Genomic DNA, 144,179 nt, shown 5'->3' with positions numbered 1-144,179 from the left:
TTTTAATATTAAATTTTTATTTTTATATTCCCCCATACAATTGCAAACGCCCCATTCTGACCCCAATCCTTCCCCTCCGCCCCCCCACCCCCAAAAAAAGTGTCTCTGGTTCATAGTTTTTTGTTGATTTTGATTTTCACTTTCTTATATTCATTTTCCTGGTCCGTTATTTAAGTTTTCTAGATTCCTGCTATGAGTGAGACCATCCGGTATTTTTCTTTTTCTTTTTGGCTTATTTCGCTGAGCATGATCCCTTCCAGCGCCATCCATGTTGCTGCAAATTGCATGTGTTTATCTTTTTTGAATGCTGAGTAATATTCCATGGTATATATGTACCACATCTTCTTGATCCAGTCATCTATTTTTGGGCATTTGGGTGGTTTCCAAAGCTTAGCTATTGTAAACTATTTCTTCTTTATCTAGCTTTGGGTGATTGTAGAGTTGTAGGAATTTGTCCATCTCCTCTAGATTGTTAAACTTGTTTCCATATAGCTGTTCATAGTAGTTACTGATTATTCTTTTGATTTCTGCTGTGTCCGTTGTGATTTCTCCTCTTTCATTGATGATCCTGTGTATTTGTGCTTTCTCCCTTTTTTCCTTTGTGAGCCTGGCTAGGCGTTTGTCTATTTTATTGATTTTTTCAAAGAACCAGCTCTTGGTTTCATTGATCTTTTGGATTGTTTTTTTAGTTTCAATTTCATTTATTTCTGCTTTGGTTTTTATTATTTCTTCTACTGGTTCTGGGGTTTTTTTGTTGTTCTTTTTCTAGATCTTTGAGCTTCGAGATGAGGTTGTTTCTTTGAGTTCTTTCTTGTTTTTTGATGTGAGCTTCTATTGCTATATATTTTCCTCTTATTACTGCTTTTGCTGCATCCCATACATTTAGGATATTGGTGTCCTCCTTGTCATTCAATTCAAAGAATTTTTTAATTTCTTCTTTGATCTCCTCGTTAGTCCGGTGGTCTTCCAGTAATGTGGCTTTTAATCTCCATGAGGTAGGATAGTTCCTTGCCTTCTTTTTATGATTTATTTCTAGTTTGATGCCTTCGTGGTCAGAAAAGATGGTTGGTATGATTTCAATCTTGGTGTATCTGTTGATGTTTGTCTTGTGCCCCAGTATGTGATCGATCCTGGAGAATGATCCGTGTGCGCTTGAGAAAAAATGTGTACTCCGTTTTTTTTTGGGTTTAGTGTTCTATAGATGTCTGTTAAGCCCAAATGCTCTAGGTCCTTATTTAGAGCTTTAGTTTCTTTACTTATTTTTTGTCTTGTTGATCTATCCATTGTTGATAGTGGTGTGTTGAAGTCTCCCACTACATATGTGTTTTCTCTGATGTCTGTTTTCAGAGAGGACAACAGTTGTCTGATATATTTTGGTGCTCTTTCGTTTGGTGAGTATATGTTAATGAGTGTTATTTCTTCTTGAAGTATTGTCCCCTTAATCATAATGTAGTGACCATTGGGGTCTCTTTTTATTTTTTTGAGTTTGAAGTCTGTTTTATCTGATATAAGTATAGCTGTTCCTGCTTTCTTTTTTGGCCCATTTGCTTGTAGGATTGTTTTCCATCCTTTGACTTTGAGCCTATTTTTATCTTTGTAGCTAAATGTGTTTCCTGGAGACAGCAAAAGGTTGGGTTTTGTTTCTTAATCCAGGCTGCAACTCTGTGTCTTTTTATTGAAGAGTTTAGTCCATTTACATTTAGAGTTAATATTGATATGTTAGCATCTGTATTTGCCATTATGTTTGTCTTCCTTTGATTTTATTTATTTATTCTTTTAATAACTTTTTTTTTTTTGGTCTTCTTTCGTTGTTATTCGTCCCTCTGAGGTTCTGGCTTTAGGATTCCTTGTAGTATTTTTTGGAGTGGGGGTTTAGTCGCAATGAAATTCCGGAGTTTCTCTTTGTCTGGGAAGGTCCATATCTTTCTTCATGGAGGAAAGAGAGCTTTGCGGGATAGAGGTATTCTTGTTGGCATCTGTTTTCTTGGAGTCTGTTGACTATGTCCCTCCACTCTCTCCTTGCCCGTAAGTTTTCTTCAGAGAAGTCTGATGTCAGCCTGATTGGTTTTCCTTTGAATGTTATCTGTTTCTTCCCTCTTGTCAGCTTCATTATTTTTTCCTTGTCCTGGATTCTTGGGAGCTTTACTATTATGTGTCTTGCTGTGTTTTTCCTTTCGTCGTGGAAGTTTGGTGTTCTTCTTGCTTCTTGTATATCAATTTTCAGCTCCTTCTTCTCATTTGGGAAGTTCTCTTCAATTATATCCATGAATATTTTCTCTGTTCCTACATCTCTCTCCTCTCCTTCTGGAATTCCTATAACTCTTATATTTCCTTTCCTCATGGAGTCAGATAGTTCCCGAAGTCTTTCTTCATTCTTTTTCCTTCGTACTTCTCTTTCCTTTTCTGTTTTGGTTCTTTTTATTTCTGTGTCTTCAAGATTACTTATTCGTTCTTCCATTCATCTATTCTGCTTTCATTGCTTTTCCCAGAGTTCTTTAGTTCCTCCATTAATTCTTTGATCTCCTGCATTTCTCTTACTTCCCTCTTTAGGGACTCAATTTCCTTCTTCTGATCTATCACTTTTTTAATCATGGCAATTTAAATTCTCTTTCTGGAGGCTCAGAAGTTCTCCAAGTTGCTGTCGTTGCAATCTGGGGAGTGGTTTTCTTTTTGTGGTGTGCTTCTTTCCTGAGGAGTTTTTAGGTTGCGTGTGGTTTTTCTACTCCCTACTGTCTGTTTTCTAATTTGTCGTATGCGTTGGGACACTGTGTTGCTCGGACTGACTGACATCTTGGGTGAACTTCTCTGCTCCCCTCTGGCTCTTCCAGGAGCCATCTCTGTCTTCTGGGGGAGCTTTCTGCTGGTTTTAGGCAGTTTTTACTGAAGAAATGTCCCTGTTCTCAAATGGCGAAGCGGGATGCAGTCCCTGCGCCTCCGGTTTCAGGCACACTCTTCTGCGCACCCGGTCTGCCCCGGACGTGGGTGCCTGCTCCCTCTGTGGGCTCAGACTGCTGGTCGGAAGGGGCCTGGCGTGGAATAACTTCCCGGCTGGCCACTGGGTCCTCCAGAAACCTTCTGCCCTTTTCAAGCAGTCTTAAGAAATGTCCTGTTTTATAGGGTGTTAGTGACTTTTTTTTTTCCTGGTCGCTAGGTGGCGCCAGAGATCTCTCCTATTGTCCTTGGGGGGCTGTTTTTCGCCTCCCCCCACCCCGTGGGACAGAGAACAGAGCGGGAATGGTAGGGTACACCTCAACAGCTTTGGGGTGCTGTGTCTGCCTTGTGCCCCACCGTCGTGGAGAAACCACGCCCCGAATTTTCGTGCCCCGGGTCTCAGTTCAAAGCCCTCAGTTCCAGGATGCGGGCTGTAGCCCAGTTCAGTGGCGCGGGAATGGCGCCTTTTGCACCCCGCTCCCGTGCCTGGGCGTCTGGTTCCTGCTTACTCAGGGAGGGACCTTCACCTCAGTGAGGACCTCCTCGCGTCTCCCTGCAAGCCTAGGTCGCAGGCGCGGGGACCTGGGCAGCCGCGATCCAGGTCTGCACTTGCTTTTCAAGCTCCCGAGCGCGCCGCGTTTCCGCGCCAGCTTACCGGCAGCCCGGGCTGTGTGCGCGTCTCCCGGGGTCTTTGTTCTTCTCTAATGGCGCCCGGAGCCGTTCGCTCACCGCCGCGGCGGATCCTGCAGGGTTCGCCTCAGCTCCCGTTCACGGGGTGTGGTGGCTGCAATAGTTCCTTTCCACTCACGGTCCCGCTTGCTACGTCGTTTGTTCTTGTGGGCCGTTTTGGTTTGTTGTTTCCTCCTCTCTGCCGGTCGGAGAGTGCCGCCTCTGTGGGCGGGGGAGGGGAGCAGGGTTCTGTGCTTCCCTCCCTTCTAGTCCTCTTTTATGGCCAGTTTCTTCTTCGGGCAGTTCGCTGAAGTCACCCGTTTATCTTCCGTGTCCCAGTTCTCACTGGGACCTGCCGCTTTTCTCCCTATTCCTTGTTTTTAATGGAGATCTTACTCGCAGCGTCTCCTCGCCGGCATGTTGCTCCGCCCCCTCTACATTACTCCATATTCTTTCTTCAAAGAGGAAGGAGAGCTTTGCGGGATAGAGTATTCTTGGTTGGCATCTGTTTTCTTGGAGTCTGTTGACTATGTCCCTCCACTCTCTCCTTGCCCGTAGTGTTTCTTTGGAGAAGTCTGATGTCAGCCTGATTGGCTTTCCTTTGAATGTTATCTGTTTCTTCCCTCTTGCCAGCTTCATTATTTTTTCCTTGTCCTGGATTCTTGGGAGCTTTACTATTATGTGTCTTGCTGTATTTTTCCTTTCGTCGTGGAAGTTTGGTGTTCTTCTTGCTTCTTGTATATCAATTTTCAGCTCCTCCTTCACATTTGGGAAGTTCTCTTCAATTATCTCTTTGAATATTTTCTCTGTTCCTACTTCTCTCTCCTCTCCTTCTGGTATTCCTATAACTCTTATATTTCCTTTCCTCATGGAGTCAGATAGTTCCCGAAGTCTTTCTTCATTCTTTTTCCTTCGTACTTCTCTTTCCTTTTCTGTTTTGGTTCTTTTTATTTCTGTGTCTTCAAGAGTACTTATTCGTTCTTCCATTTCATCAATTCTGCTTTCATTGCTTTTCCCAGAATTCTTTAGTTCTTCCATTAATTCTTTGATCTCCTGCATTTCTTTTACTTCCCTCTTTAGGGACTCAATTTCATTCTTCTGATCGTTGATTATTTTTCCCTTATCATTGTTTTCCTTTATGACTTCTGTCAGTTTTTTAATCACGGCAATTTTAAATTCTCTTTCTGGAAGGCTCAGAAGTTCTTCCAAGTTACTGTCGTTGCCATCTGGGGGCTGGTTTTCTTTTTGTGGTGTGCTTTTTCTCTGGAGAGTTGCTAGGTTGCGTGTGGTTCTTCTCCTCCCTACTGTCTGTTTTCTAATTTGCCGTATGCGTTGGGACACTGTGTTGTTGGGACTGGCCGGCATCTTGGGTGGGCTTCTCTGCTCCCCTCTGGTTCCTCCAGGAGTCATCTGTCAGTTTCAAGCAGTCCTTACTGGAGAAAGGTCCCTGTTCTAAAATGCCGATGTGGGGACACACTCCCCTGTGCTCCTGGTCTGCCCCAGCGGTGGGTTCCTGCTCCCCCTCTGGGCTTGGACTGCAGGCCAGAGGGGGTCTGGCGTGGGCGAACTTCCCCCGCTCACCTCTGGCTCCTGAGGAAGCCTTCTGCAGGTAGTCTTTACTGAAGAAATGTCCCTATTCTATAATGGTGATGTGGGACACACTCCCTGCACGTCCGGTCTCAGGCACACTCTTCTGCGCGCTTGGTCTGCCCCGGCTGTGGGTGCTCGCTCTCCCTGTGGGCTCAGACTACTTGTTCGGAAGGGGCCCGGCGTGGGCTAACTCCCCAGCTGGCCACTAGCTCCTTCAGGAGCCTGTGCTGGCGTCAAGTCGCTAGGTGGCGCCAGAGATCTCTCCTGGAGCCCTTGGGGAGCTGATTTTCCACCCAGTGGGACAGGGAGCAGAGCAGGGATGGTAGGGTACACCTCAACGGCTTTGGTGTGCTGTGTCTGCCTTGTGCCCCACCGTCGTGGGGAACCCACGCCCCTAATTTCGTGCCCCGCGTCTCAGTTCCAAAGCCCTCAGTTCCAGGACGCGGGCTGTAGCCCAGATCAGTGGCGCGGGAATGGCGCCTTTTGAATCCCGCTCCCCTGCCTGGGCGCCTGGTTCCTGCTCACTCAGGGAGGGCCTCCGCGCGTCTCCCCGCAAGCCTAGGTCGCAGGCGCGGGGACCTGGGCAGCTGCGATCCGATCCGGACCCGCGTTTGCTTTTCAACTGCACTGCTTTTCAGCGCGATCCGCGCCGCTTTCCCGTGCAATCCCGATCCGCGTCTGTTTTTCCAGCGCGCCGCTTTCCGCGCAGGCTTACCGGGCGGCCGGGGCTGTGTGCTGGTGCTGGTCTCCTCCTGGGGGGCGGGGTCTCTCTTTAATGGCGCCCAGAGCTCACCTTCGCGGCGGATCCTGCAGGGTTCGCCACAGCTCCCGTTCACGGGGTGTGGTGGCTGCAATAGTTCCTTTCCACTCACAGTCCCGCTTGCTGCGTCGTTTGTTCTTGTTGGCCGTTTTAGTTTGTTGTTTCCCTCCTCTCTGCGGGTCGGAGAGTGCCGCCTCTGTGGGCTGGGGAGGGGAGCAGGGTTCTGCGCTTCCCTCCCTTCTAGTCCTCTTTTATGGCAACTTTCTTCTTCGGGCAGTTTGCTGGAGTCGTCCGTTTATCTTCCCTGTCTCAGTTCTCACTGGGACCTGCCGCTTTTCCTCCCTATTAACTTTTTTTAATGGGAGATCTTACTCGCAGCATCTCCTTGCCGCCATGTTGCTCCTGTCTTAAAATAAACATTTAATTTAATTTATTTTTTTATTTTTAAAGATTTATTTTTATTTATTTATGCATACAAGAACTGGGGTATAGGCCAGAGTTGCAGAGGGTAAAAGGATTCACCAGAGACAGAGGGGGGAGCAGAAAAGGCAGATCTACTGAAATACACTGCTGAGGGGAGCTGAGGGAGAGACAGGAGAGGTCTGCTTGCCATATGTGGGTTAGCTCCCTGGCCTGGGATCGAAATCATGCTGCAGTGGCTGGTGACAGCTTGATAGTGTTGAGACTTTAATCCCTGCACCACAGGGAGGCTCCCAGAACATATAATTTTAGAATAGTTTGTTTTACAGAAAAACTATGAAGACAGTACAGAGTTCCCATTACTTCATTTCCAGTTTAGCCTACTATATTTGCATTCTACATAAGGATGGTACATTATTATTAACTGAAGTCCATACTTATTCAGATTTCTACAGTTTTTATTTACTGTCTTTTTAGTATTCTAGCACCCCATGCAAGATGCCATATTACATTAGACCTCACAACTTTTTAGGGTCCTCTTGACTATGAGAGTTCCACAAACTTCCCTTATTTTTTATTTTTTTTTAATATTTTATTTCATATAATTCTTACATCATTTTTCATTTTTGCACAATGTATGCATTTTCATTTTGGTTATATTCCCTATATAGTCGCACCCCTCCTTATTAAAAAAACTAGTAACAACAAATGTTGGCGGGGATGTGGAGAAAAAGGAACTCTCCTGCATTGCTGGTGGGAGTGCCAACTGGTCCAACCACTATGGGGAGCTGTGTGGAGATTTCTTGAACTACTAAACATAGAGCTTCCATATGATCCAGCAATTCCACTCCTAGGTATTTACCCAAAGGACACAGAAACTGTAATTCCAAAGGGCACCTGCACCCCTATGTTTATAGCAGCACAGTTTACAATAGCTAAGCTTTGGAAACAACCCAAATGCCCAAAAATAGATGACTGGATCAAGAAGATGTGGTACATATACACCATGGAATATTACTCAGCATTCAAAAAAGATAAACACATGCAATTTGCAGCAACATGGATGGAGCTAGAAGGGATCATGCTCAGCGAAATAAGTCAGAAAGAAAAAGAAAATACTGGATGGTCTCACTCATAGTAGGAATTTAGAAAATATAAATAAGGGACCAGGAAAAAACCTAATTAATACAAAATAAAAATCAAAATCAACAAGCAATTATGGACCAGAGACACACTGCCGGGGTGGGGTGAGAGGCGGGGAGAGGAAGGATTAGAGTCAAAAATTTCCCTTGTTTTTGATGATCTTGATAGGTTTGAGGAATACTGTCTAAGTATTACATATAATGCCTCTCAATTGGGATTTTTCTGATTTTTTTTTATGATTAGATTGGGATTGTGGGTTTTGGGGATGAAGTCTACAGAGATAAGGTACTGTTCTCATAATCTATCAAGGTACATACAATCAACATCTTGATCTCTGAGTAACAGTAGTATTGATAAGGTTTCTCCATAATGAAGTTACTCTTCTCTGCCTGCTTCCTTCTACCTTTTTCTTACTGTGGCTCATTGCAAGGAAGTTACTATGTACAGCCCACCCTTGTGGGGTGAGTTATGTTCCACCTTTCCACCCTTTCTAAGAGTGGAATTTCGACATAAATTGTTTGGAATTCTTCTGTACGGTAGATTCATTTATTCTCCCCTCAGTAATTTATTCAATATTTTATCAGTACTGACTCAAGGACATTTATTTTATACTTTGGGCTATAGTCTTATATTACTAAATTAATTTGGCTATGTGTTTCTTTTTGTAACACTTATTTCAGAGGTGCTGTCACAAGGACCCAGAATATTCCAGATGTCTTTCTTTTAATCTATTGCTTTTAGTCTAGATTTTAAAACAGATAAAATTGATGTACTGAGAAAATACTCTCCTACTTGTACACAAGTCACTGACTTTTATTAAAATAAATGCAGTGGGCATTCCTGTTAGCAATGAAAACATTTTACAGAAGGCACAGTGCCTGTGGAGCTTACCATCCATTCATTTACTGTTAACGCCATTTCCTCTGAATTAGGCCTGTTGAGATGAATTCATGTTGTAGTTAACCTAAGCTTCTATGGAACCTGAGGCATTAAAATGCTTCTTATTATACTGATTATCATTTGACTCATATTCCTGTCAAGCAGCATATATAAGGAAATGTATTTTCTTTAATTTTTAAATGACTTTGTAGCAAAGAATTTTATTTAGAGTTGCTGGCACTTCTTCAGCAGGCTTATGAAAAGAAAACACTCCTCAAAAGGTTTAGATATTAAAATTTGAGGATTGTTTTTTAAAATATATTTGTTTGCAATTTGTAATTTTTAAAATCTGTGATCCTCATGACTTATACTGTACTTCTTCATTCATGTAACTAAGTGCTCAAAACAAAGAATAATGGCATTAGCCTTGAAAAGGTCACTAACCTTTGAAAGGTTAAACAGAAACAGTGTAGAAGAATATTTGTGATGGAATTGTTTGTCTTATTCCTACCTTTGATGAGGATTTTGGGGGGGACGTGGAATACTTTAGTACATAATTGACAAAAGAGTTGTATCATTATATAAACAATTCCTATAAATGGAAAAAATGGATAACCCAATAGAGAAATGGAAAAAAAATATAAACATGTCTTTCACAAAAGAAAAAACACCAATGACCAATTAAATATATGACAAAGATTTGAATGCTGCTTAAATTTATCATTAGGTATGAGATTTTCTATTGCTGCTAGAAGTCCTTCATCCAGTTTACACAAATTCCTTACATTCCTTGCTTAAGATTTTTTAAAATTGAGAATTAGTATTAAGTTTATCAGGGACTTTAAAAGTAACTCATTTTTTTTCTCCTTTATCTCTTCAGGTAATAATTTGCATTAGTAGAATTTTTAAAATTGACCATTCTTGTATTGCTTAGAAAGATGCTGCTTGGTTCCCCTCTCCTCTTACAACCTCAATTTCACAGTATGATTTCTAGGACTTGTTATTGGTTGGGTTTTGTCTGATCCTTTGTCTAGTTTCTCTATATTCCACATATAAATGAAACCAGTATGTCATTTATCTTTCTCTTGATTTATTTCACTTAGCATTATCCCCTCCAGTTCTATGTGCTGCAAATGGCAAGAATTCATTTTTTTCAGAAGCTGAATAGTATTCCATTGTGCATATATACAAGATCTTTCTAATTCACTCACTTGAACACCTAGGTCCTTGGATACTTAGGTTGTTCCATAACTCAGACATCGTAAATATGGCTGCAATGAATGTGGGAGTGCATATATCCCTTTGGATTAGTGTTCTTGAGATACTTCTGATAGATAACTAGGAGTGGAATTGCTGGATGATATGGTAGATCCCATTTTAGTATTTTTATATTTTTCTGTTTTAATATTTTAATATTTATATTTTATCTTTTTCCATTGAGGCTTGACCAGTCTACATTATCCACATCCTCATTAAAAGATGTTATTACTAGGCTTTTTGGTATGGTGTCATTCTCAGTGGTATCTCATTTTCATTTTGATTTGCATTTCTCTGATGATAAGTCATGATGAGCATTTTTCATGTGTCTGTAAGACATTTGCATGTCTTCTTTAGAGAAATGTCTATTTAGCACTTCTGTCCATTTTTTGGTTGGGTTATTTGTTTTCTCTTTGTTGAGTTGTATGAGTTTTCTATCATCTTGGCAGGTATATAAAATGTGCAAATATTTTCTCCCATTCAATTGGGTATCTTTTTTTTCAATGGATAGTTTCTTTCACTGTGCAGAAACTTCTTAGTTTGATGTAGTCCCATGTGTTTATATTCACTTTTGTTTCTTTTGGCTTTGGAGCTAAATCTACAAAGACATTGCTGAAGTCAATATCATGAAATGCTTTGCCTAAGTTTTCTTCAAAATATTTTATAATTTTGGGTCTTACATCAAAGTCCTTAAATGATTTTAAATTAATTTTTGTATAAGGTATATGATGGTGATCTAGTTTCCTTCTTTAGCATGTAGCTGTCCAGTTCTCCCAACATCATTTGTTGAAGAGACTCTTCTTTTGCTAGTCTATACTCTTGGCTTCTTTGTTTAGATGTACAGGTTTGTTTCTGGACTCTAATTTCATTTTTCTGTATGTCCTTTTTAGAGCCAGTACATATTGTTTTGATTACTATAGTTTTATAGTATAGTTTGAGTAGTGTGATATAACACCCTTCCTCTTTTTTTTGTCAGGAATGTTTTGGCAAGTGGGGGTTTTTGTAGTTCAGTATGAATTTCAGTAATGTTTGCCTATTTCTTGGAAGAATGTCATTGGAGCCTTAATAGGAAAGGCACTAAATCTGTATATTTCTTTGGGTCAGATGGCCTTTTAACAATGTTAATTCTTGGGCCTCCCTGGTGGCGCAAGGGGTTAAGCACCATACTATGAAGCAATCCACAGCCTCTGCAGCATGAGTTCAATCCCCTGCCAGCCAGGAAGCAACCCACATGATGCAGCAGATTTCTCCTGTCTCTCCTGCTGCTCCCATCAGCAGTGTACTTTTGTTAATCTGCCTGTTCTGTTCCTCACTCTGTCTCTGGTGAATCTTCTCACCCCCCACATCTCTGGTCTGCACCCCAGCTCTTGTATGCATAAATAAATAAATCTTAAAAAAAAAGGTTAATTCTTTCAGTCCATGCACAATGAACATTTTTCCATTTTCTGGTGTCTTCTTGTATTTCTTTGTTATAGTTTTTATTGTATAGTTCCTTTACCTCCTTTGTTTAATTTACTCATTGGTATTTAATTCTTTTTGCTGTGATTGTGCATGGGATTACTTTCTTGGTTTCTTTTTTCATTTCATTTTTGCACTTAGATTTCTGTAAACTGATTATCTATTCCATGTGGAAAATGTTTTGACTAGGCAAGTCTTGGTGATAGAAAAAAAATCCCAGGCAAGTCCTGCTTCCCTCTATTCCTACAAAAGAGAGGGTTGGGTTGTCCATTTATCTATCTATCTATCTATCTATCTATCTATCTATCTATCTATCTATCTATCTATCTTCTATTCTCTTGTTTCAATTTAATAAAAATTTTATCTATAATGGTATTTACAGATTTGCAGAATTTCAAAGATTGTAGGATACATACCAGGAGAATGTTAATAGTCTTTGCCTTTAAAAAACCAACTTGCATGGAACTGAAATGATCCTGTACATGAAAGATGAGTGCTGTTTTAGTTATTACTATAGGCCTCTCCACAAGGCATGAAATTATGAGGTGATAAGGAGACTATATAATGGACAGGGGAGAATTCCTCTTGGGTGAACCAAGTTAATAGCAAAAATAGGTAAATGATTTTGCACTAAAATTATGCAATAAAATTTGAGCCTATACCTTAAATGTATTGAAGACTGGCTCCTAAGTAATATTTATAAACAGCTATATCAGTTCCATGTTGCCACTAGAGTCCTCTTATGCCTATCCCTGCAGGAACACTTCAATTATGAGTGAGAAAAATGAAAGTACTTGCATTTAAAATTAAGTTTTGCCAGCTTCTGTCTCTCTTGCTTCTTTATTCTTATTCACATGTATTTTTTGCAAACATTAAATCCAGAATTGATTAGAACAAGAATTCTGTGGCCCACACAACACATGCTAAATCAACACTCTTGTCTGGGAGCTGGACATTTATCTTCCCAAGCCAGGCTCACACCTAATTGTCTCCACATTGTGAGCTGTGTAAAGGCCATCATGACAACAGGACAGAGAGTTTAGCCAATTCAATTTATTTCACACCTCATAACACTCTAGAGTTTTTCTTCACTGCCCAGGCTTGTAAAATTTATTATGAACCTTTAATCCCTCCCCCTGTTTTCCTTAGAGTTTTAAAGTGAATGTAAAACAACAACAAATAGTCTATAAAAACATATCCACCACAGCAGCACATGTTGCCTTGCACATGCTGTGACTATGCACTTGTCAGTGTCTTTAAAAATCAGTTACAAGTGTGTCAGGTATTTCTAACATGGTTTTTTGCCATACTTATGTGAAATAGATGCTACTAGTCACCACTTCTTTGACTTATAGTCCTTGTTCTGCTTGCTTTTTAAATATTTTTATTATAAGTTACAATAAAAATATCAAACACTAATACTTTTACCAGAAAGATTCACATGGAAAATATACTTTCCACGTGGTAATACATTCACATGGAAAAAAATCATAACATTACAAAAAAGAAAAAAGGTAAAAATGTTCCTGTTGTTTTCTCCACTTTTGCTTTCACATTTTTTCAGGTATTTTTAAAAATATGACCTATTTGGGGCCTCCCTGGTGGTGCAAGGAGTTAGGACGCAGCACTGTGAAGCAATCCACAGCTGCTGAAGCATGAGTTTGATCCCCAGCCAGGGAGGTGACCACATGGCTCAGTAGACCTCTTCTGACTTTCCCGCTGCTCCCCTCAGCAGTGTATTTCGGTCAATCTGCCTGTTCTGCTCCCCACTCTGTCTCTGGTGGATCCTCTCACTCCCCACACCTCTGGCCTGTACCCAAGTTTTTGTATGCATAAATAAATAAATCTTTAAAAAGAAAAAGAAAAGCAATACAGTTAGCCCCCTTGATCACCTGCACAGAGACTTTTTTTTTTTAAATGAGCTATTTGAATATTGACAAATAATGCTACCTATTTCTTCAAATTATTGGGATATATTTACAAAATTAAAGTAACTAGTCATCAGCAACATGATTGTAACAGCAGAGCAGTAGTCAAAAACAAGCCAAACCAACAAACAAAACCTGGAAAATTCCTGTAATGTTTGTTTACAGTGTATTATTTCCAAAGGCAGAAAATGATCACTTACTTCTCTTCAATCACACAGAACCAGATACTTTATTATACAAACAGGGAAAAAAGGCATAAACCAGAATAATTCTGGATAAACTGGGACATGCACTTTTCTTGTATGGTACATGCACTCTGTTCAATTTTAAAATTGTTTAAGTACACTATATGGTATACTTACTTGTTTCATAAATGAAGTCTTGTTTCACATTTTAAATCTTAGTTACTAAAGTAAACAATCCAGTCAAGAAATGGGCAGAAAAGCTTAAAAGACACTTCTCCAAAGAGGAAACATATGAAAAAATGTTCAACATCCCTATAATCAGGAAATGGTATCTCTATGAGATACCACCTTACACCAGTAAGAATGCCACATATAAAAAAAAAAAATAGCAACAACAAATGTTGGTGAGGATGTGGTGAAAAAGGAACTCTCGTATATTACTGGTGGGAGTGCAAACTGGCTCAACCACTATGGAAAGCTGCCTGGAGGTTCCTCAGCCTATTAAAAATGGAGCTACCATATGACCCAGCAATTCCACTCCTAGGGATCTACCCAAAAGACACAAAAACATCAATTCAAAAGGATACCTGTACCCCTATGTTTATTGCAGCACTATTTACGATAGGCAAGATATGGAAACAACCCAAATGCCCAAAAATAGATGATTGGATCAAGAAGATGTGGTATAGATACACAATGGAATACTATTCAACAATCAAAAAAGATAAACTCATGCCATTTGCAGCAACATGGATGGAGCTAGAAGGAATTATGCTCAGTGAAATAAGTCAGAAGGAAAAAGAAAAATATCAGATGGTTTCACTTATAGGAGGAATATAGGGAAACCAAATAAGGCATCAGGGGAAAAATAATAACAATACAAAACACAACACAACAAAACAAAAACAAACGGACAATTATAAACCAGAGACATCCTGCAGGGGAGGAGGAAGGAAGGAGGAGCACAGGGGACTGTGGTGATGGTGCATGGAAATTCTATGGGGACTACACCTGGGGCGGGGGTAGGGGTGGGGGGAAGCAAACATTGTTTAAAAATGAACAATGATGTAAAATATATATAAATAAAAAAATTAAAAAAAATCTTAGTTACTTATTAACAAGTACCGTGCCTTTTACTTTTTTAGGGGGGAATTCCAGGAGCCTCCAATGGCATGATTAGTAAGAATTGATGTATTAATAATACTTGTTTAGTAAAATGATAATCAGGATTAAATAAATGTTTCTTTCTTATTTATTTGAATAAGAAAGACCTTAATGACTTCTAAGATTTTTCTATATCTATTCCAGCCTACCACCCTTACTTTTTGTGGATATTGTGGGTTGTTGAGTTTTGTAGCTTTTTTTCAAAGCTCCTAGAATTGCAGTGAGCTACACATAGGAGGGTTATCTGATTCCAGGAGATCTGGACTAGCTCCTAAATCTGTGGCTCAGAATGTCCAGCAGTTTGTACACTGAGTAAATAGGTGGTCTTCGCTTATTTTCAAGGTGGCTGGTTCTAGTCCTGTATTTCTAAGGTATGTATCTTGGTATATAATTATAGTTTCTCATGCTTGTTTGCTTGGCATTTAGGAGATATGCAATTCCATACAAATTAACAACAGCAACAAAACATATTTAGAAGAAACCAGGACAAAAGGGAGCAGTGATGACTGATGGAGGGGAAAAAAAAAACCCATAAAAACATCTCTTATCATAACACTCTTTTCCACTGAAATTTCTTTACCTGCCTTATTAGGTTTGGAAATGATTCTACACTCACTTTCCCATACCCTTCAAAGATGTTTAAGAGTTCCAACCTGCTAGGAAGACTGTTGGGGAGACAAATGCTTGAGCAAATAAATTACTATACAGTATTATAAGAACAACAACAAATAAGATTTAGGATCATACTGGGAGAGAGTGACAAGCTCCCTTGAGGTGGAAGTGGAGAATGGGGTGTGATGTCAAGGGAGGTTGATCCTGATTTTTTTTTTTAAAGATTTATTTGTTTATGCACACAAGAACTGGGGCACAGGCCAGAGGTGCGGGGTGTGGGGTGGTGAGGGAGGGTCAGAGGATTCACCAGAGACAGAGTGGGGAGCAGAACAGGCAGATTGACTGAAATACACTGCTGTGGGGAGCAGCGGGCAAGACAGCAGAGGCTACTGTGCCATGTGGGCTAGCTCCCTGGCTGGGGATTGAACTCTTGCTGCAGTGGCTGCTGATACCTTGGTAGCACTGAGACTTAACCCCTTGTGCCACCAGGGAGGCCTGGTAGTGAAGTTCTGTCATAGAAGAAATGAAAACTATAGGTAATATCTTCAAATATCATATGTATGTATAAAAACTGATTCTAATGGCATTTGAATGATTTTGCTATATTAACTATAATATAATTTAATAAGACATATGTATTCATATAATTAAAAAACACAGATAATTACATAAAACAAACATTTTTATGACCTACAATTAGATTCTCTTTCTCTTAGTCATTTGTTTTTTCAAACTGTTGTTTAGCTCTGCACAGAGGCACCATATCAGGTGACAAGGTAAAGTCTTTGAATTGCCCCAAATATAGTAAACTTGTGTCTAGAGATGATAATGTCCCCAGTGAACCATAAAACACATGTGCTCAAGTAATTAAGGGTACTGATGGGGTTAAAACATGCTTGACATCCCCAAACACACTTGTAAGTATTTTTCCAGAGAACTACTAGTTTAAGAAGGCTGTGCCAGTTCTCAGCACAGCAGTGATTTGCACCACTGAGCTCAGAATGCCTAATGACTAGCTCTCCTCAGCACAGAGACTGGAAGCTTTGTTTGTTTCTCCATGCTGAGAATATATTGTTCAATTTGTGGCTTGGCACTATGGAAAGCTGTGTGGAGAGTGAATCTACCATATGATCCAGCAAATCGACTCCTAGGAATCTACCCAAAGGACACAAAAACACTAATTTGAAAAGAAACCTGTACTCCTATCTTTATTGCAGCACTATTTACAATAGCAAAAATATGGAAATAACCAAAATGTACTCAAACAGATGAGTGGCTCAAGAAGAAGTAGTATATACACACAATGGAACGCTATTCAGTTATCAAAATAGATATACTCATGGCATTTGTGGCAACAAATGGATACTGCTAAGGCAAGATATGCAGGGTGGCCTTTTGGTGCAGAACACAGAAGAATCAATCTTTTTTCAAAGACTATCAGGTGTGAAGAAACAATGCTGCTGATAAAGTTTAAAGGCATTGGCTAAAGAATTCTCTCCTACCCAAGGGAGGGTTGGATTTTTTTGTTCTAGTAAGACTTTCAACTGATTAGATAAGGCTCACTCTTATAATCTGTTTTACTCAAGTTACTGATTGAAAATTTGTCCAAAATCACCCTTAGAGAAAAATCCAGAATAATGTTTGATCAACTATTTGAGCGCCTCATGACTCAGTCAAATTGACACTTAAAATTAATTGCTGCAGGGCCTCCCCGGTGGCGCAGCGGTTGAGCGCTGGGTTGCGAAGCTGCCTGCAGCCTCTGCAGCGCCGGTTCGATCCCCGGCTGCTCCGCGACCTCTGGAGGAGGGTCCCACATGGCGTGCAGACCTCTCCTGCCGCCTGCTGCTTACCTCAGTAGTGTACTTTGGACCTTCTGCCTGCTCTGCTCCCCGCTCTGGCTCTGGTGAATTCTCTCACCCTCCTGCGCTTCTGACTGTACCCAGTGCTTGTATAAATAAATAAATAAATCTTAAAAAAAAAAAAAAAAAAAATTAATTGCTGCAAACCGCCCCTTAACTGAGTTTCTTAGTTTCATTTTGTCCCTTTCAAATTTGTCCTCCAAACTCAACTATCTAAAAGGCAAATCACACATGACTCTCCTACTTAAAAACTATTAGTGATTCCATATTATCTCTAGAATAAATTCTGCTCTCCTAAACTTGTCTGGCGGAGGCTAAGGAAAAATGTCAGGCTTTTCTGCCCTCCCGCCATCAGGATAGATGATGGATCCTTGCGGTCCTGAATGCATGCCTAATGGCGGGCACCTGGAATAGGGTGTGGGAATAGGAAGATGGGAATCACCTAGGCTAAGACTGTGCTTTTTAAGGGTGGCGTCAAGGGGACGCCAGCAGAAGCCAAAAGAGAAGTTGAGAAAGAAGCAGCAGAAGCCGAGAGAGAGAGATCACCGGAGAGCCCAGATAGAGTGAAGACTTGCTGGGGGCTGGGAGGCCTGCCAGCCTCCTGGCACCCCAGCACCCCTGCCTGCCGTGTACCGGGTATATCCCAATAAAAAGACCTACAATAAGCCAGAAAGGAAAAGAAAAATATCGGATGGTCTCACTCATAGCAGGAATCTAGAAAACTTAAATAAGGGACCAGGAAAAAGAATAACTATAAGAAAGTAAAAATCAAAATCAACAAACAACTATGAACCAGAGACACTCTATGGGGGGTGGGGGGCGGGGAGGGGAAGGATTGGGGTCAAAATAAGGGGGTCGCAATTGTATGGAGAATATAAAAATAAAAACAACAACAACAACAAATAAAATTAACTCGTCACATAAAAATAAAATTAAAAAAAAATGAAAAAAATACCTGCAAAAAGCCACTATGGACTCTGATTCCTCCTTTACCCAGTCTGCTGGATCAGAAAACCTGCTCAGTGGTCCTTCCTGCCTTTACAACTGGGATGTAAAGATCTTGCATTTGCCCATATCTCTGCAAATCAATTTCCTGCCACCCCTCACATGACATATTGAGTCCTGGTGTGATATGTTCATTTATAATTCCTTGAATATACTAAGCTAAGATATCTACTCTCCCTCTTACTGGAATTTACCCTGGTCCTTGCACTTGGTTAATTTCTACTACCCACTGACACATAATTCAAGGGTAAATTCCAGGAAGTTTCTTGGCTTTCCCTGATTTCCCAAGGCTCTCTCTTCTGTGCATATGCTGTACAAGTTTTCACTATTGCTATACTATATTATAATAGAAATAACTTTTGGGCTAAGCATTGAAATGACAATTTAATCTCCTCTGTAAGGGAAGAGTAACCTCAATGTCTGAATACTGTCTGACAAAGTGTTAATCTATAAGTATTGACGGACTAACCGACTAATTTTAAGTTCACAAAAACTCCGTAGTGGAGTGGGATGGAGGAATAAAGAAAGAAAACTGGTGGTGCAAGGGGTTGAGTCTCAGCACTACGAAGCTATCCACAGCCTCTGTGGCACAAGTTTGATCCCCGGCCAGGAAGTTAACCCATATGGTGCAGCAGACCTCTCCTGACTTGCCCGCTGCTCCCCTCAACAGTGTTTTTCAGTAGGTCTGTCTGTTCTGCTCCCCACTGTCTCTGATGAATCCTCTTCCCCCTCCATCCCCTTATACCTCTGGCCTGCACCCCAGTCCTTGTATGCATAAATAAATAAATCTTAGAAAAAAAAAGAAAATTGATATCTGTTTGTAGGGTAAGGAAAAAATGTCAGGCTTTTCTGCCCTCCCGCCATCATGATAGATGACGGATCCTTGCAGTCCTGAATGCATGCCTGATGGCGGGCACCTGGAGTAGGGTGTGGGCATAGGTAGATGGGATTCACCTGGGCTAAGACTGGGCTTTTTAAGGGCGGCGTCACGGGGACGCCAGCAGAAGCCGAAAGAGAAGCCGAGAAAAAAGCCAAGAATGAACAGAAGCTGAGAGAAGAAGAGAAGCAAAGAGAACGCCAAGGAGAGCCCAGATAGAGTGAAGACTTGCTGGGGGGCTGGGAGGCCTGCCTCAGCACCCCTGCCTGCCATATGCCTGGTAAATCTAAATAAAAGACCTGCAAAAACCACTGAGGACTCCAACTCCTCCTTTACCAGGTCTGCATGGGATCACAGAAAACTTGCTCAGTGTCCCTTCCTATCCCAACACTGTTCTAGTGAAAACAAAAAAATTCAAACAAAAGCCAAAATTTTAGCTTGTTGTGAAGTTTAAAAAAAATTTTTTTTAAGGGAAGCGACTTTAAACAACTTCTGGGCAAATCAATGGCTTCTTACCTCTTAACTCAGAGTTTGACTGTGACTTTTTTCATCATCATCACAAGGCCATTTGTTTCTCATCTATGGAGGTTTTGGGTTTTAATAAAGGGATAAGCCTGAGACTCCTGAAAAGGGTCAAGTGATGTCTGTCATACTAACAGATAAGATCAGCTGACATTTCAAAAAATTATTAATCGTTATTGTTATTTTTGAAAGGTTTAAAATGCTAGGAAACACGATAATTAGTTTTCTTGTGGCTTGCACTTAGTATACAGGCATTTTTGCTGCAAGGCAGTATTTAGTTCATACACTACATTCTGGGCACCAGAAACCATGGCAACCAGGATTTCTGATCATTTGTAAGCAATTTAATTTGACTTAAAAATTTGGAGGCATTATTTTGCCAGTTATTTCTGGAAATGATTTAAAAAACACTTCAACAGGCATAAACTTTTATTTCAGTGCTTTTCTTCTGAATTATTATCTTTCCTTTATTTCAGAGCCTAGAGTTGGAAATGATCATAGTCATAAGACTTATCAGTATGTGCATGTACCATTACTTCATCTTTGAAATCAGGCTCAATGAATTCAGTGTAGGGCAGAGACTGGTATTATGTTTAAAAGAAAGTCATAATACCCCTCTCTCATTTTCCTCTAAGTTAACACCATAAGGGCATCAAACAATTTTAAACTCTAAAATGAAAAATGAGATAAAAAGACATTTATTGAAGCTTTTGCATGTGTGTGAAGAAGTAAGACTATCATTATTTTCTAAATCTATTAACTATAGGAGGAAACATCAAATGTCTAATAAATACCCTTTTAATCCTATTGCATTGTAGCTTTTCCAAGTATGAGGTGAATCGTTTGTGGATCATGGATACTGGCATCACAAAATGACAGGCCAGGTTCAGTTCTAAAATCTCAAATCTAATATCCTTCATGGGCATATCATTATTGGATTTTAGAAGCTTACATTCAGAATGACTCAAAAAACTACCGACAGTTGTCAAAACATGGGATATATATGGAAAATTTTCTTTTCTCCAACTTGCGGAGGACAATTTTGTTCTTTCTCATAGTTGGTGGGGGTGTGCTAAAACTTCTTGTTGTTAAAATATTTATAAGACAATATTTTCAAAGTTGTACTCATGATGGTAAACACATTTATACAAAATTAAATGAGGCCAAGTGGGAGTGCAGTTAAAATATCTTCTTGGAAATTTTGGCAAGTTATAGTAGAGATTAAGATGCTGTCATTTTAAAATTGGAACCAGTAATTCATTATCTTTCAACCCTTTTGTTGTTGTAATTGGGGAGCTACACAAATCATGCAGATATTAAAATGCCAGTATTTGTATTGCCAATGTCTACACAACTTCTCTTTATTTGGTCAGATTATATGCTTGGCTAAATATTATCATTTGCATTTTGACATATACACTGGGAGTTGTTAGTGGCAGACATTTTTACAAATAAGTTAGAAGGAATTTAAAAATGTTTAATTTCTGCATATAAGCATCTGTTGGCACAAATAATCCCATTTCCTCACAGTACTTTGATGCCATGATAGAGTTTTATAATATGCAGTAAGGAAAAATTAAGGAATTAGGCAGCAGTGCTAGAAGTCTCGGTTAGTGATCTTTTTGATGATCCTCTTTGGGGTTGAGGTCCTCTAAGAAATTCTAGTAAGAATTGAGGTTTTCTTCCTTTGGCTTCCAGATTATCCTAATATTGTAACAGAAGGTCACAGACTAAATATAAAGTTGGCACAAGTTGCTTGAAAGATTCACTTTGATTTTTGAATCAAGATTGTGTGATTGGCTTTTAATCATGCAATTTTCCCCTACCCTCCTTAAGAAACTTTAGCTTCAGTCTGACGGAACATCCCCCATATGCCTGGTGGGGGACTGGCTTCCTTCAGTGTGTCTAGGATGCTCCATGTTTGCCTTGTCATTCCTGATAAGTCAGACTAAACTCAGCTGCTTTATCAAAGGAGGGGTCTATTATATTCTCTTCTGAGCAGAGTTGGCTATTGAGACACAAACTTGACCAATGCTGCTGCATTGCAAGTGCCTGGGTCCTGTTGATGAAAGACTTCCCTTCAGCTGGACTTAGGATAACGAACCCAGTTTCCTGAGGACCCATGGATGACAAATTGCACCTATTCTTACTTAACATTCAACCATCAGCATGCCCTTCCTGAAGCACTGAGAATTTATCTTTTCTCTTTGACTAGGCACTTTCTTTCCCTTTGCATCTGAGAAGTTGGAAGCCTTGCTTATTCTTTTATTCTGTTCTATAAGTCTGTGTTTATGTATGAATATATCCTTCCCAAGGTCTAAAAGAACCTGCTTTTCATTTCCTCTAGACATAGAAAATTAATTTTAAATCAGACTGATTCTGTCTGCCTGAAATGACCATTGTGATCTCATCTATTCATTACATAATTTCTCAATTCTCTTCATAATAAGTTGATTCTCTTTTCATTTTTATATATACATGAAGTTAGGCAAATGATATATACAGAAGTTAGAAAAATGATTACAAATTACATGAGAAAATATAGCTTGTTTTCTTTTATGGAACTTAGTTCCTTCTAAGACAGTATTCTCACTAGGCAGTGGAAAATAGTCTTCTGATATCCATGGAGTCTATTCAACTATGTTTTAAATGTTTCTCTTATGCAAAAAAACTCAGGCAATTTACACAGTAATATTTCCTCACTTAAACAGCCCACAGTTACCCCTTTCAAGCTTTTCTTTCGTCACTCATGGTCCTGCTCCTATTTCACAATTTCCATCACCTGTCAGTGGAAGTCTGAGAGTTTGTTATATGAATATGTTGTAGTAACATAAAGGCTGATCTAGTCCCTAATTTCATTTCCCACCCTGATGCTAATGCAGTGTAGCTATTGATGTCCATGGTTGAAGCTCTAGACATAGATGGCATCAATGTTGGTTCTTTTGTGTCACATCTGATGAGATTCAAGTCCAGCTGGTGTCCTGTAAAGACTTGCGATAGATCCAGTACAGGCACCACTGATTCCTTTCCCATCCTTTGAAACTTTTGATAATGTGGTTCTCTTTATTCTTCTGGCCAAACATTTTTGGGGTTATCAAGCTGAATCATCTTTCCAGATACTTCAGGTGACTACTTGAATTTCACAAGAAACCTTGAAATTCTCAGCCACGCCGGTGGCTGCCTAGGAAACTAGAGGTGATGTTTGTCCAACCCTGCCTAACCTTGTTTCTTCTTTTTCCCTCTGCTGACCCAGATCCATGACATGCTACTAGGCACCCTACTAGGACAGATTCTTACTAGAGAAGTGGATGGAAATCCTCTCTATTCAAAATCACCCTCTTATTTCCGGGGAGATTCTCTTAGGCACCCCTCTTCCTTTGGGATTACAGTAGGAAGTGGGGAAGTGGGTTTCATGAATATGTTTTTGCTTCTCTATCACCAGTGTGGTTTCTAACTTGTTTTATATTTTGACCTTCGGAAGGGAAGGATGGAAGCACAGAACAAATCTCCCTACCTGTCCCTGTCTGCATTTATCTTACACTTAGTTATGTGTGCATCGAATAGTTTGTAATCTGAGTCTCTATCTCCTTTTCTCTCTTCTTGCTTTCTCTCTGTGTGTGTTGGGTGTCTGTTTTGAAAATGGAGAGCTACTGCATAGAAAAAGGAAGTGGAAATCATTACTCTGTGTCTCGTGGTAGCTGGTTGATGGAAATGATCCATTAGGGGGAGAAAATTTGATGTATGAGAGGGGAGAGAATTGTTGGACCAATTTCTTAAATGGAAGAGGGAATGGGAGTTCTGTCTGCCACCTGGGCCTTGCTTTGTGTCTGTCAGAAGTTTCTTGTCTTATATTCTCTTGCCCAACTACTGTTTTGGGCATGCTGAGTAATGTACCATGAGTTAAATATCATGCTGAGAATGAACTCATGAGCAGTCCAAATTTTGGAATTCCTAGATTTTTTTACAAGTTTGTATTCTAAGTTTAAAGTAGTAATGTTGGGCCTCCCTGGTGGTGCAAGAGGTTAAGACACAACCTATGAAGCTGTCCACAGCCTCTGCAACATGAGTTCAATCTCCTGGCCTACCAGGGAGCAACCCACATTGTGCAGCAGACCTCTCCTGACTCGCCTGCTGTTCCCCTCAGCAGTGTACTTCTGTCAATCTGCCTGTTCTGTTCCCCACTCTGTCTTTGGTGAATCCTCTCACCCCCCCCCCATGACTCTGGCCTGTACCCAGCTATTGTATGCATAAATAAAATAAATAATAATAAAAAATAAAGTAGTAATATTCAACATGTTTAAAGCAATAAAAGCTTCCAGGTAATTATGTTTAGTTGTATATGTTTATTTGTTTTCTTAAACAAAAATGTAAACTTCTATAATGGCAGTTATTTATGTTAGTATTGGGAAAACAGCTAGAGATTGGGTGCAAGATAAAAAAATCAGGAACAGAGGGTCAACATCAGAACAAGGGTTCAGAGTGACTTATTGAAAATTATATTTAATTTCTAAGTCCAATGAGTCATTATAAAATCATGGCCATTGGAAAATTTTATCTGAACTGTAAAATATTCAGCAGTCTTCACTATCTGGGATGAACATAAGCAATGTACAACTGTGCTTTGCTTTCCAAGAGTAAAAATCTTGCTTGTTTTGCAAGTACAAAAACTTTAGTGTAAATAAATGTGTAAGTAACTGCTTTAAAATATTGGTAGCCAACACTTTTTGAAAGTTCTTCTTATGCTAGCTGCTTCACAACATTAGTATCTGTTTTCACTAAAAGAATTCTAGGAGAATATTCCATTTTACAACAAAAGGTGGAAAGTGACAATGTTGTTGTATTCAGCATTTGTTTTGCAGCAGATGTTAGAGAGGCAGTGCATACTCCTAGCAGTGTGAATGGCATCACCAAATTCCTTCCTGAAAACTACTTTCTACAGGTTATATATGTATCATATTGTTCCTACTTTTACGCATGCTAGTGTTATTTTTGCTTTTTTTAAAAAGATTTATTTATTTATGCATACAAGATCTGGGGTACAGGCCAGAGATGCAGGAGGGTGAGAGGATTCACCAGAGACAGAGTGGGGAACAGAACAGGAAGACTGACTGAAATACTCTGCTAAGGGGAGCAGTGGGCGAGACAGGAGAGGTCTGCTAGGCCATGTGCGGTGTTCTCTGTCTGGCCAGGGATGGAACTTGTGCTGCAGGGGCTGCGGATTGCTTCATAGTGTGGTGCCCAACCCCTTGCGCCACCAGGGAGGCCCCTATTTTTGCTTTTATGTATTATTAGGTAGGTTATGTTTTGGCTCTGGGAACACTCAAAATTTTTTAAAAAAATATATAAATGGTCATTGAATTTTCATGTCATTTTACTATCAGATCGTGGGGAACCTGCATTGCTTTACAAAAATGAATTCATTCTTATATTAGATTGAAAGGGCTGAGAAATCTCAGCCTCCAGTTGTTGAATTTACAGACCTTAGTGGGTAGTCGAAACATACAAGAATCAGAGTAGGTTTCTTTTTATGATGGGATGGGACAGATCAACAGAATTAACATCAGAAGATTAGGTAGACCCATTGGGGAGGGTGCAACAAAGAAAACTTCAGTGTTAGGAGACCTAGCAAGAGATAAAGACATCTAGGCAGCATAAGAGAATGTAGGCAGGAAGGAGAATGTACTGCCTGGTGGGGCTGGAGGTTGAGGGTCAAAGGGGAGGATGGACCTGAGGCAGAATCCGGTACTAAAAAGGTCTGGTAGGGCCAGATATTGAGGGTGGTGGGGCTTGGGGGTGGGGTGAAGTAGGAAGGCAAGTTTGCAGGTTTCACCGGATATCTGGAGAAGGATGAGAAATAAAGAGGTCAGAACATAGGCAAGAATTTCAGTAATAGTCATGGGGCATGAGAAGCAACTTCAAAATTTAGGAGTCAGAGCTCAGAATTTTCTGAGAGGGGGACCATATCTTAGCGTGATGGGAACAAATATGTTCATGTGGCTAAAACAAGTAGTGTGAGCTAGGTATCCCAGCACTCAGATCCTAGAATATTTTACACATGAAGAGAGAGAAGGACTGAAAGATTGTAGAACAAAATGTTCACAAAATCTTTGTTAGAAGTAGAAGGGAAATATGGGTGATTTCACTTTTTCTTTGCTTATATATGCTTTGTAAGTTGTCTGCAATGAACGTGTGTTATTTTGAAAAATAATAAGATAAAAATTTCCTTAAAAAATCTACCCAAATAAGCTGCAGTATATTTGAAGATAATTTGAGAATTTGGTATTTTGTTCAATGACTGAGTAGCTGCTGCTGCCTAGATGGGTTACAGATGTGATAACAAATTGTATAAATTTCTTTATTCTATCTGCTTGCCTTTTATCTTCTGGTGGTAATTTCTCTATTGACTTGTAGAACAGTCACTTTCTTTTGAAACAGTCATTTAGGCTGTGTCTATCTAGGACAAAATGAAATAAGAGTTGGAAATTACTGAGCTGAGGTGATTAATTGGAAAGTTTCAAACTGAATAAATTAAGATGGAACCCCCATCCATGTACCCAGCTGGATATTTTTTATTGGCCAATTGAGCCCATAATGGGATAGTGGAATAAAAATGTTGGGTTTTGTTTTTTTAGTTAATTTTGCAAATGAGAAAAGCCTTAGGGAAAATTCCTTTTGTTCCTAATGCCAAAATATTTTGCCATTAACCTGACACAAAATGTATTTGGTAATAATTTTTTAAAAACACTGGACCAATAAACATCATAAAATTTAAAAATGTTTCATGTCCCAAATATTTTCATTATCTCCAGTAATGTAAATGGAATGAAAAATATCAAAATGAAAAGATAAATAAATCCTATTTGCAGCTAAGTCTTTTATTTATACCTCAGGAATTGGGTTATAAGAAAAGAAATATTTGGTTATGTGAGTGAATTTGTCCAAATTTATTACATACACATATATGTCTATTGTAATTCTCTGGTCTAGTTGGAAATTCAATTTGAATAGCAGTTGTGGTTTTGATTTTAACTTATTCTTGTTTGTGTGCAACCTCTGAATTTTAGCAAGCCACAGTTGCTTTAGAACAATAATAGGGCGGTTTGACCATAGACTTAGATGTTAGATAACTTACATGCTGTGTCTTTATTTATTTATTTTTTGACTTTTTTTAAATTTAAATTTTATTTTTATATTCCCCATACAATTACAGCCCCCTTATTTTGACCTCAAGCCCTTCTTTCCCTGCCCCCTACCCCCCATAGAGTGTCTCTGGTTCATAGTTGTTTGTTGATTTTGATTTTTACTTTCTTATAGTTATTCATTTTCCTGGTCCCTTATTTAAGTTTTCTAGATTCCTGCTATGAGTGAGACCATCCGGTATTTTTCTTTTTCTTTCTGGCTTATTTCGCTGAGCATGATCCTTTCCAGCGCCATCCATGTTGCTGCAAATGGCATGTGTTTATCTTTTTTGAATGCTGAGTAATATTCCATGGTGTATATGTACCACATCTTCTTGATCCAGTCATCTATTTTTGGGCATTTGGGTTGTTTCCAAAGCTTAGCTATTGTAAACAGTGCTGCTATAAACATAGGGGTGCTGGTGCTCTTTGGAATTGATGTTTCTATGTCCTTTGGTTAAATACCTAGGAGTGGAATTGCTGGATCATACGGAAGCTCTATGTTTAGTAGGTCCAGAAATCTCCACACAGCTCTCCATAGTGGTTGGACCAGTTTGCACTCCCACCAACAGTGCAGGAGAGTTCCTTTTTCTCCACATCCTCGCCAACATTTGTTGTTGCTAGTTTTTTTAATATGTGCCATTCTCACTGGTGTGAGATGGTATCTCATTGTAGTTTTGATTTGCATTTCCCTGATTACAAGTGATGTTGAACATTTTTTTCATATGCCTGTTGGCCATTTGCATTTCCTCTTCAGAGAAGTTTCTTTTTAGTTCTGCCCATTTTTTGACTGGATTATTTTCTTTGTTTTTGTTAAGTCTCATCCATGCTGTGTCTTTAATTAATGCAAGACAAGATATGTTTAGCAAGGGATAATGGATGGGCTATTGTTAGGCTCAATAGCTTCATATCATTCTCACCCATGTGTTGGATAGATAAAGATCAGAAAGGAGCCCATAGGAATATAGTGTTGCTAAATGGACCCTAATGTGCTATTTCCCCTCCCCTCACCACCCTTGGTACCAATTGAGGTTGCATTTCGGAATTTGTCAAGACTCTGCTAATTACAATTCTCTTCTAGTCTTTCTAGAGTGAAATAATGGACCTCATTTAATATCTTCATTAACAGGCTGTGAGCCTGGCAATTACACCCAAAACCAAATAGTCGCAGTGACCAGTGACTCCTAGGTGGATTCTGGACAGTCATGTTTTTGACTCCACTATTTGCTCTCTCGTTAAGGCTTTGTATAAAGTAATGAAGGGAGAATAGAATTTGGTTGTTAGAGGACAGGTCTGGGACTATAAAGGCCAAAGCAGTAGCTTCATTTACTGTTTTCCCATCCTTTATGCTCTACTTAACAGATATTACTCCTGATGATACCAGCCCATGGGCGTGGATGTGCCACTCACCCCCCACCCCATTGATCCTATCATTTGTCCTCACTCACAGTCTAATTTCTTTTTTCCACTTGGTAGCTGTGAGACTTCTGCATGGGTGTTTTTGGGGACATTGAACCCAGGCATCTCCTGCTCAATGCAGTAGTTGACTACTGTATGTGGGCACCTGGCACTTTGCATTTTGCTCCTAATTATGATCAGAAAGGAAGTTAGAATTCAGTGGAGTCAACAGTATAGAGGTGTACCTTGTCTAATTCAATAGAAATGGTCCTGGAAGTTACACCTGAATAGAATATTTATTAATCACTGGGGAGGTCATTATTTCAGGAAAAACTGTAATGAAAAGCTTAGTGAAGTTTCTGTTTTTGCAAAATAAACTGTGCCTCCTGATTTATCTGATTTACATTTGAATTTTATGTTTCAAATTTTCTTTAAAGTAATATATAAAACTAAAATAGTCTTATCAGTTTTATGGTGGGTTGGGGCTTAAATGTAGATCTCTCTGGATTTTTCCATTTTTGAAGTTTGTTTCTTCTCTTCAGATGGAAAAGTGACTACTCTCTTGATAGCTTTTAACTATGAATCACCTGCAAGGACAAGTCATGTTCTGTGGGAGGATCTGCATTCTTTAGACTTTTTCTTTTATCATGTGTTTTCTCTGTTCTTTTGAATAGAGGCACAGGAAGCAGGAAAGCAAGATTTTGGTCCCAGTTTCACCTTAAATGGCTGCAAGATTTGAACAAATCTGTCGGTCTCTCTGGGTCTCCTTTTTTTCTAAATCATTAAAATGAGAAGAGTAGGCTTAATGAGCGCAAAGTTCTCAATTGGCAATGCAATTTAAAAAACAAAAACTAAATTTTAGAGTCCACCTTTGAAAACACCACCAAATCATGAATTTCTCTTTCTGCATTCAAATGCTAACTACCAAGGATACATATATTGTGCTTTTATGAAGGCAAGAAAACAGCACAGAACTTTTGGGAAACTTACATTTAATAAAGTTAAATGATTCAGGCCCAGTAGTGGCAAACTGCATTCTTGAGTAATGGTGGAATCTATTTTCTCAGGTGATAGCTTAAATTCAGTTCTACTGGGGCTTAATTAAGGAATGCTGTCTGTAGTCATGAGCAATTCTGTGGAATAAAATCACTGAAGAAATAGAAATGTTCCAGAAAGCAATGCTCAACTTTGGCATCAGATGCATAATCTGATTTAGTTAGTTTGGCTTCTTAAATTTGAAGAAGATTTAAAGGCTCTGTTGCATGGACCAGGGGTGAATCCCGATGGCCTTGGCCTATTACAAAGAGCCAGGGAAGTTTATTTTGTGTCTGGGCTGTTGGGTGAGTTCCCAAAAACAATTTTCTGCTGGAAATGGTATATATCCTTCTGGCAACAAGCTGCTTGAGCATCGAGCTGTCACATTTCAATGTAGAAGCCTTTTTGTTTGGCAAAGAGAAAATTTTAGTTTTTATTCAATCAGGAATCTATCTATTTAGATATTAACACAAATGCATTTGGAAGATACTGGGCTCTTCATAGGCAAACTAAAGTCAGGGCAAATCATAACGTTTTTTTTTTTTCTTTCTATTTTTTCATCTCCTCCTCCTTGCACATGTCATGTTTTGACACAGTAGAAAGAACACCAAGGTAACCTTGAAAAGTGGTTCCCAGAGCACAGCATGTGTGGAGTGCAAGGAAGTACACAGAGGCATCCGTTTTTCTAACGGAGTTCCAGGGTGGTTTAGAATGGAGGTCCAGAGTGGTTTAGAAGCTGAATCTGTGTATTTCTGTGGCTGAGGTTTTGTTGCAACTATAGGCTTTGAACTGAATAAACTTTATCAGTCCTCTCAGGGTTAAGCATCTAAGATACTAAAATGAAACAGGAATAATTATAAAAGATGTGCTCTAATTCAAATTTCTCACAGGCCCATGAGACCAGACTGTCCATGTTTGTTTATTTTATCTTTATTTGTTATAGTATAAGTGATCCAGTTGTTCTTACATTCTACTAGAATGGTATTAAAGCAAAATTTTCCTAATAGTCTCTGATTGTCTTATGCAAGGAAAAACAGACATGAGAAAATTATAGTTTTTAAAGTGGCTTAGATACATGTTTTCTAACAAAGAGCTTTATATAAAATGTAACCCAAATAGAATCATAGTGTCTTCCATATTTTCCAGGAATTCCTGTTGACTTATCTTTATTTATGTACCAATAGAGACCAAACTGCAGCTTTTCCCATACATTTCCTTATATTTGCTCTGTTCACCTAACCTTTCAATAACCCTTTTGAATTCAACAGAGCATGTAATTATTGCACCATATAGAAACAGTTGGGGGAAACAAATGGCATAGTGCAAAAGGTGTAATTTATGGAGGTAAGTCATCCAGAAAAACGTGGAAAGAATGTTCAATTTATTTTAAATATCTTAATATCATGGCCTTTTTTGCTTTCAGTTGTTCACAGTAAGTTCTTTGTGTGAGACATGAAAAATTATTAAACACATGCCTGTATAAAAATCCAGCAGACATTCCTATAAAAATTAAAATGTTTCAATTTAAATGACAATAGGAAAGCAGCAGAGTTCAAGACACTTATTTCCTTGGTTCATATATGTGACTATAACTAGAATCAAGACATTTTCATTTGTCAGCAGCTTAGATGATTTATATTCTTCAGTCTTAGAAAGATGAAAAGGTGAGATTCTAGTCTCGTAGAGCACTGGCATACAATGTGTGTGTGTGTTTGTACGTGCATGTGCATGCATGCATGTGCTTGTGTGTGTGTACATATGTGTTGGTAGGATGAAAGCACTACTGACATTTTGAATATTAGTTTTACCTGATAATCTGATGCAGAGAATAAAGAAGTGTACTGGTGTAAAAATACTGTGCTCACACATAGAGTCTTATCACATGTTTGCATATGTACATACATATGTATGCGTACCTTGTAAAAATATGAATAGTATACTAACATTTAATATTGGAGTTATGGTTTTCAAAATAAGCAGAAGTATTCAACACAATTGTTTCAAATTGTTGACTTCACTATTTAGGTTATTTAATTTCTATTAAATCCTAATGTTTAACCATGGATTTCTCCTATCTTTTAGCTTCACAGCTCTTAAATACTAAGAGAATCATCTAGGGAACTTTAAAAAAACTCCAGTGCCCACATTCCATTCTTGGAGATTCTGATTTAATTGGTCTGGGAGTGGGGCAAGGCATTGGTAATTTTTTAATGTTCCCTTGATGAATCTCATGTGCAGTCAGGGTGGGTGGCCCCTATGCTAGCCATGTGCTAATAGGCAATCACTGGCAACATCTAACAAGCACAAGGTGACTCTGAGTTTGTTGAGATCTTCCCTACTTCATAACGACTATTTGTGAAACGCAGGGCTACAGAAGTCTGCATAAGGGCACCATCTATAGTTTCAACAAAAAGAACCAGGAAAGGGGAAACAATGGAAATGACTCAGGTGGGGCTAAAAGCTAGGGGACTTATCTAAGATTAGAAGCCTAGGGGGAGTTGGGACTTGAACTCAGATCAAGTGATGTAGCTGAGAGAGCTCTGGGTTTAACTGTGGCACTGCATGTGGGCTCTTGCCTCAGCTGGCTGGTTGAGTGATGATAGACATGCCATTTATTTGTCAACCTGGTAAAGACTTTGAACTTAGTTTCTGAGCCAGTTGTGTTTGGGAAAGAAAAACATATCAGTCTTGGTCTTACGGGACGGTCTTATATACTAAACCTCTTTTGGCTAAAGTTTTTATACCACTAAAATGGAGATAGTTACTGTTGTGCTGAAGGATAGGCTTCACTAAGATTCAGTTAGGCATCCCTCAGGTTGTTTAGTTAGGCTTCCTCATGATGTCCAGCACAGGCCTTTCCAAGACATGTCACTTTGGCATTGGATTATTTTAAGCTCAGGTCGATCCAGACCTTGTAGACTTCAATAAAAAATCTCACCCCCTTAACTACATTGAAGAATATAAATTTCCAAGATTTAGGGTCCTCTGCAGAAATAACCTTTCCGTGGGAGAAACCCATCTATTGATATGTGGTAGGGCAAATGTACCTATAGAACATCTGTTTTTTATCTATTACCCTCTCTTCATCATGTAAGTCCCCTTCCTCTTTCCTTGATGTTCTACCCTGTTAATTAGCTCAAGGATAAAAAGCCCTAGTTCTGTTCTATTTACTATAAAATTTATAGTCATGTGAAATTTCCATATGTATGTAATTAAATTTGTTCTTTTTCTCCTACTAATCTGTCTGATGTTAATTTATTTGCTCTGCTAGCTTGAGAGGACCCTAAAGTGGGATAGAGAAATATTTTCTCTGCCCCTACAATGCCTGCTTCATAAGCTGAGTGGTTGAGAGGATGAAATGATGTAAAGATGTAAAACCACTTGTGACAGTATGTCACACATAAGTTGCCTCGATACTTTATTACTTGTTATTTGACTCCATATTTAATTCATTTTATACTATATTATGCTGCTTTGTCAGATTATATATATATATATAAGCCTCAATTTTAAGTTTTTGTTCTGATGACCTGAAATCTTTACCCCTAGAACCTGGACACTAAATCACATGCTTCCATTTTCGTTGATAACAGATCCTTTGATGACTTCTGTTGTCTTTTTTTCTAAGTTGAGTATTGATAGAAAGTACACTTCTCATTGCATATTTTTTCTTATGTAATAGAAATGAAATAGAGGCTAAATGTGAATAGAATTATTATGGGTCCTTATAAGTGTGTTGTAAATGCAACTCTTGCTATAATAATATTAATTATGTAATCTATATAATAATATTAACTATTAACTATAATATTAACTACTTTGAATGTCTTACATAGAATATTTAAGAAACATTTTATTATGGAAAATTCCAAACACATACATGAGTACCTGTGCATATACTGTATACGAACCCCTTTACTAATGATTCACTTTCAACTCATATTACCCACAACCAATTCTGTTTTGTCTATATCCCTCCAATTTCACTATCTTAACAGCAAAGACATTTGTTTTCAAAATAGTTCAGTATACATTGTAAAACGATAAAGATGTTTAAAAAGAGTCTCACAATACTAGCATCACACATAAATATAACCTTTATCAAAGCTTTATGTGTTAAGTAGTATTATCACCATCTTGCAGATTAAAAAAAAACCAAGGTACAGGGAAGTTAAAATCTGTACAACATTGCACAGCTAGTAACTATCAAAGGTGAAATTTGAAACCACATGATCTGGCTATGTAGTCTGTGCTCTTTTGTTAAAAAAAAATATATTTTTATTTATTTATCCATACAAGAACTGTGGTGTAGGCTAGAGGTGCGGGGATGAGAGGATTCACCAGAGACAAGGTGGGGAGCAGAACAGGCAGATCTACTGAAATATACTGCTGAGGGGAGCAGTGTGCATGACAGGAGAGGTCTGCTGCACTCTATGTGAATTAGCTCCCTGGCCAGGATCCAACTCATGCTGCAGTGGCTGGTGATAGTTTGATAACTCTGAGACTTTAACCCCTGCACCACCAGGGAGGCCCCTAGTCTGTGTTCTTTTTTTTTTTTTTAATTTATTTATTTGTTTCAGCCACTTTACTTTTTTTTAAAGATTTATTTATTTATTTATTTATACAAGCACTGGGTACAGTCAGAAGCACAAGAGGGTGAGAGAATTCACCAGAGCCAGAGTGGGGAGCAGAACAGGCAGACTGATGGAGTACACTGCTGAGGGAGCAACGGGCGGCAGGAGAGGTCTGCGCGCCATGTGGGACCCTCGCATGGTGGCCAGGGATCGAACTGGTGCTGCAGAGGCTGTGGGCAGCTTCGCAACCCAGTGCTCAAGAGCTGTTCCACCAGGGAGGCCCTTAGTCTGTGTTCTTAATTAGTTTGACATTCCAGGTACTTGAATGAAAAAGAAAAAAAAAGCAATATACAATAATTTCTTCTCCATGCACGTGAGATTTCAGCTTTTGGTGTTTTCTGTGTCTCAATTAGATGGGTATGCTATTGAGTACCAAGACCTAATTGTCTTTTATCTATGGACTTATGTTCAGAGAGACCTGAGTTTGAATGTTGGCACTATTTATTAGCCATGTGCTATTGTGATCATTATTTTCTCTCCATAAATCATAGTTTCTTTGTCTCTTACATGGTGACACAGCAATGCCTACACAGTAGTCATGGGTTGATGTATGCATACCATTTTGTACCATACCTGGAACACATTAGTATTCATGCATTATAATATATATAGGCACCTGAATTGGGCACTTAAGTATATCTGAGAGTATATTTCAAAATGCTGGGGTATTTAAGTATTCAAATTCTAATACTTTGAAGTGTGTGTGTGTATGCATGTGTGTATATTTATTTTGGTTTGAAAACCTTCTAAAGAACCCAGTACACTTGATTAGTCTACATTTCTTCACTTGATTGGCTAGGCAGCCTTCCCTTGGATGGTCAAGAAATGCTTGATGAAGACTTAGTGTAACTGATTTAGAAATGCCTCCTAATTTACAGCTGGGATGCTGACAACTTGTTAAATCAAAATAAATGTTATAATAATATAAGCTTATATGAGCAAAGGAGCATCATTTTCAAGGAATGATGTTTCTCTCATCGAGCTGCTATAAAGTTATTTGTCAACATCTTTGGTAAAAACAAGTAAAAATTCTTACAGAGCTTATATGCATGTCTTTTGTTATCTGACTTCTGCCCTTGCCTTAACCTGGAATTCAAACTGTGAACAACAGGATGGAATGTGAAGTATGTTAAGACCAGGAAAATGTGTGCATGCGTGCGTGTGTGCGTGTGTGTGTGTGTGTGTGTGTGTTTTGTGTTTGTAGGAGTCCCTGTGTGCGAATGCTGTCTAAAATTAAATGTTAATTTTTAATTACTTACAATTTGGAATTCATGTGCATTCCTATACATCACTAATTTGAATAATCAAGGATTGATCATACCCTGAATATTTTATGGTATATTTCCTTTGTTCTTTAACAAAGGAACATCTGATATTCATAAACTGTACCCCATTCCAGATTGCCTTTATTTTCCTCCTTGTTCACATTAGACCTACCTAGGGTTTATGTTGAACAACTCAAGCCTGTCAAAGAAAAATCATGCTTTTCCAATATTATATTTAATTGTGTGCCCTTTACTTCAAACCCATGTGATTTATATTCTTTGCACATTTTGTCAACAGTGGCATTCCTTTTAGTTTTCCCACTAGGTAAGAATACTACCTTATAACCTTGTTCTCTCCCCCCTCTCTCCTTTGTTAGGGAAAAATGAAAGGGTTATTTTGATTTACAAGTAGCAGCTGAGCTCACCTTCAATATATCCTTGCACAATGACGAAAACAAATGTTATTTTTCTAAATAAATATTTTTGAGAATTTTCTTCATGTCTTTTAACTTCCTACCCTTAGGTTTGTAGCCTCTCCCTGAGCATGGAATGGGAATTGTGCAGGATGCTGATTCTAAAAATTCTATGTTGAAACCAAGTTTCTTGCCTCCAGCAGTGTGTATATTGGGGAAATTAGGCTGCTTGCTTTCCCTATAGTTGTGTCAAGGTAATAATTCATGCTGTCTGATCAAGCACACAGGGCTCAGATGACATGCCAACCTTTTAGACTTTTGCATTAACAATTTCTGAATGAAATAGAAACTCCAAAGTATATTCAGTTTAGGGAATTCGATCTTGGGTAGAAAATTAGAAAATTGGAAATATTTTGACCCTGGGATGAGTTTGGCTTTACAGTTAACTGATACATCTGTCTATCTGTCTATAGCTATCTTTTTGAAAACCATGTGTTCTAATAGAGTTAAATGCATCAATTCTAACGTTGAGTTCACTGACAAATGTATATATTCAGGTAACCACCACCCTAACCAAGTTATAGAAAATTTCTGTCAACCCCAAGCTTTCCTAAATCCCTTTTCAAGGTAATGAAACACCCCTTAGAGTCTGTCATTCTTAGAAGAAATTATATCATCAAAACCCAGGTGTAATTGTGTGGCTAAGATTGGCTTTGCTTTTAACAAAAGCAACATTCACTGTAATTACTTTATTATAAGTAGAAACATGCAGGCACTAAAAGAGTTCCAACTCCTGACTGGCATCTCAGAGAGGAGGAGGGAGAGATGGGTGAAGGTGAGTGGATGTTGGGCAGCAGTTTACACAATTGTGATCAACGCAGGATGCTGGCATAGGCTTTACAGGGACCTGGCTTTCTGTGGCTTTAGCAAAAGGAATGAATTCCAGTGGACATCTGCAAGATGACCTAGAAGGAAAAATGTTAAATGTGGTGGAGGTCAGAGAATGTGTTGAATTATTATTCAACAAATGCTGATTTGGTAATTGTCATTCAACAAATGCAAGTTTGGTGCAGAGACTATAGGCAGCCACGCAAGAGCAAAAAGATATTAGAGCTATGTGTTTAGTCATAAAAAGTATAGAAAGGGTAGACAGAATATACTGTGATGATATTGGCCCTTTATGAAATCAAAGAATTCTGCATAGGTAAGGCAAAGGTAGGACTTCATAGTGGTTGATGTAGTGGGTGAGAGGTGATGACAAAGGCGATGAGGCTGGTGATCCCAATTAAACTGGGTTTATTTGTGATGTGATAGGTCTGAGTTCTTTCCTAACCACATCTCTGTGGGCATTTGATATTGTTCAGACAGCTCAATTATGGGATTTTGATGCCTTTAGTGGCTCAATCAATCATCTGTAGTAAGGTTCAGGTTGTTTTCATGCTGCAATGTGTTGGTGAAGGTGGCAGTTAGTGCTTTCACTGTAAGAATGGTGGAGATGCAGCAGGGGAAACACCAAAATCATTTCTGACTTAAATTGCCTGCACACAATTAGATTTGAAAAGAATAGTTTGGAAGATAGACTAAGATAGAAGCCTCAGTTTTGCCCATTTACTAGGACTTAATCTTTTTTTATTATTCTATTTATGCAACATCCTTTAAATTGTACATGCAACTTGGTCCAGAAGATATGTAAAAAGTAAGGACTTCTCTGGAGTGTGGATTCAAAGTAGTAAAAGCATAATTGCAGAAGGAGGTGGGAAGGAGGTGCAGTGGGCGTGGTGGTCAAACTTCATATCCAATTTCAGATTAATTTTCCAAAGCAAGAGGATTCTGGTGATGCCAGGACATTGGGCTATGTCCTGCAGTAAAGGCACATAGATGTTTTCTACCATACTGCCAAGGAAAATTGCCAGTGATTTAGTTGATCCTATGGGCTCTCTACGTGGTGCCTGGATCTCCCTTTGAGAGAGATTGTATTTCTCAGTATTCAATACATGTATTTTATATCTGGTGTTCCTCTGACCTCCTCAGAAATAGAGTGAGATGTACCTTTTACAGGGTATTAAAATATCCTTTATACGTGCCACATGTCTGCTTATTACTATTTTAATGAAATGAGCAATCTTAAGTATGAATGTACATCCCCCCCATTGGAATTTTAATAAACTTGCACTGAGTGATAAAAGGGAAATTAAGAAAAACCCAGTTTTCTATACTGTAGTTACTATAACTGGGTATATAATAAAAATTAATGTAAAATTTGTACAATGTACGTTTTTGCTTTGGCATTTACTTGAATTACCAACCATTGTGTTTTTTGTCAAGTTGAAGCCAACCAGCGTGTTTGATGGTTATGTTCCTCCTATGAACAGGCCTTTTATTTTGCTTTTAGTACATGCTAATTCTCCTGACTGGAGCCCTCAAATCATTTCCTTGGATACAAAGAAAAAAATCCTGAATTTATCATGATCAGAATATTATCCAACTTGGGAAAATTTGTTATTTTTTTCCCAACCAAAAATTATTTCAATTAAGAGGAAAAAAAACCCACATGCAATGTTCCTCTAATTCTCCAAATCACTTTTAAATAGTCCTCTCTTGCACAGTGGACTCTGGTGGAAGACTGTGTGTCTGTTGCTGATGGGCATGGTGTGGTAATAATACCTGAAGGGTCATTTTAAATCTCTAAAATACAATGTAAACCAACTTCACCTTAAGAAAACATAAAATATTAAACACATTTTCATTCTTGTTTCCAAAAATAAATCAATAAATAGAAATAAGTGGTCCCTTCTCTTTTTCTCAGCCTTCAATTGACTAATTTTCTTCTTTCTCATTTTTCTCTGTTTTCACTCTTTATAAGTGGCTGGATAAGTATGACTTTAACTTTCCATCTTGCAGCTATTAAAGACATTAACCTGTGGTCCTAATAAAAGAGTTATGAACCATGCCCTGTTAAAATGACTTCACCCCCCTTTTCCTACTTCACCCCGATAAATTCCCTTTGTGGGTGATAAAACACTGGATTGAAGCAGACACATTTGGTCTCTGTTATAGCTATTTATGGTGGTTTCTCTGCCCCAAGCATTATACTTAGGGCAACCAGATGCTCCTCTTTCAGGTCCATCTCGTAACACATTCTCTCAGTATTCTAAGAACTCCTCTGGGGCCAGCAAATTATCATTTCTCTGCTAGTGCAGTTATACAATAATACAGCTCCATCCAGGAGAAGCAGTGCATATAGGGAGGATAAAAAGCGCAATGGGAAAACCTCCTTTAATTTTTTGAAAAGTGTTTAACCAAATACTCTTTACTTTCTCTTTGTCCATATGCTTAAGTTCTATAGTGAGATAGGTTAGAGGCAGGCTGGCACTTTCTGGGGGTCTTGAATGATTTTTCACTCTTTGCTGCCTTTTTTTTTTTTGAAAGGATAAGATGTTTAGGTTTCCCCAACATGTTTAGAATAGGCCTCCAAGATAGGTCATTTTGGTATGTGTATTATTTCAAGGTGAGTTCAGTGGAGGCTCTGTGGGTTTCAAGAAAAACTATTAACAGTTTCTTAGCTACCTAGAAGAATGAAGATTGGGCATCCCACAGATTTAGAGATATCTCCAGAAACAAACTTTCAATAGGAAAGGGCAAGCATCCAGTTACAGTGCATCTGGCTTTTGTCATGGGTTATACTCCTCTTTCCTTGAAGCCCCAGAATCCTATCCCATTCCTTAGCTGAGGATAAAACTGTTATTTTGTCTCATTTATTTCAGACTTTATAGTCATGTATATTCTCTATAAGTATGTGATTGAATTTGTTCTTTTTTTCCCCTACTAATTTGCCTGATATTAGCTTGACTGCTAGACTTGACCAAGAAGAGGTCAGAGGGATGGGAGGAATTTCCTCTCTGCCCCTGCAAATGGCAACTGGATGAGCCATCTAAAAAGCCTGGTAAATAGCCAGTCATGTCTTAGAGTTTTTGCTGAGATCCATTATTCTCAGGTTTTTTTTTTGACAAATATAATATTCTTTCACCTTTTTCTGCTTGTCCCCATAATGGTTATAACATCAACTAGAGAAACTTAAGATCAACTCTCCATACCACACTAATCTGTTTGAAAACACATTTATGAAGTTCAGGGTGTTTCATTAACATCTTTGGAAGTATTGGATGATCTGCTAGAGAATACAGTTTGTCATTTGTGTCATCTTCCAAAAGTTTCAGCATTCTCCCTTTCCTCCATGCCATCATTTTTTTGAGACCAACGTTAAGAAGGATAGCATAAATGATATTGTTAAAACAATAGTTTGTCTTACTTGTTTAAGTATAGACAAGTGCTTATATGTGAGCTCCCTGGAATGTGGAGAAAGTTGTCTGTTTTCTTCTACTGGTGAGTTGCCTGCAAGTCCAGAAAGGGAAGGATGGGTGTGGTGGACCAGACTCCTCTTCAGCCCCACTGAACACCATTTCTTAAGTTCTTCAATAAAATCACACAGATGTCAGCTCTAGAAAACAATGTCCCCAGAAAGGACTTTCAAATTTCATGGGTACAAGGTACTTTCCCTTTGTTTCAAGACAATAATTTCCTTGTAGGACTTCTAGGAAAATGAGCACTGGGAATTACAGGCAACTTCCTTCTCAAAAGCTGTGGGAAGTTTATTTTCCAGAAGCAGACTTAGAGCTAGAAAGATCTAACTCTTTCTGTTTCTTCAGTGGAAAAAGTGTGAAAATTGGATGATGCTTTATCATGATGTCATTTGAAGTCCCAAAGCATGATTCCTGCCATAAGTGGACCTTCAAATATTTGTAGAAATATATACACATAAGTATACATACCCACACACGTGCATACATGAGTCAGATTAAGAAAAGCAGCATTTTACATATTAATTTCCAATGGCGGTAGTTGTAAGAAGAAGACAAAATGATTAATGTTGATGAACACACATACCTTCAGAATGTTTATATGCAATCTCTGGAGATTTAACATTTATTTCTCTCATGCCAAGACTGGATGAAATTCCCTTGTTATATATCTTGATCTTTGACAGTTTCCATTGTTTACTTTGGAACTGGTTCTCAGGATCTAAATTTCCTACATGTAAACATGCCATATTTAGAAATTGTTTTGGAAGTCCTGATGTAATCTTTTGGAATTCAGTTTTCTGAAGTGAAGTTTGCTTTTGGCAAAAAATCCCAAAATCCTCCTTGGAAAATAAGGTTACTATGTACAGTTGAGGCATAATTCAAACAAGGTTGTTATACCATTCAAATTAAATTTGAAGAAATAGCGAACAGTCTGAATCTCTAATATGACAGAAAAATAACTACCAAGTTTGGTGAGATCTTATTCTCAGAATATTAGATTTAATTTGATTCAATTTTATTTAATTTAACTCGCTAAACATTAATTTTGTACCAGATATTACATTAAGTGCTAGAAATACAAAGATGATTTAGATAAAATTCAGACAGACTGGTGTGGAAGATAAATGATTCAGTAAATCTAATCTCCATGAGAACAGAACTTTGGTTTGCTCACCCTGGCATTCCTTATGTCTAGAATAGGTTTGGGACATTGTAGGTATCTTATTCTGCTGAGGCTGTTATAACAGTATAGCTGAGGTTATTTAAACAAACATCATTTTTTTCTCATGTTTCTGGAAACTGGGAAGTCTAAGATCAAGATGGCATCATATTTAGTGTCTGGTAGGGCTTGCTTCTTGGTTTGCAGACACCTGCCTTCTTGTTGGTCTTTTCTTGATACAAGCTTTGGCGGAAGGATGGAGCGGGGTGGGGGTGAGGTGGAGAGATAGAGAGAGAAAGGGAAAGAGGAGCTAGCTCTTTCCTCTTTGTCTTCTCAGTAAGGGCATTAATATCATCATGGGGACTCCACCCCCATGACATCATTTGAAACTACCTCCTAAAGACACCCTCTCCAAATATCATCATGTTGAGGATTAACACTTTAACTTATGAATTTGGGGGGGGGGGCGGTCACAGACATGTAATCCATAGTATTAAGTGCTGAATTAATTACTTAGGAATATAAAAGAATGGATAGATTATTATGTTGGAGGAACATTGAACATTCTGGATTTTCATGTACTTGCATGACAAATATTCCTTACTAGGAAAACTGAGCATGCTTCTAAACCTATTCCCTCCATCATCCCTACTAGGTCAGAGAAGGTGACATTCTTTTCAAATTTTAAATTATACCCTGGTACATTTAGATAGATTCAGATGTAAGTATCACATCTTCGAATAGTGTCTCAGGACCATCTTCCTGCATTGGACAAAACATAAGTTAATACTCTCTCAAGGGTCTCCCCTGGTGGCGCAGCGGTTGAGCGCTGGGCTGCAAAACTGCCAGCAGCCTCTGCAGCGCCGGTTCAATCCCCGGCTACCGGGGAGGGTCCCACATGACGGGGCGCAGATCTCTCCTGCCGCCTATTGCTCGGGCCTCCCCGGTGGCACAGCGGTTGAGTGCTGGCTTGCGAAGCTGCCCGCAGCCTATGCGGCGCCGGTTCTATCCCCGGCTGCTCCCCGGCCACCGGAGGAGGGTCCCACATGGCACGCGGACCTCTCCTGCCGCCCGCTGCTCCCCTCAGCAGTGTACTTCGTCTTTCTACCTGTTCTGCTCTCTGCTCTGGCTCTGGTGAATTCTCTCACCCTCCCGCGCTTCTGACTGAACCCAGTGCATGTATAAACAAAACAAACAAATAAATAAAACATGCCTCTATTTAAAAAAAAAGATTTATAAAAAAAAAAAAACAAAGAAAAAAACCCATAAGTTAATACTCTCTTTAGGAGGGCTAAGTCTCTGGGAATTCTACTACAAGTACTGAATTCCTGGTTCTCTGTCCTGTGTCTTATGATCAGGGACAGCTAGGTCTAGAAATTGTAGATCAACAGCATCCTGACACAGGCCACAGATAATTGTCTTTCTTATAAGTGCATCACCCAGAACAGGTGGGTTTCTCTGCTAGCAGAGTGAACACAAATAGAATTATAATAGTAACTGGTCTCCTAGCTGAAGTGACTAGAAGGTGGTCAGTTAATAAAATGAGCTAAAAGTAGAGTCACAAAAAAGGGATGCATGACAATATACATATTTTATTGAAATATACTGTACAACATAGATTTACATATTTATTTAAAAAATATTTTGGCATAGTCCAGGATTTCTTTAAGTGCTAACTGTTCTGCTGATTGGATACTTGTTTTCCTGTCTCACATAAATTATGTTCTTAATGCATTCTCCATAATTTCTAGTATCAGTGTCTTTAAATTTGATAAATACTTAAATATGGTTGGAAGGCATTCTGAGACAGAATTTTCTGTACTGCTATTATTTTCTGCAGTTCTATGATTATAAACCTCCTAATTCCTCTCCCTATGTCTACACTGAATCTTTCAAGACAATACAATCTTTTATATTAGTATTTCATTGTTTTATTAAATATTTTACCTTAATAGATTTTGGAATTGCAATAACAAGTACAACTGTCATAAACACAAACACAACTGACTCCCTGGGTTGGAGCAGAAAAGTAGTTGCTGCAGAGTAGTCATTTAACTATGTGTGGGAAATAGGCTTATAGATTTAGTACAAACTTTGCCTTGAGTGGCCTGCCAACTGTTACAAGTAGTAATCTACACTGTAAGACAACAAGAAACAACACATAAAACTTTTCTTGGGCAAGGATGTGTAGTTCATACTTTCAATATGGTATGTTATTTTAAGAAAAGGGAAAATATAGCACTTACTTAAGCTGGCTTGACAATTCAAAGGGGATTTATTTGTGCAAATAAACAGACTAGTGCAAAGAATACTTGATTTGGAGTCTGAAAACCTGGGTCCAAGTTTCAGCTCTGTCTCTTCCTCTTCCAGCCAAGTTGGGCTTTACTTGAACCATCTCAATGTGCCTATCTGTGTCTCTGAAAGTTGTACCTTGAATAAAGATTTAGATTTGAACTTATGCAAGTCCAAAATGATTATATTATAAAAGGTAATTCTGGAGAAAAGCATCAGTTTTATAGGCAATTTATTGTGTTGGTCTGGGCTCTCAGTTGTAAAGAATAATCATGGATGCTCAGTGATTAAGCAGAAAAAGTTTATCAGAAGGATATGGGAGTAAATTACAGAATCCTTGGGAGGGTTTCAGTGCCAAGATTAAGGCAAAGCTGCCAGAATCAAAATTCCAAACTGCTCTAGAACTAACCTTCAACTGCACCAACATTTAGATACAAACATTTGTACCACTTCTGCAGAAGCAAGTAAGTTTTATCACAGTGCTCATGGCACTGTTGTTAAGGGCTCAGTCTTGTAACTACTGCTCCCTACTGTCTCTGCATGTGTGTGCATGTATGTGTTTGTATAAGAGAGTGCAGAGAGAATGCTGAGAGAGAGAGAGAGCGCTAGCGAGCTAGCTGTTCTTTCTTGCTTGAATTACTAGACTCAGTCCAGTCCTGTGTGGGACAGTGTGCATGGGTCTCCTTTTAAAGCTTGGTTACAAGCTTGAGTCTAGTTATGAATAAAAGCTAAGAAAGCAAATACTTAGCATTTTAAACTGTGATAGCAAGCTCTTTTTTTTTTTTTAAAGAGATTTATTTTTATTTATTTATGTGTTGTGACAGGAACTTTGTTGCTGCTTTGTGATGGGAACACAATGAGGGATACAGCAATTGTGGAGCAGGTTTGCAAGGCAGGATTCTGGAACTTGAGCAGAAGTTCTTGTGCCACTTATTGAAATCATACAGGCTAGTAGAAGCTGATCTTGCGACAATGGTATGAGGAATAAGGTCCATAGGGTAGGATAGGAATTGGGGATAAGGTTTTACGAGGGACAGGGAAGAAGACATTGTGACACACATCAAGAGACATTTGTGTCAGCAAAGTATGATGTTATGACAGGGAGAGTTATCCTGAGACCACCACGGAGATAATCATGTAATCAGGTCAACAGAGGCCTAGTCATCCCTGGGCCTATACCCCTTAGTCAAGGAATGCTCTGCTGTGATTTGCAGATAGCAAATGGGTCACAGCTGCCCATGAGTGGCCAGCGGCCAGCTAGTAGCCAGCTCATAGGAACACACGTTTATGCATACAAGAACTGGGGTGTAGGCCAGAGGTACAGGGTCGGGGTGAGAGGATTCTCCAGAGACAGAGCAGGGAGCAGAACAGACAGAGCTGCTGAAATACACTGTTGAGGGGAGCAGTGGGTGAGACAGGAGAGGTCTGCTGCACCATGTGGGTTAGCTCCCTAGCCAGAGATTGAACTCATGCCCCAGCAGCTGACAACAGCTTGATGGCACTGAAACTTAACCTGTGCACCACCAGGGAGGTCCTGATAACAAGCTCTTCAGATAGAAACATAGAAAGGAGTTTAGATTCTGAGTGGCCTAAGTGAATGTCTAACATCCACCTAGGCAGACAAAGCCATGTCAAGGCCACCACAAATTGCAGGAATCCTGAAAGAAAGCTGTTTACCTAAGTGAATATAAAGTGTCCAGAAAGGGGAATCAAGATCTCTGTCCTCCTTTTGGATGGCAAGTCAATGAATCCTCCCAACTTTGAGAGAATTCTATTATGGTGATGGCTGTGAATTATAATTTCACAATTGTTCTCAGGATTAGAAGAAGAATTGAGATGAGTGTCCACATCTTAATTAGCACTTTTTAAGGGTGATGAATGAACACTCTTATCTGCCTGCTGGAATGGAAATGGGAATATGTTGTATCCCTAATGGGATAATGGAGCAGAGCTACGGTACTTTAATTTCCCAATTTTAGTAGGATTTAGCAGCTGTGATTAACCTAACAAATCAAGGAGGGGATGGTTTGAAGGGATCCAAACAGCTGAGCCAACCTGGCACTTCTTCCTCCTGCATCCTTGAAGACCTCATCAGACAATGGCTGGGTTCCACTCTTGGTATACATCCTCTGTCCGACTTCCAAGTCAAGGCCCCAGTGATGCTGAATGCTGAAGTCAGCGCCAAGATTTTGTTGGCGGTGGTCCTCCAGTGTGCCCATGGAGGCTGTTTCTAATCCTATTTTGGATCAGAGTACAGAAGATCTCATTCAGAGATAACCAGCCAGCAGTTATTGTACCCAGGGTGACTTTTGGATTATCTGCCATTTATATGCATACAAATATTTATCGAACACCCACAGAGCTGGAACTGTGGGGTTAGACAGAGAGAGGGAGAGAGAGAAAGAGGAATGCAGAGCCTTCCTGGCCTCAGGAAGGTGACAGGAAAATACTCAGTTCTTGGTACACTAAAGGGAAGGAACTCTTTATATGTTAGTGTAACAGAAAATAGTTTTTATTTTTATATTGGGTCACTTTGGACTGTGAAAATTGTTCCTCCTCAGAGAGCTGGCGATGTCTGAGTGAGCTGATGAATCCTGAGCTTGCTTGTCACTGGTTAGTGGCTATAGATGGGGTTCCCAGGCCTCAGTTCTGTCTTCTGGAGTTAGCTACAGCTGAATTCCAAATCTCTGGGTGTCAATGCCAGATCAACTTGGAACAGCCCAGTTAGGTGTCTTTTAGTTGTCATTTTAAGGTTAAAATAATACTCTACATTTCAACTTCTGCCAGCCTGACTGCTCTGCGACTTATTTTGCTTTGTTTAAGCATATGGAAGAGTGAGCTCAGGTGGTCCAAAGAATTCTAATGAAGTCAAGTTTCTACTTTAATTGCTTTGTATTTGAGACTCTTTCCCTAAAGATAGAACTGTTTTCCCTGGTTCCTGCCAGCACTTCTATTGTAAAATCAAGAAAGTTCATTCCCCTGGCTTTCTACTCTGTAAAACAAATGTTTGATGCCATTGAGACTGATTCTAGGCATAGGCCTTAGGATGGTGTAAGGGCCGGACTGGGCACAGTGCAGTTTTTCTGATCCCATGCAGACCGGGTAAAGGAGGAGTCAGAGTCCTTAGTGGGTTTTTGCAGGTCTTTTATTGGGGTTCACCAGGCATGTGGCAGGCAGGAGTGCTGGCTGGGGGGCTGGCAGGCTGGCAGGCTCCCAGCCCCCAGCAAGTCTTCACTCTATCTGGGCTCTCTGGCGTTCGTTCTGCTGCTTCTCGGCTTCTCTTCCGTTCTTGGCTTCTGCTGCTGCTTCTGCTGCTGCTGGTGTCCCCGTGACGCCGCCCTTAAAAGCACAGTCTTAGCCCAGGTGAATCCCATCTACCTATGCCCACACCCTATTCCAGGTGCCTGCCATCAGGCATGCATTCAGGACAAGGATCCATCATCTATCCTGATGGCGGAAGGGCAGAAAAGCCTGATATTTTCTTTACCCTACAGATGGGGAGAAGATTCTTCTTTGGTGAAAATTCTTTTTTTAAAAAGTAATTTTTAAATTGAGGTATAATGGATATATGTCATTATATTAGCTGTATGGCACAGTGATTCCATATCTGTATATGTTGTAAAATGATCACACAATGAGTCCAGTTAACAAACATCTGTCACCATAAATAGTTACAAATTATTTTTTCTTCTGATGAGAACTTTTAAGGTCTACTTTCTGAGCAGTTTTCAAATATGCAACACGGTATTAATTATAATCACCACACTATATATTACAGCTCCATGACTTTTTTTAATAACTAGAAGCTTGTATCTTTGATCCCTTTCACCATTTTGCCAACCCCACCCTTACCTCTGGGTAATATTCATCTGATGATAATTCTTGAGCAAAAATTTGGGTCTTTTATGAGGTAGAATGTAGTATGGAAGGTGGTGTGTGATGAAACTGAGCATTCTCAAATTGGTCTCTAAGTTCCTTGAAGTCAGGGATGAAGTCTCATTCAGTTCGTGTCCTTTTATTAGCCAGCCTAATACCTTGGCACTCAATATGTTTTGGGAATGGCTGAAACACCCTTCCTGGGTGTGGAGGGTGGGCCTTTCGACTGCACAGAAATGCTTAATGAGAATATTCTTGTTCCTAGCTATGTTCACAAATCTTTTTTCACTTGGGACATCACTGGTGACATTGATATTTTGTGCTAATGATTTGGTGTTCTTAGAAAAGAAGAAAAGGGTACTTGCTAGCTTTATGACCAGGTCTGGGGATCCTGTGACTGGGTTGAAGATTCCCAGGATTGTCCTGACTACATCTATTGTCCCCTCATGAGAGCTGAGGTCTTGGATGGGGGCATGATATGCAAATAGAGTGATAGAGTGGTAGAGTGTGCGTGAGTGAATGAATTCTCCCCTCTATCTATTCATAATGGAATCCCAGTCTTAATGGGAGAGAGGCAGTTATGAATCCAGCTAAAAATGATCACCTTTCTGAATATCTTGTGCCAGTCAATAAAATTTATATTGGGATTCATGGCAAGCTTTTCAGTTTCTGATATAAGTATTGTCCCTTCCTCCTTGCCAATTTTTTTCTTTTCTTCCTGAAACAATGACATGAGGCTTAGGAGTCATCTTTTTTTACAATGAGGACTAAATCCAACAAGCAAGGGATGGTAGACCAGGAAGCAAAAGACTGGGTCATTGACAATGTATGTGAAAAACTGCAGCAGCTCCAGACTACTTTAATTTATGCTTTTTATTATTTAAAATATAAACCTTGTGGTCAAGGCTTCTATAAATCAAGTTTTTGTTCCTTTTAAATGAATGTTATTCTTACTGATCCAGGTGGCATCTTCAGACCTTGAAATTAATAAAATATTGAAAACTGAAGTAGAAGCTAACAATAACCTTTGTTTAATGAGTAGATTAATAACCTTCTAAAGTAGAGTATTTAAGAGATCTGTTGTAAATAGTTTATTTTTCCTTTCTTCATGCTGGTTCTTTGCAAAGTAAACATGCTTTTTAAATGAGAGGATAGCACATTTCCAAATTATTTCCCCAGGAAAGTTTTAATCTAAAGCATAGGTAGTGCTCATTATGTTTTTGGGAATTATAATGTTGATAAAGTTGACTGATAAAGAAATTTTAATATGGACAGTAAAACATTTATGAATCCATAATTATTCAGGGGAGAATGGGCTGTAGTTTTAAACACCAACACTACCTATACAGGCAAATATATACATAAGTGGACAAGGATGATTCCTCTAATTCCTTTGATTGTGACCCTGGGACCAGCATCACCGGGGAGGTTGTAAAGAGAATGCAAATTCTTGATTCCTATTACAGACCCACTGATTTGGAAATACTAGGGAAGGGGTTTAATAATCTGTGTTTTAACAAGCCCTCTAGGTGATTCTGATACAAACTAAAGATTGAGAATCACTGTTTTAGATTAATTTCCATACAAAAAGCCAACCAGGACTGTCTCCTCCTCCCCTCAGTTCTAGGGTCATTAACATCTTTCTCATTTGTGTCTTGGTGTCTTGGTGACCATCTCCTGAGGGACTATCCTGTGATGCTAGATTAAGAAGTTCACATTCTGCTTTTTAAATCAATGCAATGTAAGGTGTAGTTTCTTCCTCCCAAGAGCCCTTAGGTGAACCATTAATATCATGTTTTTAAACCTGAGTTAATCTTTACCTAGGGGAGATCAGTTTGAAGCAACTGACCTCTTTTTATTCATCTTTACTCTAACAAAAGCACTCAGATTCATAATAAAGCTTTTTTTTTTTCATTTAAAAGGATTTCTCAAAGTTAAAAAGTTGAACTCGCTGCCAATAATCCAGAGTTTAAACAATCTAGCATTAGCTCATTTGCTATTAACTATAAGTAGACAAGAGGAAAACATAGCAAATAAATCTTTCTGGGTAAGCTAAGATTATTTGCTGGTTTAAACACAGCCAAAAAGTTAACTCTAAATTCAATACACACAAAAGGCAATTAACATTTGGGGAGTTTTGTTTGTATATTTACTTATACTAGTAACTATCAAAATCAATGACATTTCTTCCCACACAGAAAGTCTTTATAAGAAATGTATGCACCTTTAAGTTGAGTCTAATTTGATTTATTCTAGAAGGGAATGTGTTAAATCTTCCCCTTCTTCATGATTATATTATAATATTTTCATCCAGAAGATAGAAGCAGGTACATGCAAAAGAGAAATCTGCAAAAGAAAAGAACAACTGGAGCTGCCAAACTTTTGACTAAGATGTTTGACTTAGAAATAAAGTTACTTTCTAATTTTAGCATAAGGATGTTTTTCTTAAATATATTTGTGGGTATTTGCAGGTGTGGTGAGGTGTGTGGGAATGTGTTTCAGCTAAAAATAGAGAGTAGTAGCTTCTATATATTGAATTAGGGTTCAATATATAATTAATATATATGACTATAACAATCTGCTGTGACAATGTAGTTAAATGAACATAGTTAACCTGGATCTCTTTAATTGTGGGATAGCTATGATATATTGGTAAACTTTCATGTTGCTCTATTTCCTAGAATCTGGAAAACTATTATTTTATTGAGGACTCAAATACATATGTCAAAGTCTGTAGTAGCCTATGTCTTCAATGATGTATGTAGGGTAAATTGTTTTCAGGTTTTTCTGCCCTCCCACCATTAGGATTGCCCTGCTTGATGGGGCACCTGCATTTTGTTACATAGTTAGAGGTATATTATTTACTTTTGTGGGCCATGGGAGCAGTATTGAGATAGTCAACAAGAGAAGTGGAGGCAGGAGAGAGAACTGGAGAGAAGGGGAGAAAGAACGCCAGAAAAGCCCAGAGCAAAGACTTGCCATGGTCCTGGAGGCTCCTGGCCTCCTGGTCCCCCGGCACCCCTGCCTGCTGTGTACCTGGTTGCTGCATTACATGTAAAAGCTCAATAAAAGCCTGAGAAAGCCACCGAGGGCTCCAGGACTCCTCCTTTACCCCAGTCTGCTCAGATCATGAAAACCTGCTCTGTCCCTATCCTGCCACTACAATATACCTACATGCAATTGGTAACTACCCATAGCACCATGAGTACCCATGCTAATCCCATCATTAAATATGTTAACAATCACTTCTGAGAAAGTACAACCCTGAATAGCGTGCTGTAGGGAAAGTATGACCATGAAAAGTGAGTGAGAGTAATTGCTCCAGCTTGTCTGGAATCTGAAAATATTTTCGCCATTGGACACGACCCAATAGGTAAGAACATAGCATTTTGAAACTCTTCTGGAAATCCTAATAATAGAAAGTGATGTTTGGAATAGGAGAAGAGAAGAACATTCAGTGTGCAGAACTGTACTACAGATTAAACTTAAAAAATGGTAGGTCAGAGTGAAAGGGAAGCAAAGATGTTAAGGGTATCAGATAATCCCAAATGGGCATCTCTGGTTCAGATTTTACCCATCTGCTGGGCCAGATGTACCACCTGCATAGATCCTATTCCCAGTTGTCTTCCTTCATTGCCATGCCTCCTATTTTATAGAGACCTTCTGTTGATGGTGATAAAGAATTTGAATCTAATAATCAAACTACCCTGCTGTAAAAGCATTTATGCCACAGGACCCAGTTCCAGAAAGGGTAACTTTGATGCTCAGGTATAAAGTACTTCTGAGTATACAAATACACAGAGAAGAAAAACCCATAGCAGTGATTTACTCGACCTATGTAGACTTGTGCAAAGAACAAAGATACATTAATTATTTTGCTGACCAAGATGACTCTACACCGAGGTGATCTAAACTATGCTGATAGTTCTTCCTCCTCATTGCTCATTACTTGGAAACCAAGGAATAGTTGAATCTTTTCTTTGCCAATGTTCAAGGAAAATACCACAGTTCTGTTTTTAGCATGTGTGAATAAGATCAGCTTTCTGAGTGAAAAATTCAGATTCATGATACGAATGAAGTTAGCCAGTGGTTTTCAAATTACCATCTGCAAGGCCTCTCAGGGACAGTAAGCTCAGCTAGGGAAGGGGGCTTTCCACTCTTCCTTTTGGAGCAATTATTTTTCTGCTTTATAATCTGATTTCTGATATGATTGATGATAGTGCTCCAATGCACTACATAAGTTGTGAACATCTTGGTGCAATGATTATTTGCTAAACAAAATAATTTCTAGTGCTCGTGAAGTGATTCAGATAAAGACTCAGAGTCTCTGGAACACTACTTTTCCTAGATGCTTGGAGTCTTTCCTATCAGTCCTTGGTGACCAGGATTCTTTGCTCATTACTCTGTTTTTTATTTTTCCTCAAGGCTCTATAGAGATTCACATGACTTAGTCAGTTTGGTTCTTCTCTCTCTCCTGGTGGGGATTAAAGTTAATGAGTTTGAACTTCCAAGTGTGGACATACTCCATGTTCTTTACAGAAGGTTTGTGGATATCATTCACATCAAACAATGTGACTGGATTGGAAGGTGGGGAGTGCCATCTAATTCCTCAATTTAGGTATCTTTTAGACCTTAGCTCCAATACTTCAGGATACATATACTCACACATATAATTATTAGCTCCTTTGGATTTTCAAAATATCACCTTTCTATTGTGTTTATCTCTCCTCAGCTGTCACTTAGCAACTTGCTGTCACAGATGCATAAACACAATGGTAGAACCAAAACATTGCCCCTTAACTGGACCTACCTTGTCAGACAGTCACATAATTCACACGATCTTTTTTTTCCTATTGTTCTCCTGCTTCATAATCTGAAGCCAAATGGGTTGTCTAAGGTAGATTCAGCTCTCACTGCCACAGAAAGCGTTAAGTACCATCACAGCTGCTCTGCTCACTGTTTTGCTCCCTTGTCACTTGATCCTATGTACCAACTGGATGGAATGGCTGAAAAATAAAAATTAGTTTTTTAGCTGGTTGCTTTGCCTAGTTGGTTCATTTGCCTAATACCAAGACACCAATTTGGCTATTTTTATCTTTTATATTTCCCCTTTTCTTATAAAGCTGAATTTTTGGCATGGGCATGATTGTCACAAAGCTATAACCTATATTTGTGACCTGTCAAATGATGAACTTGTCATTTTCAAGTAGCTGATAAGGGAAACATAATACAGCAACATTTCCCAAAGATGGGGAAAAGTCTTCAAAGGAATAGATCCTCTACATGTCAAAGGACAACTTAAATTTTATATTAGACTTCTCTGGAAATAAAAACTGCAAATGAATAAATCAGCTTTGAAGTGATTTTAAATGTGTCCAAGATGAGGAAGTTTTTACTTTACTTGACAAGGAAATAAAGAGAGAGAATAGATTATTCAATGGACTGCTGATACGGCTTCACATCCACTCTGGCAGGTGCACTGTGCTCAAATATACATGATAATACTTTAAATGTAAATAAGGTTAATGAATTTTAATATTCTTCTGAATTGTGTATTCATTCTGCCATTTGCATAGTGACTTATTTCTCAAGTCCTTTTGTAAATATTGTAATGAAATAAACATAAGCGATGAGCACAAAGGAGTGCATACAATTAGCTCAGCAGACAGCTCTCCATGAAGGCAAATTGAAATCATATCACAGGATCGCAGACGTCAGGATAGATGAGTCACAAAAGTAAATCAGCTGATCCCCTTTTCTAGCAGTGGATTATTTTGTTTAGGAGGTTTTCAAAAAAGTAACTTGGTTCAAATTTGTGTGCCTCAAATGACAAAGTTTCTGACCTACCCTTTAGTAAAATCTTTGCTGTGCTTCCGTTGAAGCTATAGAGGTCATGGGGATGTGGTAAAAGGGTTGAAGGGTGCCTACCCAAGACACGGTGGTCCCCAGACTTAATCTGGAAAGCCTTACAGGACAGAGCAGGACTCACTTCCCTCAGCACAGCTTTCACTTTTACTACCACCAATTTTAATATACCTTTTTTTTTTTTTAAAAAAAAAAGGTTACTGGTCTCCATCACCATTGTTCTCTTGGCAAAGATAAATCAGGTAGATTTGAGCACTTGCTGATTGAGAGTGCTGTTTAAATTTGAGGTGATTAATGAAGATTGTTAAACTTTCTGCTTTTTTAGTGAATACATTGTACATGCGCTTTCATGCTGTGGTTCCCATGTGGTACCCTGCCTAGGCTATTGCAGGATTGCACCATGGGTTCTGTGGCATGCAGAGCCCAGATGCTGGAATCAGGACACTCATTCAATTCCTGTGTGAAGCAGGAATATTAATAGTAGCTATACCACAGATTTATTGAGTGGTTAAATGAGTTACTACATGTAAAATGTTTGGAAGAATGCCTGGTATTGCTAAGTGCTTATAATTTCAGCTCTCACTGGTCCTCTGCCTGAAATGACCTTTTTTCTCCTCTATAAAGCTTTTTCACACTTGGAGTTAAAGATTGCTATTCCATTTCTTCAGCCTTGTAATTCATGGCAGTGTTCATTGCTTGATACATTTCACATATTTCTATTATTACATAGTATTTGTCAGGGTGTTTTAAATTTAGTCCCCAAATATTTCTCTTATTCCAAAACTAAGCTATAAATTCTTTGATGGCTGGATCACATTTTATTCAGCAATTTATCATTCCTCAGCACCCAAAATAAGCCCTAAATATAGCAGGTGCTTGACACTTGTTTGTTAAACATATAAGGTACAAGCATTCAATTTTTAAAGAAGTCTGGCTGAACATGTACTGCATCCTGCTGTTACTCTGGATGTGAGACACTCCGGATAAAGAGAATGATTATTGCTCTCTGTTGACTGTAAGATCTATGTCATTTGTGAGTGCAACTGTGCTATAATAAAGTGGGAAAGACCAGGCAGATGCAGCTAGATGGGGCTGGGCTTCTGCATTTAATTTAGCAACTGAAGTCCACCCTACTGAGATCTCTGGCTGCCCATTCATTTTCAGTAGACTTTACGTATTTGGGGAAATCCCCACATTATGAATTTCAGTGTCCCTTGCTATTAGGATATAAATATGGATTCTCAACTTCCAATTACATAGGACTATGTGAGACGGGTTGAAAGAACAAGAGGAAACAGGGCATTACTGATATCCATTGTCTGGTTTGCATGGCTGTGGATGCAGCCATGACTTTCAGGTGTGGCAGAGGTGGTAAGAAGTAGCATTTGTCCTAGAAGTGGTAGTAAGTAAAGTTAAGTCTTGGTAGTAATTCATGCAGAGAGCATGTATCCTCTGTGGGCTAGTCTGTGGCATTTTGGGGGCACTTTCCTGGAAATTGATATTCTATAGTCTCCCTACAACTTGTAAGTCACCTAATATGCCTTAATGAAAGTGCCTTTTTTGCTTAAATTAGCCAGAAGGGATTTGGTTGTTTTCCAATGGAAACCCTGGCTAATAGACTTGCTGTTGAATTAACTAGTCTAGGAATTTCAGGGGCTAGTGGTGATAATACTGTAGATCTGTGGATGTAAAATTAGAGCAAGAAATCAGTAGGTCCCTTTAGATGTGGCAATCATCAGCTGTGGAAACAACATGAAAAATCATTGAGTTCAGTTATTTTCAGTGGAATTTTTTGAAAAAAAAAAAAAAAAAAAAAAAAATCAGTTTTTTTTTTTTTATTTATAAAAGACTTGACCCAGATAGTCTGAAAAGGAGTCTTCAAGTTCAACTAAGTAACATATTCTTTTCTACAATCATTGGAGGTTGCAGAGCAGAAGGGTGAGTTAGTGCTTTCATTTGATGTCTGCCTAGACTCTTGAAAGCAAATTGGTTCCAATCAAAAGAGGGAGCTAGAATCAGGAAACTAGAAGGCTGAAATGAAATGAGGTGAGGTTGCCAGGGGGAAAATTATCTAGCATAAGAGGTCAGGAAGAGTTCAGTTAGGGTTTTCTGAAGGAGAAAAAGATTGGGAGAAAGTAAAGAGATCAGAAAATTGTCATAAGAATAATAATAACATTAAAAATGGGGAAGAATTAAAAGATATGATTATCAGCTGTCACTATTTTAACTGACAAAGCTGGTTAATTGCCCGTGTAATCCTAGTATATAATTTCCCACCTAGTATACTTCACTCATGAGAATCATAAATGAATTGCATATGTTACTTTCATTAGACTGCTAGAGAACATGAATCTAAGCAGTGGTTTTGACTTAGAAGGAACAACAATGTTAAAAACTAGACTGTTTTCACTGGAAAGGGTCTCTGGGTTGAGGTGGTTTTATTTTTTTTAAAGAGTTGGGATTGAAGACTGCAATAATCTCTTCTGTCTCTTCATTATTCAGATACAAAGTTAAGGACAAGTAGTCTAAATGACTTGACCCAAAACAGGTTTCTTGCAAAACTTGTGACATAAACATCAGGAAATTCAATATTAGCCTCATTTTGTAACAAATAAACAACCCTCATCTAAGTCTAGAAAAATCCTCCTCCTTAAGTATACATTCAAGTTCTCTTCTCCCCCTTATTTATTCTATTTTGAACATTTGGGAAAAAAGACAATGATCTCCAAGCATATTCTGATCCATGTGGGAAAGAGACAAAGCCTAAACAAATTGCAAGGATGTTTCTTTAACCCCCTCTTTTGTTTTTTGTCTTTCATTCCTGGATTCTTGACAGATGCCAAATGCAAAGAACAGCAGGGTGAGTGCAGAGGCTTTCTCATTTAAAGCTTGGGCATATTTAGATATTTCTTCAAAATATTTTAGTCTTGCAAACATTGGCAAAGGAAGGTTTCCCTTTCCTTGTTTTTCAATTATATAGATTTTTTTTTCAGTTTACACTAGGGGATTTCTTTTTCTTTGTGTATATTTAGATTTTTTTAAAGTATGGATTTTTACACAGAATTATTTGAACATTTTTTAAAAAAGATTTTTATTTATTTTTTATTTTTGTGTATAAGAGCTGGGGTGTAGGCCAGAGGTGTGGGGGATGAGAGGATTCACCAGAGACTGTGTGGGGAGCAGAGCAGGCAGATTTACAGAAATACACTGCTGAGGGGAGCAGTGGGAGAGACAGGAGAGGTCTGCTGGGCTTTATGTGGCTTTATGTGGGTTAGCTCTCTGGCCAGGGATCCAATTCAGGCCTTTGCGGTGGGCCCCTGTTGTGGTGGGCCCCTGTTGTGGTGACAGTGTTGAATTTTAACCCATAGGCCACTAATTCTGTTAGTATTTCTAACAGAATTCTAAGAGAAGATACTTTTTCAAAAATACATTTATTGAGATAACATTGATTTATAACTTTATGTTTTAGGGTATAGAGTCACTCCTCTACAAATATATATTATCACATCACACCCACCACCAAAACCCACTGATTTACTTTCGCCCTCTTTTTCTCCTTGTCCCACCCCCTCCTCCTCAGGTAGTTTAAGTTCCTCAGTCAGATTTCAGGGGTTTGCTTTATTTTGATTTTGCTTATTTCTTATTGTTCCTTTTCTTTGATTTTTATAGTCACAGAAGAGTGAGAGCAACTAGTATTTATCTTTTTCCTTGTAACTTTTTAGTTTAGCATAATCCCCTCAATGTGGTATGTTTGCACAATGGAATACTAGTCAGCTATTTAAAAAAAAAAAAAGAAATCTTGCCATTTGCACCAAAATGAATAGAACTAGAGTATATTGTTTCTTTGGATTTTTAAGGTTCAATAGATTCTAGATAGAAAACAAATTTGTTAGACATAGCATTTGGCTGAGTCTTCAAACTGGTGAGCAAAGCCTTTAATACTATCTGTTAGTTCTTCCTATATTGTTGTGATCTATAGAACTAGAATTTCACTTCATTATATCCTTGGTGCTAGTGTTACTGTGCTGTTATGGTGTAATGCTATCACTGTCGTTGCCACCCATTTCTGTAGTTTACTTGGAATATGTTAGTGATCCTTTGAATATTTAAAAGGAATGTAAAGAATTATTAAAAGAAGAAAGGTACTTTGCTTGGTCGTTGCTTGAGTTTTTTACTGACTTGCAGTCTGATTTCCATTGTGGAAACCAAAGCTTATTTATGGGTGTAATAAATGATAATTGTTCCATTTCTGTGCTTTTCTATTTGGGTTTGTTTTATGACTTTAAAAGAAATTAGAATGTGTTTCCTTGTAAGCTGTAGCAATAAAATGGTCTTATAAGCACTTAAGATGTCATTTATAAAAACACTCATGGAAATAAGTCTGCTATAAATGTGGGTAAAATAAAATGGACTTGTGGTATTATATGTCAGAAGGACACTTTATTTTTTTAGTTTAAGTAGCATTGCATTTTATAACATTATATAAGTTTCAGTTGTTCATAGTTGAGAATCAATATGTGTATACACTATTAATATGTCAAGTTCATTGTCCATTTCTCTCCCTTGCCAAGCCTTTGGACCCTTGGTTCCAATTCATTCACCTCCTTTCTCCCTTTCCTTCTGGCAGCTACTAGTTAGTTTGTCTTGTTGCCCCCAATTTATTTTTGTTTTATTTAGTTCATTTGTTTTCTGTATATACCACACAAGAATGAAATCATATGGCATTTTTTTGTCTTTGTGTGACTTATTTTACTAAATACAAAATCCTCATAGGTCCATTCATATTGTTGCAAATGGCAGAAATTCTTTTTTTTTTAATAGCTGAATAATATTCCATGGCATATCTATAGCATGTCTTTTACAATAAACATGGGGGTGCAAATACATCTTTAAATTAGGGTTTTTATATTTTTCTGGTAAATACCAGAAGTGAGGTAATTGGATTATATGGAATTTCTATTTTTATTTTTTTTTGAGGAATCTTCATGCTACTTTCCATAAAGACTGTACCACGTTACATTCCCAGTAACAGTGTATAAGGGTCACCACCTCGCCACATTTTCTCCAACACTTGTTTTTTGGATAATAGCTATTCTAACAGGTTTGAGGTGATATCTATTGTGGTTTTGATATACATTTCTCTAATAATAAGGAATGGTAAACATTTTTTATGTGCCTATTGTTTTTTGTATGTACTCTTTGGAGAAGTGTCTATTCATATCCTCTGCCTATTTTTTTTTAAAGATTTATTTATTTATGCATATAGGAGCAGGGTCGCAGGCCAGAGATGTGGTGGGTGAGAGGATCCACCAGAGACAGAGTGGGGAGCAGAACAGGCAGTCTTACCGAAATACACTGCTGAGGAGAGCAGCAGGTAAGACAGGAGAGGTCTGCTGCACCATGTGGGTCACCTCCCTGGCCAGGGATTGAACTCGTGCTGCAGTGGCTGCAGATAGCTTCATAGTGCTGTGTCTTAACCCCTTGCACCACCAGAGAGGCCCTCCTCTGCCTATCTTTTAATTGGGTTGTTTATTTTGTTGTAGTTGAGTTTTTTTTTTTTTTTTTTTTGATTGATTGATTGATTTACACAAGCACTGGGTACAGTCAGAAGCGCGGGAGGGTGAGAGAATTCACCAGAGCCAGAGCGGGGAGCAGAGCAGACAGAGGGACCGAAGTACACTGCTGAGGGGAGCAGCGGGTGGCAGGAGAGGTCTGCGCGCCATGCGGGACCCTCCTCTGGTGGCCGGGGAGCAGCCGGGGATTGAACTGGCGTTGCAGAGGCTGTGGGCAGCTTCGCAACCCAGCGCTCAACCGCTGCGCCACCGGGGAGGCCCTTGTTGTAGTTGAGTTTTATGAACTCTTTGTATATTTTTAATATAAATTCCTTATTGGATGTATGATGTGCACATATCTTCTCCTATTTAGTTGGATGTCTTTTTAATTTGGTACAAGACTTTCACAGTGTGGAAGCTTTTCAGTTAGACATAGCCCCATTTGTTTATTTTTGCTTTTGTTTCCCCTGCTTTTGGAGTTGAGTCCCCGAACATCTCTAATACTGATATCAAGGAGTGAATGGCCTGTATTCTCCTCTAATTATTTAATGGGTTCAGTCTTACATGTAAGTCCTTAATCCATTTTGAATTAAATGTTGTGAATGCTATTATATAGTGATCTAGTTTTAATTCTTGTGCATGTGACTATTCAGTTTTCCGAGCACCAATTATTGAATAGATTTCCTTGCTTCACTGAAAACCCTTGGCTCCTTTTTCGTAAATTAGTTGCCATGTATGTATAATTTTGCTTCTGGGCTCTCAATTCTGTTCCATTGTTCTGTTTGTTTTTATTCCAATAGTAAATTGTTTTAATTTTTATTGCTTTGTAGTATAGTTTGAAGTTGGGGAGCCTGATACTTCCATTTTTTTCTTCCAAAAGAATACTAATATTGAATAGACCAACCATCGTCAGTGATTCCTCAAAGATACAACTATCATGAGTAAGATTCAACTTGATCTTGCCTCTGAGGATTACTTAGTTGATCCTCTGTACCTGTAGCATCTGATCTTTATAGTCACCTTTTGATAATTCCACAATATTTCTGTTTTATGAATGTTAAATCTTTACATTTTTAGCCATTGGGGTCCTTTGATGCCTTTTTAAAGCTTTTAAAAGAATATTTTTATTCCTCCCTGTAAGCTTTGCCTCATTATCAGATAGTCAATAGCAATTGATCTTTGTTCTTCAAGGATTTGACATTTGCAGTTTGCAGTAATTTCTCTCAGATTACAGGCCCATTATATTATATATACTTTATTGCAGTGTTGGAAAAGTGTGAAGTAGTGTTGGGTAAAGATTGAGTTATACAACTCCCAAACTCCTACACTTCAACATAGTTTTTTTTTTTTTAAAGATTTATTTATTTATGCATACAAGAACAGGGGTGTATGCCAGTGATGTGGGGGTAAGAGCATTTATCTGAGTCAGAGTGGGGAGCAATAGAGGCAGATGTACTGAAATACACTGCTGAGGGGAGCAGCAGGTGAGACAGGAAAGGTCTGCTTGCCATGTGGGTAGCTCTCTTGCTGGGAATTGAATTCATGTTGCAGTGGCTGGCAATAGCTTGATAGCTCTGTTTTTAACCCCTGTGCCACCAGGGAGGCCCTACTTCAACATAGTTTTAAAATTCTGTGATTCTCTCTAATTTCCATACACAAATAGCTGGATGTGTATGTGAGTGTGTGTGCCAAGAAGTATCAAAACAATTCTGATGAAAAATTTGTGAATTTATGACTATCTGGGGCCATATAATTTTGTTAAAGGACTCTTTTACATTCATTTTAAGGAAATCTAGGAATTATAAAAAAAGGAGTAAAAAAATTTTTACTTCCCTGCAAACATAGTTCTCTGTGACTTATCTGAAATATCTCTCAGCTTCATGTTAAATTATTTGTCTTAATAGACCTTTTCATTTTGTTTATGTTTTAATAGACCTTTTCATTTTGTTTATGTTTAATCATAGATACTATGAAATTCAAGGCATTAATAGAATTTTATTTACTACATAAACCTCCTATCACGCCATGTTTTATTTCTAAAGAAACTTCAATTTGTATGTGCAAATAGGAATAACCAAATCACTTTATTCAGAAGAATAAATAACATTTTTCCATAATTTTGCGCTTTTCTTTTGAGAAATTCCTACATTCGTACATACCAATCAGGCTATCATATGTGTGATATGCTTCACAGTTTTGTTGACTAAGCAGTTTAATGCCTCTAGAGAAGATCCCTTTAAAGACAGCCACTCTTCAGGTTTGACTTAAAAAAGAATAAGTAATGTCATGAGACCCTCCTTGTCTCTCTGTTCTGAAGAATGACTTCCAGGACATCATGCTGAACTGCCTTGATTTCAGGACACGAGTGAATGTAAAACCTAAGAGGGAAGAGGGATTAAACATTGACACTACAAAGTGCTGGGTTAGTTGGTCTAGCAAAAAAATCTGTTACACCATAAATAATTTCTATTACAACATAGATGTGGAAAATCCCTACTGTGAAATTCCATTCTGAACACATTGGCTTCACAGGATAACAGCTCATCAGAAGAAGGGATTGTTGTCAGCTTAGTACCTTGGTGGCTTGATCTTAAATTAATTACATATATGGGCCAGCCAGAAACTGGCTGGCTGGCTCACAAACATATGCAGGGTGTTTACTATTGGGATGATATAATAAATGAAAAACAGAGGAAAACAAATTTTATAGATTTATTTAAAAGCAAATGAAGCTTGAGCAAATGTTCTGAAAGACCTTTATTTTTGTTTATTTGTTTTGTTTTTGTTCTGTGATGTTAATTTAATCTAGTTATTCAGTTTTTAGCTTAAAGTTCCAAAAATTTCATTATGTATTGTTAAGTCAAACAGTTGGAGAATAGGCAATTTCATATACTATACAAAAATCAACTCAAAATGGACAAAAGACTTCACATTCGTTATTTTGATAGTAACCATCCTAGTGGGTAATTGGTGACAAAGTCCTTTTTATTTAACTGGTATCTTCTTGCACTTTAAAATTATTTCCTACAATTGTTTATAACACATCTGTAAGTTGGATATCAGACACAGTCAAACTCATTACATTGTGGCTAGTCACCTGATTTTAGAACTGTAGTTAAATAGTTCCTTTTTGAAAATTTCAAGTCTGTTATCTGCTGTGTAATAATTGGCCCAGAAACCAGGGACTTAAATGAGTGTAAGGTTGATACTCAGTTTTTACACAAATTAAGGCTTTAATGAATTGGTGAATTATGGTAGGTAAATGGATTGGAGGCCAGAGTAGAATCATTAAGCTCAAATATCTCCCAGATTCAATTGGTCCTATTTAAGGAGGTGAGAGCTTTCATCTATTCTTCCAGGGTGTTTCAGAAGATATAAGTCTTTCTCCAACTATGAGAATTTCCCCAACCCCCTCAAACTACTCATACTTTGAATGAAAAGCACATCAATTAGGTTGAATGATTACCATGCTGTAAGATAGACAGTTTCTTGTGTAAAATCATGTATCTTTTGAATTTTGAAGATTGTAGACATCTAAAAAAGGATCTCAAAAACCTAGCACTGACTTTTATTTGTTTGACTATTTTAGCATTCCAAAAGTTTTTTTAAATCCCCAAACCATCATTATCTATAAAGGATTTTAGCTATTCCTGGAGTCATAGATTGGCTGCATTTTAGAGAAATGAGTCAGGAGGAGGGAGGGCTGGCTTGCCACAGCTGGGACTGTAATCAGGCCCATTGTCCCTTTAGGGAAAGGACGAGGTTCATGCAGGTGTGCACGTCGTGCCTTTACCTGCTTTCACCCCTGCTGGGAGGGGCACCTGAACTGCTGCCAGGCAGTGATCTGCAGCTTCCTGTCCAAGCATGGGGACATGTGGCCTCACACTGTGATGACTTCATGACCTTGATCAAAACAGGAAAGTCATGAATGTTTCCAGATCCTTACTAAGGGAAGATCAGAGTTTTAAAAAGGTCAATGTAGAGAAAGACAAAAAATATCAAATAGTTTATGGTCTACCATGAAAATCGATAAAATTCTTTTCCCGTATTTCTTAGTTCAAGTTAGAAAGAAATCTCAAGATACGTTTTAAAAACATCTTTGCCGGTGGAACTTTTCAAATCTTTACAACATAAATAGAATAGTTTAGTCGGCTTCCCTGTATCCCAAATCCAGCTTCAGCAAGTGTCAACAACTGTCATTCTTAAGTCATCTAATACCTCCTTTCACTGCCTGTCCCTTCTCAATAATTTCAAAAAAGGATAAAATGGACATAGTTTTTTTTTTTTTTTATCCTATCTCAATTCCTATTTATCCGATTCTTTGCTGTTTTGATTAAAGTCATGAAGTCCTCAAGGTGTGAGACCATATACCCCCCTGCTAGGGCAGGAAGGTGCATATCACTGCCTTACGGCAGTACAGGGTGCCCCTCCCAAAGATGAGACCAAGTCCACAGTTTTCACAGAAGCTGAATTTCCTGCTATAGTTTAGAGAGTATCAAAATTTTGTTCTTCAAATTTTATAGAAAAGCTGATATTCTGGACATTTTAGTTTTCCACTAAGTTGTTTTAAAAGCTTCCTGTGAACTGGAGTGCTTTTAAATGTCTTCCCTTCTTTGTAAGTTCTGCCTGGTAGAACTTGCAATGATCCTGAATTCCTTTAACAAAGCTAATTCCCAACCCTAATTCTTATTGATGGGTAATATTTGCCTCCAATCTTTGGAACAGCATTTATAATTGAATTGTTTGGCTTGTCAGTTTTCTCACATAACCTGAGAAATTTCTTTGCTGCTCTGAATGACTATATAAGTTACTTGAATGCATTATTTTAAATTTATATGGCACCATCCTTATTTCATTACTATTGTCTTACAGACAAAATTACCTTGGGACTTTTCAGATGTACTTTAAGTGCTTGTATTTTATACTTTGTTTTATCACTACTTTTTCAAAAAAATCAGATTTGAAAAATTGTTGCCTCACTTCTAGTCAAGTACTTATATAAAGTGAGTATTGATTTCTTCAGCAGCATACTGGTGGTTCGATTTTGTCTTGGGGCTAACACAAGGGGTAGCAGGGTGCATTTATTACACTAAGTGAGGTTACACAGAGGGGCACAGAAGGGACTCATTATGAGTCATAAGTTTCGACCATTCACATCTAAGTTTAAATTCAAGCTAGTATAAGTGGGGAGTCATGGTGCATTATTTAATTTAAAAGAAAGAGAAGGACTGAATATCTGCCTATGAAAGTCTATTAAACATCAGAGGAATGTGGAGCCAAAGAAACAAATTTATTCTTGGCTGTATAAATCTTGCCTACTAAGTTTTATATTTGCTTTCAAGATAATTTTTTTTTTGGGGGGAGGTCTTATTTATCTAAACATTTGATTGACTACCTATAATGAACCCATGACTGTGCTGTGTGCTGAGTCAAAAGATTTATAAGATGTGGCTCTTACCTAGTAAATGATTTTCCAGTACAAGAAATTTTTTAAAAAAAGATTTATTTATTTATGCATACAAGAACTGGGGTACAGGCCAGAGGTGCAGGGGGCAAGAGGATTCACAAGAGACAAAGTGGGGAACAGAACAGGCAGATGTACTGAAATACACTGCTGAGGGGAGCAGTGGGCGAGTCAGGAGGGGTCTGCTGTACCATGTGGGTAGCTCCCTGGCCAGGGAAAGAACTCATGCTGCAGTGGCTGTGGATAGCTTCATAGTGCTGCACCTTAACCCCTTGCAACACCAGGGAGTCCCCGCAAGAAAAATTTTTTTTAAATAAATTTTATTTTTATATTCCCCATACAATTGCAATCCCCTTATTTTGACCCCAATCCCTCCCCTCCCTGACCCCTACCCCCCTTAGAGTGTCTCTGGTTCATAGTTTTTGTTGATTTTGATTTTCACTTTCTTATAGTTATTCATTTTCCTGGTCCCTTATTTAGATTTTCTAGATTCCTGCTATGAGTGAGACCATCCAGTATTTTTCTTTTTCTTTCTGGCTTATTTCACTGAGCATGATCCCTTCCAGCGCCATCCATGTTACTGCAAATTGCATGTGTTTATCTTTTTTGAATGCTGAGTAATATTCCATGGTGTATATGTACCACATCTTCTTGATCCAGTCATCTATTTTTGGGCATTTGGGTTGTTTCCAAAGCTTAGCTATTGTAAACAGTGCTGCTATAAACATAGGGGAGCAGGTGCTCTTTGGAATTGATGTTTCTGTGTCCTTTGGGTAAATACCTAGGAGTGGAATTGCTGGATCATATGGAATCTCTATGTTTAGCAGGTCCAGAAATCTCCACACAGCTCTCCATAGTGGTTGGACCAGTTTGCACTCCCACCAACAGTGCAGGAGAGTTCCTTTTTCTCCACATCCTCGCCAACATTTGTTGTTGCTAGTTTTTTTAATATGTGCCATTCTCACTGGTGTAAGATGGTATCTCATGGTAGTTTTGATTTGCATTTCCCTGATTGCAAGTGATGTTGAACATTTTTTCATATGCCTGTTGGCCATTTGCATTTCCTCTTCAGAGAAAGTTCTTTTTAGCTCTTCTGCCCATTTTTTGACTGGATTATTTTCTTTGTTTTTGTTGAGTCTCATCAGCTCTTTGTAGATTTTTGTGATCAGTCCTTTATCATTAGTGTTGTGTGCAAAAATGTTCTCCCAGTTGGTGGGGTTTCTCTTTGTTTCTGTTATTGTCTCTTTTGCTGTGCAGAAGCTCTTAAATTTGATATAGTCCCAGCTGTTTATCTTTGCCTTCACTATCACTGCTTTGGGTGATGTGTCTGTAAAGATGTCTTTGATGTGCATATCACATAGTGTTTCGCCTATATTTCCTTCTATGTATTTTATGGTTTCAGGTCTTATGTCTAGTTCTTTAATCCATTTTGAGTTGATTTTTGTGTATGGTATGAGGTAGTGGTCAAGCTTCATTCTTTTGCATGTAGCGACCCAGTTTTCCCAGCACCATTTATTGAACAAACTTTCTTTGCTCCAATGCATAGTCTTTGCTCATTTGTCAAAGATTAGTTGACCATAAATCTGTGGGTTTATTTTTGGATTTTCTATTCAATTCCATTGGTCTGTGTGTCTGTTCTTGTTCCAATACCATGCAGTTTGTTTTGATGATTATGGCTTTGTAGTATAGTTTGAAGTCTGGGAGTGTGATGCCTCCATTCCCTTCTTTTTTTTTCAGGAGAGCTTTGGCTATTTGGGGTTTTTTGTGATTCCATATGAATTTCATCAATAATTGTTCTATTTATTTGAAGAATGACATTGAAATTTTGATTGGAATAGCATTGAATCTGTATATTGCTTTTGGCAGGATGGCCATTTTAATAATGTTTATTCTTCCAATCCATGAGCAGGGGATGTCTTTCCATTTCTTTGTGTCTTCTTCTATTTCTTTTAACAGTGTTTTATAGTTTTCTTTGTATAGGTCCTTTACCTCTTTTGTTAGATTTATTCCCAAATATTTGATTTTTTTTTGTTTCAGTAATAAAAGGGATGGTTTTTTTGATTTCTTCTTCTTCAGATTTGTTGTTTGTGTATAGGAAGGCTACTGACTTTGGTGTGTTGATTTTGTATCCTGCCACTTTACTGAAATGATTGATCAGTTGAATTAGTTTTTCTGTGGAGTTTTTGGGGTTCTCTATGTATATTATCATATTGTCTGCAAATAGTGATAGTTTGACTTCTTTTCCTATTTGGATTCCGTGTATGTCTTTCTCTTGTCTATTGCTCTGGCTAGGTCTTCCAGTATTATATTGAAAAGCAGTGGTGAGAGTGGACATCCTTGTCTTGTTCCAGATCTTAATGGAAATGCTTTCAGCTTTTCACCATTGAGAATGATACTGGCTGTTGGCTTGTCATATATGGCCTTTATGATGTTGAGGTATGTTCCTTGTATCCCAAGAATTTCAAGGGCTTTTATCATGAATGGGTGTGGCACTTTGTCGAAAGCTTTCTCAGCATCTATTGATATTATCATATGGTTTTTATATTTCTTTTTGTTGATGTGTTGGATAACGTTGATTGATTTTCGGATGTTGAACCATCCTTGTGACCCTGGCATGAATCCTACTTGGTCGTGGTGAATTATCTTACGTATACATTGTTGGATTCTGATAGCTAAAATTTTATTGAGGATTTTTGCATCAGTGTTCATTAGGGAGATTGGCCTGTAGTTTTCCTTTTTTGTGTTGTCCTTGTTCGGTTTTAGTATTAGTGTAATGTTGGCTTCATAGAACGTGTTTGGTATTATCCCTTCTCAATTTTTTGGAAGTTTGTGAAGGATAGGCACTAATTCGTCTGAATGTTTGGTAGAATTCATTTGTAAATCCATCAGGTCCTGGGCTTTTGTTTTTGGGGAGGTTTTTGATTACCATTACAATTTCGCTGCTTGTAATTGGTCTGTTTAGGTGTTCTATTTCTTTATCTAGCTTTGGGTGATGTAGAGTTGTAGGAATTTGTCCATCTCCTCTAGATTGTTGAACTTGTTTCCATATAACTGTTCATAGTGGTTACTGATTATTCTTTTGATTTCTGCTGTGCCCGTTGTGATTTCTCCTCTTTCATTTCTGATCCTGTTTATTTGTGCTTTCTCCCTTTTTTCCTTTGTGAGCCTGGCTAGGGGTTTGTCTATTTTATTGATTTTTTCAAAGAACCAGCTCTTGGTTTCATTGATCTTTTGGATTGTTTTTTTAGTTTCAATTTCATTTATTTCTGCTTTGGTTTTTATTATTTCTTTTCTTCTACTGGTTTTGGGGTTTTTTGTTGTTCTTTTTCTAGATCTTTGAGCTTCGAGATTAGGTTGTTTCTTTGAGTTCTTTCTTGTTTCTTGATGTGAGCCTCTATTGCTATATATTTTCCTCTTATTACTGCTTTTGCTGCATCCCATACATTTAGGAAATTGGTGTCCTCATTGTCATTCAATTCAAAGAATTTTTTAATTTCTTCTTTGATCTCCTCGTTAGTCCAGTGGTCTTCCAGTAGTGTGGTTTTCAATTTCCATGAGGTAGGAGAGTTCCTTGCCTTTGTTTTATGGTTTATTTCTAATTTGATGTCTTCATGGTCAGAAAACATGGTTGGTATGATTTCAATCTTGGTGTATCTGTTGATGTTTGTCTTGTGTCCCAGTATGTGATCGATCCTGGAGAATGATCCGTGTGTGCTTGAGAAAAATGTGTACTCCTTTTTTTTGGGTTTAGTGTTCTATAGATGTCTGTTAAGCCCAAGCGCTCTAGGTCCTTGTTTAGAGCTTTAGTGTCTTTACTTATTTTTTGTCTTGTTGATCTATCCATCGTTGATAGTGGTGTGTTGAAGTCTCCCACTATGTATGTGTTTTCTCTGATGTCTGTTTTCAGAGATGACAACAGTTGTCTGATATATTTTGGTGCTCCTTCGTTTGGTGAATATATGTTAATGAGTATTATTTCTTCTTGAAGTATTGTCCCCTTGATCATAATGTAGTGACCGTTGGGGTCTCTTTTTATCTTTTTGAGTTTGAAATCTGTTTTATCTGATATAAGTATAGCTGTTCCTGTTTCCTTTTTTGGTCCATTTGCTTGTAGGATTGTTTTCCATCCTTTAACTTTGAGTCTATTTTTATCTGTTGTTGCTGAATGTGTTTCCTGGAGACAGCAAAAGGTTGGGTTTTGTTTCTTAATCCAGCCTGCAACTATGTGTCTTTTTATTGAAGAGTTTAGTCCATTTACATTTAGAGTTAATATTGATATGTTAGCATCTGTATTTGCCATTGTGTTTGTCTTTCCTTTGATTTTATTTATTTATTCTTTTAATAACTTTTTTTTTTTTTGGTTTCTTTCATTGTTATTCGTCCCTCTGAGATTCTGGCTTTAGGACTTCTTGTAGTATTTTGGAGTGGGGGTTTAGTCGTAATGAAATTCCAGAGTTTCTTTTTGTCTGGGAAGGTCCTTATTCTTTCTTCATAGAGGAAGGAGAGCTTTCCTGCAAGAAAATTTTGATTCACCAAATATATTTTGAGCACTCATCTTGTCTGGCTCTAGATAAAGAAATGTAATGAAATATTTCTTTATGGGGATTATCTATTAATTTTTCCTTTGTATCAACTGTCTTCAAGTTCAGAGAGGTCCTACTCATGTGACAATGCTGCAACTTCTGGAATTCTAGTGACTGAATTACAGAATAATACTTCTTAATAACAGTTTAGAGCTTCTGGGGTGGCAGCACAAAAAGAAACCACTCTGATATCTATACCCCGATTTTAAAACTAGCGTTTTCTAGCAGATGACCCAAACCAAAGGAAATTAATTATAGTCTGATACAGCCTGATAGAAGCTATATTTTGATAACATAACTTGTCATCACAGGACTTTCCAAAATGTATGAGGCAAGGAGGATGAGTAGAACAAATAAAGAGGGCTATGACTTCCGCTAGCCCAAGTTATGTCTTTGTGTTAATTTTTTATTTTTTTATTAAATGTATGTGTGACCATTTAGCATTTTTAGCCTTTAAAAATAGTCACTGACTTTGTTGTTTAAATTGTGGGTAAGCTGACTTTCTTTCACCAGAAAAGGATAAAATTGAGTTTTTCTTTTAACTATTCATTCACAAACCCTTTCTTAATCATTATTCAAAGAAATAGCTCCTGTAAGTCTTGCCTAACCCACCAGCCTTCCTAGTAACTAGTAGGGCACTGTGAAGCCTAGCTGTCCATCCACTACTGCTGTCGCTTATGAAGATGGTCTCTTAGCCCGCAGCACAGGTACAGCAGAGAGAGACTTGCATAACCAAAGGCTTTAGTATTCGTGAGTAGAGGAAAAAAGAATATACATGTCACTGTGAATTTGCTGATAAACTGAGGAGCATGCACAACCTCCTTGTTTAATCCACTCTGCCAAGTGAGCTTTGAATGCCAGTCTGCACTGAATAATAAAGAGCCTTGTATGGAGAGTGGTGGCAAGGCTCTCATTACAAGTAGGAAACCCCACTACTCTATCAACATCCCAGTACTATATTTAGCTAGTGGAAGAGAGATAATAATTACTTTGTCTTTTATTTCCTTCTTTGGGTTTTATCCTCATTTAACTTCTCCTATAGGATTGCCCGGTTGATTTCTTTAAAAATAAAATTGATCAGGTTTTTCTTCATTGCAAAAAGTAATGTATCTATTCGGTAAACAATGAAATGAATATAAAATATTAGAAAGTGTTTTAGCTTGTTTGACATAGTTTGAATTTCCTTTTTCACTCCACATAAACATTTTTCCTCTTTTTATTTTGGTAAGAGTGTCTTGTTTTAATTGGCTGTATTTCTTTGGGTGGAGTAATTTATTTAATAGTTCTGCTGTTATTGTGTTACTGTTTTCATTTGTTTGTTGTAAGCAATCAATCCCTAAGCAACATCTTTGTGCATGATGGTGTTTTCCTTATTAAGATTGATTTTTTTTTTTTTTTAGATTTGATCTAATAGGGATCAGTTTTTTTTAAACATTTCTGAGTTTTTTGATGACAGTCATTTCCCAAAAACATTGTACCAGTTTGTATTCCCACCAGCAATGTGAGAGTGTTCACTGGAAGTTTGACATGGAGGTTGTCTTTACTCTGTCCATGTGTTTGGACAAGAAATTCTCAGAGAAGAGGATGGGAGAATAGCTCTTTATCTTCTCATTCTATTTGGAATGTCACCCTCTTGACTCATACCTCCATCTTTAATCTGTCTTGCATTTTATACTTAGTGACCTTAGACTTATTTCTCCACAGCAAACCTATTCTTTAGCTTTGCTGCAAACCCTCTGTATCACCAAGCCTCTGTAGTTACTTTAGATTACTTTAGATTGGCTTCTTTATTGATGATATTTCTTCACTGTTCTTCCTCCTGGTTGTTTATTTTAAAAATTACAAAGTGGATCAATAAGTAAAGTACAAAATGAAGCAATAGTAGGACTCAATCCTTCCATGTGTGTTTGGAGAAGTATGCAAAAATTTGATGATTTTAAGGAAACTTATCTTACATATATTTTATATTCAGTGAACTTAGACTTGCTTTGAAGTGTGACAAGAATACATTTTGCAGGCTGGTTGAAAATACTTGACAAAATGAAGAATTGTCATTGGCAATGAGCTGAATATCTAAGTTTCCATAACTTGAGAAGTAAACAGTATTATTTTGTAAAATATTTTGATTGTTCCAAAGGCAACTTTTATCAGACATTGTCACTGGTTTACATAGCATGAAAAAAATTTCAAATACTTTTCAAAATCTCAGATGATGCCTATTTATTAAATTGGATTCCTGCAGCACCTAGAACAGTTCTATGTTCTCCTGAATGTTAGCTATTTGTTGTTGTTCACCATCAGGAACTCAAGCACCTGTAATGGCAGGTATATGTATTTTTGTGTGAAATCATAAGCAGAGTCTTTTATCTTTAGTTTTACTTTAGCCTATTCAGTGGGATTCTCTGAGATTCTAGGGAGAGTGAGAAATGACAGAAGACACATGGAAGAGAAATACATTTTATCAGAATAATTGGGCATTGCAATATATATTTTGAAAAACCAAGAAATACAGTGTTTCCATGACCTTCTTACAGATAGATCTTCTAATAAGATTTTCTGCCAACAATGGCTAAAATGAGTTTGAACAAAAAATTGTACTTTCATCAATTTGATAAAGGAGAATATGAACCCCAAGTGTTAACACTATTGAAACTAGATGGAAAGCTATTCACATATGATATGAATACATATCAGTTTAGATAAGAAACAGACATTAAAGGGCTATATAAAATCTTCCTGTGTGGAATTTAATGAAACAACAATTCATTTTCAATTACCATAGAATTTGGTAACCTTTGTCAACTATGGACTATCTTTAATAATTTCTTCTAGTTTTAAAAATTGTTGTAGATACTAAGTTCATATCCAGATAAAACACAAAATGTTCTTTGCAATCTTGTACATTTGAGAAAGTCCTATTATTATTGAAAATGTATGACTCTTAGAAGAATAAGGAAATTTTCTAATCAATCAGCTGTTTATCCACTGAAGCATCTCAATGACAGAAAATTGCAGGTTTACTTATTAAAAGCTGAGTCTCTGTAGTTATAATTCTCTAAAGGAATGTATAATATATATTGTATGTGGGGCATTACAGAGAATTACATTTGCTTATTCTAATGAAAGTTTGAACACTACAAATTCAGCAGTTACTTCAACCACTGATGAGAATATTAAATACAAAAGTTAGTAACCGCAGCAAATCATTCTATTAGACAGACCTATAATTTTTTCCCAAAGGGTTTTATATTTATGTTGTGTTGCTAAATGAATGTGCACTGGAATAATAAGTTGTTTGCAAAGCATATTGGAAATATAGGCACTGTTGCAAAGTTAAATAAGACAATTGAGATGGTTAAATGATTATAATATATATATTTGAAATGTGTAATCCTCCTAAATCTAGACATGCTTCATTGAGAATACAGTGAACTTATTTTCTATGTAGATGGAAATAATAAATATTTCTTAACTGCACACAATCTAAAAATATATTAACTTTGAAATGTATCATGTGACTTTTACTTTGGTTGCAAATATTTCATCATAATTATGTTTTTTAAAATTGATATTAAATTTAGGTTGAATTCAGAAAACATACACCAACTGCTGGGAGAAGATTTTAGTATTTCTCCAAAATGAACTTGGTTCTATGAAATTGCCTTTTCAAAAAAACCCCATAAAAACACTACTTCCAGTGTGCTTATTTTTACCTTATATAAAAAGAGGAGCTTCTATAGAAGACAAACAAGTTTGACTGGTAATCCCAGCAGTTACTACTAGATGTACAATATTAAAAAAAAACAAACCTCTCTGCCTCTTCATCTGAAAATGATGTGGTAATGCTGGCATTTTTCGGTTGTTGTGAGAATAGAACAAAATGTGCTTAGCACAAATGCATGCTATGGTGAAATTGCTCAGAAATTGCAAGTTATCATTAGGAGATGCTTGACAAATGTCAGTTTACTTTCTTTTCCTACTTTCCTCTCTGTATCTCCGCTTATTTAAATTCTATGCTTCTTTAAGATCCACTTCATTTATTTTAAACCATGTATGTATGTATACATATTTGACATAAAATATTATATTAGTTTCAGGCGTGCAACATAATTATTGACTTTTGTGTATATTACAAAATTTTCACCAAAGGTCTGGTTAACATCAGTGACCATACGTAGTTACAGAGTTTTTCATCTTGTGATGGGAACTTAAGATTTTTTCTTAGCAACTGCTAAATATATAAAATGCATTATTATTAACTATAATCACCTTGCTGTATATTACATCCTTATGACTTATTTTATAACTCAAAATACATAACTTTTGACTGTCTTGACCCATTTCACCTGGTCTCTTTCTGGCTTTCTCTGTCTTACTTATTTCATTTAGCATAATGCTTTCACGGTCCACACATATTTTCCCAAATGGTAAAATTACATTCATTTTTATGACTGAATAGTATTCTACTGTGTCTGTGTGTGTGTTTGTGTATATAAATGGGATTGTTTTCTTATTTCTATTTCTGATATATTGTTACTTGTTTATAGAAATGCAAATGATTTTTGTATTATCCCAGGTTAGTCTTGTCTATCCTGACTGATAAAATTATTATGCTAAAAATAACTCCATTTAGTTCTCTTTTTACTTGAGTCAGCTCCACTCCCATCCAGAAAGGAGTGAGAATGCAAGGCAAGAAGGGGAAGAAAGGAAAAGAAAGCCACATTCTGCCACATTATAATGTCACCAGCTGCCTGTTTTACATTCTTATTTCCAAAATATACTTGACATTTTATTTTAGCATTTCTAATCACATATAAGCAAAATGTTAAGTGAGGTGATTATAGCAGGAAAAGGTGTCCCCTAAATGAACCCTCTTATATATGGAAAATATCTGTCTGGGAGCAGTGACCGAATAATGTCATTAATAAAAAATTAGGAAACTTAAATTATTTTTTATTTATGTGTTTAAAGCCCCAACTAATGGTTTATTTGGTTGAGAGATTTTGTTTTAAATATAGCCATTAGTATATATGACCATGACATTAGTACATGGAAATATTGTTTAATTTTACAAATTAATGAGAAGTTTCTAAGTTGTACCTTTCACAAAAGGAAGCTAAGTTGCCTAGAACGTGTGTATCCAGCGTGAGGTTCTGACTGTATGGATCTTGGTCATCAGTGCCACTCTTCTTTCCTTTCCTAGAGTTTTATTTTTTTTTTTAAAGATTTATTTATTTATACAGCATTGGGTAGTCAGAAGCGCGGGAGGGTGAGAGAATTCACCAGAGCCAGAGTGGAGAACAGAACAGGCAGACTGACGAAGTACACTTCTAAGGGGAACAGCAGGCATGCAGGAGAGGTCTGCGTGCCATGTGGGACCCTCGCCCGGCGGGCAGGGATTGAACTGGCGCTGCAGAGGCTGCAGGCAGCTTTGCAGCCCAGCGCTCAACTGCTGCACCACCAGGGGAGGCCCACCTTTCCTAAAGTTTTATTAGCATTTTAAGCAGTGAATGTTAGATATGGAATTGTGATGGGGCCTTTCATTATAAAGATGTCTTCAAAATTTTGCCTTACAAATATTTCCCAAACAATCATATCACTTATAAGTTGTCAAACTCTTTCCCTCAAGCCTCACATTTCTGCCTGTGGGTCAATAACAAAATTTTAGGTGAGACCAGAATTGCTTCTCAACAAAGAAGGGTTAGAAGTCATGTTATCAAGTTAGTTATTGGCTTTGAAAGTAGATGGGGATCATAGACCTAACAGGGTAATAATTTGATGAAATATACCTTGTCTATTTACCACTACATCTTTAAAATCTAGACTAGTAATTAACATATAGTAGTATAACATATAGTAGTAATAGATGCTCAATGAATTTTTTGCGGAGGGAAAGAATGTGCTCCAAGCAAAGATTTCCAGTTGAACTTAGTTTTTACAAACAATTTTTAGTGAAGAGATGCATGTACATTTATATGTCTATCATTATGTGCCTTTAGCATTCTGAGATATAAATGGAAGTAGGAGACATACTTTTAAAAGAACAACATTAATACATTCAAAAGAGATTTGACCTTCAGATTCCTAACCCTCGGAAGTTCAGTGCTGTCGCCAGTTACTCAAGGCATTTTAAGACTCCCACGTCTCCCCCCGCAGGTATTCCCTCTGCTGGGCTGGTATATTACAAGTGTTACCAGGTACAGGCTGCTGTGACTGGATGACATAAAGTCTGGAACCTGCAGTGACCCTTCTGTTCATCTGACTCCTACCCTAAGGCAGTGATAGTGGGTAGTCGCAGTGACTGTTACTGAGTCTTATGACTCCTACTTTACTGTGCAGAATTAAAAATGCAAATACATGTACAGGCTTTCTCAACTCTTGGGTTACCAACTCTAAGAGATAACTTCTTGATTTTCTCTTTGGGCTGGCATAGGCTGTGGGGAAGCAAATTGGGGCAAAATTGGATAATTTTAACAGGAACTTCTGTAGTAGTTGGGAAAAAGTTAAGATTTTTGCATCTGCCTCCAAAGAATACACAAGTTAGAAAATCAAGGTAAAAAAAGCAAGGGTTCTGGGGTCAGACTGCTTGGATTAGATGTCAATTTGCTGATAATAAGATCTTGAGCAACTAACATTTCAGTTTCCTTAAGTGTAAAATGGCAATGATGATAGTGTCTACTTCATAGGTTTTTATTTCTTTTGATGTATATGCATGATGGAAATGAGTTCATGAGAGGGCCTTTTGGGGTGCTGTACATTTTCTCATTCTTGATCTATAGCCTGGTTAAACAGCTTATATTCAACTTGTAAAAATTCATAAAAATATACAATATGTGGGGCCTCCCTAGTGGCGCAACCAGTTAAGATGCAACCTATGAAGCTGTCCTCAGCCTCTGCAGTATGAGTTTGATCCCCAGTTGGCCAGGGAACAACCCACATGGTACAGCAGACCTCTCCTGTCTCACCTGCTCCTCCCCTCAGCAGTGTATTTTATTAGATCTGCCTGTTCTGCTCCCTACATTGTCTCTGGTAAGTCCTCTCACTCCCCACACCTCTGGCCTCTACCCCAGCTCTTTATGGATAAATAAATAAATATTTAAAAAAGTACAGTATGTGCACTTTTCTCACTATAACAATATATATTTTTCAATAAAAGATTAAAAAAAATCCTCATTTTAAGATCAGGGACTTTCTGCCATAACATCTCTGTCTCCAGTAGAATTTCTTATTTTTTGATAGGTAAACAAATGGTAAACCCCAAGTTATTTCAATTTGTTAATATTATAGACATTCATATTTTCATAAAATAAATTTAAATTTTATAGCTATAATTTGGCATGGTTGTCCATAAGTGGTTGACTGTTCTTTGAGCTAACTGAAACTTTGAGTCAGCTTTAGTTGTACAAAATTGATTTGCATGAGTGTGTTATAGACCAGAACTTTGGCCTCAGCTGCAGCCATGCTTGTTGTGGATGAACAGTAAAGATCTTGAGATATTTTTTGAAAGAATATTTTGTTTCAGTGGTTTGGACCAAAATCTCTTAAGTGGTGGCAAATTTGATATAAATGCTGTATTAGGGCCAGGTAATGATCAAACACCTAATTCCTCTGGGTCTCTACTCCTGCCCTATAGTATCTTTTAGGGCTTGATTGAAGATGGAGGGCAACTATAAAAAGGCATTCAAAGATTTCATTTTTCTCATGAAAAAAGAAAATAAAGACTGGAGGCAGAATTAATAGGACAGGGAGAATTTACTAATTCTGATAACATTTAATATTTTCACATGGAATCGGTCAACTCATCTAATTTTAGTCAATGAGACTGAAATGGTTTTCAAAGCATATATAATTTTAGAAAATTTTCTTATTGAATAGATTAAGTGCACATTAAATTAAATTAATACTACCTGATTGTTCAGACAAAAACACCAATTTAGTGAGAAAAAAATTAGCATCTGTGGAGAAAACAACCAATTGATTCAACTCTTCATTCAACTTTTGGTGAGATAATGATTGAGCTTAAATACATGTCACTTAATATGTGCTTTTCAAGATGCTCTTAATTAAACTAGGATGCACATTTTGCACTTCAATTTATTCTTTCCCCTTCAAGTTCAATGCTTATGCCAAAGAAAATAAAACATTGCCAAATATCCAAACCTATGCTAAGAGTCTATGTTCTTTAAACTTCTTCTATGATATGATAATACAAGTTAATTATGAAAGAACAAGGTATTTGGAGAAGTCCCCTTACACTCAGCAGTTGTATAATTACTTACCACTGCTATTAATGACCTGTATTATAAGTGTACTTTTGAAAATGTTATCTACTTTTTGGACTCTGTTATAACAGCCCACAAAATTGTGGCTCTCCTGGGAAGAGAAGATATGTAATAGGTTAGAACCACATGGGCTTTCTGACTGACAGGCACAAATTCATCCAGAAATGTAGTGGTAATGTCTCTGGGTTCCTATAAAAGTAGTTATACCAACCTACTTTATGAGACTGTTGAGAGAAATAAATTGTTAAGATAAAGTATAATGACAACAATATGCATGATTCAAGCCCCTAAGGCACTGGAATTTAAAGGCATCTACAAATCAGGTAAATACCTTGTTGCCCAGCAATGTAACCAAAGAAATCAAATGTCCTCTGGAGTTAAAGGTTATGAGAATAACATATGCATGAAACAAACATACCAATCAAGTAGGTAGGATTCACTTTCCTGTATTTGAAAAGGTTAATGTTAAATATGTAATTGATTATATCATGGCAGAAATGAGATATTTAATGCTATTATAATTGATTACAAAACATTCATAGCTATAAATACGTAAAGTCAATCACATGTGGCTTTTTGATCTGTCTCAGAAAGCTTTATGATAATGTATAAGGGAAAATCTCTGGTCATTACCTATTAATAATGCATCCAAAATGTGTCCCTTAAGTATTTTCCTATTTTATGTCTGTTAAAGTGAATGCAATATATGAGGATACATCTGAGAGAAAACTTGCATGATGCCAATCTGGAGGGACCAGTTAACAATGACTCCAGTTGTAGAGCCTAAAGGCTTTGAAACTGTGGTCCAATTATGATAAAAACCTGGAGTGTTGAATTAAAAAAATATATAAATATTTTCTACCCAGTGGATCTTCTTTTAAATAAATAAGAGGACTTAAAAGAGATTGAACTTCAGATATTGTTTCCTTAGCCCTCCATTTGTTCCCTAGCTCACTGTGATGCTGTATTTATTTCTTTTACTTTTTTCCCCCTTCTGTGATTAATTTTTTAAAAAAATAGTTAATTTATTTTTTTAAACATCCTTGTTTATTTTTTCATACTATAGGATTTTCCCCCTCAAGTGCCGTCACTATAGTTTTCACATACCCAAAATACCCACAATTCCCCAGAACACTCCACCTTACTCTTTTCTCTCCAGTTCTCTACTCTTCCCCTCTCCATCCTCCTCCCCTCCTGGGCATATTAGATCTGCTTTCTTCTTTCAAGGAACAGTCTTACAGTTTGCCTTTTTCTGATCTTTTGTTTGGTTTCTCTAGATTCCACATATAAATAAAACTATCTGGTATTTATCTTTCTCCTTCTGGCTTACTTCACTTAGAATAATCCCTTCCTGCTCCATTCATGTTGCCACAAATGATCACTGAGTAATATTCCATTGTGTGTATATACTACTTCTTCTTGATCCACTCACCTGTTATGGGACCTTTAGATTGTTTCAGTATCTTGGCTATTGTAAACAGGGTTGTTATGGATATAGACATGCAGGTTTCCTTTCAAATTAGCATATTTGTACTCCTTGGATAGATAGCTAGGAGTGGAATTGCTGGGTCATATGGTAAGTCTGCTTTCAGATTTTTGAGGTATCACCATACTTCTTTCCATAGGGGCTACATTCCCACCAACAATGTACAAGGTTTTCTTTTTCTCCACATCCTCATCAGCACTTGCTTTATTTTTTTGATATGGTGTCTCATTGTGATTTTGATTTATATTTCTCTGATGATAAGTGATAATGTGATTCATTTTTTAAAATCAGTCTCTACTTCAATGGCTGCAGTTCATTAATCTGTGCTCCAACGATATTTAATCTGCTTTTATTCTTAGTTTATTTTTGTCTCAGACTTTTATTGTTCATCTTGTAGATGTTCAATTTGGGACTTTAAAAATCATACTTAATTAACCTTCATTCTTTTCTTTACCATCCTTAACATGTGGAAATAATAAACAAACTTTTTGTGTGACTATTTCTATGATCTGAATGATTTTTAGGACCCTTTCTATTGATTATTTTTCTTTTTATTGATTGCATCTTGGTGTGCTTTGCTTGGAATTTTATGTTACATGCCAGATATGGTAAGATTTACTTAGTTTCTGGATGCTTTTGTATTCTTAAAAATATTTTTGAGCTTTTATTTTGGAATGTAGTTAAGTCACTTGGAAACAGTTTGATGCTTTCAAGTCTTGCTTTTCAACTTTTTGAGATGGGATCGGGGCAGCAATCAGCCTATGTCTAAATTTTGTTCCACTACTGAAGTACTGATTATTGCATTTGTACCTAATACTTAGATAACAATGAGGTGTTTGACTGTGGCTGGTGGGATCACAAGCTATTATATTTACCTTTCTGTCACTGTCAAGGAATTTTCCTCCTGTTTCTTGTGCATGGTTTTTCCAGTCTAGGGCAGTTTTTAAAAACATTATTATTACTATAATTATTTTATTTTATTGCAGTAACATTGATTTACCACACTATATATGATTCAGAGGTATGTTACCACACCACATCCAAAGCAACCATAGCCCTCAACCATAGTGCATTGAGTCCCTTCACAACCACTCTCCACCCTCCCCATACCCATCTGGTAGCCTCAGTTGTCCAGTCAGACTTCTAGAGTTTGTTATTGGTTTGGTTCTGTCTGAACCTTTGTTTTCTTTCTATATATTCCACATACATATAAAATATCTGCCATTGGTCTTACTTCTTCTGATTTATTTTGCTTAGCATTATCCCTTTCAGTTCCATCAATGTTGTTGCAAATGGCAAGAGTCATCCTTTTTTTTTGACAATTGAGTAGTACTTGGATTGTATATGTATGTTATATCTTAATCCACTTGTCTGTCCTTGGGCACTTAGGTTATTTCCATGAGTTGGTTGTTGTAAATAGGACTGCAATGAACATAAGAGTGCATACTTCTCTTCAAATTAGTTTTTTTGTATTCTTCAGTTAGATAACTACCAGTGGAATGCTGGGTCATATTGTAGGTCCATTTTTAATATTTTGAGAAACATCCATAGTTTTCTATAAGGCTGTACTAGTCTACATTCCCATAAACAGTGTAAGAGTTTCATTTTTTTCCACATTTTTGCCAGCACTTGTTTTGGTGTTTTTGATGTGGGTTTTTCTCACGGGTGTGAGATGGTATCTAATTGTGGTTTTGATTAGCAGTTCCATGATAAGTGCTGCTCATTTTTCATATACTTGAAGTATCTATTTAGCTCCTTGCCTATGTTTTTTTTTTTTTTAATGTTGACTTGTGTAAGTATTTTGTAGATCATGGATACCAATCCCTCATCAGATGTATGTTGTGCAAATCTTTTCTCCCATTCAGTTTCATATATTTTTGTATCAGTGATCATTTCTTTCATTATGTAGAAGTTGTTTTGAGTTTGATGTAGTTCCAGTTTTTTATGTTCTCTTCCATTTCTCTTGGAAATGAATCCACAAAGACATTACTGAAGCAAATATTATGGAATGTTTTATCTATCTTTTCTCCAATGTATTTTATGGCTCTGGTTTTACATCCAAGTCTCTAATCCATTTTGAGTTAATTTTTTTATATTGTGTAAGATAGTGGTCTACTTTCACTCTTTTGCATGTGGCTGTTCAGTTTTCCTAACACCATTTGAAGAGATTTTTTAATGTATACTCTCAGCTCCTTTGTCATAGACTAACTGTCCATATTAAGTATGGATTTATTTCTGGGCTCTCAATTCTATTCCATTGTTTTATATGTCTGTTTTCATTCTAGTATCGTTCTGTTTTGAATACTATAGCTTTGAATATAGTTTGAAGTCAGGGAGTGTGATATCACCTTTGTCAGGATTGCTTTGGCTACTCAGGGTGATCTCTGGTTCGGGTGAATTTCGGTTGTCTTTGTTCTACTTCCTTGAAGAATGCATTGAAACCTTTATAAGCATTGTATTGAATCTATATATCGCTTTGGGTAAGATCATCAGTTTAACAGCCTTAATTCTTCCAATACATGGGCAGGTAATATCTTTCCATTCTTTGTATCTTTTATTTCTTTTAACAATGTCTTATGGCTTTCCTTGTACAAGACCTTTACCTCTTTTGTTTAATTTATACCTAGTTATTTAATATTTTTGATGTGATTGTAAATGGGTACAATTTCTTAATTTTTTTCTCTTCCAGTTTGTTATTTGCAAATAGGAAAGGAACTGATTTTTGTGAATTGATGTTGTAACTTGCTTCTTTACTGGTTTATTATTTCAATGAGTTTTGTAGTGGAGTCTTTACAGTTTTCTTTGTATATTATTATATCATCTGCATATAGTGACAGTTTTACTTTTTATTATCCAGTTTGCTATCCTTTTATGTCTTTCTCTCTTGCCTAATTTCTCTAGCTTGAGCTTCCAATACTCTGTTGAATAGTAGTGGTGAAAGTGGATATCCTTGTCTTGTACTGGATCAGTTTTTCACCAATGAGTATGTTAGCAGTGGGTTTGTCATATATGGCCCTTATTATGTAGTGGTATTTATCCCCAATTTTTGAGGGTTTTTATCATAAATAGATGTTGAATCTTATCAAATGCTATCTTTGCATCTATTGATATGATCATATGATTTTTTTAATCTTATTTTTTTTATTGATGTGGCATATTTACATTGATTGCTTTTTGGATATTGAGCCACCTTTGCATCCTAATGTATCATCATTTTAATGCATTATTGAATTCAGTTTGTTTAGATTTTGTTGAGGATTTTTGCATCTTTGTTCATCAGGGATATTTGTCTAGTTTATTCTGATCAGAACTTGGCTGAAGATTCATTAGGAGATTATCTTTAGATAGTTGGTCCCTGCAGCTTTCTCTCTTATGGAACTATGTCCTACAAACTTTGGTTGCCTTGGATTCCCTGATTTTCTAGTATGTCTTTTCAATTCATGGATACTACTGGGGACCATAGGTTACCTTTCTCTGGGTTCTGGCCTGGAATCTTTCTCCAGCTAGGAAGCTGGAACTCACTCAGGGGTCATTTATCTTTATGTCTAATATCTGAAATCCACTGTGTATTTTGCAATTTTTCTTCTCAATTGTTTCAGGTGGGAAAGTAAACCCAGCCCCTGTGATTCCATGTTGGTCAGAGTAGAAATTTCCAATAGCATGTTTTTGAATTGGATAATTCAGTTTAAATTCAGGGCCTTTCATACTACCTTGAGACCCTGAATAAGCTACTGATCTCAGTCTCTTCATATTTAAATAGAGAAAAATAATAGTTCCTTCTTTATAGTACTCTGAAACCATGAAAGGAAAAAAATCTACATAAATTATTAAGAGATAACTTTGTACATAAAACACACTTAATAAATGTTGGATGATCATGATAATGTTTAAGTTTTATGCTCATTTATTAGTATTTCTGCTTCATCTTATGAGTTTACAGTGGAGTTAGCTACACATTTTCTGATGACTGAGAACTTACGTATTAAATAATTGACTTGATAGTTATGTGATAGAGAAGCTCTTTTGAGAGCAGAAAAGACTATTTTTCAACTAATGATTTGATTTTACAAGTTCAAGAAAGGTCAAATTTATGTGTTACAACCTCTGTGGTTGTATGGGGTTTTGCTCTCAGAAGGGAACAATGATTAATTTAAAGCTCTGCCTTTGCCTTTATAAACTTCTTAACAATTTTATCAGTGATCTTGTATTTTATAAATGCAGTTTATAAACAATAAAAGCATGTATTTGAGCAAAGAAGATATACTAGGTGGTTATGCATGGGCTTAGGCTAATGAGAAGAGCGGGCAGTGGTTAATCTTTGTACTGACCAGTTTTCTGGCTTAATTGTGTGTGTGTGTGTGTCTGGTGCACTCCAGGACACTACTGGCCTTTGCAGTGATTGTGTCTGGAACATAAGCCTAGATTGATGACAGTGGCTATAGAAGCAGTTTTGGTGGCAAAAGTAACCACAGCTAAAGTAATAAAGAGGGACTTTGATTGGAATGAGCACTGGATGTACAATGAAAGCCTAATTTCTCTATCTTTTCTGGGAGTCCATCTAAGCAAATATTAACTCTTGGACAGAAACTGGAAGTGGCTAGGCAATAAACTTTGTCAAGAAATTATTACAAAATAAAAGTCACATATGGAATTGTGATAAATGTGTATAGCAATGTGGGACTTATTGGAATTCTTCAAATTGTTTAGAATATCTGATTTGAAAAACTGCCACAATACTGCAAATAAATAATATGCATTGTCTTACAATAGCTTGCTTTTTTTTTTTTTTAATAGAGGCATGTTTTATTTATTTATTTATTTGTTTGTTTGTTTTTGTTTTGTTCATACATGCACTGGGTACAGTCAGAAGCGCGGGAGGGTGAGAGAATTCACCAGAGCCAGAGCGGGGAGCAGAGCAGGCAGAAGGACCGAAGTACACTGCTGAGGGGAGCAGCGGGCGTCAGGAGAGGTCTGCGCGCCATGTGGGACCCTCCTCCGGTGGCCGGGGAGCAGCCGGGGATCGAACCGGCGCTGCAGAGGCTGTGGGCAGCTTCGCAACCCAGCGCTCAACCGCTGCGCCACCAGGGAGGCCCACAATAGCTTGCTTTTGATAAATACTATTTTCATATGAAACTTTGGTGAACCAATTATTAAGGAAGATAATTTAAAAATTAATTTTCCTTACAATTGAAGCTATAATTATAGAATTCATAAAGAGGCATTTTGAACTGCAAATCATGAAGAGTATTTTGGTTATATAATCTCCATAAATTACAAGAAATCTCAGTGAAAACATTGAAATGTCATTGTATAATGTTACATTTAAAATTAAGTTTATACACAAAACTGATTTGTACAAAGTGTTAAATCCTTTTTAAAAAATTATTACCAGTTCGATTTTCAAACTTTTCTATTAAATAATTAATCCCAGAGTTTTCATAGTGTATAAATTACTCTTCGCAGTTCCAGAAACAGTTGCTTCAGCAAAAAGATCCTTCTCAAAATTAAAAATGATCAAATTTTACTTGTGATCTTATATTTGTCAAGAGAAATTAACATTGCTTTCAATTACACTGATTGAAAATAAATTTGCTAAAAGTATAAGTTAATGTATTTGCAGAACAAGATAAAAACCTTACTATCAACCAAGATATCACATTAATAAGGTATTATTATTTAGATGATTTACATAAAAATGTGATATCAGGATGTTAATTTTGCAGTGTGGAAGCTTGTGTTATTAATCATCATTACTTCTACTACATTTTATAAATAGTAAAATATTTTTAAGAAAGAATTTTATTAAAAGGTTTTATAATTTTGTATGTTTTATAGCTTTCCCCACCCCAAACCCTACTTTGTATGACAGAAAATAATAGTCATTTTGTATCCTACCCTGTCATTGTTCTGTCTGAGAAAGAAGAATGTCTCTAAGAATACTGCAGACAAAGGAAAGATCACCGCTAAAGTACAAAAGATTCTTGTTCCAGTTATATTCCTCATCAAAATAATCAGCACATCAAACTAATGACTATTTATAGTCAATGTATCTGTTGTACCAAACATCTCAAATATCCATGGTAAAGATCCTTTTCTTTCCAGAGTAAAATTTTAGAGAAATGCAAATAACCTTTTTAAAGAGCTGAGGAGGTGACATAACCATACGATGCTGTGTGCAAGACAATATGGAAAGATTGGAACTGTGGCAAAATCTAGAGAGGCTTGTTATGCTCAAAGGCATCAATACTTAAAGCACCATACAACAAAACCAGGCCAAGTAAAAACCCTAAAGCCCTGCTCAGCTTGTTTACTGCTCATTGCAATTCCTGTGAAGCTCTAATAACAGAGCTGGCTCTCAGGTAGTGAAAGATATAAAATCGTCCCTGAATTGATTCCATAAGCAATTATTTCATATGAATATCTATGAATCTATTAGATTTGATTATTCATTAAATAGCTGGTACATTGTGTGGCATATGGCAGGTGCACAATTGGTGTGTATCTGTTATCATTATGATCATAGTTTTTGTTCTTGTTTTCTGCAGATTTAGGACTAGTGGTGGGAGAAGTTTTAACAGCTAGAAAATTTCAAAGTGGGCAGGGGGATGAAGAGAAAGTATGTGGAAAAGAGAAAAAACCTTGTTTCAAAGAAGACTGAAACTTGTTGAGGGAAGGGAGAAGCCCCTAGAATTGTGTGCGTTGATCTGGAGGACCAGGTATTCATGCAAGTTATCTTATCACTTAGCCTTTTCTAAGATATTTCCCTACTGACTGTTGGAGCTTCTGCTGTTTGATTCTTCCATCAAAATTTTGAGAGAATTTTGATGAGGAGAGCATTTTGTTTCATTTCTCCTTTGTAGTTGTTTGATAGAAGTAATACCCATCCACATCTTGAAACTTTGGTTGCGTTCTCCTCCCCTCCCAAGGATCCAGGGTATGTACAATCCCAGCCTAGGATGGGGGGTGGGGTAGGATAAATAGCAGAGTGATGGTGGGACATCATTATGAATATATTGAGAGAGTGTGAGAAGGCAATTTACTTTTAGCAAATTTATTTTCAGCAAATTTATTTTCAATCAATATAATTGAAAGCAAAGATAATTATTCTTCAAAAATTTATGATCACAAGCTCTTGCTTGAGCTGAGGTGATGGTTAAGATAACCTATCATAGATTATCATATGCATCTGCTTTTGTTAAAAGTAAATTTAGTGAAGAAATTCTGATTTACCTCCAGAGTAGTATTCTCTAAATTTTGTTGTTCAAACACCTGTAATGAAAATTTTTGACCAGGTATCCTCAATATACATATTTATTACCTTACATGCTATTTTGAGGAATAAATCATTAGAATAATATGTAAATTATAAAACACTCAAAGTAATTTAAAAGGACAAACTGTAACTCAATAGAAATGGAAGTCCTAATATTTGTGTGCCACCAGGAGTGTGCACACCCTACTTTGGAGACAACAGCCTAAGCAAGGAAATCTTCCATTTTATTAGGAACCAGGGAGAAGTCTTTCTTCTTCTTTTTACATTTTCCTTTCTTTTATATTGATGTAAAATTGCATCATAAATGATATAAGTTCAGATGTTTATTGCTGAGAACCAACATGTGTATTATATACTACTTTAAGCTCACCACTAAAAGTCTAAATTTATCCCTCAGCAATCCATTGTCCCTTACCCCCAGTTTGCTCATCTTCTTTCTCCCTTCCCTTCTGGTAATGAGTAATTGGACTCATAGCCCAAAAGGTTATATCTGTTTTATTTAGCTTGCTTGTTTTCTCTATATACCAAATATGAGTGAAATCATATGGTGTTTGTTTTTCTCTGTCTGACTTATCTCACTAAGCATAAGCGTCTGACTTATCTCACTAAGTACAGGGACTTATCCCACTAAGCATAAGTCCCTGTAGATTCATCCATGTTGTTGTAAATGGCAGAATTTCATCATTTTTTAAAAAGTAGCTGAATATCTACTTAATGAAGTAGCTTATTTATTGCATTGCATATATATACACACACATGTTTATTGATTTGTCAATCAATGGGCATTTAGGTTGGTTTCAGTTCTTGGCTATTAGAAATAATTCTGCAATGCATATATCTCTTTGAATTAGTGTTTTTGTAATTTTTTGGTAACTACCCAGAGGTGGGATAATTGGACTGCATAGAATTTCAATTTTAATTTTTTTGAGGAATCTCTTTATCACTTTCTGTAATGACTGCCCAAATTTACATTTCAAGGAAGGAGCTTTCAAACCTGCCATCAGACCTTATAGCTGAGGTCTCCACTTAACATGAGGGTAAGAATTATAATAGTATTGAAATGTAAGGAAACATTCAAAAAAGCATTTCTAGGAAACTATAAATTATGAAGTATGAGATAACAGAAAGTTTATATTGATCTTTGCCCTGGTTCCTGACACCGAACTCCTCTATGCATGTGATTTTGGGGATGATAGGAGTGTCTTTGTTCTAATGAGTAGAGTATCTTCTGGGTGGGCTCCTGAATGGCTCTTAAAAGAGAGCAGGTTGCCAGAAAAACCAAGTAATGATTAGAAGCTTGGAATTTTCCAAAATATGACCATTTCTTGAGATGGGAAAAGAACTGAAATGTGGTTTATGGTTGATCATGCTGACTTAATGAAGCCTCCATAAAAACCCCTCAACTTCTGGGTTCATACATATGGGGATTTTGGGAGGGTGGCTCATGGGATAGAACATGGGGCTTCATACCTTTCTTCCATGACTTGCTCTGTGTGTTTCTTCCTCCTGGCTATTCTGACTTACACCCTTTAATAATAAACCAGTAATCTGGTAAGTGAAATATTTCCTGAGATCTGTGAGCAGCTCTTGCAAATCAGTGGAACACAAGAAGTTCATTAAATCTCTGACCTACAGCCTGTGTATCAGAAGCACAGGTGATAACCTGGGCCTGTGACTGGTATCTGAAATGGGGTGTTGGGGCGGGGAGTGTGTGGGTAAGTCTTATAGGATTGATCACTTGTGAAATTTGATGTTATCTTCAGTTAGATAGTGGTAGAATAGAGTTGAATTGTGGCATACCAGACTGTTGCAGAGAATTGTTTGAGGTGAAAAAAACTTCCCAAGTAGTCCACTTTGCTGACTAGAAGTATCAGAAGTGGCATGCTCTCTGGGAGTAGTAAAGGATATACGCAAGTAGAAAACTGAGTTTTCCAAATTCATGAAGCAGGTCATATGCAGGTTTGCTTACTGTGTGCTTGGTATCGCACTTCTTTTTTTATTTTTAGAGATTTATTTTATTTATTTATGCATACAAGAGCTGGGGTGTAGACCAGAGGTGTGGGGGGTGGGAGGATTCTCCAGAGACAGAGTGGGGTGCAAAACAGGCAGATACACTGAAATACACTGCTGAGGGGAGCAGTGGGTGGGACAGGAGAGGTCTGTTGTGTCATGTGGGTCAGCTCCTTGGCCTGGGATCAAACTCACGCTGCAGTGGCTTGCTATAGCTTCATAGTGCTGAGACTTAACCCCTGCACCACTAGGGGGGCCAACACTTTTTTTTTTTAAATTGAGGTAAGATTGGTTTACCCTATTGTTTATGTTTTAGAGGTATTAGATCTCCCCATTTAGGTGTTGTTACCATACGACATCCATCACCAAAACACCTGTAGTCCTGCACTGTAGTCCATTGTGCTTCCTCTCCACTTTGTCCAGTAACAACATGAAAATATTCAATTACATGATATTCTATCAAATATTAGTATTTTACTTATCTTTTCACTTATTTTTAAATATATCATTTGCAAATGTTGTAAGAAGCATTTTGTGCATTTCACAAATATAATTTTTTAGAATAATAGCAAATAACAGTAGCTATTATGTTTTGAGTATTTGTTATGCAGTAGATACAGTTATATGTAATGGGTTTTTAGGTAAAAAGAGTTGACATTATTATGCCCTTGGTATGTGTGGTTATTAGAGGCAGTACATTGACACCAGAATTTGGAAATAATATGTGAATTTACTATTTCCTCCATACTCTGCCGGCTTTGGGAATTAGTATTGTATCAGGGTAAAATATTTTATAACCTTAATGTTGATATCACAGTTTCTTTTAAGGAGGGAGCAGGCTTTGTTTAGGAAAATACCTTGATAAGTCACTTTGATAAATACCATATATCCCAAAATTGCAGTCATGTCTTTTCCATATATAGAATGTGAATGGTACCCATGGGAATGTTTGGTTTGTGGGAAATTAAGGAAAACAGTTCCACATCTAGATCAATGTAGCATGAAATTAAACAGGATGCATGAACAGGATGGTGAGATGTTCCCTAATTAAACAGATTCAAAAATTTTAGGAGCCTAAACCAGAGGTGACAACGAAGTAAATTCCTAAGAACTTCTGTGAAGATTTTGGGAGGGCTTTGCTTCTCCACAGGGAATTTACAAGTTTTGATTGCTCATATTTAGATCTCAAAAGGCATGTAGACATCTAGTAGACATCTGGTTTGAGTTTGCTTTTTTTTTTTTTTATTTTACAATGGCATTGAGTGGTCCTGCTTCCATCTCACACTTCTGCTGCAGTCAGATGACTTTACACCATTTATTAGTCATCCGTGAATTGTCAGACACAATGTCTATAAAAGGTATTTGTTCATTTTTATCATTTAAGGAACCTTCGCAGAACAACTTTTGGGTAGTATCATTTAATTTAATCATCACTAAATAATAATCAGTCTAGGATGATGAAGGGAAGGAGGCTTAGCAAACTAAGGGTCATGTTGGAGGAGATGGCTGACAAGACTAGTAGATTATGTTTACTTAAAATATTCTACAGTGTTCAGACAAAGGAGCCAGTGACGTTACTGCAAAAATTACTTCACAGTTGACTGTAAATCCTAAAAGGTAAATTTAAAACAAAATTTTAAACCCTATTTTATTAAGATAGTTATGATTATGTCATATCTATTATCATGAAATTTCCATAATTATGTTTTATTCCTCTTTATTATTGCCTTTACTATAGTTTGAAACATGTAGTGCATATTTAATAATTATGTTAAATAATTATTTAACCTGTACTCCCAGACAAACACACATTATGTTCACTTCTTATTTTACTCTCATAGTTGTCCTACTTGAAAATTTTATCTTCCTTGTATATTGGTCTCATCATTATTTCAGTATCACATAATTTATAATAAAATATCAACTATGAAGCACAGTGCTGCTTGAACCATTAATTATTCTCAAGGTGCATTCTACTCCTAAATGATGTGGTTACTTTCTCCAATGTCTTATACTAACTAGTACAATAAATCCATACAGTGTTTAAGAAGTGTTTCTTGGCTGATTCATTCATTATTGACAGAAATTTATTAACACAAATTATCAATCAGTCAAGTCATATAATTGACAAAGTGTCCTTTTATTATTTATTAACAAACAAAAGCATTAAGATTTGAGGGGAAGTCTCTGGGCAATTTAGAAGAGCAGATGGAGTAATTTAACTCCTTTAGATTGCTGGATTGCTGACAGGTACCACGTAGAGTCAGAGCAGTCACCTCCATCTGGCACACACGCGGGTGGTTACTGTGGTATTTAGCACAGTAAGATGATGTTAAAACAGATGCTGTTGCAAAGGTGCACGATTTAATGGCAAAAATAGACTTTTCCTACTCATGGACATTACTTAAAGGGCAAATTTTGAGCTGCAATTAAAAACAATGAGACTATTTTTAGGTAATGACTAGTTTAAAAAAATTAGTCGGAGATAGAAAGTTCTGTATTTAATAGCAGTAAATGAACACACATTTTCCCCCTTATTCATCTGGTGTCCTGAGTACTATGCAGCACTTCATGAGAAAATCAGAAGGCACTGCTAAGTCAGTGACACAGAAAATGCCCTCATATTCCCTGAATTAATTCCTCAGGCTTCAGAGTCTCTGATTTTTTTTCCTGTAAACCTGACAGAAAATTCTTGTAATAGGTGTTACTTCCTTACATTTCTAAATGTGAGCCACCTCCATTTTATTTGTTATAGTCTCTTTAACTATTTAAGTTATGTAAAAGAGAAATAGTGTTTTAGAAAAATGAGAAATATTACTGAGCTCTTTCATCATGCAGAGCCATTTGTATCCCTAAATGTATTCAGGGAAAGTCATTTAAGGAGACCCCCCATTGTTCTGAATTGCACAAATGTACGTGTTGAAAGGCCACATTTTCTAATGTGCTATTAAAAAGAATGACATTTATAAATCTTGACTGCTGGGACTGTGGGATAGATGACTTAGGAAAGTAGAGGTTCCTTCGCACTAAAAGATCTATATTATATGTTCAAAACTTTTTGTTCAATGAAGAGTCTATTGAGGTTGTCTAAAAATGCAGGTGTGTCTTGTATGAGATACTGAAATGAAAGCTATTCAGTTAAGTAAGGGGTTGCACAGAACAGTGTTGCTCCCATCACCCAATTTCCAGATAAGTTAGGGTTGTAAAAATTAATATAAACCAATGAAGTTTATTCTCTAATGTACTTTTTTAGCAGTCACTTTCCCAGCAATAATACCTTGCAGAGGGCCTCCCTGGTGGTGCAGCATGTTGAGGGCAGTGCTGTGGGGCTGTCCGCAGCCTCTGCAGTGCAGGTTCGATTCCTGGCCGACTGTGGAGATGCCCACATAGTGCTGCAGGCCTCTCTTATCTTGCCTGCTGCTCCCCTCGGCAGTGCTTTTGGTCTGTCTGCCTGCTCTGCTCCCCTCTCTGTCTTTGGGGAATCCTCTCACCCTTGCGCGCTTCTGGCCTGTGCCCCAGCTATTGTGCAAATAAAAATAAATCTTTAAATAAATACCTTGCAGAGAGTATGAATGGAATCTGAATGTTTTCAGATGAATTAATATGCTTGTCAATTAGGCATTGACAATCTGACAATAATGCTTGTCAAAATTTCACAGCTGGCTTAGGAAAGCAGTATATTCTTCAGAGGATGCCCAAATTCATATTTAAAAAAAAATATGTACAACAAACAGTAGTTTTTAATTATTTTTTTTTAAAGATTTATTTATTTATTTATACAAGCACTGGGTATAGTCGGAAGCGCGGGAGGGTGAAAGAATTCACGAGTCAGAGCGGGGAACAAAACAGGCAGATAGACGAAATACACTGCTGAGGGGAGTAGTGGGCGAGACAGGAGAGTTCTGTTGCACCATGTGGGACCCTCGCCCGGCAGCCTGGTATCGAACCAGTGCTGTAGAGGCTGCAGGCAGCTTCGCAGCCCAGCGCTCAACCGCTGCACCACCAGGAGAGGCCCAAAACAGTAGTTTTTTTAATAAGATAGAATGTCCTTAATTTTCTTCGAATGATTGGGTTAGTAGGACAATGGGGAAGAATGTAAGTAAAGAAGGAGACTGGTGGGCAATCTAAGGTTCTGGTCTCACTGTGCTTTGTTATTGTCAGCTAGATGGTTAACTTCTCTGAATGTAATTTTTTTCATCATATACGAGTGAGGCAGAGAGGGACTCAGTTGATAGTAGGGTTATTTCTACACTTTGTTTTTTTTTTAATAATAAATTTTATTTTTATATTCCCCCATACAATTGCAAACGCCCCATTCTGACCCCAATCCTTCCCCTCCCGCCCCCCACCCCCCAAAAAGTGTCTCTGGTTCATAGTTTTTTGTTGATTTTGATTTTCACTTTCTTATATTCATTTTCCTGGTCCCTTATTTAAGTTTTCTAGATTCCTGCTATGAGTGAGACCATCCGGTATTTTTCTTTTTCTTTTTGGCTTATTTCGCTGAGCATGATCCCTTCCAGCGCCATCCATGTTGCTGCGAACTGCATGTGTTTATCTTTTTTGAATGCTGAGTAATATTCCATGGTGTATATGTACTACATCTTCTTGATCCAGTCATCTATTTTTGGGCATTTGGGTTGTTTCCAAAGCTTAGCTATTGTAAACAGTGCTGCTATAAACATAGGGGTGCAGGTGTTCTTTGGAATTGATGTTTCTGTTTCCTTTGGGTAAATACCTAGGAGTGGAATTGCTGGATCATATGGAAGCTCTATGTTTAGTAGGTCCAGAAATCTCCACACAGCTCTCCATAGTGGTTGGACCAGTTTGCACTCCCACCAACAGTGCAGAAGAGTTCCTTTTTCTCCACACCCTCGCCAACATTTGTTGTTGCTAGTTTTTTTAATATGTGCCATTCTCACTGGTGTAAGATGGTATCTCATGGTAGTTTTGATTTGCATTTCCCTGATGGCAAGTGATGTTGAACATTTTTTCATATGCCTGTTGGCCATTTGCATTTCCTCTTCAGAGAAGTTTCTTTTTAGCTCTTCTCTTCCATTCTTTTCTGGATTTCATTGTTTCTTTTGTGGGGTCATATGTCATTTTGTCACTCTGTGTGCTTTGTGTGAAGCATTGTCTTTTCCCTTTGACTACTTATAATTTTTTTGACTTGGTTTTCAGAAATTTTACAGTTATGTGCCTAGGGGTTCTTTCATTTGTATTTATTCTATTTGTGGTTGGTAATACATCTCATGTCTGTGACTAGGGTTTCTTTAATCAGTTTTGGAAAACCACTTCACCAATGTGTCTTCTACTCTATTTTCTGTCTCAATTTTCTTCTGGGACTTTGTTCTGCAACCATCCTAGGCTGGGTAGATTCATCATTGGTTCAGGCAGCTTGAAAGAGAATCTTGGAGATGTTGGCATCATCCCCACAGGTTAGGGGAAACAAGCCAACAAGGAGGTAGTGACTTGGGTCCCCCTGCAAATCCTTGCATGCTCTTTCCTCTCTTAGCCATTCTCTGGTGCTCTCCACTGTACTCTACCACCCGGTTGTCTGCCACCCTGTCCTTACATGCTCAGTCCGTCGGCTAAACTGTGCCCACTTACACATGCCCACATCATACTCCAGGTGCCACCATCAGGCACGCATGTAAGACCACAGGTGTCGATCATTGATGCTAATGGTGGGAGGGTGGAAAAAACCTGAGAACTTCCATTTACCCTCCAGACTTCAATGTACCATACATGTACCATATCTTTTATGCTCATTTTTAAAATTTCCTCTCCACTTTTTTCTCTGTGCACTTTTTTAATGTATATTTGAATATTTTTACTGCTCTACCTACAGGAATCTTCATATCAATTTTGTTTACTCTGCTGGGAGACCCATCAGCTGTACCCTTAAATTTACTTGTTATATTTTTATTTTAGTAAAAATGATCATTTTTAAAAATTATGCATCAGATATAGAGGTTACATTGGTTTACAACACTGCATTTGATTTAGTGGTATAGGTTTACACATCTTCAGATATATGTTAACACACCACATCTACCACCAAAGGACCCATAGTCTTCCAACAGAGTCCACTGGTTCCCCCTTTGCATTTAATTTCTACCCTCCCCTTTCGGTAGTCTTAATTTTTTCTGCCTGATAGAATGTGTTTGGAAGCATTCCCTCTTCCTCAGTAGAGGAACTTTTTGGAAGATTTGAGGATAGATAAAAGTGTCTTTGAAGATTTGGTTGAACTTACTAGTGAAAACATATGGTCCTGGGATTTTGTTTTTTTTGGAGACTTTTGATTACTCTTTCAATTTCCTAACTTGTAATTGTTCTGCACATGTTTTCAGTTTCTCCCTGAATCGTTCTTAGAAGGTGGCATACTTTTATTTATTTTTTATTTTTCTTGTTTTTAAAGATTTATTTATTTATTTATACAAGCACTGGGTACAGTCAGAAGCACGGGAGGGTGAGAGAATTCACCAGAGCCAGAGTGGGGAACAGAACAGGCAGACATAAGTACACTGCTGTTGGGAGCAGCGGGAGGCAGGAGAGGTCTGTTGCACCATGTGGGACCCTCGCCTGGCAGCCGGGGATCGAACCGGCACTGCAGAGTTTGCGGACAGGTCCAGAAGTTCTAGTCTTCTCTGCCACCTTCAGGGCTACCTTCAGTTTCTGGTAAAACATATCACACCTGATGGGCATTTCCAGCTAATAGAATGGATTCTTGAGGGCAAAGTCTGAGTAGATCTCATAAATCTTTAGGAGAAGTGAATATATTCCAGCTTGCCTGGGATCTGCTAGCATCACAAACTTGATTCCTGTCAGTGTGTGGAAGCAGTGCAGTTTGAATGTATTTGACTCCAGCATCTCAATGCCTGAGCTGCCCTGATCAGGAGGCAGCTGGGAGCCAATTGTGAAGAGCGGGTAGACCATGGTCACCAACATGAGCTTCTCATTGGAGATGGGTCCTAGTCTGCTGAGTAAAATGCACGCTGGGTAGTTAGCAGGGTTGCCAGTGTTTCCCATTGTCTCTGTGCTTTCCACTTACATCTACACCATTGATGGCCTTCTGGCTGGCCAAAGGCAACGAGCACACATTGGTTCTGTATCTTAAGGAGCAGATCAAGAGGGTAACTGAAAGTTTTTTTGGCCTCAGCCTGTGGAGAGTAGCCATGCTACTGATAAATCAGGCCAGCTTTGTCACCACATGTATGCTAAAAATCTCCAATGCTGCTGCTGCAGGTCCCACTCTCTCTGGCTGTATTTTTTAAATTCTAACCTCTTATTGATTCTTTCTAAACTTTCCATTTCTTTGCTGAAATACTCCAACTTACCCTCTAATTTCTGAAGATGTTAATCACAGTTAAAAATATCATGTCTAATAACTAATAATTTTATGCATTTCTATATATATTGTCTGTTATTCTATTGAATCTGGTCAAGTTCTCTTATTTCTTGGTAATATGAGATTTAATGTCACTCTTATATTAAAAATTTGGTACTGAATATTTTTCTTTTTCTTTTTTTCAGAGAGGACATGCTTATATTTCAAGTGTATAGATAGGACAGGCAAATGTCACTTTAATATTGGCAGGAATTGAATTATTCAAAGCTGGATTTCAGTATTTGTGAGGGCTGATTCAACACTGTTTATCTGATTTACCTAATAAGGGTTCACAACAGTCCTAACTGAAAGTCTTGGTTATTTATCAAGATTCCTTTTCCTTACTATAGGCAGAACTCCAATATATGTCCCACTTTGCCTGGTAAAATGACTGGAAATTCTATTCATTTCTCATTCTTTTCGACATAAGTTTCTGGTCAGCTTTTCAGCACTTAAGCCACCCCTGGTAAATTGGCAAAAACTTTCAGAGTAAAAGCAACACATAGACTTGTGTGCTCATTTTCTCTGTAGAATCTTAGCTTTTCAAAATTCACTGTTTTTGAAATCCTGTGATGTCTGCAACACTTAAATTAAAAAAAAAATCATTATCGTTTTCTTAAATTTGTTCTCACAGGGGAGATTTGTCTGGTAAAATAAGATAAGGATGAAAGCAAACAAAATTCCAATTGGTCTTGAAAGGAGAAGAAAATCTCTCACAAGTGTTAAACTCACATATTCTCTATTATTATGATTTTATTTTAAAAGGGAAGATTATTTTTTCTTAGTAAACAGCCTCTAGAGAATAATATAGTAAATAATTGGGTGTTTAGATACTCCATTTGTTGTTAAATATATTTCCTTCATGAATACTACCAAATATGTTTTATGAAGCCAACTTTACACTAATATAAAAACTGAAAAAGGACAGCACAAAAAAAGAAAACTATAGGCCAATATCTCTAATAAACACTGATGTAAAAATCCTCAATAAAATCCTCATCAGCAGAATCCAACAATACATCAAAAAGATAATTCACCATGACCAAGTGGGTTTTATTCCAGGGGCAGAAGAATGGTTTAACATCCAAAAATAATTAATGTAATCCAACACATCAAAAAGAAAAATAAAAACCATACTATCATATCAATATCTGCTGAGAAATCATTAGACAAAGTTCAATATCCATTTATGATGAAGGCCCTTGAAATTCTTGGGATAGAGGGACATGCCTTAACATAATAAAGGCCATATATGACAAACCTACAGCCAATATTATCCTCAATGATAGAAAGCTGTAAGCCTTTTCCTTAAGATCTGGAACAAGGGACAGATGTCCACTCTTACCACTGCTTTTCAATATAACACTGGAAGTCCTAGCCAGAGCAATAAGACAAGAGAAAGATATATAAGGAATCCAAATAAGAAAGAAGAAATAAAACTATCACTATTTGCAGATGATATAATAATGTACTAGAGAACCCTAATAACTCCACAGAAAAACTAATCAAAATAATCACCAGTTTAGTAAAGTAGCAGAATACAAAATCAATACACAAAAATCAGTAGCCTTCCTCTATACAATCAATCTGAAGAAAAAGAAATCAAGAAAACCTTTCCTTTTATAACTGAAACAAAAAAAAAAATCAAATATTAATAAGCAAGAAAGAAAAAGAAAAATACTGGATGGTCTCACTCATAGCAGGAATTTAGAAAACCTAAATAAGGGACCAGGAAAAAGACTAATTATACTAAAGTAAAAATCTAAATCAACAAGCAACTATAAACCAGAGACACACTAGGAGATGGGGGGAAGGGAGTAGGATCAAAACAAGGGGGGTGGGAATTGTATGGGGACTATAACCAAGATGAAAATGCATACATTGTGCAAAAATGAAAAATGATGTAAAAAATATATAAAATAAAATTTTAAAAAATGAAATACCTGGGAATAAGCCTAACAAAAGAGGTGAAGGACCTATACAAAAAAATTACAAAACATTGCTAAAAGAAATAGAAAAAGACACAAAGGAATGGAAAGATCCCTTGTTTATGGATTGGAAGAATTAACATTATCAAAATAGCCATCCCACTGAAAGCAGTTTACAGATTCAATGCTATTCCAATAAAAATTTCAATGACATTCTTCAAAGAAATAGAACAAATATTGATGAAATTCATATGGAACCACAAAAACCTCAAATAGCCAATGCTCTCGTGACTAAAAAGGAGAATGGAGCTATCACACTCCCAGACTTCAAACTATACTACAAAGCCATGATAATTAAAACTGTATGGTACTGGACCAAAAACAGACACATAGACCAATGGAATCAAATAGAAAACCTTGAAATAAACCTACATATTTATGGAAAACTAATCTTTGACAAAGGAGCAAATAATATGCAATGGAACAAGTTCAGTTTGTTCAATAAATGGTGCTGGGAAAACTGGACTGCTACATGCAAAAGAATGAAGCTAGATTATTACCTCACACCATGCATAAAAGCCATCTCAAAATAGATAAAAGAATTGGACATATGGCCTGAAACTATAAAATATATAAAAGAAAATATAGGCAAAACACTACATGACATACATCTCAGTAACCTCTTTAAAGACACATCCCCCAAAGCAAAGAAAGTGAAGGAAAAGATGAACAACTGGGACTACATCAAATTAAAAAGCTTCTGTACAGCAAAAGAAACATTAACCAAAATAAAGAGACACCCTACTGATTGGGAGAAAAGTTTTGCTCATAATACTATTGATAAGGGGCTGATCACAAAGATCTACAAAGAGCAGACATGATTCAACAAAAACAAAGTAAACAATCCAGTCAAAAAATGGGCAGAAGAGCTAAAAATATATTTCTCCAAAGAGAAAATGCAAATGGCCAACAGGTATATGAAAAAAATGTTCAACATCACTTGTAATCAGGAAAATGCAAATCAAAACCACAATGAGATACCACCTTACACTGGTGAGAATGGCACAAATTAAAAGAAAGAAAAACAGGAAACAACAAATGTTGGTGAGGATATGGAGAAAAAGGAACTCTTCTGGACTGCTGGTGGGAATGCAAACTAGTCCAACCACTATGGAAAGTGGTGTGGAGGTTCCTCAAACTACTAAAAATGGAGTGTCCATCCGATCCAGCAATTCTACTCCTAGGAATCTGCCCAAAGGACACAAAAACATTAATTCAAAAGGATACCTGCTCCCCTATGTTTATTGCAGGACTACTTACAATAGGTAAGATATGGAAACAACCCAAATGCCCAAAAATAGATGACTGTATCAAGAAGATGTGGTACATATACACAGTGGAATATTACTCAGCAATCAAAAAAAAGATAAACTCATGCCATTTGCAGTGACATGGAGGGACCTAGAAGGGATCATGCTCAGTGAAATAAGCCAGAAAGAAAAAGAAAAATATTGGGGTGTAGGTAAATGATTTTCAGGCTTTTCTGCCCACCTGCCATTAGAATTACCATGCCTGATGGCAGCACCTGCACTTGTTACATCGTTATAAGTTGTGTTGTTTACTTCAGTGGGCCATGCCTGGAGTATTGATATATCCACCAAGAGAGGCAGGAGAGAGAAGGGGAGAAAGAAGGCCAGGGAGCCCAGAGTGAAGACTTGCCTGGGGCTTGGAGGCCTACAGGCCTCTTGGCCCCCTGGGACCCCAGCCTGCTGTGTACCTGGTTGCTACACTACATGTAAAAGCTCAATAAAAGCCTGAGAAAGCCACCAAGGGTTCCAGGACTCTCCTTTACCCAGTCTGCTCCAGTCATAGAAAACCTGCTCTGTGCCAGCCTGCCACTACAGATGGATTTGCTAATAGGAGGAATATAGGGGAACCAAACAAGGGGTCAGGAAAAAGATATAATAAATTAAAAAACAAAATTAGCAGGCAACTATTAATCAGAGACATCCTGCAAGGGAGTAAGAGGGGAGAGGGTTCAAAATAGGGGAGGGAAGAACACAAGTGTTCAAGGGTGAATTGGTGGTGGGAATTATACAGGGACTACACCTGAGAGGAGAAAGCATACATTGTACAAAAAGGAAGAGTGATTTAAACAATATAAAAAAAATATTTCCTTCACTTCCTTTGATTGATGGAACTCAAAGGCCAAAGTTATGGAATGACTGACAGAATTACTTTCCCGCTTAGGCATGCCCTCTCTCCTGCCTCTAAATAAACTGGGGTGACATTTCTATGTTTCCTTAATGAAAGCAGGATTTTCCCATTCTTCATTCTGATGAGAAAAATCTTGAACCAGATAACAATTTAGAAGCTATTGATCTGAAGTCTCTATGAAAGTCTGCTTGTACAGCATCTTTTGGGATATAACAGGACCAATTCATAGGTACCTCCATAAATAATTAGATACATAATATTTCCACAGCTGTGAAATACCAGATGGTTTTGCTTTCTTAGGCCTAACAAAACTTCCTTCCTTTGTGGTTAAAAAGTCAGTTGTGTCAGATTCTATACAGTCATCCTTCATAAATGGGGCAGAGAGGTCTGAGAGACTTAGGTTTGAACTCCCTGATATTCTGACTTGTAGAGGAAGAGAACTCAATTAAATATGCCACATGTTGGAGTCAAGAGTTTCTGTAACTAGTGTGGAGCATGATTTAGCTTTCAACTGAATTATTTAATTTGCAGTAATGACACAACTAAAGACAGGTGGAAGTAGTGAAGTTGCATGCTCCATTGACCACAGATTTCATTTCTTAGCTCTGGATGTCCCTGTAGATTTGTGAAATAATGCATGCTTCGGTCTCATTTCAACCCCCTGGCTCATGTTTGGCTTGGCTTCTTTTACTGCACTACTTTTTTTGATTCTAGTTTTGTAGGTTCATCTGAGACTGAATATCTGCTCTCATCTCTGTTTTTACCACAACCTATTTAGCAATAACACAATAAGGGCTGTTTTTCATATAATATTAAAATACACTAAAACATTAACATACATTAAAAACTTTATTTGGTCTATCAAATAAAGTTACTTTGAGCATCACTGAAGGAATTTTTTCCTTTTTGAGGGAGAAGTTTACATCTTTGATCATTGACTAGCCAAAAATTTTAGAAGGACTAAACATAAAATCAAAACCCATATTTATTATCAATATTAAAAAGCATGTCTTTTCTTATATTTATTTTTATTTTGAAAAAACAAAGCATTGTAAATAATTTAAATTTTTATTGGTGCTGTTATTATTAATAGTTATGATCAGCTTATATTTTTATAGCTTTATTTTTCTTGTAAAACATATGGTTTCTTTATACAAATGCTTTTCAATACATTATGTACATATAGACATTTTAGGCAACAGCCTACAAATAAGAACTTGCTTTACTGTAGTCTGATATTTTAATTCAATAGTGGTATGGACATAATAATTATAGAATTTTGTCATCAAGATATGTAAGAAGGTGAATGTCATGATTTAGTAATTTATTTTTGGCAAGAGAAGAAGTAGTTGCTACGGTATGAGTTGTGTGTTGAATTATGTCCTTCAAAAAGGTATGCTGAAGTCATACGCTCTGATATATGTGAATGTGACCTTATTTGGAAACAGTGTCTTTGAGGATGTAATTGTTACAAGGTGAAGTTATAATGGATTAGGATATGGGCCCTAAATTCAATGGCTGGTTTTCTTATAAGAAGAGAGATTTAGAAAAACAGTTACATAGGGAAGGCCATGTGACTATGGAGGCAGAGATCTGAGGATGAATCTAGGGAGAGAGAATGTCGAGGAAACTAGCATGAGGAAAGGAAACACCTTCCCCTAACCTGTCAGATGGAACCAACACATTGATGCTGGGCTTGTAATGTCTGGGACTGTGGCAGAATATGCTTTTGCTGTTTTAGCTACCTGGTGTGTTACAGCAGCCCTAGGAAACTAATAAAATATGCTATGCTGAGTTATTTTATTTTGCCTATTTCCCCATAGCTGGAAATTAGTTATTGGAAATATCATTTGTTTTGTGGGTTGCCAATTCAACTCTACAATTGAAAAAAGTAAGTAGGACTATAGAATTTAGGAGCTGACATAATAGATCTGATAAGATTTTTTAGAGTTTCCATCCAATTGTAGTGTCTTTCATTAAAATGGGTGGGGTATGAAACATTCAGAGATACAAAAGAAACAAGGAAAGGCAAGTGGTCTGAAAAATAAGGCACATCAGTCACAGTATCTTAAAACTGAAAGGAACTTTAGAAGCAAGGCATTGTGTTGCCCCTTCCAAAGTGGACATTGCTGCTCAAATAGGTGCTGTTCAGTCCTAAGTCTGGGCTCAGATGCATAATCTTTCTCTACACAGTGTGTCTCACAGTTCTAGCCAACTAAGCAGAGCTGGTCCCAAGAAAAGTCAATCCACTACTAACGTTCAATCAAATCTTTTAATTTACACATGAAAAAGCTCAAGCCTATGGAGAGAACAGGAATTAACCATAGGACTGACTTAGTATATTAATGCTTGGATGTATATTCCCAAATTCTAGCCTATCATCTTTCTGTTTCACCACACTGCTCCTCAGAAGCAAGCAAAGCAAAGGATTAGGGTTTTTTGTTGTTGTTGTTGGGGAAAATCTACTGGTGGTATCACAAGTTCTTTCAAAATCCCAAACCATATTCACACAACATCTTAGTAGTATGTTCAGGGGTCTCACAGACATATTAAATCATTTAGGACACAAAATTCAATTTGAGACTTGGATATAATTCTCTTGGTAATGTGGTGGTGGTGGTCAGGGACAGGAAAGAGAACAAACTTTGTTGTTAGAGGATACAGGCTATACTCCTTGGGTTTCCCTATGCTTTATATTATTTCACAATATTTACTTTTTTTATTGAGGTAACATTGGCACAACACTATAGATGACTTAGGAGTATAAGTTCACACCACTTCATATGGATGATACCACATCACACTCACGACCTAGGTACCCGTAGTTTTCCATCAAAGTCTCATTGATCCTTCTCCCCCTTTGCTCTCCAGCTTCTTCCTCCCCCTCTGGTAGCCTCAATTTTATAGTCATATTTCTATTTTTTTTATCTGTCCCTTTGTTTTTCTCTCTATATTCCATGTGTGAGTGAAAACATCTAGTATTTGTCTTTCTCTTTTTTTTTTTTTACTGTCTTATTTTACTTTGCATTATCCCCTCCATTTCCATCAATGTTGCAAATGGCAAGAGTTCATCTTTTTATTTTTTACAATTAACTAGTTCTTTATTGTGTGTATATACACCACATCTTCTTTATTCTCTCATCTGTCATTATGTATTTAGTTATTTCCATAAGTTGGCTGTAGTAAGTAGTGCTGCAATGAGCAGAGGAATATTTTACAGTATTTGTTATGTAACTTATGCTCCGTGACAAGGATATCAACATGAGAAAAAGAAAGACCTTACCCTCAAGGAGATCAATATAGATAAGTAATTAACATCAGAATGGCAAGGCATTCTTGGTGCTGGGAAGCTAATAGACAGGACTTTATTACTTATATAATTAGAATTATGGAAGAGAAGTTGGGAATTAATTACAGGTTATTGATCTTACTTTGTAATCAGTGCAGGAATCCTCTCTGCCATACACCTTTTAAGAGTCAATTAGTCCATTTTTCTCTTGACCTGATTGACTTAAAGGTTAAAATATATGTGTAAATGTACGATACAAATGTGCACACATGTAGCTTTTGTCTATCCAATTCTCAATGATTCATAAGCCAAAATAATTACAAATACTCCTTTATTCTTTGCACGAATATTTTCAGAGGTGAGGTATTTATCATCTAACAAGGAGCTAACTCAATTTTTTTTAACTATACCTATTAGTTGTTAGTTCTAATTCAGGGCTTTAACTGTTTTTGCCAAGACACTGAGAATCCTATTAGACCATCAACAATTATACCTGCTCATATTGTCTCCTAAACACTTCTTGAAATTCATCTATTCTTTCCATCTCCACAGCTCTTACCTTAGTTCAGATTTTGTTATGTCTACCTTGGACTTCAACTAGTCTTTCAATTGATTTCTGTACTTCTTAGTTATATGCTTTGCATAGTAGTCAATGTAATTTATTTTAAATAGATACCATCATGGCATTTCCCATCTTAAATTATTTAATGATATCCTGTTGTCTAATATGGGACTCTGTAACAGTTAATAATGGAGGTTAGAAAATGGTGGAATCAAGTCTTCAAAATTCTGAGATAATGCATTTCAAACCTAGAATTCTGTTCTCAGTTACATTAAAACTGAAGTGTGAGGACAAAACAAGAATTGTCAAGAAGCGACTGAATAATGCACTTAACCAATACAAGCAAGTAAAAGAAAGGAAATGCATGGAATTGTGGGGACCCAACATGAGATGGAGCAATGGAGGTTTCCAGGATGATTGTGAAAGAAATTTTCAGATAACAGCTGTGCAGAAACCTATAGGGAGGAACAGAAAGGCAGAGGGCTCTAAGAGCAATGTCTCCCCAAACACAGAAATATCTATATTAAACTGATATGTTGCCAGGCTTTAAAAACTTTAATAAGAGAAATTTTGTACATTTGGGATAGTTAGGGGTGAATTATTGATAATTATAGATAATTAAGCAAGTAAAATTTCCTTCCTCATTATTAACTCCAGTGAGGAAGGAAATTTTGATACATGCTACATACAACATCAATGAACCATCAATGAACTATGTAAAATGAAATAAGCCAGCCACAAAATGACAAATACTGTGGGATCCACTTGTATGAGATACCTAGAATAGTCAAATTCGTAGAGGCAGAAAGTGGAAAGATGATTGTTAGGGGCTGGAAGAAAGAGACAATGGGTAGTAATTGTTGAATAAATACAGAGTTTCAGTTGGAGAGGATGAAAAAATTCTGGAGATGGATGATGGTGATGGTTACACATCAGTGTAAATGTAATTTATGCCACTGAATTGCCTATTTAAAAATAAATAATATGGGAAAGTGTGTTATGCATATTTTACCACAATTGAGAAGACCATTAATTAGCTACCTTGCGAATCATAGACTACACAAATATTTCAAACTGGGAAAACTTTAATTTCTCCCCATCACATAACGTTGAGAATTTTTTGAGGTTTTAGTCTGTTTCCCAAATAAAATCTGTATCATTATTTAGAAAGCTACATAATATACTCTATAGCTTACCTGTGAACCAAATTTTTATCAATATTATTAGAATCATATAAATCATTTTACCTTAAGTTGTAATATATTACTCTGGGAGTTGAGCTTGGAATATGGTATAGGAGAGCTAAAGCTCTAATATTAGGGAACCAGTAAATTATGATTAAATTGTAACTTTATGAAATATAAGTTCACCTTTGTTATTTGTATGGGTTGGTTTATATTCTGAAATTATTTAAAGTGTTTTTTTTCTGAGAAGTATGGGAACAGGGTATGTCATTGACATTTTTTTCCTATATAAACCTATATAAACATTCCAGGTACATGCATACTTTTGAAAAACTAAAGTTAATTTAAAAACATGTATATATAGACATGCACACTCATTGATTAGTTGACCAGCCTATTTGAGTGTCTACATTCTTGGCCATATGATGGAATTTGGATGACACAAGTTTAGTAATTGTGGAGTGTTGCCATTTAAAAAGTCATTTTATACATATTGCTCTGGAGGAAGCTAGCTAGCATGTGAGAGAGCTTAAACAACCTTATGGGGAGTCCATGGGGTGGGGAGGGTTGTCCCATAACCAATACTAATTTGCAAGCCATATAAGTACATCATGTTTAAATTGGATTCTTCAGGGTCAGTCAAATCTCAAGATGAATATTGCCATGGACATCTTAATAGTTCACAAGAGACTCAGAGCCAGAACCACCCAAATAAGTTGTTACTGAATTCCTGTTGAGATAGTAAAATTGCTGTTTTAACCTTCTATCATTGGGGGGTAAATTGTTATGCAGCAACAGATAACTTAAATTTTGAAAGAAAATGAAGTTGAGAGAGAGAAAGAGAGAGAGAAATATCTGTCCAAAGTATCATACTGGGAAATCAAGGGTGGCGGCAAAGACTGAATCACATTTTCTAATCATCAGTATCATTTTTATTTACAGCACCCAAGTGGCCTCCTAGACCATTTTGACAACATGAATGACTTAGAATTATGCTATCCAAATCAGATTTTATTTGTTTAACTGTGTACAGCATAAGACTTTCCATTTACTTACAGACTGGTATCTAAGACCATCACCCCAGTAAGGAATCATTGCAATAGTCAAATCTGGAATAAGTTAAGTACTATGTATGTATGTTTCATGTACCAAGTCCTGTATATATGACCTTGCCCACACATGGAATCACTTCTTTTCTGTATACTACTTGTTTATCTCTTGGGCTCTTCCTTTTGAATGAAAAGAAAGCTCAAAAATAGCATTCACATTGTATCATCAAAAAGAATTTATAATAACTCATTTTTTCCATCAGTGCACTAAACATAGCAATGACTATTAACTTCATGCTGCCTTCATACCATATCTGAGTATTGCAATTTGCACTTCTTTTCATCTCACAGATTTTTAATTTTCTGTTTCATTTAAGGTCATTAAAGAATATTACTTAAAATGGGCAAAAAGGCTAATGTTTAGTCATTTTTAATTTACTGTGACACGCACTTTTGCTGATTTATTGAATGAAGTAAGGTTATCATAATGCATCGTCTGTGCTCCTTGATGCTTTTGCACTGCATTTCCATGTGGATGAGTTTTCCATTAGAAATCCTCTCACACACATAGTGCCCCTATTGACTGAGTCATAGACTGTACAACCTTTAGGAGAACTTACTAGGCTGATGTGGGGGTGCAGTGAGAATTGAGATGAAAGAACAAGCCATTGTCAACAATTTAATTCATTTTAGGTCAAAGAATGTGATTCTTGTATTTCTGCCAGTCTTTCAGACTACCATCCCAAAAGTCTAATTTCTGGTTAGTCAACTCCCTCATCATTCTAGAATCTATGCTAAGATATGCTAGGAAAACCTATATTCATGTAGTTCTATAGGTGTATCTTGGGAAGCTATGTAGTTCTCAAGACAGGTAGTAGGGTTTAGCATGAACATGAAAAAGGAGAATAATCACTGCAATGCCTGGAAGGAACATTAAAAAGAAAGGAAGGGTCTTTTCCTCTCATTTTACAAAACTGCTTATGGAGCCCTGGCATCGGGCTTTACAGCTATCTTGTGTGTCATCTTCTTCTTCACTCACTCATGGCATGAGTTTTTGATAACTGGTTGACAGCCTACAGAAAGGAAGACACTGTGGATTGCTCTCTAAACACTAATTCCCAGTCATTTTTCTTACTTTTTCTACCTTAGAGATTGGGAAAACTAAATATGCACATTCCTAACTTCTTTTGACACTTGGGATACTAAGTGAAAAAGTTTTGACCAATGAGATCTCAAGTGTATGTCTTCTGAAGTGTGTTTGAAAAAGCTTTGCTTTCCTCATAAAATGAGTAAGATGTGGTTACTCTGGCCTTTGCATCTTTGCTTAAATGTGTGTGTGTGTTTAGGGTTGTGAGTGTATAACTGGAGGAACAGCAGTTTTCTTGTGGCAATGAGTTCACAAGCTAAAATACCAAGAATGGCAGCAAAGGTAGTAGGAAGAGCATACTCATCTAATCAAGATAATGTTTTTGGGCCATCCTTGGACTTCCTCCTATTAAACATTTTGTTAGACTGAATGAAAAACCAACATATTCAGAGCTAAACTATCTTTCTGAAGCTATAATTACTTGGGCATTCTGTTCCATAAAAATAAGTAATTCCTTGTTAATACACCAATAAATAGAATCATTTTGGTGGGTAGTGTGGAAGAGGGATTCTACCTTGACACTCATATTTTCGACTGGATAATTCTTTGTTATGGAGCGTGGAGGCTGTGTGCATTGTCGTATGTCTAGGCATAACTGCCCTATACCTACTAGGTGTTGGTAACACCTCCAAGATGTAACAACCCAAATGTCTCCAGACAGTGACAAATGTGCTGTGGTGGACAAATTGGCCCCTGCTATAGAAGCAGAGGTATACAGTGAAGTGGGGCTTGCATAGCCACAGGGGGCAGTATTAGAAATGCAGATTATCCACTTGGATCAGCAGGGGTAGGTTAGTTTATGTTGAAGTAACAAAGGATTCCAAAATTTTAGTGACCTACAACAACAAAGTAGTTGTTTTACTGGTCATGCTCCATATCCTTAATGGCTTGGCTGAGGTTATGTTCCACATCATTTTCAGTCTGGGACACAGGATGGTGGAGTACCTTTGTGAGTATTTCCAGTTGCTCACACAGAGGGAAAAAAGCCCAGTGAAGCAGGTGCAAATTGTTCTTACCACTTCCACCTGAAAGAGAAACATCTCCCTTCTACTCACATTTCATTGAACAAATCAAATTCAAAAGCTCCGTCTGATTGCCATAGGCGGTGGGAATATCCTCCTTCCATGGGGACAGGCGCCAAGCATAGGTTTTGAAAAAAAAATTACTGTTTATCAGAAAGGTTGATACTAATTTGTAAGGTTGATACTAATTAATGACAATTATTCAGGCCAGACCATGTTAGCTCTATTTGTTGGAATGAGAGGCCATCACAGCATACTGCTGGAGCAGAGAAGGATGGGTTCAGAGTAAGGGATTGAGTTTTGGAAAGCTCTAGCCTCTGGGAAAAAATATAGAGGATATAAACCCAAGGGAAGAAAATCAACTAGCAATTATAACTCAGAGAAAGTCAGAAAGAGGTTGGACTTTTGTGGTGACTGAATGTACAATCTTTGGAGTCAGGCCACCTGCTTCAAATCTGGGATTCACTACTTTCTGTATCTTTTTATTCTTCTGTAAAATGAGGCAAATTAGTATATCTAACTGTGAGCATTGCTCTTCAAATATAATGCAAGCGAAGTGACTAGTACAATCGGCACCTGGAAAATGATGTCATTTAGCCTAACCTAAATGCCAATTTTGCACAGTTCTTAAGGTCACTATTTCGATAGTATATTTGGAAAAGAAGGAGATTATATTAAATCTGATATCAAATCAATTGCACCATTGTTTCTTTTCTGAGTTATAGTCTGTCTTAGCTCAGGATGCTATAACAAAATGCCACTGACTGTGTGGCTTAAACAACAGGCATTTATTTCCCAAGGTTTTGGAGACTGGAAAGTCCAAGATCAAGGTGCTGGTAGAGCCAGTTCTTGGTGAGAGCCTTTGTCCTGACTCATTTACAGCTCACTTATCACTGTGTGCTCACATAGTCTTTCCTAGGTATGTGTATATTTGTATGTGTAAGGAGAGAGAAGTCTCCCTTTTCTTTGTAAGGGCATGAATTCCATCTTGAAGATCACTCTCTCATGACCTAATCAAATCCACCTTCCAAAGCCCTCCTCAACTCCCCATCCCCAATCCCAACTTATACCTATACATTGATGGTTAGGGTTTTAACAAATGCTTTTTGTGGGGGTGGGGCTGGAGGTGGGGGAGAATTCACCTCTTCAGTTCAAACACAGCCTCTAACCAATTATTTTCAGCTCCAACCTGGGACTCAGGATAGCATGGCTCCTTGAGGAGGCAAGGGTTTGGGTAGTAGGGAAGAAGGATGTAGGGAGAGGTAAATGTATGGCTTGTCTCATCTTCCATTACTTCTCATTGCACCCCTAGAATACTCAGTTGAATGGATCCACTAGATATTACTGAAAGTTTGGGGCCCATTAAAAGGATTTTACATGGAAAGAATGTAATACTGCCCAAAGAAAACAAATACCCATAAAGGAATTCTCTAAAATAGTTAAAAGCTTTATAGGGTCCTACTGAAATCCTCTCCTGGCCCTCCTGACCTCAGGTCTACCTTATTGAGAGTCTCTTGAGAGTCTCTTGCAAATTTCCTGGGGCAAATATCCACTCGCCCTGTGGGAAACCACCCTAATCCACATGATTTGGGACCATGGGCCAATCTCTCTCTCACAGCCAAGTCTTCCCCCAGGTCTGGGGATTTGGGAAGTAATTAAGCTCTGCCACTACAGCAGAAGAGTTTTGTTTTTTTTTTTTTTTATAATAAATTTTATTTTTATATTCCCCATAAAATTGCAACCCCCCCATTCTGACCCCAATCCCTCCCCTCCCGCCCCCCAACCCCCAAAAAGTGTCTCTGGTTCATAGTTTTTTGTTGATTTTGATTTTCACTTTCTTATAGTTATTCATTTTCCTGGTCCCTTATTTAAGTTTTCTAGATTCCTGCTATGAGTGAGACCATCCGGTATTTTTCTTTTTCTTTTTGGCTTATTTCACTGAGCATGATCCCTTCCAGTGCCATCCATGTTACAGCAGAAGAGTTTTTAATGACCTTTGATTTCCCATTTCTTACAAGTGAGAGATGGTGGGAGGAGTTTTTAGCACTCCAAATCAAGTCATTTTCGAGGCCTACCCCTTGAATAAGTTACAGAGATGAATGTTTCTGATTTTCCAGCAAGTAATTGTTTATATGTATGTATACATGAACACATCTGACATATATGCATGTGCATTTATGTGTGTGAATGTGTACACATGCTCACCTATATGTGTATGTGCAAACACACATTGATACACACTCTTGACTGCCATGGATAAACACAGATTCTTAGGGAAAGGACAGTCTAGGTTCTTAGGAGAATGAAAACTGTTAAGTCATGAGAACCCCCTGTGGTTTTTAGCAAAGCCCCATTCTTTGAGGACACAGTAAGCTAAATTGTTATGCAAAACAGGGTTAATTCCTTTTAGTCATTTATTTCTCTGATTTTTAAATAGTGCCCTTTGAAATGTCAGTAAGAATAAAAAGCAGGTGTATTTCTGACCTACATACCTCTTACTGGCTCTTTTCTTAGCCAGGCAAAACTGAAGATTTGGATCTGTAAATATGTTCAACAAAATTGTTTTCTTCCCTAGTCTCTGACCCAAATAGAGATGGAGTGTGGAAAGAGAAGATACTATACCAGTAGGTTATCTGGCCCTAACTTATTGTTTAAATGGTCTTTTCTTCCTAGTTTAAATTTTAAAATATCCACTCAATAAAGCCTTCAGAGTGGTGCAGATGTCAAATAATGTTGCCTGCTTTTGCATGACAATATCTCATTTTATTCTCTAATTTAGTTTAATTCAAAACAGGGCTAATGTCTGTGAAATAGCCAATACAGAGACCAGCTGGGAGCCTAACTGGCATCACAAGCTCCACTTAGATTAACATTTCAAAAATGACACCATATGGTGGAGAGCTTTGGATTTTATGACAAAGAAACAGAATGAATGCTGGACATCGCGAACCAGCATAGATGACATTGAGTCACGGCCATAATGGAAGTACATAAACTGGAATGGCCGAACCATCACCTGCTTCCTTAGCTAACTCCAGGAACAAGCTGCTTTTCACACAATATTTCAACAGACATCTTAGTTATGTTATGAAAGAGGTAGATGGTCTCTGACTTCAGTATGTTATTTTTAAATTTCTGTGAGTGTTGAAACCATCCGTCCGGAAACTACACTATATAGTTGAAAAATCAAGATACACATTTTGATGTTTATGCATATGCCAAACCATTGAGAAAGGGTTATGAGTTTTGCCAAATTTCCTTCAATTTTTATAGTCACATGAACTTGGAAAGTAAATGGGATCTGTATGTTTCTGACTCATTTACTGTCAAATCTTTCAAATGGTGTTTGTTAAAAGCATAGTAGTATCCACATAACACTACCCAAATAGTAGCTATTTTCAACATTTCATTTTCAGAAACTCTTCGGAGGTCTTTCCATCTTAAGCCTCTATTCCTGGTCGTGAGGTCTGACGAGGTTTTTGTAAAAACTGTATTGGTTTATGCCAATAAGTGTATAGATTTAGATTTATCTATATACTGTGTTTATATCTCTATCGCTAGATATTTCTAGCAATATAGTATAATGTAATTTATAAGTGAATTTTTTGCAGATGGTAAACTTTTAATTTGTTAAAAAGGGGTTTTTGAATTTGCTAAAAAGTTCATAAGATGTAGTTTTGATTTTTAATGAAAACCATAATGCATATTGAAATTTCTCAGTCTCTACTGTTGTCTTTTGGTCACTTATTTTCTCCTCAAATTCCTTGATGTTTATAGAACTTGGTTTCTTGAGTATCAGAATGGTAGGAGTTGCTATGGAGGATGCAGGAAGGAAATCCAGCACATAATGTACTTTGCATCTAGTCCCAAACCCCTCTGGGGGACAGTCTGTTCAAAGGAGAAGGACAGCTTTTTATCTGTCCAATCATTCCTCTGTTTTGCAAAGGTAATTTACGCCTGAAAAAAGTCCTTAAAGGGATGAATCATCATAGTCTAAAAAAGTAATTCCGAATAATTTAAATGGAAAACATTGCATGTTTTAACTATTTGTTTCAAAATAGTTGTAGATTCAGAGGAAGTTGCCAAAAAAAAAAAAAAATGAAAAAGAGGTCTCAGATACCCTTTACCCAATTTTCCACACTGGTATTTTAAAATACAATACCCAAACCAGAAAAGTTGACTTTGGTACAATAAAGATACATGGACTTGTGTCTGTGTGTGAGTAATTGTATTAAATTTTATCATATGTAAATTTGTGTATCAACTACCACAATCCAGATCCATCACCACAAAACTCCCTCCTTCATGTTATCCTACTTTGCCACGTCCATCGTTTCCCCTACCTTCTCTAACCTCCAATATTTTCCATTTTTCTAAGTTTGATATTTCAAGGATACTATGCAAATGGAACACAAATATATATGATCTTTGGCTGCCTCTCCTCTCCCCCTGCAAAACTCAGCATAATTTCCTTGAGATCCATCTGAATTGTTCCGTGTTATCATTGTCCACCCCCCCATTTTTGCTGTGTACTGTTTTATTGCTCTGGATGTATCAGTTTGTTGAATCATTCACTCATTGAAAGCTATTTATATTATTTCCTGTGTTTGTTTTTTATGAATATAGTGCTGTAAATATTCATTTACAGGTTGTTGTGTGAACATAGTTTTCATTTCTTGGGGGTAAATGTCCCAAAGTGTAATTGTTAAGGGCATATGATTAGTAGATACATGATTTTAATTTAATTTTCTTGGAAACCACCAAAAAGTTTTCTGGAGAGGCTGTATCAATTAGCATTTTAACCATTCTGATAAGTATATACTATTAATCTCATTTTAGTTTTAAATGTAATTTTTTTCTAATTACTCATTATCATGAGTAACTGATGATATTACTGATAGATATTATTCTATCTATCTATTTCCATGAAATGTCTGTTCATATCTTCTGTTCATTTTCTAATGGGCTTATTCTTTTATTGTTGAACTTTGAGAATTCTCTCTGTAGGTTAGCTACTAATCCTTTGTTATGTATTTTGGAAATATTTTCTCTCAGTTTGTAGCTTGTATTTTGATCCTCTTAAGTCTTCTTTTGTGGAGGAAATATTTTTAATTTTGTTGAAGTCCAATTTTCCATTTTTCCTTTTATGGATTACACTTTTGCTGTCAAGTCTAAGAACTGTTTCCCTAGCTCTAGGTCCTAAAGATTTTCTGGTATGTTTTTCCTGAAAGTTTTATAGTTTTACATTTAAGTTTGTGATCCATTTTGTGTTAATTTTTGCATATAATATGAGGTTCAGGTGGAGTTTCTTTTACTCTTTTTTGGTCTATGGATGTCCAATTGCTCCAGTACCATCTGATGAAAAGACTTTCTTTCTTCATTGAATTGCTTTTGCATTTTTATAAAACACCAGTTGAGCATACTTATGTGAATCATTCTGATTTTCCATTCTGTTCCCTTGATCTCTGAGATTTTTTTCTCCACCAGTACTGGATTCTTGCAGCTAGATAGTAAGACATAGTGGTGAATAGATTGACTTCCATTTTATTTACCTGCTTCAAAGTTGTTTTTGTTATATATTTTTTTGTCTTTCCATATGAATTTTAGAATAACCTGTGTATGTCTATTAAAACTCTTTGCTAGAATTTTGATATAAATTCTTTTAAACCTATTGATCAATTTGGGGATAACTGATATTTTTATTATGTTGAGTTTTCTAATGTATGAAAATGGCATATCTATTTGAATTTTCTTTGATTTTTTTCATCAGCATTTAAAAATTTTTAACTTTTAGATCCTGTAAATGTTTTGTTAGGTTATATGTTTTGAGCTCACGAATTAACAGCTACTTAGACTAAAACAACACAATATGCCATTAAGTCAGATACAATAACTTTAATAGTTGTTAAAATAAGTTGTCATACCCTGATAAGGTGTTTTCCCTTCATTAATGAGAAAATAGCTGTTTCTTCCTCTTGTTCAGTGATTTTTAGCTTTTATTGCTTTGTACTACCCTCTAAAACAAAACATCCCAGTTCTGCCACTTACTGTCATCTTCAGTATATTACTTAATTAATTTGTGCTTTAAATTCCTCATCAGAAAAATGAGGATAATAATCAAGTCTATTTCCTAGGATGTGTGAGGATTTATAAATCAATACATGTCAAGTGCTTAGCATAGGGCCTCCTCACACAAAATTCATTCTGAGAAAGTTATATATTAACACTATTATTCTTATTATATAGGATAACAGTGTAATTCAAACTCACCTGCAAAATAATCAAACATATAACAATAAATCCACTCAAAGACAAAGAAAAAATGGTGAAAATAATGCAAATAATGTCACACTTACTAGAAAACTTGACATCAAAAATGTCATGGCATGATGCCTGAGATTTTTTCTGCTGCCACAATGAACAAAACATAGTTTTCTTGAGAGGAAAACTTAATACAATAAGAGCTAAATGCATGGGCAAAGATGACTGCATGTGTCCCAGGAATCCCAAACTGGTTGCTGTTAATGGGAAGAAATGCCTTAAAAGCCAAGATGGAGTATTACATGAAACACCTCGTAAAACACTCATAACCTGAATAGGCACATTTTGGATTACAATTATATTTATAGATCACTTCACTTGGTACTTATAAAATCGATTGCAGGCTTTAAATATTCCCCTCCTCTATCATTTTTACTTTTGAATTATGGGTCTTCAATACAATATCAGCTCCCTTGGAAGTAGTTACTTAGAAATAGTAAGAACTTGGGGAGCCTTGTTGCCTCACCGATGCTGAGGTTTCTACAAGTGAGCACATTTTTTTCTCTCTTTAAGTCTCAATTTGAAGCCCAAGGTGCTCTTTCTCCTCTCAAAGGTACAGTCAGGAATTCTTTGACCTTGAAACCCTGATTTGTTTTTACTAAGTCTTCATTGTTAGGCTAAAATAGCATCTACCCACTGCGAACAATAGCTTTTTTGAGACTCTGCTATATACTTTCATCTGTCAATTTAACGTCATTTTAATACTCAGGAAAGATAAACACCCATTCTCCATAGTCTGGTATCCTTCTTTAACTTTCATAATAATGAACCATTCCATGTCTTGCCAGAAAGGCTTAAATTGATTCTTGCCTGTATGTCCCAGCTGGGGCTCCTGGCTTCGTGTCAGTGCTCAGGCCTACAGATGAGCTGGATATATTTTGAATGCAGCTGTAGACCTTTTTAAAGAGCATAAGCCAAAATGAGTCTATAATCCCTGGAATGCATGCTCTATGTAGACTTTTTTTTTTTTTTTTTTTTTTTTGGAGCAATCCCAGAGCTGGCAATTTCAGATAGAGTTTCACTGGCCTCTACCCTACTGTGTCCAGGAAGGGATTTTTGTTTCTTTGTCCATCTGCTGGACTCTCTATTGCCTTTGTGATATTTTGGTTATACTTCTTCTTATTATAGAAAAAGAGAAGGTACATATTCTTAGTGGGAAATCTTGATGCAGAATATATGTACCCCACATACACTAGTGGATATTTGCTAAAATAAATGTGATGTAAGATGCATCTAATTAGGCATATGCTATATTTAGTGTGGAAGATTGAGTTTGAGACACCAAGATGAATGAATGAATTTTGGTAGAAACGGCATATGACATGAAGTTATGAAAAGTGATCTATTTTATTTAGCTCAAAGAATATTGGTACATCTGTTCTTCTGTCTGTTTGCACAAACATTTATTGTATGTTTAATATAATATGTCAACAGAATACTTTCAATCTCACTAGGCATCTAAAATTACACTTTTAAAATTGTGCAAAGAGCTGGAAAATGGAATTGATTTATAATTAAGCAATAGTAGTCTATATGTGAATGATATTAATGATTTTCTCATGAAAGACACTTTATCTTACTTTAATAGGCATATTCTCTCTGCATGAAATTCAAAATTTACAGAAGTAGTTAGAGAAGAAATAATTCATTTTAGCTAACATGGGTTGTAGTTACCAAGAAGCTATAGTATATTTCATCTCCTTTTTTCTTCCTCCACCAAAAATAGCACACACGCACGGGAAATGGCAAATAACACCACTTTTGAAAGCTTTAAAGTTTAAAATCAGTACTTATGATCAGAGCAGACTTGGACAATGTGAAGCAAAAAGAGTTAGAATCATTCCCAGGCTGATGAGAGAGCAATAATCTGAGGGGGAAAACAGTCTGAGTGCATCTGAATAGACCTGTCTAGCTGTGGAATTATAGGGGAATCAGGGGCAGGGGAGGGCAGGGCCTATTCAACCTCATCAAGGGTAGAGGGATTTGGGTTAGTGCACTTAAGTGATATGCTTTCCCTGACAGTCCCAACCCAGTATTACATGAACAGGCCTTAACCTTCCCTTCTTGAGTCTTAAGATATCTAATTCTGTAATTAGATATCTAATTCTGTAATCAATTCTAATTCTGTAATTTTTCAGCAACTTTCAGATAACTTGGCAAGCTGTGCATGCCACTTCTTTACTCCCTGTAAAGGAGTAAAGAAGTGTACTGATTAGAACTGTATTATCATTCAAGCTCCTGGGGAATTTTGTTTCTTACTGTAAGTCAATGATTCTACTTACAATTTGATTTTCCAAAAAGATATATTGATCAGCTGTTATGTGTATAACTTGCTTAAGGGGAAGGAAAGCAATACTCTGTAGATGTGAATGACTCTGTTTACTTGAGAGAAATTTTTCACCATGAGTTAATTAATAGTTGTGCTGTGTCCATGTGTTTGATGAATCATGTAAGTCTGTTCCTGTGAGACTAAGTCCCTCTTGTTGGGCCTATGACAGCAACCTCAGGTTTCTGAGCCTGCAACTTGATTCTACTAAGGTACATATTTGAATTAGGAAAAACATAGTTTTCTGCCTGAGTAAGGATAAACCTGAGAGAGAGTATTAAGTCCCACATGTGAAGGACTCAGTTCAGAAGATGGCTGCCATTCTACTGCAGATGCTAGTCATGAACTACAGATCCTGGGGTTACCCAAAACTTCTGTCTGACTTGCCTGCAAATTGGAAGTTCCCTCTATCTCCTCCTTGGATTTTAGTCATTTGCTAGATTGGCTCACAGACCTCTGGGAAACACATTCATCAGTTTGCAGGAGGATATAGAAAAGGATGCAGATGAAGAGCAAGGTCTGGGAAAGTCTTGAGTTCAGCAACTTCTTCTGCTCTGGTGTTGGGGTGCACCCACCTATGTTATTGGGATTTTTATGGACATTTCCTCATGTAAGTTTAGTTAAATTACTAACTCCATTTCAGTCCCTCTCCCCTTTATGAAGAAATGAAGTTGGGGGCAAGACAGAAAGTCCTAAGATTTGAATTATGGCTTGGTTTCTCTGGTCACCACACCCATCTAGGAGCCAATCAGGAGCCAATCCAGAGTCACTTCAGTAGAACAAAAGATGCACCTAAAGCTCTTATCACTTAGGAATTTACAAGGGTTTTGAGAGATTTTTGCCAAGAACCAGGGGTGTGTCTCTGTGTGTGTGTGTGTGTGTGTGTGTGTATGTGTACTTATTATCTCATGGCCCTCTGCTCTTCTGCTTTGAATTATCTAAACAGCCAGTCAGACAACTTTGCTTTTATGTGTTCCTTGCAGTGTAATATTTATACTTATACACATATACTTTTACACTAAAACTTTGATACTTAAATACCTTGTGTGAAACTTATTAGGAATTCTCTACCAGTAAAGTAATCCTTCTTTGATACCTGAGAGGGCACAGCTGAGCTTGCATGAGGCTTTCTGCAAAAGTCTCTCTGCTCTATTCTGTAGTCCTGGGCCATGGCATCAGACATAGGACTATTGGTGAGTTCTCTCATTTGAATAAAAGGCTCAAGTAAATCACAGAAAAACTAATCAAGGAGCAGAGGGAAGATGACAGAATGAGAAGCCCTTGAAATTTTTTTTCCAGTCACATTTACCTTAATAGTAAAGGATTGTTTATTTATCGTAACAAGAAAGGTTTTCATCCTAGTCATCCCCCTTTGGGTTGAGTCACCTTTGGGTGTTCATATTTTCCACGCTTGAATTAGAAGAGTGTTTGATTCACATTTGCTATAATCTTGCTGTGTGATGCATATGAAGCTGGACCTCAGTTTTCTGAGTTTTGATGAGTTATCATTTGGATAACAGTGAATCTCAGATTGTTTTTAGTAGTATAATTCTTTCTAAAAAAGATCTTACACAGAATCCAAATAAATAAAACAGATAAAATCAGAGTTGTTCAGGTTGTTGTGGCCCCAGAGGGCCTGGCTCAAAGCTCTGCTGGAATTCCCACTGTCTTTCTCCCCCAATCTATGCTACTCCCTGAGTTTGCTCCCTGGAGAGGATTTAGTCCAGTGTTACAACCACTGGACCAGGTGGCCTCAGAAATGCCTTGTCTCATACAAAGGTCTAAGAGTCTATTTTCAATATTGTTTCCTTTGAAATTTCCAGGCATGTCAGTGTCTGTCTACCCATTTATTCCTCCATGTGTGTATATGTACTGTATTTATGCATCTATATCTGATTAAGAAAACAGCTCTAGAATTAAAATGCTTGGGTTTGTGTCCTCATTCTGTTACCTTTATGACTACATAAAAGCAAATTAACTTCTTCATGCCTCAGTCCTCAACTGTGGAAAGAGAGAAAATACTATCAACTTCCAAATGTTGCCAAAGGGGTTACATCTATAAATATGTTAATCACAGTATAAGAACTCAGCACATGTTAGCCATTATTATTATTATAATTTGGGTAATCCCTTGAAGTTTAAAATTAACTATATATATGTATATATATGTGTATATAGACTATATGGTAGATGGACACTGATATCTCAAAAATATGCCTCAAATCATAGCCCCTTGAAGCTGGAGTGGAGGACAACTAAGCTAAAGAGGACAACTAAGTTCAAAGGAGGAAGAAGATGGGAATGGGTCAGTGGGAGCTAGTGAAGCAGAGGCTGGGGAGAGGGCTTTCTCTTATCTGACCAAGTGACATAATGAGACCCTGCCAGAGTCAGGACAACATGTCTGAATAATTACATGACTTGTACAGTGGCTTTTACCCTTATTGTGTATTGAAGATACAAACCCTTTGAAAACCCAACCCAATATTTTTCACTAAGTACTCAGGAAGTTTGAGTCAAACAAACTCATGAATGTCAGCATTTTATTTTTATCCTCTATTTTCTTCACTTCTCTGGATTCTAGATGGTCAGTGAGCAGTATGAAACCTTCTGCTAGGCATTGCCAAACCAGTAGGGATTATCACTTGCATGGCATCATGACCGCCATTACTCTGCCCTGTCATTGGGCATTGCTCAAATTGGTGAACTGGAGCTCATAAGCAGGAATGCAGTGCAATGCTTTTGTTTGGAAAAGGGATCAGGCCAATACCTGTATCATGATTTCTCTCCTTCAACAGATGGCCTGGGCCCCCAAATGGCCACACTGTTGTGGAGTCCAGAGGCCAGCACAAGATCCCAACTGCAGAGACCTGGTGCCCCCTTCCTGATAACTCAATATTTTTTAACCCTTGAATATGTCCAGATGCCATTTTGAGGCACAGCGGAGGAAGAGGAGAAACATGAAGAAAGCATTTGTTTAAAGGTTATAGCTTATCAGGTCTACACCTGAGGGAGAAACCAATTACTGCACAAAAATGAACCATAAAAGAAAAAAAATGACAAAAAGTAAAAAAAAAAAGTGATTGCTTAAATGGAAAGAATCAGATCTACCATAAGCTGGTATATTTCAGACACAAGCTCCCACCTTTGCTTTCACACCATGATCACCCTGTTAGGTGTCTAAGTCCTTCCCTTCTGTTTTAGGGATTTATGAGTATTCAGATCTGTTGAGTAGTGGGTTGTTCACACAAGAAATTTTTTAAGGTGAGTGTAGCTGGGAAGAGTGGTTGGGGCACTAAGTTTTAATTTTTTTTTTTTTTAATCAAATACACATTGTGAGAAGAGCTGACTCTGCAGCAGTAGGTGGTTCTCCCCGGATCGCTGCCAAAGGGACAGCATGGCTCTGAGTCAGCTTCTCACATACAGATTATAGTTTCAGTTTTACAGGAAATATTTTCAAGATAATAAGTTATGGATGTCATAAGAAATACTGGCGCTTTGGCCATTCTTTTGAAGCTCATATGAAAGGAATTCAGTAGACGTGTATATGCAATTATTTATGATCATTATTCTGACAATGCATTTCTGCCCTACTCTTGCAGAGAAATGGAAATAACTTGCAGAACCTGTATTCTACTTTCTGATCCTGGCCAGGGGCATCATTATTCCTAAAGTTTAGTCCTTGGGTGATGTTTTATTCCTTCTCACTCCCCTTCCATTCATTCATTCCCTGTGACTAGCCTATTATAAACCTCAGTTATCACTCTCAAAATTTTTTTATCTCCATGTCACATACTTCCCACTTTATACTTCGACCATGGCTTCTGAGTTTCCTCACTGACTCTGTGTGATCCTCCTTAGAACCATATGACAAATTTTTGAGAATCTAACATCCCATTTAATTGTCTCAATCAAAATTATAGTGACCTGCTCCAATCTCTTTTTCTGCTCCCCACATTCAGGATTGCATTTTTTCAAAGAACCATAAGTTGAACAGGTTACATGCAGTACCTACCATCAAACTAATTTCCCCATTTGGAAATGTGAAATGCTGACAATTGCAAAGTCCACACTAAACCCTTCTGTATCCTACATTCCTTTTTGGGTATTATTATATTTGAGGCCAAATCCACATCTCAAATATGGTCACTGGCCAGTACACCCTGCATCATAATCAGTGTGGTTTATTCACTCCCTCGGCATGATTGTCTTTGTGATCATTTGCTTGGCAAGACCTCTCCTGCTCTCTTTACCTATTCACCTCAACTCATATTTCTCCCCTGCCCACAAAGCCTTCCTTACATAACCACTACAGGCTTCATTGAACTCTTCTCTCCCTCTGAATTTTTGCAAGCGGCAAATTGAATGGCATAGAGTAATTACAGAGGGGCTTCTATGACTTGCTCCGTATCAAAGATGTTCTGACTTTCCACTTTTACTTGGAAGAATGTCAGAGAGTAATCACTGTTCCTGTTCTGTTTGCCTGTGTCATGGGTAGTCTGACATAATAGAAAATATATTTTGGTTTCTGCTCCCAGTTCCTGACACAGGGGATCCTGAAATCCTTATAATTTCCTACAGGATAAGAACTCTGCAGTAACTTTTGTTCTAATATTTGTTTTGATCTTTGGCCCTGGTTCCTGACACAGGACTCCTGAAATACTTGTAACTTCCTGGGTGATAGTAAGATATTTTATTCCAGTGTTGACTCTGGAAAATGATGTCTTGGTGAGGACTGGTTACTAGAGAGACCAAGTCATTTGAAGCTTGGAAATTTCACCCCATTTCCTATTCATTTGAGAAAGGCAAAGGGCTGAAAATAGAGTTAATGATCATATGGAAGTTTCCATAAAAGTCTGGGGCTTGGATCACTTCCACCATGGCCATTACACCCATACCTCGAGGGTAATGCATTCCAACTCCAGGCAGACAGAAGTTCCTGCACTGGGGACCTTGTCTGACCTCTCCCTATGTATATCTTTTTCTGGCTATTCCTCTGTATTCTTTATCAGATCTTTTATTTGGGTTCTGTGAGTCACTCCAGCAAGTTAATAAAAACTGAGGGGAATGGACTCATGGGAATTTCTGATGTATAGCTAAATTGAACAGAAATTGTGGGTTATCTGGGGACCAGATGCTTGCAATCAATATCTGAAGTTGTGTGGGAGCATTCTTGTCAGACTGAGCCCTCAATCTGTAGGATCTGACTCTATATCCAGATTGATGGTGCCAGACCTGAATTAAATTGTGGAACACCTAGCTGGTGTGATGGAGAATTGTTTGATGTGGAGAAAAATATCCACATATTTGGTGATCAGAACTGAAATGGTCTATGTGGAAGTAAAGGAGACTCATGGAGAAGAAAGACATAGGGGAGAAAGAACTTGGTCAATTTTCTAATAAAGATAGATGGATCCATTTCCCCCAAATATTAATGCTATAATTCTACCAGCAATAGGAATATATCTCATGCTTTTTTTGTATCCTCATGGTTTTAAACATCTCACTTTGCATTGAATGGATGCTCTGTAAATAATCACTGATTGATGAAAGGGCTAATGTAGGGCATGCTTAACTGATCCATCATGTGGAACACACAGTCATTTCCAGAGTTATAAGGTAAACTGAAGCAACTGTTATTTTGGAGGTCACATGTGTCAGTACAGAGTGAAACACACTTTCCAATAATTATCTCAGCTAATATTTATGGACTGCTGATTAAGCTCATATTGCCCTGGCACTGTTCTAGATATTTTTACCTGCTGCATAGGTACTACTATAATATCCTTTTTATAGATACAGAAACTGAGGCATGTTTTTTAATTGTAGAATTTGAATTTGAACCAATGAAGTCTGACTTTGTACTCAACTACCATAGTAATGCCTTCAGACCATGGGAACATCATGGTTTATAGCAATCAGAAGCAGTGATAAGGAAATTGTCTAAGAAGTCTGTGTAATATCTTGCTGATAGACTTGGTTATGACTAAATCAAAGGCCAATTTTTATGTGTTCCACTTATGAAAAAGACTAATATTCTTTTTTAAATTTTATTTTATTCAGGTAATATTGTTTTACAGCATTGTATATAATTCAGTGGTGTGAGATCCTCACCTCTTCAGAGGTATGTCGTCAGCCACTTCCACCACCAAGGCATCCACAGTCCTCACAACAGTCCACTGGGTGCCCTTCATACATTGCTGTCCACACCTCCCCCTTTCCCTGGTAGCCTTGATTTTATCCACAGATTTCTAGGGTTTGTTACTGGTTTTGTTTTTGTTTTTTTTTTTTTTAATATAGAGGCATGTTTTCTTTCTTTCTTTGTTTTTGTTTATACATGCACTGCGTACAGTCAGAAGGGCGGGAGGGCGAGAGAATTCACCAGAGCCAGAGCGGGGAGCAGAGCAGGCAGAAGGACCGAAGTACACTGCTGAGGGGAGCAGCGGGCGGCAGGAGAGGTCTGCGCGCCATGTGGGACCCTCCTCCGGTGGCCGGGAGCAGCCGGGGATCGAACTGGCGCCGCAGAGGCCGCGGGCAGCTTCGCAACCCAGCGCTCAACCGCTGCGCCACCGGGGAGGCCCTGTTACTGGTTTTGTTTTGATTTGACTAACCCTTTGCTTTCTTTCTCTATAGGGCATCACTCTTTTTAACTACTGATAAGCTTTTTAAGACATAGACACAGCATGTTATAATGATCACAGCAGTAGTCAAAACTTCAAAATATAAGGGCAGCAAAAGATACAAATTTGATGATGAATATACCTTCAACAATCTTGTTTCTGCTCATATTGCTTCATGCATGAGACATAAGTTTTCCAAATATTACATGAGTGTTTCTGTAAAGGGCCAGATGGTAAATGTTTAAGGCTTTATGGACCACAGTCTCTGTCCCACTACTAACTATGGCCATTGCAGTGCAAAAGTGGCCATGAATAATACATGAATGAATGGGTGGTATTGTGTTCCAATAAAACCTTATTAACAAAAATAGGCAGTGGTCTGGGCTTGGCCTGTGGTTTTTATTTTAATGACTCTTGGTTTAGATAAATAGTTTCAATCCGGTCTATTTATCGCTTGGATTATACAGTGTTGAATCACATCTTTCAAGTTATTCTCTCTGTACTTCTGTGAAGAAACATTGAATAATGGAACTACTTTTAAATTTCCCTCTCAAGCTTTCATTATTCTTCCTATCCAGGGATTTAAAAAAATATTTTTCAAATATTAAATCAATTAAGGGTTCGATAGGCAAGAGTGAATTTGATTTACAATGACTTTTAAGGGAAAGGCACAAGTACTCAATTGTATTATATTAAAATTTAAATACCTCAGATTTGTTTCAAACCTTTAGTTCTCAAATATCTTGGGGAGGAATATGGCAGCAGAAAGGGGGAAAAAGATGGAAAGATGGATATATGATAAGGATGTTACACACAGACACACACACACACACACAGAAAGAAGAATGAATAAGCAGGGGACCTTAGACTATAAAGAAATACTTAAGACTTTCTTAAGACTCAGGCTACTCAAATATAGAGTAACTCAGGAAACACCTGACATGGAGAGCATATGTGATGGTCTTGACTAATGAACACACTTACAAACTTACTGAACTAAGTATCTACTTAATTATTTAGAGCAATGGAACAAAATACCTTTAAATATTTTATTTTTATTTTTAATAAAACCAGTGCTTGGATTTTTTTTCTTGAAATACCTGCAGTTTTAGGATGAATATACATAAAGAAATTTTATTTGGCTTCTATTTGTATTAAATACCTTTTTTCCCCTTCAAATGGAAGTGGAAGAACATTGTCTTTGATGACAGAACAGTAGCTATAAACAAGAAAATGGTGAGTCCTCATTTGATCCTTGTGTTTACAGAGATGAGTATGAAAGATGCAGGCCCAGGAAAATGATCAAACTGAGGGAAAGAAAAGGTATCTTTCTCCTTGAAGTGTTGGGCAGGCCTTGGGATGGTCAGAAAATAGTAATTAGGGGAGGATGGCTTTGTGGTGTGAAAAGGCTTTGCTTTCTTGCATTTGATTTCTGTGTATGAGAATGAGTTTACAGAAAATCATACACTCAGAATAAGGTCCTTGTATGCTCTACTTAAGAAAATATTTGTTTTCCTTAATATGAATTGAGATGGTAATTTTCTGAAAATTCTCTGATAACATTGCTGAAAATGGCCATGTGTGTGCTGATGCGTTGCTTTTCTGCTGGAGAACCAGGAAGAGTGAGAGGATTACTTTGGTGGGAGGGTGTAGGGTAAAGAAAATGTCAGGCTTTTCTGCCCTCCCGCCATCAGGATAGATGATGGATCCTTGCGGTCCTGAATGCATGCCTGATGTCGGGCACCTGGAATAGGGTGTGGGCATCGGTAGATGGGATTCACCTGCGCTAAGACTGTGCTTTTTAAGGGCAGCGTCACGGGGACGCCAGTAGAAGCCAAAAGAGAAGCCGAGAGAGAAGCAAGAGAAGCAGAAGCTGAGAGAAGGCCGGAGAGCCCAGATAGAATGAAGACCTGCCAGCCTCCTGGCCCCCCAGCACCCTTACCTGCTGTGTACCAGGTAAATCCCAATAAAAAGACCTGCAAAAAGCCACTAAGGGCTCTGACTCCTCCTTTACCTGGTCTGCTGGATCAGAAAATCTGCACTGTGGTCCATTCCTGCCCTTGCAGAGGGGGAGGGCAGGTAGGAGTCAAGGTTCCTTGACTCCAGCTTGTCTCCCACTGTGGTGTTATTTGTGCTTAAATGAACATTTGAAACTCTACTGCTACAGGTCTCTTTTGACTTGATTCTAAACTAAAACAACCTCTTGTGGGCAGGCAGTGGGTATCTCCTACATGAGTGGGTTTAGATCTATGATTTAAAGGTTTGAAAAAAGAGGATATCTCAGAGGAGAGAAGAAGACAGGAAGTAATATGGATGTGCCTCTGTAGCAGCAGGATGGGACGGAGCAGGATATCTGTGATAAGAGCAGGCAGGGAAAGGAGGAGTCCTAGAACCCTCGGTGGCTTTTTCAGGGTTTTATTCAGATTACCAGGTACATGGCAGGCAGGGGTGCCAGGAGGGAGGTGGGATTTGGGGGGGTGGCAAGAGGCTGGCAGGCCTCCTAGCCCATGGCAAGTCCTCACTCTTTCTGGGCTCTTTGGCATTCTCTTGTGGCCTCTACTTCTCTGCTGCTTGTTCTGTTTTTCTCTGCTCTTCCGTTGCTCTGGAGTCTCTGTGATGCTGCCTTTATAGGCCCAGTCTCTCAGCCCAGGGGGCCCACTTACGTATACCCACACCCTACTCCAGGAGGCCGCCATCAGGCATGCATTCAGGACCACAGGGATCCATCATCAATCCTAATGGCAGGAGGGCAGAAAAACCTGATACTTAACCTACAGCCTCCATGGGATCATCTAAGAAGGGGTAAGGAGGAGTTTTGCTATTTTTTATTTTCCCATGAACTCTGGAAATAGCCATATTTAAATAAAGCTTTCAAAGTTGTTTCTTTATGTTGGGTTTGATTTTAATTACTCCCAACTCATTTGTCAAGTGAATTCTTGCTAAGTGGATGGTGCTTGATTAAGGGACATGCAAGAGAACCTCTCCAGGGGAGCCTGAAGAACAGTATAGGTATGGGAGTCCTCAGGGGCAGGGTGTGGCAGTGCTTTCTGGAGTTGTGAAGATTGTCCTGTAGGGAGAAGCAGCTGCCAAAAGATTAGCATAGAAACAGATGCAAGATCCTCAAACAATCTTAAGATGAAAACAAATATTGCTCTCAAGAGCAAAGAATTAAGAGCAAGATCTATGCTGATTCACTTGACTCCTATGTCATACTCCTACAGATTGCCTGAAATAACACATTTTAAGAACTCTGGTACTCTGAGAAATTATGAGATGCATCTGACTATAAATGAATACATCTTTATTTCCTTGCTCTAAACCTCTAAGATTGTCTTCAATATTTGCTAAAAACAACTCCTTTAGCAGCCCATCCACTTCTACATAATGTGGAGATTATCATTGCTGTTGACTGATTAAAACAGAATGATATATAATGACAATGTGAGTATTGGGTTTTCTTCTTTGTGCTCTGGTCAACTGCTCAATGGTTTTGACCCTAGAACCATTCTTAACCCCTTCCATATTTTTCCCTTGCATCACTTAAAGAAAAGGAAGCATCCTTTGGATGCTTTTTGGGAATGTGAGTCGGAAAGAGTAGATGGAGATAGGTACCAATGGAGTTAGATTAAACAATTAATACAGAGCAGATAGCACAGGCTTTAAAATTAGATAGACACAGTTTGGGATACTGTGCAGGCTGCACATTCTCCTTAAGCCTCAATTCTTTATTAGGAAAAGAGGGAATAATAACTGAGCCTTCTTATTAAGATTATTGTAAAAAAATTATATGAAAAATGAGAAAAAAACATTTATGGCAATGCCTGGGTCATGGTAAGCACTCAATAAGTGCTCTTTATTCAATAGAGATTTCTTGAATTAATATCCAAGCTGATCAACATAACAATATGAAAAATCTTATCCCCACTTCCAATGGGAATAATTTGAATTCTGATTTCCTGTTTCTGATGCTGGATAGAAGTGATAGCCTCTCCTTTGCTCCCGATTAGCATCAATATGAGTGGGTTTATGTAAATGAGGCATTTACATTCATATGACTGGAGGAATGAGTTCTAAATCATGTGGACTGCCTGGCACCTCATTTTCTTGTTTTTCAGTGTTGCACTAATGCCTGCATTCAAAGCACCTGGATCTTCATGTATGACTGAGCTGAAGTCATTAAACAAATATGTGAACTGTCTCTTTCTAAATGAATGACATATGCTTCCACTTTTTACATTTTAGGCAAATAATCAAACTTTGTAATGCAGCTATTGGCAATTTATAACATAAGTGAAATCTCACCACTTAATTACTTACCTTTCCAAATGGCAAGTTCACTAGCATCAGGGACAAAAGGAAAAAGTTGCTGATGTTGGTTTTTCATGTCAATATAAACATGTGATTAAATGGAATTAATTCATTTATTAATTTGTTGTGATAATTTCCTTGCCAGGACTGTCTTTTCCCACTAGTAATGATAACAACAACAGCAGTAGTAGCCATAGTTATAATTATAGAGCTCTGGCTCCATGTTAGAATTTGCTCTAAGTCCTTTACATGTTTTAACAAAATTTTACCTCAGTACCCCATTAATATGCCAGATGCTGTTTAGACACATTTTGATAAGTACAGAAACAAAAGGTTGGCAGTGCTCAGTGATGTTAACCTGGCCAGGGTCGCTCCTTGTTGCTTCCTTTGATCTATCTCTCTTACCCAAACAGTGTATGTCACCTTTCCCAGTTCCTATACAATTATTTCATTTTTGTCATTTAGAGAACTCTACTTATTGTTGTTAACTAGCACTTTTGTGTGTATGTCCTGTCTATCCCCAAGGAATTGAACTTCATATATTATGCTTAGTAAATAAATGTCTTCCTTGTAGCAGGTGTTGATGGGCGAAAAATGCTCACCTTGGAAAAATACAGCACAATTTTGTCAACTATAAACCTGTGAATAGAAGGGTAAGGGATAAATTCTTTTCATGTATTTGCAGATACATAAGGCAGAAAATCTGTGTGAGCTTGGAAAAAAGCTAAGCATTAGGTTCTTGGATTCAGTTCTTTGTTGCCTGTGTGTGAATGATCATCTTGAGTCCATATGTTTTGAGAGTTATTTCACCCTGGCCAACATTTTACTATAGCGCTTTATTTATTAACATTAATAAGAATCATGGGACTAGACCCTCATGCCTCAGATGGAAAGTTTACACCTACTAAGAGGGTCCAGAGCAAGGCAATTAGCACTTATGTTTTTGAGCTGAATGAATAGAAACCATCTGAGAATTAGAAAGCATGCCAAAGTGGCCAGCACAATGGAAATCAAGTCTTTAGAAATGGCAGCCTTTATGCTGTTACTAAAGAATCATTTTCAGGAACATTCCAAAGCCAGAATTTCAGAAATCCCAGATCCCCTTATGTCTTCCCACAATGCTTGGTGCCTAAATGTTTGTACTGAGCCATTCTTATTCCCTCTGTGGGAGATGTGTTTCTAAGTGGGAGAAATGTTCTCTTGGCAGCTAGGGGTAGGTAGAAATAGATATGAACGCTCTAACTGCAGTAGGAGAACTCAATATCTGGTGTGCTCAGTTTAACAGTAGGACAAAGAAAATTCCCATTATAAATGTCACCTTTTAGGGTCATTAGGCAATAATCAATATTTATACAAGTAAGTAATGAAGAAAGTTAGAGGATGCTCTATAGAATTCCATTTTTATAATTTAATTTCCTCCAAAGTTTAGATAATAATCATGGTGCTGGGGGCCTCCCTGGTGGTGCAAGGGGTTAAGACACAACCTATAAAGCTGTCCGCAGCCTCTACAGCATGAGTTCAATCCCCCTGCCAGCCAGGGAGCAACCCACATGGCGCAGCAAACCTCTGCTGACTCGCACACTGCTCCCCTCAGCAGTGCACTTTGGTCAATTTGTCTGTTCTGTTCCCCACTCTGTCTCTGGTGGATCCTCTCATCTCCCCACACCTCTGGCCTGTACCCCAGCTCTTGTATGCATAAATAAATCTTAGAAAAAAGAAGAAAAAAAGAATCATGGCTCTAATGCCAAGCTAATCTAACATCATTCTGAGTTCTGACCCTTATAAGGTCAATGTCAGCTTAAGCATGCTTACAGGCAGAGAGAAGCAACAAAGGAGAAACTTTTTTTAAATATGTGGAAAATAGGTCTCATAAAGAAGCAGCACACCATTGCTGGCTGAATCTAAAAGTGAGGAGGAGGACCTTTTCTTTAGATAAATCCAATAGAGCCATTGATCTTCCAAGCTTTTTTGGAAATGTCTGTTGTTTTGTGTTGCATTTTCATTCATTCATAATTGCTTCTGCTAATAAAGGTCCTCTGGTGGCAGTAATTCTTTTCAGCAGAGTGAAGTCATTTAGCAATGAAATCCTTGGTGTATTCACTAACATGAAGTGCGATCTGTCCTTGTACCTGGTACACATTCAGCTTTAGAGAGAGTCACATTGCTATTCATGCCTTTTGTTTAGTCACACAAGGGAACTAGAACAAGAGGTGTAGATTTTCACCTTGGCTTTAACAAGGTACATTATAAGCCATACACCTCCTTAGAATTTGCTTGGCAGTCCTAGTTTGCAGGCAACAATGATTTGCAACTGGACATAAGGAAAAGGGATATTAATTGCTTGTAATTAGTAGTTCACAAACTTTTTTTCCTTTGAATTAATCAATCCCCAGAGAAGAGTGAGGAATAGAAAAGCTATTTAGCTTTTAACTTTAGAACCAAATATTTCAAGTTTTGTGTCATGCCTCTGACTTACTCTAGTTTTATTTGGGGTCTCACAAAGCTTGGTATCACACTCTCTATTAAAATTTAATTTTTTTCATCAAAGTTGCACATGGACATTGTTTAAAATGTCAAATTTTCATATAGCTCACAATGAAAACCAGCATTCTCCTCCTCCACCACTCCCCTCTATGATTTCTAGTTTTCAAAGGTAACCTCTTTCAACTTTAAGCTGTTTCTTCTGTAGTTTGCAGCTATATTTCAAAATAACTTGTTTAACATTATTTCTCATTTTTTTCTAGTTTTAGGTCTAAACTGTTTTGCTTTGCTATGGAAATTAAAAATTTAGTGGTCTTAAAGCACCCTCCCACAACCACACGATAACCTCCCCTTCTTCATCTTCTCTTATTGTTTCATTATCATTTTGATTACATTTATATCCATCAATTACACTGTTGATACCATACAAATATTATTCACAGCTGTCGAGTATGGCAAAATAGGGTTACATTTCCTTTCTTTTACACAGTTTGGTTTTCCTGGAGTTACTAATTGGCTTACTTTGTCTCACTCTTTTTCTCTTTACCTCTTTCATCTTTCCTTAGATTTCAGAAACACAACTTATTCCTACATATTTATTTTGATTCCTGAAACTTTGTTGAATTTGTATGTTCTAACAATTTTTGGGGGGAAGCTTTAGATAGCAGAGCATTCTGTCTGCACACAGAGATAATTTTCTTCTCACTTCTTAACTTGAATGTCTTTTATTTCTTATTCTTGCCTTGTTTCCCTGGCTACCAAGTAGCATATTAAACAGGAGTGGTGAATGTGAGCTCCCCCATATTTTTCCTCATCTTAGAGGAAAAACTTTTTACCATTGAGTATGATATTAGCTTGTCATATATAGCATTTATTATATAGAAATCTGAAATATATCCATTCTAGTCCCAATTTTTTAAAGTGTTCTTTTTATCATGGTGGGAAGTTGAATTTTGTTAAATGCTTTTTCTGCCATCATTGAGATGATCATATAATTTTTATCTTTCCTTCTATTAATGTGATGACTCACCTTTATTGATTTACATGTGTTGAATCATCCTTGCATCCTAGGAATGAATCCCTTTTGATTATATTACATGATATTTTAAAGTGCTGTTAATTTTACTTGCTAATATTTTGTTGAGAATTTTTGTATCTATGTCATTAGAGTTGACTAGTAGTTTTCTTATAGTGTCCTAATATGACTTTGGTATCAGAGCAATACTGACCTTGTAAAATGAGTTTGGGCTTGTTCCTTCCTCTTCATTTTGGAAAAGTTTGAGAAGGGTTGGCATAAATTCTGCTTTAAATTTTGATAAATGGTTGGATCAAAGAATTTGATTTTGGACTTTTCTTTTTTGGAAGGTTTTTATTATTTCATCCTTGTTGGTCAATTTAGATTTTCCATTTATTTACAATTCAGTCTTGTTAGGTTGGATACATCTAGGAATTTACCCATTTCTTCTAGGTTACCAATTTGTTGTCTAATTGTCCATAATAGTCTCTCTTTTATGATTTATTTGGTATCAGTTGTAATCTTTTCTCTTTGATTTATAATTTTATTATATATGTGATTCCCATCTCTTTTTTTCGTGGTTAGTTTAGCTTAAGATTTGTAAATTTTGTTTATTTTTTCAAGGAGCCCAGTTGATTTTGTTAATATTTTCTATCATTTTTTTATCCTCTATTTCATTTATTTCTGCTCTAATATTTATAATTTCCTTTCTTCTGCTTTGAAGTGGGACCGTGGGTTGTGCTCCAAATTCTGGCAAGGTTGCTGGTGAGTCCCCTGATTGGAGGGTGTTCCAGACTTATCCTCTATTTGGGTAGGCTGGAGACTATGGTCTGTTGGTATAAAGCATAGTCTTTGCTTGCACTTTTAGGTTAGATATGGCTGAAAGCTTTGCTCTGTGATTGGATGTGGTCACTGCTTGTAATCCTTGAGTGGGTGGGGCCACAAACTATTTTTAGCAATAAGCTGGGGCTGTAGACTTAGCTCTAAAACTAGACTTGGGCCTAAGGCTGTGCATGATCATTATTCAGGTTACCTTGTTATATATGGGGCCAGAGGCTATGCTCAACATTTGGGCATACTGTTGGCTTGTCTTCCTGTCTAAACAGGGCTGAAGAATGGACTCCACAACAATGTGGTACATAGACTGGGAATCTAAAACTAGCAGAACTGACATCTAAGCTCCATGTCATTCCGTGCTCTGCATCACTTGAATCCCAACTTCTGTGCTACCTGGTGTCTCTAATTTCTAAGGCCTTCTGGGATTCTGAAGTAGCAATTGGCTGCTCCTGGGCCTTTTCTTTTGCTGGTTGAAGTCTAGACATCTTCTGCCAAGTCAGTTACCAGTTACCAGTTCTATATATTTTTTGTTCTTGTGTACCTTTAAAAAAGCAATCCTTTTATTGTTACTTTAGTGAATTTTAGGGAGGAATATATATAATATTTAAACCTAAGTTCATTGTTAATTTCTTTTCTGAGAAAAAATTGAATTGTGATTTTATACCACTTCTTACATACATGGTGCTTGACTATTACAAATGATATTAATCATACTGTTAGCCAGAGTTAGAACTGTAATGGGATAGAGCACTATTTTCCTTAATCTGACCTTGGATTTCTTATATTTTACCAGTTCTCTCAAATTGCATTGCTTGTGTATTTGATTTTCAATGAAACTGAAGACATAGTCTGACATTTTTCGAGTTGGCATCAAGAAATGCAGAATGATTATATAATGAGGATATAATAATCTCTTTTACAATGGAATTATTTCTTATTAATATATTTTGGTCTATTTGATAGTCCTCAGGAAATTAGTTTTTTCTATAAGGGTCTAGACTGCTAGAGAATGTGGAATATGGTTTTTCAAGTATGGTCCATATGTTCTGGAGTATAAAAGGCCTACTAGTGATGTGTAGGATGCTGTTTATTAATGGCTATAATAATATATGAGTTATGCTAATTTTTAGACTATATTTTAAATTTTCTGTGAGTTTCCTCTTATTGGTACATAAAAATGAATACCCATTTTTTTCTCTAGTTGTTTATTTCCTCCAACACAGTAAGAATTGGTCAAGTGTATTATCTTACTGATATAATGGAAAGATCATCTGCATTTTTAAAGTAGTACTTCATTTCAGTGATACTATTTGTCCTAATAATCTCCATTTATTCTGTCTAGAAATAATTATTGAGATATTAATTTGTGCAAAGTCTTGTTTTAAGTGCTAAGGATATAACATTGAATTAAAAGAATAAAATCCTTACTCTTAAGGAGCCTTCAGATCTTCTGAAGTATTTGACAATAACCAAATATATATGTATGTAATGTATATATTTATGACTTCATATATATGCGTATATATATGTAGTTAATATGTATTTGTCATGAAGAAAAATAAAGCAGATAAAAAATGTAGAAAGCAGGTGATAGTTGATATTATTTTAGGTAAAATGGTCAGAGTAAATTTCTGAACAAGCCAAAGATACACCCAGCGTATACCCAGCAAGGAAAACCAAAAGCAAGTCAGTCATCTAGGTGATTGATATACACTGAGGGATATACTTGCACATTAGGTTAAAAGAAAACTTAATACAATTTGTTTTATTTGGTAATCCGGATTCCTGCCCATCTAGGATGATTGTGTGTGTGTGTATGGCAGACCAGTGTATTGAGATTATAGACATCATTTCAATTTGGCACACATTTATTATAACTAAACCCAGTAATGTCTGTTATAGTACTTTTATTTGTAGTGAGCTCAATCCAGGTTCTCTTATTGTTTTATCTCCATGAAGACATTTATTAGACTCAGTGGGAATTGTCTTCAGAGTCTTTTAGAAAAACACTGGCTCTAAGGAGTAAAGAATGGGTTAATTTCCTGAAGACAATGAAATGACATTAAAAAAGACTTTCATACCATTTATGTTTTCCAGAATTTTCATGGAAATACCAACTCTTCTTCTGACATAGTCACTGAAGTGACGGTTGTGCCAGGGAGGAGCAGTTCTTTGCCAATGTTTTGGAGAAAGAGTCTGTTCCATGAACTGTGTCTGGAAGATAATTGTCTTCTTTTCTGAAGAAATGACAGAGGCAGGTAAGACAGTGAGCATTTCCACACATATCTTGTTGGCTGTGGGCTCTGGCAATATCTGATGCCCCTGGCATGTGTGTTCAGCTTTTTTATTCTCTTTGAAGCCTCTCTATTTTCACTCTAAAGAAGGTAGGATCCCCAAGATGGTCTAGGCTGAATGTGGTATTAAATGCAATGTTTTCTTTACTATTGTAAGGCTCTGTCTTTGAGAGCATGTTTGCCAATGGGTTAACTTTCTAGAACTTGTAATTACAACCAGAGACATGACTAACTCTATATTTAAATTGCTGTTTTCAAAACATGTTTCCTTGGGCTGTATTATGTAGTTCAAATAATTTAATATAACAAGTGAGACATATTTTGAGTCCTTGTTTTGTTTTAGCCCCATAAATGTTTGTTGGCTATATAGTTAATCATAATGCAATGCACTCAATTGGTAATAAATGGACATGAATATAATAGAAGCATATTCATTAAGTTAACTAAGCTAGTTAATTACTCAAACAAGAAAACTGAAGTCTCTTAAAATAACTTAATCGCATCCATATATTTACCTCTATAAGGTTAGAATTTAATGAATGAATGAAGCATGTTTATAAATATATATAATATATTTAGTTCAATTTCTTAAATAAAAGAAAAATACATAATATACTAACATAAAATTCAATCCTATAAGTGTTGATACTTTTCCCCCTGTGAGTTCTACCCTGTGGTATAGGTCCCCAAGAGCTATTAATCAAAGGTGTGCCATGCATTCTGGGCCATATTTTGGTAATATAATATGTTTTATATGTGAAATCCATATGTAAACTATTAGTAGGTAGAACATAAAAACAGATTTTTACATCACTTGATTATGTGGCTTAAATTTGTACTAAAGTTTGGTGTGTATTTTTGTAGCATTAATTGGTCACAAAGGGTTTAGATTCTATTTTGACCTAATTATTTGGTATAGAATCATATAGAAGCTGCTGGTAACTTTGCATTATTATCCTCCAGAATGCTAGAGTACTTTCCCCAAGGATTTCTGAGCACTGTATATAATTTATTATTTACTTTTCGTAATGCTTGTGCTGATATGACACAGTCCCTTTGTTGTCCTAAAAATATTCCTTGCTCACTTGTGTGTGTGTAGGGAATAATTGAGAATTTAGTCTCACAATCTCATGTATAGGTTTCTTTTGTTTAGCTCTCTATCAGAGGATCATTGTGTTATTACTGGTAATCTGGAAACTCTGCCTGTGATAGGTGTGAGTATGTGTGTGATTCTGTGGCCTCTGCTGAAAGGTCAGCACTATATATCAGGGACATTTGCCATCTGTATACAGACATTATCTTATATGCTTAGTTTTTCCCAGATCAAACAGATTATAATGGCGATAACAGGTGAATCTCAAAGTTGTAACTTTGTTATCTCCTTATAGAACCCCAAGGGAATTGTCTGTGGACACCTTGTTTCACGGTGAGGTTGCTCAGCTATAAGTATTCTGTTGTGACCCCTCCTTCTCTTTCATTTTTCTTCTTTAACTTCAATGTGGTTACTCATGTTCTCAGATAAGTGTCCTTCAGCTTCCATCGGGCAACATCAGTCTTCTCACAAAAGGAAGAAATAATCCCCTCAATCCATACCTTTAATCCCTTTTGGGATTTTATAAACTTGAGTAATATAAACTCATATTTATCTGGGTGCTAGTGGAGATTCTCCTCTGCTCACCAAGAGAGGCTGCACTCAGATTTCATGACTGAGAATGGATGTGGGTGCTCACTTTTGTCTTCCTGATAGTGAGAACTGTGGCCAATTCCCTCACTTGTTTCCCTAAGAAGCAAGTCAGTATACTATGCTATGATTCCTTAATCATATGTGAAAAAGCTAGCTATTATTAAGTCACGTATCTTTGTGCCTGTACCCTATGAAATAATTAGCTCCTACATTTCTGCCTAAATGTGCAATTAACTTGTCAAGTCCTTGGATTATTTCTCATGCTTGTGGATTATTTCTCCCTCATTAACTGCAAGCTTTAGAAGGGCAGGGAAGTTGGTTTTTTCACTATTCTATTACAGTCTCTGGAATGTTGCCTAGCACATGAAAGTGCTCAATATATATTTATTGAATAATTTAATATTGCAAAGGTTACACACTTCCTACAAATGGACTTTTTTCTATTGCCATAAGTAACTGAGGTGTGTGTGAAGAGAATGTCAACTTGTCAACTTGTATTGATTTCTATTTGATTATAAATTTCCCCTCCCCAAATCCAAAAGAAAGGAAGTTTCTAATTTACTCTCTTCCCCCAAATTCTGATACTAATGGGGGTCACGAAGGTGAACAAACTAAAGGATAGAAGATGCACAGAATTAATTTTACTAATAGACAGCTGGTCAGTTTACAGTATTGGATCAAGGGCTCTAGGCTTGGACCTACTTCAAATTGATCTGGTTTAAATGTCTCACACTTTGCACTCAGGAATCCAGCTGCTACTTGAAGAGTAGATGGAGTGTTGGCTCTTAAAGCTAACAGATACATTTAATATGCATGTCAGTAATAAGTAAACATTTACATATGACTTTTATTTTCAATTTAAAGCTTGCAGTATTCAATGACATTATAAATCTGATTTTTAAAATAGAGTAGATCAGGGATAAAGCAGATCCTGGACCCAATTTATAGAAACTTAGGATGTGATTATGACACCTTTAAATAATGGAATGAGTTCAGGATAAATTCTGATGAGAATTTAAGCAATGGGCATCAGAGTGATGAGGGAGAGGTAGGGAGACTAGATTGACTTACTTTCCTTTCCAGATAATAAATATTGTGGTATAAGGCAGCAAGAGAAGGGAAGGACCATTGTGAATGGTTAAAAAGAAAATTGCTAAAATTTATATGTTGGTAATTGATCTTAATGGAATTTAATTATTTTGTTACCATAATGTCACCTCTTATCTTGCTTTTGCTTCCACTCCACTTTGAGAGCTATTAACTTTTATAACCTAAGTATGGTCAAAAAGAAAATGCACATTGACAACTTTTAATTCTTGTTACAACATAACTTTGGCAAACTCATTTCACAGCATTGGAAGAAAAAAAGAGTTATTGAAAAATGAGCTGGGATTGGAGATTGCTAGATATCGTTGTGTTTATTTTTACTCTCATTGCCTTATATGAGTGCTCTGAAATGACAAATCATTTTTTATTTATTTTTTATTCCCAGAGTCATGCATACCTATTATAAAGTAGGTACCTCATAATGTGTATGCTATCAGTGGTAAAAATAAGTAACATGCATTATTTTTTCATACTACTGCTATTTTTCAGAAATGGAAATGATTTACATATTTTCACAGATCAAATAACCCTTTTTGTTTGTTCTTTATCGGCAGCTGTTTCAGGGTCTGTCTTTCAGATGTGACATGTCCTCTATTGAGTAATGTGTTTACTAGGTATTTAGGCCAGTGTTAACTTAAATATGAAAATCTGTGACTGAAGTGACTTAGTTTCTGTGCAGTCATTAAAGATTTTGGTTTTGCTTGCTTAGCCATGAACAACTGACTTTTGTATGATAGGACTTAAGTTTGAGGGTTGGAAGCTCATGATTATACCATTTAGGAAATAATAATATTGTGACCATTTTATTCATAAATTGCAATGACCAGCAAATCTATGCATTTCTCCCTACACAACTAGTTAACTGGATAATTCTGAACAACCTGTTATTTCCTTCTGTATTTTCTTGTGAAAGTTATATATTTGATTTTGTACAATTGCTTTTTACTTTGAATAGCTTAAGACTCACAATGAGCCACAAAAACAGTACCAGGCAGACAGAGAGTTTCTGGTATCCCCAGTTTCTCCTATATAATATTTTGTATAGCTACAGTGCATTGTCAACATTGGGAAGTTGGTACTGGTACAATATTACTCAAGCACAGACCTTATTGAGATGTCACCCATGTTTTAGTGCACTGTGTGTGTGTAGTTCTGTAAAGTTTACCACACGTGTAGCTTGTAGTAAACACCATAATCAGGATACAGAACTGTTTCATCATCGTAAAGAAAATCCAGTGCTTTCCTACGAAAGTCACACCCTTCCTCCAAACCTAATTTCTGGAACTATAATCTATTCTCCATTACTATAATTTTGTCACTTAGAGATTGCTAGCTATGGTGTGTAATTGATGGAGATACGCTTTTCTCATTGAGTATGTCCATGAGAGCTATCCAAGTTGTAGGGTTAAACAATTTTCTTCTTATTTAGTGCTTACTTCCATTCACATGTTTGATTTTTGATAACAAGTCTTCAAATCCACCCCTCCAAAACACCATACAAATGGAAATGAAAGGTATCCTAAGATTTATTATTTGGGGGCATATCATGGAGAAGGTTCCTTAAGTTAGAGAAAGATACGAGTGATGAAAAAAAATCTTTTTCAATTTCTTCGTGTTCCCTGAGTTTTCTTATAAGCTATTGTTATCCACCTTGGCCTCACTTATTATTATTGTTGTTGTTGTTGTTGTTGTTATTTGGCTCTGACACTTAAGGATTTCCCACAGCTTTCCTTTGTTACCTGGGCATTGGCTGCTTCTTTGTCTGTATTCCTAAGCTTCAATTCATTTTATCAGTGATCTCAGTTATAAGCCTGTGAAAACATGTGTTGATCCATGTGCCTGGTCTTTATTTGCGTGAATGACTATAGCTCCTCCTAAGAAAAATTCAAATTTATTGAAACTCAGAAGTGAGGCCTACAGGAAAATACATTTCTGATAATAATATGTCTATCAGTAATATTTTCTAACAGAGTTTCAAATAAAAGAACTTGCAAAACTACGTGAGTCCCTTTCTTTTATTTTTCAGGGATATTGAGCCAAAATAATAGCACTACACTGATATATAATGGTGGTTAGGACAGCTTTGGCAATGCAGATGATTTCACTGGTGTCAGCAGTAGTATCAGTCCAAGACATGGTATTGTCTTCAGAATTCTTGACTCTCATATTGGTTCTCTTGGGACCAGAACCAGCAGCTTTGTGCTTTAGCAGCCTTGGGCAACATCCTTACTTGGCAGGTGGCACTCTGTCCTGTGGCCACTGTCAGTGGAGGCGCTATTTCCAACAAAAGCATTAAGAAGTAATGGATGGTGAGCACTTGTGGTTGTGTGTGTGTTCAGTCTTCTATCTCTGGAGATGTTACCCTGCAGAAGGATCACAACCTCTCAAACTGCTTCCTGTTTGATTTTTAGAAGAAAAGGGGAATTCAAGACTTAGACCTGGCTAGAAAACTAAAAAAATAAATTTTAATGCCAAAGTTTCTGCTTGATTCTATTGTAGTAATAGATAAACATCAATAGAAAAATGCTTTTGTGGCAGCTTTATTTATTACTTAGATGTCAATAATAGTATTTTTTCTTTGAAGAAATATAATATTTTCTAGTGTGAAAATAAGAGAACTGGCACTGATTTTCAAAGAATGTAACATACAAATACTAATAGTGGTTGTACACAGCTGGACAGCAAAGTGCTTCTTTCCTTAATATGGTTTAAAAGTAGTCTCCTAGGGATTACTATACATCTGTGAGAAGAGAAGATGAATGTGTGTCTTGCCATACTTATCTGTTAGACAAAGTAAAGCATGAGAAGTCACTTCAGACTAACAGAGACACCCCAGAAGAGACCACATTTGACTTGAGAAGTCAGAACTTTGGGTAATTTATTTCCATGGGTGACTGAATTATGCAATATTATGGATTGTAATGATGGATCTTAGAGCTAGATGGGGGGTGGAGTCTCCCTGTAATGGGAGAGTTGCATGGCTATATTTGCAGTTACCCTTGGGAATCAGCAAGTAATTACTGTGGACAGTGAGGCCATTGGAAGAAATCATTGCCCTGATGATCTATTTATATTCTATTAGATTTGACCTTACCTTAAATGCCTCACATAAAGTAGTGTTGACTGTCACTATTAATGCTACCGTGGTCTGCAGTGGAGTTCCCATGGTTCTTCTATCAACCTCTGACAGCCCCATATCTGGCCCTTGTTTCTAACCTGAGATGCTCTGAACTGCTAGCTCAGGCTTCATGTCTGTTCTTCATTCTCACTGTTAAAAATAAGAAGTTAGTTCTTGTCACAATGAATATGACATTTCTACCTGACATTCAAGTGATGACATTAAGTAAGCTATTTATCTGGGGCTTAGAGAACTGGTTTGAGCAGTTAAGTTTGGTTGTTGCCAGGATACACATGGTATAAACCAAGAGAATAAATGAGATTGTCAAGGAGTAGATGCTTTCAGGTGAGATTGGGAGCAGGAAAAAGAGGAAGAACCATTGAAGGAATACTTGATTTTTTAAAAAATCTAATTCAATATTTAGCTCTAACATTTACTTTACTGCTTTTGAAAGTAGATTATTGTTTGTAATTATGCCACAAAGTAGATGAAAAAAGGGACAGTATGCAAGATGATGGTGAGTTAGCGCTGTAATATTAGCTATAGGTAAATAAGCAGATGTCTATATTTGAACCATTGGTGATCATTTTTGACTGTGATAAGAGTGAATTTGGTTAACGGAGATGAGAAATATATTCTTTGAGTTGGATGTAATAGAGAATGGGAGAAAAAGGAGTTAAAACCGTGGCAATAGATAGGAAAGCAAAGAAAAAGGATAGAAGCTGGTGAGAGAAGTTGGGTCAAGATAAGGTAGTATCTAGACATGACTTGGTACCATATTTTAAAGGGAATGAAATAGAGAGAGAATCATTTTATTTAGCTTGTGTCTCCTGGTATCCTGCAGGTTCTGTATTGTCATGGTAAAAAAGAGATCTGCTTCAGATTTTGATAGGCTCTAAGATCACTCTCAACCTTCACAGGGACCTTCTCAATTTAGCTGTGCAACTTTTCTTTCTGTTTCCCAAAAACTGAAGCAGTTCCAGGTGATTTATAGGTCAATGCATTCAACAGGTAGCATTTCATATTAGACCCTAATGATGATAACCCCATTCTTCCATGCCACTCTGCTTTTTGTGACATGCATGCTACTGTTCACATATCTTTTTCCAACTCATGGAATAGAATATATAAGATGACTCTCAAAAATCATCACCAACTCCTAATATACTCCATCCCCTACTGTGCCTTTCTATCTTCAGGGTTACTGAAGTGGAACCCAACAGTTTTGAAGGGAACTGATTGCCCCATGCAATCTTTGTTTCAATATCTCACTAAAATTATAATCCATTGCTGTTTTAGTGCTTAATGAAATAAAGAATTAAGATTAAAAGGACCTAAACTGTGGCATAATTATGAGCAATAATCTGTTGTTTATTTTCAAAAAGGATAAAGTAAAGGTTAGAAGCGAAATACTCAATTGGATGTTTAAAATGTCAAATGTCAATAGACTTTGATTTGCTGCAGCAAATCACATTTTTTTTTTTTTTTTTTTGAAAAAAGAAGATGCAAAACACAAACATTCCCTACTTGGATTGTGATTTAAACTAAGTAAAAGCCGTTTTACTTAGTAAAACTGCAAACCCCATATAGGGCATCATTTTAATCTCACAAAGATAATCAGGGTGTCTTGGCTCTGCTTGCACCTCCTTGAAGGAGCAAACTGTGATGTCAGCATGTCACTAACACACTAGATATGTATCTCTAGAGGTTGCCATGGCAAATCTGGAACCAGAGACTCCCTAATGAGCTTAGCTATTGCCACCTGACAGAGTAAGCTTTCTCAGGCATTTCCTGTTAGACTCAGGGTTGGCTTTGGCTGTGAAAACAGTTGCTTTCATTTCTGGTGGTAGATTAACAGTGAGTGGGAGTGGGGGGTGAGATCTTATCTAGTCATGAGGTGTCACTCTGACAGAGGTATTTCTGGGGCTGAGAATGTATTGAATAGGACACTGCATATGTTAACGTGAAATACAGTTCTTGGCAGTTTTATGATAAATTTCTGTATCTCACCTTCAAACAGACAAAGCAGCATCAAAGTTAAGAGGATGCTTATTTTTACTTCAATAATTGGGCTAAAAAGAATAAAGGTTAAAAGATAATAAAAGAAGAGGAGCAAATAATTATAGGATAAGGTAAAGTTTCTCTGAACTTGGTCATGTCTTAAAGGGTAAGGATAGTTTTGGAGGTAGAGATCATAGGTACAGTCCTCCTTTGGTAAGGAGTCAAATATGTCATACTCACCACAGTGATAGTTGACAGTCACAGCAAAGTCATAAGGCAGAAAACACTTATCTTTCATTATCATCTCCTTTAACATAGTCTCTGATTATTCACTAACTTTAGAACTTGAATTATCTTTTTAAGTTTGTTCCAAGATTCACTTGAATGTCTTAAGCAGAGTAGAATGATTGCTTCTTCAAGTCACGGGAACAATATGTGAATTAACCCCTTTGATCAAATTACTGTTTTCTCTTTATTCTAGTATCACAGCACAGGGGCTTATGATTAAATGAATAATATTGTGAATTGTCAAGTGATAAAACAGGAAACCAGAGGGTTCTGGACTGTTCTGTCTTTGGGGATCAATTTAAATTCTTGTGGACTATGAGAAGCTTGGGAATAAGAAGTGCTCTCAGAAAATAAGGGGCAAATGAGTAGTGTGAGATAAATAGAAAAAAAAGGTATATATATTGGTCTGTGCCTGTCCTACTGCCACCTCCTCATGTCAGCTGGATGTGCTGAACACCCCTCTCTGTGCCTTTCTGATACAAAGGCCCTAGAATTCTTGTAATTTCCTGTTACAAGAGCACTGGAAGCATCTTTTGTTTGAATATTTGGCCCTTAATCCCTGTTACTGACACAGACTTTCTAAATCACTTGGAATTTCCTGGGTGATAGCAGTGTCTTTTGTTTTTGTGTTTTTTTTTTAAAAGATTTATTTATTTATACAAGCACTGGGGTACAGGCCAGAGGTGGGAGGGTGAGAGAATTCACCAGAGATAGAGTGGGGAGCAGAACAGGCAGAGGGACTGAAATGCACTGGTGAGGGGAGCAGGGGCGAGACAGGAGAGGTCTGCAGTGCTATGTGGGCATCCCCTGGGCCGGCCGGGAATTGAACCTGTGCTGAGGCACAAAGGTGAACAGGTACCAATGGACTATGGTGAAGGACTTTGGATGTCTTGTTGGTGGATGTGGTGTAGTGACATACATCTGAAGAGGTATGACTCTATCTCCCTGAATCATATATAGTGTTGTAAACAAATGTTAACTCAATAAAAAAATATACAATTTTGGAAAATTATGTAGAGGTCTTGTCCTTATAAACAAATGCAAACTCACACTCCTCAGGAAATGGTAGTCTTCAGTGTTTGCCTCATGAATGTGAGATGAATTTTGAATGATGTCTAGCCCCACTTAGCTCTGGACTTGATAGGTGCAGGAAATCTTTTGGTTAAGGCATCTGTTTACAGTCATGCAATGAGGTAACACCAGTTGGCTTAGGACAAAACTGAACCCATGTTTTTTAATTTATAAAAATGATAAGCTCTCCTATAGAGTGAAACTTGGAAGGTAAGAGTACTTAAATGTTAATGACATACAGAGTCAATTAGAATACATGCTTTATTATATATTATAATTATTTAAAATATTACAAATATAGATGATAATTAAAATATTATAATTTCCCCTATTCCTGATTATCATAAAATCCTCCTTTCTCTTTCCTTGGTTGCCACAATTTATTTATCTAAGATGGTGATAGATTGTGACTAAGTATAAGAGAGATTCTTCAATTTTGTTTTGCTGAGGGAACTACAATAGAATGATGGATTTTAGTATATCAACCAGGTCTTTGTTTAGATTTTCTACTGTGTTCGCATTTTTCATGATAGCCTGGGGGGCCATATTAAAAGCACCCTGTTTTATGGAGTAGAAATTAATTTGAATCAGAAGAGAGGTAAAAAGCAATCCACGTGGTCTGTCTTTGTCAAGGAGACAGACGTTTTTGATATACTTCTTAAGGGTGTAAGAAGATTGTATTAGAATATAACAGCTCTCTGGAGGGAAGACCATATTTCCTATGTGATGAGGGTGGTTGTACATTAAGTCTGCTGCAGTTTCTCCTTGAATCCAGGGATGAGATCTGCTAAGAGAAAAGACTATGTTGAAGTGGAGGAAAGAAGGGAAGATTGGTTCATATTTTCCTATGAGGTAGACTAGACAACAGAATTTTAACTTCACCAGGTGTCTGTCAGATGGTGGCAATTTCCAGCAAGTTCATAATGGGAACATATCAGTGACAGATTTCAATTGGTTATCTGGAGGTGAAAGGCTCCCTAGACCCTAGTTTCCTCTTGGATTCAGCTTTTGATTGCTTGCTTTGTCCTTTGTATCTCTTTTCTTCACTATCTCATTGGTTCTTTTCTCTTCTTTTTCAGAATTTCAAGCTTATCTCTTAAATTGATTTATTTCTGGTTTTATGGCTCAGGGAGCAGCTGAAACTAACAGGAAAAATACAAAGAGCAAATCTGGGTATTTTTGTGTTGTCAAGAACAGATGTGTGGCAGGTATTATTAATAAGATAATCAAACAGTCAAAAAATTTAGAATTTTATTTCTCTCTCAAGGTAGGGCTCTCAGTTTGCTGGTTCACCATGGGGTTAAGGGCAAATTAATATTTTCAGAAATTTGCCTGCAGTTTACAAGATGTTGCTATGTGATAAAAATCCTTTATGTCCTCCATAAGGCAGATTCACCTGGGAGGAATGATGTTAACCTTTCAATTGTGTCCTTTTTACAGTACATTTCATGCCATATAGAAACAGGAGCAGCTCTCTGCTCCTGAAGAGCAGAGAATATATTTAATCAATCAACTAACCTGAGTAGCCAAAAACAGTGACT

The 144,179-nt window shown here is 37.2% G+C and overlaps 1 pseudogene; it reads right to left on the bottom strand.

Annotated features, from left to right (window-relative positions):
- Window positions 1–44,997: 44,997 nt before the first annotated feature.
- Window positions 44,998–139,356, bottom strand: LOC119255120 (trafficking protein particle complex subunit 4-like; annotated as a pseudogene).
- Between the last annotated feature and the right edge of the window lie 4,823 nt (window positions 139,357–144,179).

Source organism: Talpa occidentalis, unplaced genomic scaffold (assembly GCF_014898055.3).
Source record: "Talpa occidentalis isolate TD23 unplaced genomic scaffold, MPIMG_talOcc4v2.1 talOcc4.3, whole genome shotgun sequence".
In the NCBI taxonomy this organism is placed as follows: domain Eukaryota; kingdom Metazoa; phylum Chordata; class Mammalia; order Eulipotyphla; family Talpidae; genus Talpa; species Talpa occidentalis.
Note: the sequence above shows the minus strand (reverse complement) of the source record. Positions and strands in the feature narration are given on the sequence as shown.